The sequence below is a fragment of the Triticum urartu genome, chromosome 7A (assembly GCF_056163025.1).
Source record: "Triticum urartu cultivar PI428250 chromosome 7A, HENAU_Tu73, whole genome shotgun sequence".
NCBI lineage: Eukaryota > Viridiplantae > Streptophyta > Magnoliopsida > Poales > Poaceae > Triticum > Triticum urartu.
This window is the reverse complement of record NC_141879.1, coordinates 737,964,344-738,108,522: the sequence shown is the minus strand read 5'-3', so window position 1 is coordinate 738,108,522 and position 144,179 is coordinate 737,964,344. Positions and strand designations below refer to the sequence as shown.

At 43.3% G+C, this 144,179-nt stretch overlaps 1 protein-coding gene and 3 pseudogenes across 1 annotated transcript; 3 read left to right on the top strand and 1 right to left on the bottom strand.

Moving 5' to 3' along the window:
- The first annotated feature begins 39,800 nt into the window (after nucleotides 1-39,800).
- On the top strand, nucleotides 39,801-50,988 carry LOC125519551 (uncharacterized; annotated as a pseudogene).
- A 3,520-nt stretch (nucleotides 50,989-54,508) lies between these two features.
- LOC125519559 (uncharacterized) lies at nucleotides 54,509-122,525 on the top strand (annotated as a pseudogene).
- Nucleotides 99,078-103,867, top strand: LOC125519553 (neutral/alkaline invertase 1, mitochondrial-like; annotated as a pseudogene).
- Nucleotides 101,864-102,748, bottom strand: LOC147962505 (uncharacterized). Its single transcript, XM_087537658.1, has one exon. The coding sequence runs from the start codon at nucleotides 102,746-102,748 to the stop codon at nucleotides 101,864-101,866; it is 885 nt and encodes a 294-aa protein (XP_087393784.1).
- Nucleotides 122,526-144,179: the final 21,654 nt, after the last annotated feature.

Genomic DNA, 144,179 nt, shown 5'->3' with positions numbered 1-144,179 from the left:
AAACACATGTGTGACACCACGTCTACGTGCTCCCTACAGGTGAGCTCAGCTTCCATCTCGACATGCCCATCCACCTGGCCGACGCGGCTCCTGCCTTGCTTCCCACATACCTTATTGAGCTTTCTTGCCTCCCTTCACACAATGGAACTTTGTGCTATGGCCTTCATCTCGAGCTCTCCTCCTAACCTAGTCGAGGAAGATCACGGCCCCGACACGGCTTGACCCTCCGCTTTGGCTTTGCCTCACTCACTGAACCGAGCCGCTGCTCTGACGAGCGCCTTCTCCACCACCTTCTCCCCCAATGGAGACGGGCACTGTCACCGCCCGAACTGGCCGTTGTTGTCTCCCTCTCTCCTCAGGTGCGTTCTCTCGATTTACTCTCTCCACCTTCGGCTACCGCCCAGGCTAGTTAATTACAAGCGACAGAACATGCTCATGATGCGCACATAGCTTGCTTCCGTCGCAGGAACCTCCGAGGGTCTTGCTTTACAAGTCTTTCTGTTAAGCTAGCACTGTATGTGGCTTTAGTTTAGCCGCCACTCTAACTTCACTAGTGTATTTGGCTTCAGTTCAGCGTATAATTCGGTTTTGCTATCAGTTCTGCTTCGACGTCCTAAACACATTCATCAGTTGAACTTTTCAATGTATAATCAAGACCCATATAAATTTACTTGCCATTACTGATCAATGCAAAACTTATGCTTTCTATCACTTTACTTACTTTTCTTCTTGATTCAAGTTGTTATTGGAGTAAATCTTGCGGTGTCTTTCTAACGCACGCGGAGTCGACGGTGCACTATGATGCCGGGCAGGAGAGGCGCGACCTTGCTCAAGGATCTTCTCAAGGAGATCATTGACAAGATGCTCATCAGGTTGCCGCACAAGGTCGGCCGCTGTCATGTCGTCGCCATATCATGGCGCCAAGTAACATCCAAGCCTGCACATGAGCTTTCCTCCGTAGGATCAGTACCATATATCTTTCTGAGGAGCTTACTTTCCGTACTTCTTATATCGAGAAGCATTACACACTGGACAACTAATTTTCTCCGTGCGACCGTTTTGATAAATGATACAATCGTTGATGCATGCATGACATCTAAAGCATGTGAACGTTATGTAGATACTTCATTTTTTTAAGAGAAAAGTATGTTTTAGTCCCTCAAAATTACAAGAAGTCGATATTCAGTTCTTCATCTTTTTCTCGTTGACATTTCGTCCCTCATGTTTTAAAACCAGACATTTTTAATCCAAAACCAGAAATGAAGTACTATTGGGAAGTCGTGTCCCGGTTTTTTATTAGAAAAATCATAAGTTGACTGCCACCTCATCTTATCTCTCTGTGGGATGCATAAGCAACATTTCGTCAAGCACATCGCATAGACACAAGTTGTGAATATTGTTTTAAACATGTGAATTTTTTTTTTGAAATGTAACGTGCATTGCTTCTTAATGGTACCAAACATTATGTTCTGAATTACACGAAAAAATTCTAATGTCGAACATTTTCCGAAAATGTCACGCACATTTTCATGAAATAATGCGTGAAAAAAATTAGATGCCACATACTGTTTTCTAGAATGGTGCAAACATTTTCTAAGAGTTGAGAAAACTTTGTTTATTGAACATTTTAAATGTGCGACGAACACTTTTAACAAATTAAGAAAAATATATTTTCATAATACAAGTATTTAGTATTTTTAATACATGTGTGACGTCACGTCTACTTGCTCCCACCCTTATACTTGTATATATTCCTACAAGAACTCGTGTATAAACTAGTACGTGATGGCAACTGCCTCTTCTTAATGTGCATGGGATACAAACTTATAATTAATTAATCGTTGATGATTTTTCACACGACAATCTCGTCCAGCCGCCACTAAACTTGTTCTTCGTAAACACACATCTCCATATTTTTAGAGATGTCGGCCGTCAATGGCCAGTGGAGGACCCATCGAACGAGTGGTCAGAGCCTTGGCGGGAAGCGCATCTGGCTGCATCCGGCGTCGTCAACCTTTAGGTGTTAATGTCTCCCGGCTGAGCCAGCACGTCTCCGCAGGGCTGAATTAGGCGCGAGAAAACAATCCAACCAACTACTGGCTTGAGAGCGAGCATTGTGGAGTTTTATCTCCTGTTTTTAGTCAGGACAATTCATTCGGTTACTAAACTGAACTCGCTTGTTGTAGAGCGAAGCGAACATGAGTTGGATATATACAATTATGTTCCGTCTTTTCTTTGTCCTCCTGTCCTCAAACAAGAATGCGGCGGTTCGAGACGAGACGAGCGACACAAACACAGAATCATTTCCGTCAACCTTCTCGATGCCCTCGATCAATCCTTAAGAGAATCTTAGTCAGCCACCACTATAGTTCTTGTTCGTATTCCTACATCTCCTGGTTTTTTCTATTTAGAAAGATGCCGACCGTCAATGGCCAGTGGAGGACCCATCCAACGACCCTTGACCGGGCGCCCATCTGGCTGCATCCGGTGTCGACAACGTCTAATTCCTTAATGGCTCCCGGCCGAGCCACTAGTAGACTGTTAAAGGAGGCACTCCCGGACGCACTTCTTCGCGAGGACAGCCTCGTGTGTCCCGGCATATAAGGGGCTATGTCCCTAAGCCTCCTCCACTCTTCGTCGACAACTCCGCCGCAGCCACCACAGCTTCGGATCACTTCAGCACCTGCTCCCCCCCCCCCCCCCCCCCCCCCCCGCCCATCGATCACCATGGCGGCTGTCGCGCTTAGGGGCCAGCTGAACACCCTTGTCACATCCATATTGGCCATGGGTAGTGCACCCTCACCCCCCCTCCCCCTACTAGACCCGTGTGGTTGCTGGCTGACTATGCTTTTAGCTTCTCGTGAAGTGATCCATCTAGGGTATGCTGGACGAGTATTTCCAGTACTTGCAGTCGATGGACGAGGATGGTAGCTCAGCACAAGGCCTGGTCGCCGAGGTCATCAACCTCTTCATCGCCAGCGCCAACAGGATCCTCAACGACATCACCGGCCTGCTTTCCGGCCCTAAGACCCCCTTCTTTCCATCTGCTTTCGTCATCTCATCATGGGTACTGATTTCGTCCGCTCTGCTTTACCAGGAACCAGCCTGTGATAGACGTCAACAAGGTGGACGACCTGGTGCATCAGCTCAAGTGGTGCATCAGTTCAGTAATGTGTTCTGTTTTAATAAAAATTTGCAAGCATGTTAAGAATTCGTCAATGCTTGTTCAATAAAATTCTGTTTTTTTATTTCTTTCACTATTGTTTTCGATTTTCCCATTCATGAGGGTGCACATGAGCTCGCGAGTAGACTCTAGTGCCTCCATTGCCCACGGGGTATATCTGAATGGTCGTGACTTCTGTTTTGCTTTTCCCTTGACAGTCCTTTTGTTCATAACTTTTTTAACTCTAATGCACATTGATATTGAAGTGCATTTACATTGTATAATATATTTTTAAATGCAACATAAATTTTCTTGAAAAGTGAATAGCTTGGAAATGTCACATAGTTCTTTTTGAATGGTACAACCATTTTTTAAAACTTGAGCCAACTTGTTTACACAACATGAACATTTTCTAAATGTGGGATGAACACTTTTAAAAAAGTAAATATATTACGTTTTCACAATAAGGAGTGTGGCTTCAGTTTAGCCATCACTCTATCTTCACTAGTGTATTTGATTTCACTCGATTTCACTAGCGACCACCAAATCTTGAGTTGGTTGCATCAACTCTCTTCACGGCCTACACACTTTCATCACTTGCACTTGTCATTGTATAACAAAGACACATGTAAATGTACTTGTCATTAACGCTTAGGAAAGTAGCTAATGCCTAAATGCATAAGAAACAAAACATGACCGAGTGGCACTAAATCTAAGAATAGGAATTAATTTCCATTTTGTGTTGGAAATTACCTAGCATAGCACCAAGAAATTTTTACTTTCATCCTCCGAATTTTGGTTGTTATATTCATCGCGCAATGTGCATCTTCCACAAGACGGAGACATCATCTTAGCCTGGCCACCTGCAGCATTAAAAAGTGGAATTTCAAGAAATGAAGAGATTTCATATACGATCTGATGCATCAACAGAGGGAGAGAGCATAGCAGCACACCAACCAATCGACGGAGGATTACTGGCCAAGATCACACTGAAATCGGAGGGCGGGGAAGTCCAAGACAAAACTGTGGCCGAGATCACACTAAAACATTAAGACTATGAACTCTGACGTCATTTGAAAATACACCCGTTTGAATAATAGTATTTATAACCTCAGCATAATAATGATTAATAAGCTTTCTATCACATTACTTGCCTCTCTTCTTGAGTCAAGCTGTTGTTGGACTAAAGTCTTGTTGTGTCTTTCCAGCCGACCAGAGTCGTCGGAGCACTACGATGCCGAGAAATAGAGGCGCGACCCTGCCCGAGGTCCTGCCCGAGAAGTTCATTGAAAAAAAATACTCATAGGTTGCCGCCGAAGGACGTCGGCCACTATTGTGCCATCACCATATCATGACGCAGTGTGACATCCACACCCGGATTCTTGCGTGAACACCATGGCTGCTAGCCATCGCAGTGTGACATCCACACCTAGATTCTTGCGTGAGCACCATGGCTGCGAGCCATTGCTCCCCATTGTCGATGGCCACAGGCGTCCCACCACCCTCGTCGTTGTTCGTGGCGCCATTGCCCAGCAGCTCGGAACTTCCCTCCTGGGATCCGAACACCAGTGTCAAGATGGTCGCAAAGGCTCCTGTGATGGACTCCATATCTTCTCTCGGGGTAACTAGTTGTACATCTATAACTCGGTTATCCGCGCGCATGTTCTCTTGTTTTTCCGCACTCGTATTTATGGTGCCAGACACATTATGGGAGGCGGTGGAGACATTATTGTATTCGACATAGAATCAGGGTCATTCCGATAGATGTGTGGTCCACCCCATTCGTTCCATGATGGGAAGTTGTTCGACAAGTAGGGTACACTTGCTTTATTAGATGGCTTCACTCCCCAGCCAACTTCTATCAATGTCTGGGTGATACAGGATTACGAGGCTAAAATATGGGCCTTCAAGTACCGGTTTGACCTGTCAACGATGGAGGCATCAAAGACAACTTTATTCAAATTTCTCCAAAAAGAAATGGAATGAGTCCGTATTGCATATTGCTTACTCACCACACCCTCCAAAAGAGTATCGTTCCAATTCTAGGCCATGAGATGCAAAAAGACCAGGGACATTAAGTTTCTGCCCGTGAGCTCAGACTCATCCTCATGAGTGGTAAAATAAAAAAAACAATTGTCAACAAAATTGTAAAAATCTGATTTTTTTTTTACAAATGGACATTGATGAATTCTGAACATGCGTGCGAATGAAGAAAAAACGTGTCAATATGCTTTCGTAGAAAAAACAAAATTGATGCTCCATGTGTTGTTTCTTTTAATGAAAATTTGCACGCATGTTAATATTTCATCAATGTTTGTTCCAAAACAGTTCAGTTGTTTTTTATTTCTGTTACGATTGTTTTCAATTTTACTGTTCATAAGGGTACATATGAGCTCACGAGTAAACTCTATAGGCCTTCATTCTCCACGGGACATATCTGAATGGTCATGACTTCGGTTTTGCTTTTCCCTTGACATGCCTTTTGTTCATGGCTCTTTTAACTATAAGGTACGTTGATTTGAAGTGTGCGAAACATATTGTTTTAATTGTACAAACATTTTTTACATTATATAACTTTTTTCAAAATGCAACATACATTTTCTTGAAATTTGTGAATAGCTTGGAAATGTCACATAATTCTTTTTGAATTGTATAAACATTTTCTAAAACCAGAGCAAACATTTTTGCACAGTGTGTACATTTGCTAAATGTGGGATGAACACTTTTAAAATATTAAATAAATTATTTTTCACAATAATGTATGTGGATTTAGTTTAGCCATCACTTTATCTTCACTAGTGTATTTGGCTTCAGTTTAGTGCATAATTCTATTTAGCCATCACTCTGTTTTCACTAGCGAACGTCAAGACTTGAGTTAGTTGCACCACTCTCTCCAACTCCTACACACGATTCATCACTTGCACTTGTCAATGTATAATAAAGACAATGTGAATGTACTTGTCATTAATGCTTAGAAAAGTAGCTGATGCCTAAATGTATAAGAAACAAAACATGACGGATTGGCACTAAATCTAACAATAAGAATTAGTTACCATCTCATGTTGGAAATCACCCATCATAGGCACCAAGAAATGTTTACTTTCATCCTCTGAATTTTTGTAGTTGTATTCATCCTGCAGTGTGCATCTTCCACAAGACGGAGACATCATCTTAGTGTGGCCACCTGCAGTAATAAATAGTGGAATTTGAAGAAATGAAGATATTTCATATACGACCTGATGGATCAAGAGAGGGACAGTGCAAAGCCGCACACCAACCAATCAACGGAGGATTACTGGCAAATATCACACTGAAATGGAGGGTCAGGAAGGCCAAGATAAAACTATGGCCGAGATCACACTCAAAAATAAGACATGGAACCCTCTTGTCGTTTGAAAATATAACCATGTGAATAATTGCATTTATAAACTCATTAAGAAAAATGATTAATGTAAAACTTAAGCTTCCTGTCACCTTATTTGCCTCTCTTCTTGATTCAAGATGTTGTTGGACTAAATCTTGTCTTCTCTTTCTAGCCGACCGGAGTCGACAGAGCATTACGATGTCGGGAAAGAGAGGCGTGACCCAGCCCGAGGTCCTGACGAGAAGACAATTGTAAAACAATACTCGTAAGTTGGCACTGAAGGACGTCGTCCACTATCGTGCCATCACCATGTCATGATGGAGTGTGAGATCCACACCCGCATTCTTGCATGAGCACCACAGCCGCCAGCCGTCGCTCAGCATTGTCGGTGGACACATGCGGACCACCACCCTCATCATCGTTCCAGACGTTGTAGCCCATCAACAGCTCTGACCTTTTCTCCCGGGCTCTGAACATGATTCTCATGATTGTCGGAAAGGCTCCTGTGATGGCTTCCTTATCTTGTGTCGGGGTAACTAGTTGTACACCTGTAACCCGGTTATCGGCATGCACGTTCTCCTTTTTACCACCAGTCCACCACCATGGAGACTGCACTAGCATATTTATGCTGCCAGTGACATTATGGGAGGCGGTGGAGAGATTATTGTGCTTGATGCGTGGTTCACCCCGGTCGTGCCACGACGGGAAATTGTTCGACAAGGAGAGTACACTTGATTTATTGGGTGGCTTTACTCCCAGGCCAACTTCTATAAATCTCTGGGTGATGCAGGATTACGAGGCTATAGAATGGGCCTTCAAGTACTGGATTGGCCTGTCAACGGTGGAGGCATCAAAGATAACTTTATTCAACTTCCTCCAAAAAGAAAATGATAATATTGTTATAGTCCACGGTGCAGCTGTTGAAGAACATGGCTATGCTAAACTAGCAGTCTTTTTCAACAAAAAGCACGTGCTACCCTACGGATTTTGGACAACGGAATGAGTCAGTATAGCATGTTGCTTACTCACCACAGCCTCCATGAGAGTATCGTTCCAATTCTAGGCCATGAGATGCAAAAAAGACCAGGGACATTAAGTTTCCGCTCATGAGTTCATACGCATCCTCGTGAATAGTAAAATCTAAAAATTGATAACAAAATATAAAAAATCTGAATTTTTTACGAACAAACATTAACGAATTTTCAACATGCGTGCAAATTTCCATGAAGAAAAAACATGTCAATATGCTTCCATAGGAAAAACAAAATTGATTCTCCATGTGTTGTTTTTTCATGAACAAGAAAGGGAGAGAGCAAAGCAGCACACCAACCAATCGACGGAGGATTAGTGGCCAAGATCACACTTAAATCTAAGGGTGGCGAAGTCCAAGAAAAAACTATGGCTGAGATCACACTAAAAATGAAGACTTGGACCTCTCTCGCTGTTTAAAAATATTCCTGTTTGAATAATCGTATTTATAACATCATTAAGAATACTAATTAATGTAAAACTTATGCTTTCTATCACCATACTTGCCTATCTTCTTGATTCAAGCCATTGTTGGACTAAATTTTGTCGTGTCTTTCCAACTGACTGGAGTGGACGGAGCACTATGATGCCGGCAAGGAATGTCACGGCCCTACCCGAGGGGGCATTGAAAACATACCCATCAGGTTTCCGCTGAAGGACGTTGGCCACTACTGTGCCATCACCTTGTCATGACGAAGTGTGACATCGACACCGGCATTCCTGCGTGAGCACCGCTGGCGCCAGCCGTCGCAAACCATTGCCGATGGCCACACGTGGCCCACCACCCTTGGATGGTGCAAACATCTTCTAAGAGTAGAGCAAACTTTGTTTTTCACAACTTTTAAATGTGCAACGAACACTTCTAAAAAATTAACCAAATTATATTTTCGTAAAACAAGTATTTAGTATTTTTCTAAAATTTAAACAAAATAGAAAGGAAAAACCACATGTGTGACATCACGTCTACTTGCTCCCTATAGGTGAGCTTAGCTTCCGTGTCGACATGCCCATCCACCCTACCGACGCGGCTCCTGCCCTGCCTCCCACATACCGGATTGTGCTTGCTTGCCTCCCTCCACACACAGGAAGTTCGTGCTATGGTCTCCAGCTCTAGCTCTCCTCCTAGCCTAGTCGCGGAAGAGCACGGCCCGACACGTTTTGACCCTTCGCCCTGGTGTTGCCTCACTCACTCAACCGAGCCGCTCGTTTGACAGCCGCTTTCTCCACCACCTTCTCCCCCAATGGAGGTGAGCATTGTCCCCGCCAGAACTGGCCGTTGTTTTCTGTTGGAAATATGCCCTAGAGGCAATAATAAATTAGTTATTATTATATCATATTTCATTGTTCATGATAATCGTTTATTATCCATGCTAGAATTATATTGATAGGAAACTCAGATACATGTGTGGATACATAGACAACACCATGTCCCTAGTAAGCCTCTAGTTGACTAGCTCGTTGATTAATAGATGGTTACGGTTTCGTGACCATGGACATTGGATGTCGTTGATAACGGGATCACATCATTAGGAGAATGATGTGATGGACAAGACCCAATCCTAAGCCTAGCACAAGATCGTGTAGTTCGTATGCTAAAGCTTTTCTAATGTCAAGTATCATTTCCTTAGACCATGAGATTGTGCAACTCCCGGATACCGTAGGAGTGCTTTGGGTGTGCCAAACGTCACAACGTAACTGGGTGGCTATAAAGGTGCACTACGGGTATCTCTGAAAGTGTCTGTTGGGTTGGCACGAATCAAGACTGGGATTTCTCACTCCGTGTAAACGGAGAGGTATCTCTGGGCCCACTCGGTAGGACATTATCATAATGTGCACAATGTGACCAAGGAGTTGATCACAGGATGATGTGTTACGGAACGAGTAAAGAGACTTGCTGGTAACGAGATTGAACAAGGTATCGGGATACCGACGATCGAATCTCAGGCAAGTATCGTACCGATAGACAAAGGGAATTGTATACGGGATTGATTGAATCCTTGACATTGTGGTTCATCCGATGAGATCATCGTGGAGCATGTGGGAGCCAATATGGGTATCCAGATCCCGCTGTTGGTTATTGACCAGAGAGTTGTCTCGGCCATGTCTGCATGACTCCCGAACCCGTAGGGTCTACACACTTAAGGTTCGATGACGCTAGGGTTATAGGGAAAGTATGTACGCGGTTACCGAATGTTGTTCGGAGTCTCGGATGAGATCCGGGACGTCACGAGGAGTTCCGAAATGGTCCGGAGGTAAAGAGTTTTATATATGGGAAGTCCCGTTTTGGTCACCGGAAAGGTTTCGGGTGCTATCGGTAATGTACTGGGACCACCGGGAGGGTCCCGGGGGTCCACCAGGTGGGGCCACCAGCCCTAGAAGGCTGCGTGGGCCAAGTGTGGGAGGGGACCAGCCCCAGGTGGGCTGGTGCGCCCCTCACCAAGGCCCAAGGCGCAAGGGAGAGTGGGAGGGGGCACACCCTAGGTCCAGATGGGCCTTAAGGCCCACCCTAGGTGCGCCCCCCTCTCTCCCCCCTTGGCCGCAACCCTAGATGGGTTTTGGGGCTGCCGCCACCCCTAGGGAGGGAACCCTAGATGGGGGCACAACCCCTCCCCTTCCCCTATATATAGTGGAGGTTTTGGGGCTGCCGAACACACGATTTGATCTCTCTCTTGGCGCAGGCCTACCTCTCTCCCTCCTCGTCTCTCGTAGTGCTTGGCGAAGCCTTGCTGGAGTCCCGCGCTCCTCCACCACCACCACGCCATCGTGCTGCTGTTGGACGGAGTGTTCCCAACCTCTCCTTCTCCCCTTGCTGTATCAAGGCGTGGGAGACGTCACCGGGATGCACGTGTGTTGAACGCGGAGGCGCCGTGGTTCGGCGCTTAGATCGGAATCAACCGCGATCTGAATCGCTACGAGTACGACTCCTTCATCCACGTTCTTGCAACGCTTCCGCTTAGCGATCTACAAGGGTATGTAGATGCACTCTCCTTCCCCTCGTTGCTAGATTACTCCATAGATTGATCTTGGTGATGCGTAAAAAATTTTAAATTTCTGCTACGATCCCCAACAGTGGCATCATGAGCTAGGTTTATGCATAGTTTCTATGCACGAGTAGAACACAAAGCAGTTGTGGGCGTCGATATTGTCAATTTACTTGCCGTTACTAGTCTTATCTTGATTCGGCGGCATCGTGGGATGAAGCAGCCCGGACCGACCTTACACGTACTCTTACGTGAGACTGGTTCCACCGACTGACATGCACTAGTTGCATAAGGTGGCTAGCGGGTGTCTGTCTCTCCCACTTTAGACGGATCGGATTCGATGAAAAGGGTCCTTATGAAGGGTAAATAGAAATTGGCACATCACGTTGTGGTTTTCGCGTAGGTAAGAAACGTTCTTGCTAGAAACCTATAGCAGCCACGTAAAAACTTGCAACAACAATTAGAGGACGTCTAACTTGTTTTTGCAGCATATGCCGTGTGATGTGATATGGCCAAAAGGATGTGATGAATGATATATGTGATGTATGAGATTGATCATGTTCTTGTAATAGGAATCATGACTTGCATGTCGATGAGTATGACAACCGGTAGGAGCCATATGAGTTGTCTTAATTTATTTATGACCTGCATGTCAACTTAAACGTCATGTAATTACTTTACTTTATTGCTAAAGCGTTAGCCATAGTAGTAGAAGTAATAGATGACGAGACAACTTCAAGAAGACACGATGATGGAGATCATGATGATGGAGATCATGGTGTCATGCCGGTGACAATGATGATCATGGAGCCCCGAAGATGGAGATCAAAAGGAGCAAAATGATATTGGCCATATCATGTCACTATTTGATTGCATGTGATGTTTATCATGTTTTACATCTTATTTGCTTAGAACGACGGTAGCTTAAATAAGATGATCCCTCACTAAAATTTCAAGAATAGTGTTCCCCCTACCTGTGCACCGTTGTGAAGGTTCGTTGTTTCGAACCACAACGTGATGATCGGGTGTGATAGATTCTAACGTTCGAATACAACGGGTGTTGACGAGCCTAGCATGTACAGACATGGCCTCGGGACACATGCACTTAGGTTGACTTGACGAGTCTAGCATGTACAGACATGGCCTCGGAACACGGAAGACCGAAAGGTCGAACATGAGTCGTATAGAAGATACGATCAACATGAGATGTTCACCGTTGATGACTAGTCCGTCTCACGTGATGATCGGACACAGCCTAGTCGATTCGGATCATGTTTCACTTAGATGACTAGAGGGATGTCTATCTAAGTGGGAGTTCATTAAATAATTTGATTAAGATGAACTCAATTATCATGAACATAGTCTAAATTGTCTTTGCAAATATGTTGTAGATAAATAGCTCACGTTGTAGCTCCCTGTTTCAATATGTTCCTAGAGAAAGATTAAGTTGAAAGATATTGTAAGGAATGATGCGGACTAGGTCTGTAGTCCGAGGAGTGTCCTCACTACTACACAGAAGGCTTACGTCTTTGATGCACCGCTCGATGTGCAAACCCCTACAATGTCGTCTGTGGATGTTGTGAACACCTGACAGACACATCCTGATGACAACTTGATAGTTTAGTGCACCATACTTTACGGCTTAGAATCGGGATTCCAATGACTTTTTGAACGCCATAGAACATATGAGATGTTCCAAGAGCTGAAATTGGGATTTCAGGCTCATGCCCATGTTGAGAGGTGTGATACCTCTGACAAGTTCTTTTGCCAACAAGATGGAGGAGAATAGCTCAGCTAGTGAGCATGTGCTCAGAATGTCTGGGTGCTACAATCACTTAAATCAAGTGGGAGTTAAACTTCCAGATAAGATAGTGATTGATATAGTTCTCTAGCCACTATCACTAAGCTACTAGATCTTCATGATGAACTATGACATGCAAGGGATGGAGTTGATCCCGGAGCTGTTCGCGGTGCTTAAGACCGCAAAAGGTAGAAATCAAGAAGGAGCATCAAGTGTTGATGGTTTGACAAGACCACTGGTTTCAAGAAGGGCAAGGGCTAGAAGGGAAACTTCATGGATGGCAAACCAGTTGCCGCTCCAGTGAAGGAACCCAAGGTTGAACCCAAACCCGAGACTAAGTTCTTCTATTGTAAGGGGAATGGTCACTGGTAGCGGAATTACCCCAAATGCATGGTAGATAAGAAGGCTGGCAACTTCAACAAAGTATATACGTGTTACTAATGTGTACCTCACTAGTACTCCTAGTAGCACCTGGGTATTGGATACCGGTTCAGTTGCTATTATTGGTGACTTGAAGCAAAAGCTACGGACTAAACAGAGACTGGCTAAGGGAGAGGTGACGATGTGTGTTGGAAGTGTTTCCAAAGTTGATGAGATCACCATCGCATGCTCCATCTGCCTTCGGGATTAGTATTGAACCTAGATAAATGTTATCAGGTGTCTACGTTGAGCATGAATATGATTAGATCATGTTCATTGCAATACGGTCATTCATTTAAGTTAGAGAATAATGGTTATTCTGTTTACATGAATGATACCTTTCATGGTCATGCACCCTATGTGAATGGTTCATTGAATCTTGATCGTGGTAATACACATGTTCACGCCAAAAGATGTAGAGTTAATAATGATAGTACCACTTTCTCGTCGCACTGCCGCTTAGGTCATATTGGCGTAAGATGCATGAAGAAACTCCATGTCGATGGATGTTTGGAGTCACTTGATTTTGAATCACTTGACACATGCGAGCCATGCCTCATGGGCAGGATGACCAAGACCCCATTTTCAGGTACAATGAAACGGGCAAGTGACTTGTTGGAAATCATACATACTGATGTGTGTGATCCAATGAGAATTGAAGCGTACGGTGGATATCGCTATTTTCTCATCTTCACTGAAGATTTGAGTAGATATACGTATATTTACTTAATGAAGCACAAGTCTAAAACGTTTTGAAAAGCGATTTCAGAGTGAAGTTAAGAACCATCATAACAAGAAGATCAAATTCCTACGATCTGATCGATGAGAATTTTTGAGTTATGAGTTTGGCAATCACTTAAGACATTGTGGAATTGTTTCACAATTGAAGCCACCTGGAACACCACAGGGTAATGGTGTGTCCGGACGTCGTAATCGAACCTTATGAGATATGGTGCGATCTATGATGTCTCTTACCGATCTACCGTTTTCATTTTGAGGTTATGTGTTAGAGACAGCTGCATTCACTTTAGATAGGACACCATTTAAGTCCGTTGAAACGAGGTCGTGTGAACATTGGTTTGGCAAGAAACCAAAGTTGTCATTTCTTAATGTTTGGGGCTGCGATGCTTAAGGCTTCAGCCGGAGAAGCTCGAACCCAAAGCGGACAAACACATCTTCATAGGATACCCAAAGGTGACAGTAGGGTATACCTTCTATCTCAGATCCGAGGGAAAATTGTTTGTCACTAAGAACGGGTCCTTTCTCGAGAAGGAGTTTCTCTCGAAAGAATTGAGTGGGAGGAAGATAGAACTTGATGAGGTTGTCGAACCTTTACTTCAACCAGAGAGTAATGCAACACAGAAAGATGTTTTCTGTGGCGCCTACGTCTGTTGAATAGGAAGTTAATGATAGTGATCATGAAGCTTCGGATCAAGTTGCTATCGAACCTCGTAGGTCGACAAGGATATGTACTACTCCTAAGTGGTACGGTAATCCTGTCTTAGATATCATGTTGTTAGACAACAATGAACCTACGAGCTATGGAGAAGCGATGGTGGGCCTGTATTCCGACAAATGGTTAGAAGCCATGAAATCCGAGATAGGATCCATATATTAGAACAAAGTATGGACTTTGGTGGACTTGCTCGATGATCGGCAAGCCATTGAGATAAATGGATCTTTAAGAAGAAGACGGACGTGGGCGGTAATGTTACCGTCTATGAAGCTCGACTTGTGGGAAAGAGTCTTTTCACAAGTTCAAGGAGTTGACTACGATGAGAATTTCTCACCCGTAGCGATGCTTAAGTCCGTCGGAATCATGTTAGCATTAGCTGTATTTTTCGATTATGAAATCTTACAGATGGATGTCAAAACAAGTTTTCTTGCCAGTTTTCGTAAGAAAAGTTGTATGTGATACAATAAAAGGTTTTGTCGATCCTAAGGATGTTAAAAGGTATGCTGGCTCCAGCAATCCTTCTATGGACTAGAGCAAGCATCTCGGAATCGGAATATATGTTTTGATGGAGTGATCAAAGCTTTTAGGTTTATACAATGTTTGCTAGAAACTTGTATTTACAAGAAAGTGAGTGGGAGCACTACAACATTTCTGATAAGTATATGTGGATGACATATTGTTGATTCGAAATGATGTAGAATTTTTGGAAAGCATAAACAGTTGTTTGAAGAGTGATTTTCAAAGGAAGACCTGGATAAAGCTGCTTACATATTGGGCATCAAGATCTATAGAGATAGATCAAAACGCCTAATGATACTTTCAAAGAACGCACACCTTGACATGTTTTTGAAGGAGTTCAAAATAGATCAGTCAAAGAAAGGGTTCTTACCTGAGTTGTAAGGTGTGAAGTTGAGTAAGACTCGAAGATTGACCACGGCAGAAGAAAGAGGAAGGACGAAGGTCGTCCCCTATGCTCTTATCATAGGCTCTATACGGTATGCCATGCTGAGTACCGCGCCTGATGTGTGCCTTGCCACATGTCTGGCAAGAGGGTACAGAGGTGATCTAGGACTGGACCACCAGATAGCGGTAAAATTGTCCTTAGAGGAATAAGGAAATGTTTCTCGGTTATGGAGGTGATAAAGAGTTCGACGTAAAGAGTTACGTCGATGCAAGCTTAACACCTATCCGGATAGCTCTGGGTAGAGATACCGGATACGTATAATGGAGCAACAATTTGGAATAGCTCCAAGTGGAGCGTGGTAGCAGCATCTACGATATGACATAAAGTTTTGCGAAATACATAGGGATCCGAATATGGCAAGACCTGTTGACTACAACCTCTCTCACAAGCATAACATGATCAAACCCAGAACTCATTGAGTATTAATCACATAGTGATGTGAACTAGATTAGTGACTCTAGTAAACTCTTTGGATGTTGGTCACATGGCGATGTGACCTATGAGTGTTAATCACATGGCGATGTGAACTAGATTATTGACTCTAGTGCAAGTGGGAGACTGTTCGAAATATGCCCTAGAGGCAATAATAAATTAGTTATTATTATATCATATTTCATTGTTCATGATAATCGTTTATTATCCATGCTAGAATTGTATTGATAGGAAACTCAGATACATGTGTGGATACATAGACAACACCATGTCCCTACTAAGCCTCTAGTTGACTAGCTCGTTGATCAATAGATGGTTACGGTTTCCTGACCATGGACATTGGATGTTGTCGATAATGGGATCACATCATTAGGAGAATGATGTGATGGACAAGACCCAATCCTAAGCCTAGCACAAGATCGTGTAGTTCGTATGCTAAAGCTTTTCTAATGTCAAGTATCATTTCCTTAGACCATGAGATTGTGCAACTCCCGGATACCGTAGGAGTGCTTTGGGTGTGCCAAACGTCACAACGTAACTGGGTGGCTATAAAGGTGCATTACGGGTATCTCCAAAAGTGTCTGTTGGGTTGGCACGAATCAAGACTTGGATTTGTCACTCCATGTAAACAGAGAGGTATCTCTGGGCCCACTCGGTAGGACATTATCATAATGTGCACAATGTGACCAAGGAGTTGATCACGGGATGATGTGTTACAGAACGAGTAAAGAGACTTGCCGGTAACGAGATTGAACAAGGTATCGGGATACCGACGATCGAATCTCGGGCAAGTATCGTACCGATAGACAAAGGAAATTGTATACGGGATTGATTGAATCCTTCACATCGTGGTTCATCCGATGAGATCATCGTGGAGCATGTGGGAGCCAATACGGGTATCCAGATCCCGCTGTTGGTTATTGACCAGAGAGTTGTCTCGGCCATGTCTGCATGACTCCCGAACCCGTAGGGTCTACACACTTAAGGTTCGATGACGCTAGGGTTATAGGGAAAGTATGTACGTGGTTACCGAATGTTGTTAGGAGTCCCGGATGAGATCCTGGTCGTCACGAGGAGTTCCGGAATGGTCCGGAGGTAAAGATTTATATATATGGGAAGTCCCGTTTTGGTCACCGGAAAGGTTTCGGGTGCTGTCGGTAACGTACCGGGACCACCGGGAGGGTCCCGGGGGTCCACCAGGTGGGGCCACCAGCCCTAGAAGGCCGCGTGGGCCAAGTGTGGGAGGGGACCAGCCCCAGGTGGGCTGGTGCGCCCCCCCCCCCCCCCACCAAGGCCCAAGGCGCAAGGGAGAGTGGGAGGGGGCACACCCTAGGTCCAGATGGGCCTTAAGGCCCACCCTAGGTGCGCCCCCCTCTCTCCCCCCTTGGCTGCAACCCTAGATGTGTTTTGGGGCTGCCGCCACCCCTAGGGAGGGAACCCTAGATGGGGGCGCAGCCCCTCCCCTTCCCCTATATATAGTGGAGGTTTTGGGGCTGCCCAACACACGATTTGATCTCTCTCTTGGCGCAGCCCTACCTCTCTCCCTCCTCGTCTCTCGTAGTGCTTGGCGAAGCCCTGCTGGAGTCCCGCGCTCCTCCACCACCACCACGCCGTCGTGCTGCTGTTGGACGGAGTCTTCCCAACCTCTCCTTCTCCCCTTGCTGGATCAAGGCGTGGGAGACGTCACCGGGCTGCACGTGTGTTGAACGCGGAGGCGCCGTGGTTTGGCGCTTAGATCGGAATCAATCGCGATCTGAATCGCTACGAGTACGACTCCTTCATCCGCATTCTTGCAACGCTTCCGCTTAGCGATCTACAAGGGTATGTAGATGCACTCTCCTTCCCCTCGTTGCTAGATTACTCCATAGATTGATCTTGGTGATGCGTAGAAAATTTTAAATTTCTGCTACGATCCCCAACATTTTCTCCCTCTCTCCTCGGGTGCGTTCTCTTGATTTACTCTCCCCATCTTCAGCTACCGCTCAAGCTATTTAATTACAAGTGACAGAACATGCTCATGATGCGCACATAGCTCGTTGTAGTCGCAAGGACGCTCCGAGGGTCTCGCTTTCCAAGTCTATTTTCTGTTAAGCTAGCACTGTGTGTGGCTTTAGTTTAGTCGTCACTCTATCTTCGCTAGTGTATTTTCCTTCAGTTCAGTGTGTGATTCGGTTTAGCCGTCACTTCTGTTCACTAGTGAACACCAAGTCATTAGTTGGTTGCGTCCACTCTCTCCACGTCCTACACATATTCATCATTTGAACTTTTCAATGTATAATCAAGACCCATGTAAATTTTGCCATTATTGATCAATGAAAAACTTAAGCTTTCTATCACTTTACTTGCTTCTCTTCTTGATTCAAGTAGTTATTGGAGTAAATATTGCCGTCTCTTTCTAACTGACGGAGTCGATGGAACACTACGATGCCGGGCAGGAGAGGCGTGACCTTGCTCGAGGGCCTGGTCAAGGAGATCATTGACAAGATATTTATCTGGTTGCCGCCCAAGGAGGTCCGCCGCTGTCGTGCTGTCACCATGTCATGGCGCAAAGTGACATCCAAGCCCGCGCATGAGCTTTTTCCTTAGAATAGTACCATATAACTTTCTGAGGAGTTTTCTTTCTGTACTTCTTGTATCGAGAAGCATTGCACATTGAACACCTGGTTTTCTCCACGTGCTCGTTTCCGATAAAAGATGCAATGGTTGATGTGTGCGTAGTACCGAATGGCTGGCAAATCAAGAGGGCACACGATTTTCTTGGCCTCCTCGATACTAATAAGACATAAGTTTGCAGTGTGTGAACTTTCTGTAGATACTTCATTTTTCTGAACATGTGAACATTTTTTAAAATATGTGAACTTTCTGTAGATACTTCATTTTTTCAAAAAACATGGGAACTTCATACTTCTTTTTTTTAAACATGTGAACTTTTTGTAGACACAAGTTCTGAACATTTTCTTTAAAACATGTGAACATGTTTTTAAGTGTAACGTGCATTCTTTTGAGTGGTATGAAACATTTTGTTTTGGATTACATAAAAAGAATTATAATGTTGAACATTTTCTGAAAATGTCACGTGCATTTTCTTGAAACGCGTGAAAATAATAATTAAATGTCACTTACAGTTTTCTTCTGTGGTGCCAACCTTTTCTAAGAGTTGAGAAAACTTTGTTTATTGAACAAGTTTTTAAATGTGCGATGAGCACTTTTAAGAAATTATCAAAATTATACTTTCATAATACAAGTATTGAGTATTCTTAGCACATGAGTGACGTCACGTCTACTTGCCCCACCCTTGGACTTATATATATTCCTAGAAGAACTCGTGTATAAACTAGCACGTGATGACAACCGCCTCTTCTTAATGTGCATGCGATACAAACTCATAATTAATTAATTGTTCATGATTTTCCATACGACAATCTCATCAAACAGCCACTAAACACTTCCTTCGTAAGCACACATCTCCAGGTTTTTAGAGATGTCCGCCGGCAATGGCCAGTGGAGGACTGCTACCTCTTAAGCACTGCGTTGGTTTTTCCTTGAAGAGGAAAGGGTGATGCAGCAAAGTAGCGTAAGTATTTCCCTCAGTTTTTGAGAACCAAGGTATCAATCCAGTAGGAGGCTACGCGCGAGTCCCCCGCAACTACACAAAACAAATAAATCCTCACAACCAACGCGATAATGGGTTGTCAATCCCTACACAGTCACTTACGAGAGTGAGATCTGATAGATATGATAGGATAATATTTTTGGTATTTTTATGATAAAGATGCAAAGTAAAATAAAAGCAAAGTAAAAAGCAACGGAAATAACTAAGTGTTGGAAGATTAATATGATGAAGATAGACCCAGGGGCCATAGGTTCACTAGTGGCTTCTCTCAAGAGCATAAGTATTTTACGGTGGGTGAACAAATTACTGATGAGCAATTGACATAATTGAGCATAGTTATGAGAATATCTAGGTATGATCATGTATATAGGCATCACGTCCAAGACAAGTAGACCGACTCCTGCCTGCATCTACTACTATTACTCCACACATCGACCGCTATCCAGCATGCATCTAGAGTATTAAGTTCATAAGAACAGAGTAACACCTTAAGCAAGATGACATGATGTAGAGGGATAAATTCATGCAATATGATAAAACCCCATCTTGTTATCCTCGATGGCAACAATACAATACGTGCCTTGCTGCCCCGACTGTCACTGGGAAAGGACACCGCAGGATTGAACCCAAAGCTAAGCACTTCTTCCATTGCAAGAAAGATCAATCTAGTAGGCCAAACCAAACTGATAATTCGAAGAGACTTGCAAAAATAACCAATCATACATAAAAGAATTCAGAGAAGATTCAAATATTGTTCATAGATAAACTTGATCATAAACCCACAATTCATTGGTCTCAACAAACACACCGCAAAAGAAGATTACATCGAATAGATCTCCACGAGAGAGGGGGAGAACATTGTATTGAGATCCAAAAAGAGAGAAGAAGCCATCTAGCTAATAACTATGGACCTGAAGGTCTGAGGTAAACTACTCACACTTCATCAGAGAGGCTATGGTGTTGATGTAGAAGCCCTCCGTGATGGATGCACCCTCCGGCGGAGCTCCGGAATAGGCCCCAAGATGGGATCTCGTGGGTACAGAAGGTTGCGGCGGTGGACTTAGGTTTTTGGCTCCGTATCTGATCGTTTGGGGGTACGTAGGTATATATAGGAGGAAGAAGTACGTCGGTGGAGCAATAGGGGGCCCACGAGGGTGGAGGGCGCGCCCCTTGGGGGGGGGGGGGGGGTAGGCGCGCCCCCTACCTCGTGGCTTTCCTATTGGTTGCTTGACGTAGGGTCCAAGTCTCCTGAATCTTGTTCGTTCCAAAAATCACGTTCCTGAAGGTTTCATTCCGCTTGGACTCCGTTTGATATTCTTTTTCTGCGAAACTCTGAAATAGGCAAAAAACAGCAATTCTGGGCTGGGCCTCCGGTTAATAGGTTTGTCCCAAAAATAATACAAAAGTGAATAATAAAGCCCAATAATGTCCAAAACAGAAGATAATATAGCATGGAGCAATCAAAAATTATAGATACGTTGGAGACGTATCAATCATCCCCAAGCTTAATTCCTACTCGTCCTCGAGTAGGTAAATGATAAAAACAGAATTTTTGATGCGGAGGGCTACTTGGCATAATTTCAATGTAATTCTTCTTAATAGTGGTATGAATATTCAGATTCGAAAGATTCAAGATAAAAGTTTAATATTGACATAAAATAATAATACTTCAAGCATACTAACTAAGCAATTATGTCCTCTCAAAATAACATGGCCAAAGAAAGTTCATCCCTACAAAATCATATAGTTTAGTCATCCTCCATTTTCGTCACCCAGGAATGCTCTCATCATGCACAACCCCGTTGATAAGCCAAACAATTGTTTCATATTTTAGTAATCCCAAACCTATAAAATTTCATGCAATACATTAGCGCGAGTCATGGACATAGCACTATGGGTGGAATAGAATATGATGATGGGGGTTATGTGGAGAAGACAAAAAAGGAGAAAGTCTCACATCAACGAGGCTAATCAATGAGCTATGGAGATGGCCATCGATTGATGTTAATGCAAGGAGTAGGGATTGCCATGCAACGGATGCACTAGAGCTATAAATGTATGAAAGCTCAACAAAAGAAACTAAGTGGGTGTGCATCCAACTTGCTTGCTCACGAAGACCTAGGGCACTTGAGGAGGCCCATTGTTGGAATATACAAGCCAAGTTCTATAATGAAAAATTCCCACTAGTATATGAAAGTGACAAAACAAGAGACTCTCTATCATGAAGATTATGGTGCTACTTTGAAGCACAAGTGTGGTAAAAGGATAGTAACATTGTCCCTTCTCTCTTTTTCTCTCATTTTTTTGGGGCATTCTCTTTTTTTATTCCTCACTTGGGACAATGCTCTAGAAAATGATGATCATCACACTTCTATTTATTTACAACTCAATGATTACAACTCGATACTAGAACAAAGTATGACTCTATATGAATGCCTCCGGCGGTGTATCGGGATATGCAATGAACCAAGAGTGACATGTATGAAAGAATTATGAACGGTGGCTTTGCCACAAATACTATGTCAACTACATGATCATGCTAAGCAATATGACAATGATGAACGTGTCATGATAAACGGAATGGTGGAAAGTTGCATGGCAATATATCTCAGAATGGCTATGGAAATGCCATAATAGGTAGGTATGGTGGCTGTTTTGAGGAAGATATAAGGAGGTTTATGTGTGAAAGAGCGTATCATATCACGGGGTTTGGGTGCACCGGCGAAGTTTGCACCAACTCTCAATGTGAGAAAGGGCAATGCACGGTACCGAAGAGGCTAGCAATGATGGAAATGTGAGAGTGCGTATAATCCATGGACTCAACATTAGTCATAAAGAACTCACATACTTATTGCAAAAATCTACAAGTCATCAAAAACCAAGCACTACGCGCATGCTCCTAGGGGGATAGATTGGTAGGAAAAGACTATCGCTCGTCCCCGACCGCCACTCATAAGGAGGATAATCAAAGAACACCTCATGTTTCAAATTTGTTACACAACGTTTACCATATGTGCATGCTACGGGACTTGCAAACTTCAACACAAGCATTTCTCAAATTCACAACTACTCAAATAGCACGACTTTGATATTATTACCTCCATGTCTCAAAACAATCATCAAGCATCAAACTTCTCTTAGTATTCAAAACACTCATAAGAAAGTTTTTACTAATCTTGAATACCTAGCATATTAAGATTATTTAAGCAAATTACCATGCTATTTAAGACTCTCAAAATAATCTAAGTGAAGCATGAGAGATCAAAAGTTTCTATAAAACAAATCCACCACCATGCTCTAAAAGATATAAGTGAAGTACTAGAGCAAGACCTATATAACTCAAAAGATATAAGTGAAGCACATAGAGTATTCTAATAATTTCCGAATCATGTGTGTCTCTCTCAAAAGGTGTGTACAGCAAGTATGATTGTGGTAAACTAAAAATCAAAGACTCAAGTCATACAAGACGCTCCAAGCAAAACACATACCATGTGGTGAATAAAAATATAGCACCAAGTAAAGTTACCGATGGAAGTAGACGAAAGAGGGGATGCCTTCCAGGGCATCCCCAAGCTTTGGCTTTTTGGTGTCCATAGATTATCTTGGGGGTGCCATGGGCATCCCCAAGCTTAGGCTCTTGCCACTCCTTGTTCCATAATCCATCAAATCTTTCACCCAAAACTTGAAAACTTTACAGCACAAAACTCAGAAGAAAATCTCGTGAGCTCCGTTAGCGAAAGAAAACAAAAGACCACTTCAAAGTACTGTAATGAACTCATTCTTTATATATATTGGTGTTAAACCTACTGTATTCCAACTTCTCTATGCTTTATAAACTATTTTACTAGCCATAGATTCATCAAAATAAGCAAACAACACACGAAAAACAGAATCCGTCAAAAACAGAACAGTCTGTAGTAATCTGCAACTAACGCAAACTTCTGGAAATCAAAAACATCAGAAAAAATAGGACGACCTAGACAATGTTTTTATTGATCAGTAGCAATTGGAATCAATATTTTATCACGTTCTGGTGATTTTTAACAATTATTTTCGTGAACAGAAAGTTTTTGGAAATTTATGCAAGATCAAATAACTATGATCCAAGAAGATCCTATAGGTTTAACTTGGCACAAACAGTAATTAAAACATAAAAACACATCTAACCAGAGGCTATAACAAATATTTATTCCTAAACAGAAGCAAAAAGCAAAAAACTAAAAATAAAATTGGGTTGCCTCCCAACAAGCGCTATCGTTTAACGCCCCTAGCTAGGCATAAAAACAAGGATAGATCTAGTTATTGCCATCTTTGGTGGGCAATCCATAAGTGGCTCTCATGATAGATTCATATGGTAGTTTTGTTTTCTTCCTAGGGAAGTGTTCCATGCCTTTCTTTAATGGAAATTGGAATCTAATATTCCCTTCCTTCATATCAATAATTGCACCAATCGTTCTAAGGAAAGGTCTACCAAGAATAATAGGACATGAAGGATTGCAATCTATATCAAGAACGATAAAATCTACAGGCACATAATACCTATTTGCAACAATAAGAACATCATTCATTCTTACCATAGGTTTCTTAATAGTGGAATCCGTAAGGTGCAAGTTTAAAGAGCAATCATCAAAATCACGGAAATCTAGCAAATCGCACAAAGTTTTGGGAATAGTGGGAATACTAGCACCCAAATCACATAAAGCATAGCATTCATGATCTTTAATCTTAATTTTAATAGTAGGTTCCCACTCATCATAAAGTTTTCTAGGGATAGAAACTTCCAACTCAAGCTTTTATTCATAAGATTGCATCAAGGCATCAACGATATGTTTGGTAAAAGCTTTATTTTGACTATAAGCATGAGGAAAATTTAGCACGGATTGCCACTAGTGCAGAACCGGGCAATAGCACCGGTTCGTAAGGCCTTTAGTACCGGTTGGTGACACCAACCGGTATTAAAAGGTTGGGGGATTTTGGGTTTATGATTTCTTTTTCATTTAATTTTGTGTTTTTCATTTAATTCTTTTTCGTTTGCTGGTATTTTACGATACTACATATTGTACACGTTATGCATATATATAAATAGAATTTATATTAGAACCGATTATATATATATATATGTATATATATATCATCGAATGTCTCACAACCACCATTAATTCACACATGTATATATATATAATTAGCTAGCTATATACAATTTCTCCTAATTGGTGCCTTCGGAGCCAGTGGCATTAGCCTAATTGGTGCCTTCGGAGCACGATGACAATTGGAAGTGGTTCATGGGGGCGGTAGCGGGTAATAGTATTCTCCTTTGGGATCTATGACCTGGTCGAGCAAAAATCCCGCTATTTCCTCTTGAATTGCTTCTATGCGCTCCTCTGCTAGGAGCTGCTCCCGCACCTCTCGGAACTGTTAAGAAGGAGATCAATATGCATGTGTATTAGTTGTGTGACTAGATATCGATAATGGTGTAAAAATTGTGAATAGTTTTCTGACAAATGTACCCAGTCCTGTCTTTGAGATCTGCTCCTTTCGGATGCCATCATGCGAATGTTCTCGCAAACGTAGTATGCACACAGATTATTCCCCGGCGCCTGCTTCAGGGCCTTTACGAGAATGGAATTTGATCAGATAATAATTAACCAAGCATGATAATTAAAGAGATGTTAGCTAGCTAGTTAGTACTACTTAATTACTTACCTTGGGTCGATACCATTTCAGCTTTTGTTTCCATTGGCCTGTAGTGACGCTGATGAACTTTGCCCAAGCCCTGCCCGCCGACAAAGAAAATTAATAAAGGGGTTATTAAATAGTTCATATCAGGAAATGACAAACTAAATATGCCGAGATATAGTTAATAATGATTGAAATTACCTGTTGACTATCCCAAACAAGATGGTGTAGTCACTTTCTTTTTTAAGTAGTGAGTCCAGTATTTCAACTGTTACTTCATCAAAATTAATGATTAACAAGATCCAGTGAAATCTGCATGCACACACGTTTGCATGTCTTAATTAAGCGGGGATATGTAAGAAAAAACATGTAGCTAGCTAGTAGGCAAAAACAGAATTTGTAGTACAAGACAGTGTGACTCACTCAAAGCTGTAAGGAAGTAGTATATCTTCATTGTATTTGAGATGCTTGAAGAACTCTAGCATGCTTTCCTCTACACTTTTTTCATAATATGCATCTAATTTCCATGCGTATTCATTAATGGTATTTGGGTCAATGAACCCAATGCCATAGCATCCACCTTTTTTCATTTCATACATCTTCATCCCACATAATACCACAGAAAAGAATATAGTGAGGATAATTACAGGTAATGATTGATCAAAATAATCACTACAGCTAGCTTGAGACTTAAATTACAGAAATAAATCACTTATAGACAATAGCAACTAACGATAGATTTGTTGAGTGCATCTTGATTGTATAAATGAAATAGTTCTGAATACTCAACGGACACAGCTTTCTCATGGAAGTAATGATCCTTCTTGACATTCACCATGAGGGACTGTCGATTGGAAATCTTGGTAATGTCCATGTACCATTGATGCAATTCATACATTCTCGTTGGGAGCTTCTTGACCTCGTCTGGCTCGACCAAAGGTTTGCCCCGGACATATTTCCGTTTTATTTCCTCCTCTCTAAGCAGAGACATGGGCTCGATATCGAGGAGTTGTCCAACAGTGATCTTGAGGATTTCAGCCTGCCTTATATGCTCCTCGGTTATTACCACATCGCCCAGTTCGGGAATGTAAACGGTTTGCCCACAATAATGTTGGGCGTGCCTACTCTCATGTGTTGTTGGCACAACAAGCGGGGGGATTGATTGCGCCGCTTGTTCTCCCAGCTGGGGAACGGTTTTACCGCATTTTTTGCCAGCTGATTTGCTCGAGCTCGAGCTCGCCTCTTTCTGTAGACGTGCTCGATTTAACTTCCTGAGGTGGCGCTCATAGTCTGTGTCAACAGGCTTGGGAGCTGGTGGTCTAGCCATACGAATGAAGTGGTCAATCTTTTCCTGAGGCACTTTCTCCCTTGGCGGCGGTGGCGGTTTCGGTGCAAAATGGGCTTCCACCTCGGCCTTCAATATGGCTGCGTTTTCCTCCTCTGACTTGTCGTAAGGCCTCTGCGGAAGAGGCGCGAGGCTGCTTGGACCATATTGAAATCGCTTGCCTCCGCCTGTACCTCCCGTCCTACCTCGACTTGTACCGCTACGCACCATAGGTGCGGCGGCTCTCTTCCGTGATTGCTGAGGCGGCGGAGATGGCTGACGTGGCTGAGTTGGACGAGGAGGAGTGGTCTGACATTATGTCGGACTTGGAGGAGGAGTGGCCTGATGCTTTGCCGGACTTGGAGGAGGAGGAGTGGCCTGACGCGTTGGTGGACTTGGAGGAGCGGGAGTCTGCTAACTCGGTGGCGGACTTCGACGAGGAGTCGGCTGACGCGGTGTCGGTGGCCTTCGAAAGATGATGCAATCCTTTCTCCATAGGATGATACGATGTTTGGCCTCTCTCAGTGTGTGCTCCTCGTCACCTCCAGGAATGTCAAGCTCTAGCCCCGAATATTGGTCCACCACCTCATCAACCAAGACACGAGCATAGCCCGCTGGAATCAGGTTGCAATGGAAGGTTGCCTCGGGGGGATTTGTAAAAGCAATGGCGTCCGCCACCTTCATGGATATGTTCTTCATTTTGAATTGTAGCTCGCAGTTAGTGTTCTCCATGATGTCATCCACGGGGTATCTAACCAGCATTGCGTCGCCCGGGGCGGAACCCACGCTGCTTCTCGTCATGGATGGGAGGGTGCTATCCAATGCTGGATCATCCGCTAGCTGCTGCAGCTGCTGAGACCCCCTTTGCTGGCTAAGTGAGTCGATCTGCTCCTGCTGCCCCTGGAATTTGACTGCCAAGTCCGCGTGCGCTGATTCTTGGCCTTGAAGGCGTTCATAGTCCAGCTTCCTTTGCTCCTCCTCCATCTTCCTCTTCTTCTCCTCCGCAATCTTCTTTCTCGCACGGGTTCTGTAGTCGGCGTTCCAATCCGAAAACCCCTCATACCACGGAATAGCGCCCTTGCCTCGTGTTCTTCCCGGGTGTTCAGGATTTCCCAGGGCACGCGTAAGCTCGTCGTTCTCTCTGTTGGGCTAGAACACCCCCGATCGAGCCTCTTCTATTGCAACAAGTAGCTTATCTTCGGCTCCATCCAAACATGCCTTCTTCGAAACTTTGCCTGTCTTTGGGTCCAACTCCCCCCCATGCGCATAGAACCAAGTCTTGCACCTGGGGGCCAGCTCAATGTTTCTAGAGTGACACCTGCCTCCTCCATCTCTTTCTCAGACTTAGCCCACTTAGGCATTGCCACCGCGTAGCCACCTGGCCCCAGCTTATGGAACTTATCCTTTTTTGCGGCATTGGCCTTGTTTATTCTCGACCGTTCCTTAGATAATTCCGATTCCTCGAATTTCACGAAATCGTCCCAATGAGCACTTTGCTTCTCTAGTGTTCCCTTGAATACTGGAGTCTTCTTTCCTCCCTTGACATACTGGTCCCATACACGATTCTTGTGGTTGTTGAATGCAACCGCCATCTTCCTAGGAGCAGCGTCCTTGACTTTCTCCACATCTGCATCTGTGAAATGATCTGGTAGGGAGAAATGTTCCATGAGCGTTTCCCAAAGCAAAAGTTTTTGTCTGTCGTCGACAAAAGTAAGATCTGGACATGGCTTTGCTGGCTCTCTCCATTCTTGAAGGGAGAACGGGAGTTGGTCCTTCACAAGAACTCCGCACTGACGAATGAACTTGTCCGCAATCTTCTTGGGCGCTAATGGTTCGCCATTAGGTTTGATGGCCTCGATATTGTACTTTACGCCCTCCTTCAACCTTTTGTTCGGGCCTCGTACTGTCCTGTTGCCTGAAGATTTGCTCGATCCGGATGGCTGAAAGAAGAAAGATCAATTCGTTAATATATATCTTCAAGTCATTTAAAACATGCGATGATCACCAGATGCCTGCTTATATAAATATACCTCGCCGGTCTTTGTTGTTTCAAGATCAACATTTTCTTCGTCATGTTCATAGTTCATGAATTCATCAATTCGGTCGTCGCGATCGAATATCATATCACCCTCCCCGGTGTTGTTTAGATATTTAGAGCCGTCATAATCTTCTTTATTCTGATCATCATCTGGCCCGTGAGGATTGCGTATGATATTGAACAGGGCCTCTTCTCCCTCTCTGCCGGTATTGTCCGCCATAGGTTTTATTTAACTAATCCAAAAGAAATATATTCAAATTACAATGCATGGATGCAATCAATTAATAAGGAAAAACTGAATCAATCATAGTACATAATAAGCATCATCGAATATAATCTCGAATACTTCGTATCGAATAATAGATATAATCTCGAATACATCGTCTCGAATAATATATATAATCTTGAATAAATCATCTCGAATATTATATATCGAATACATCACTAGCTAGCTAGCTAGCTAATAAAGATCGAATAATAGAGAGTAATATAGGCCACTCGCGGTTCCTAAGGAGCGGGCGGTGGACAACCAAAGTGAAGGAACCATCACTGGATCATAGCTCGGGTGATCTCCTGGAAGAACCTGCCAGGTATTGGAGAACCTGACGTCCATAGCAGCCATGTAGCGATGGACGTGCTCGTCCTCCTCCTTGACACGGCGACGTACCACTTCCGGCGGGGCCGACTCCCTCCGCACCGAAAGTGGCCCACACGAACGCCACCAAAGGAGATCAGGGTCGATGACGGGACCTGGGGCCGGGTTCCTCACCAAGCATCGCGCCCCTGAAGGTAGCACCTCCCAGTGCCAGCCCAGCAGAGCCCAGTCCAGGACATGGGTCCTCTGAAGCAGGACGTCGTCGCGAACTGGTCGACGGCGAGGATGCGGGCCGGGCATCGTCGACAACAAATACTATATGCCGCAGAAGTAAAGTAACATTTTTTAAATTATGGATTGTGATTTCATATATGCAAATTCTAAATTTTATAACTAAAACTAACATTTCTAATATTTCTATAACTAAAACTAACATTTCTAATATTTCTATAACTAAAAAACATTTCTATATAACTAACATTTCTATATAACTAACATTTCTAATATAACTAACATTCCTATATAACTAACATTTCTAATATTTCTATATAACTAACATTTCAATATAACTAACATTTCTAATATTTCTATAACTAAAAAACAGAAAAATTGCTAACATTTCTATAACTATGTGTGTGTGTGTGTGTGGACATGGCGGCCGGGGCAGGAGCTCACCGGCGAGGCGTGGCGACGGGGACGTAGACGGGCGGTGACGACGGGGACGGGGACGGGCCGGGCGGGGACGACGGGGCAGGGCGCGGCGACGGGGATGGGGGCGGGCCGGGCGGGGGCGACGGGAGGACAGGGCAGGGCGCCGCGACGGGGACGGGGGCGGGCCGGGCGGGGACGACGGGGCGGGGCGCGGCGACGGGGATGGGGACGGGCTGGGCGGCGACGAGGGGCGGCGGCGACGGGGCAGAGGAGAAAGAAGCAGAGGGAGAGATGAGAAACTAAATTTTTTTGAAGTGTTTTCTTATATAGAACCCACCTTTAGTACCGGTTGGAGCCACCAACCGGTACTAAAGGTCTGTTTTGGCCAGGCGAAGCGGCGGGAACCGCACCCCCTTTAGTAACGGGTCGTGGCGCCCCCTTTAGTACCGGTTGGAGCCATGATCCGGTACTAAAGGGTGTGCGCTGCCAGGCGAGGGGCGCAGAAGTTTAGTCCCACCTCCCTAGCCGAGGGGCACTCGCACCTGCTTATAAGCCCTGCCGCCGCTGCTGTCTCGAGCTCCTCTCTAAAGCAGGCCTTCTGGGCCTACCTCTGCTGCGATGCCCTGTTGGGCCTACTGGGCTAGCGGGCCTGCATCCTGGCCCAACTAGAATTTGGGTTTCTAGTCGTATGCAGGCCGCTGTGGCCCAGTAGGTGGGCTTTTTTTCATTTAGGTTTTTTTCTTTTTTTCTTTTCTGCTTTATTTATTTTGTTTTATTTATTTTTAGTTGTTTTTGCTGTATTTTGTGTTTCTTTGTGAATATTTTTGCTTTAGGTACAAAAAATTACAAACTTTTTGTTAGTGCCGCTAGTTTTCAAATTTGAATAGTTTAAATTTTGAATTATTTGAATTTTGTGTGAATCACTAGTTTGTGAATAACTTAACTTTAAAAATAGATTTTTCAGTGATTCTTTTTTCTTATGTTAATATTAGTGTGTTTTATCATTATATTCAATTTGGTAATGCTTAGGTTATTTAAAAAATGAAATGCCTTTGTAACGGATGAGTTTTCGTCCGAAATCCTAATACTTCGAAAGAGATTGTCCATTTTGTACACGAAGTGCATCCATTTTTTGCGGTAACCCTATCTACTTTTTTGCACATGCTATGTGAGTGAAATTATGATACCATGCCAACTTTCAACCTTTTCTGAGTACATTTGAAATGTTTTTCAATTTCAGGGTCATTTAGCTGAAAAAACAGTAAATGCATGAAAGAATTTGTTTGCACATAAAATTTCTTCGCGTTTCAAATGCCAAAACAAATAACTACCCAAACTATTACAGAGATTCCCTCCTGGGTGTGAAACACAGAAGAAAGTGATGATAGTGAAGCCGATCACATCCCAGATCTTTGGGTGTGAAACTTTTTCTTCGCGTGTGTCCCTTTGCGCCGTAGCCATGGAAAATCTTCATCATTTAACTGGATGCTCGGGTCAATATTCACTGTGAATGGAGCAATTTCATCAAACTTTTCATAATCTTCTGACATGTCTGTCTTGTCATCCACTCCCACGATGTTTCTCTTCCCAGAAAAAACTATGTGGCGCTTTGGCTCATCGTATGATGCATTCGCTTCCTTATCTTTTCTTTTTCTCGGCTTGGTAAACATATCCTTCACATAGAAAACATGTGCCACATCATTAGCTAGGACGAATGGTTCGTCTGCATATGCAAGATTGTTGAGATCCACTGTTGTCATTCTGTACTGCGGGTCTTCCGTTACCCCGCCTCGTGTCATATTGACCCATTTGCACCGAAACAAAGGGACCTTCAAACCACGTCCATAGTCAAGTTCCCATATCTCCTCTATGTAATCATAATATGTTTCCTTTCCCGTCTTGGTTTCTGCATCAAAGCGTACACCACCGTTTTGGTTGGTGCTCTTCTTATCTTGGGCGATCGTGTAAAATGTATTACCATTTATCTTGTACCCTTTGAAAGTCATTATATTCGAAGATGGTAACTAGGACAGCGAGTACATGTCATCTTCAATAGAGGCGTTATGCATGGTACATGTCTGCAACCAGCCGGCGAAACTCCTGGTTTGTTGACATGTAATCCAGTCATCAGACCGCTCCGGGTGTTTGGAGCGTAGAAAATTCTTGTGTTCGTCCATATACGGAGCCACCAAGGCGGAATTCTGTAGAATTGTGTAGTGTGCTTCAGTTAGAGAATGTCCGTCCATACATATTATTTGATCCCCTCCTAGCGTGCCTTTTCCATCCAGTCTGCCCTTATGCCGCGATTCAGGAACACCAATCGGCTTAAGGTCAGGAATAAAGTCAATACAAAACTCAATGACCTCCTCATTTTCATGGCCCTTGGAGATGCTTCCTTCTGGCCTAGCACGGTTAAGAACATATTTCTTTAAGACTCCCATGAACCTCTCAAAGGGGAACATATTGTGTAGAAATACAGAACCCAAAACGTTAATCTCTTCGCATAGGTGAACTAGGACATGCGTCATGATGTTGAAGAAGGATGGTGGGAACACCAATTCGAAACTGACAAGACATTGCACCAAATCATTCTCTAAACTTGGTATGATTTCTGGATCGATTACCTTCTGAGAGATTGCATTGAGGAATGCACATATCTTCACAATGGCTAATCGAACGTTTTCCGGTAGAAGCCCCCTCAATGCAACTGGAAGCAGTTGTGTCATAATCAGGTGGCAGTCATGAGACTTTAGGTTCTGGAACTTTTTCTCTGCCATGTTTATTATTCCCTTTATATTCGACGAGAAGTCAGACGGTACCTTAATACTGAGCAGGCATTCAAAAAAGATTTCCTTCTCTTCTTTGGTAAGAGCGTAGCTGGCATGACCCTGATGTATGTCGTCTTTTCCGTGCATACGTTGCTGGTCCTCCCGTGCCTCAGGTGTATATTTTGTCTTCCCATACACGCCCAAGAAGCCAAGTAGGGTCACACAAAGATTCTTCGTCACGTGCATCACGTCAATTGCAGAGAGGACCTTTAGGTCTTTCCAATAGGGCAGGTCCCAAAATATAGATTTCTTCTTCCACATGGGTGCGCGTCCGTCAGCGTCATTCGGAACAGGTTATCCGCCAGGACCCTTTCCAAAGACTACCTTCAAATCTTTGACCATATCATGTACATCAGCACCAGTATGGTGGCGAGTCTTCGTCCGGTGATCCGCCTCACCTTTGAAATGCTTGCTTTTCTTTCTTACGGCATGCCTGCTCGGAAGAAATCGACGATGTCCTAGGTACACATTCTTCTTTCAATTAGCCAAATATATACTATCGGTATCGTCCAAACAATGCGTGCATGCGCGGTATCCCTTGTTTGTCTGTCCTGAAAGGTTACTGAGAGCAGGCCAATCATTGATGGTCACGAACACCAACGCCTTTAGGTCAAATTCTTCCCCCATGCGCTCATCCCACACATGTACACTTGTTCCATTCCACAGCTGTAAGAGTTCTTCAACTAATGGCCTTAGGTACACATCAATGTCGTTGCCGGGTTGCTTAGGGCCTTGGATGAGCACTGGCATCATAATGAACTTCCGCTTCATGCACAACCAAGGAGGAAGGTTATACAAACATGGAGTCACAGGCCAGGTGCTATGGTTGCTGCTCTGCTCCCCCAAAGGATTAATGCCATCTGCGCTTAGACCAAACCATACATTCCTTGCGTCATCTGCAAACTCCTTCCCGTACTTTCTCTCGATTTTTCTCCACTGCGACCCGTCAGCGGGTACTCTCAGCTTTCCGTCTTTCTTACGGTCTTCTTTGTGCCATCGCATTGCCTTGGCATGCTCTTTGTTTTGGAACAAACGTTTCAACCATGGTATTATAGGAGCATACCACACCACCTTGGCAGGAATCTTCTTCCTGGGGCGCTCGCCCTCGACATCACCAGGGTCATCGCGGCTGATCTTATAGAGCAATGCACCGCATACCGGGCAAGCGTTCAAATCCTCGTACTCACCGCGGTAGAGGATGCAATCATTAGGGCATGCATGTATCTTCTGCACCTCTAACCCTCGAGGGCAGACAGCCTTCTTTGCTTCGTACGTACTCTCAGGCAATTCGTTGTCCTTTGGAAGCATATTCTTTATCATTACCAACAACTTTCCAAATCCCTTGTCAGATACACCATTCTCTGCCTTCCATTGCAGCAATTCCAGTGTGGTGCCCAGCTTTTTCTTATCACCTACGCAATTCGGGTACAACAATTTTTTGTGATCCTCTAACATGTGCTGCAACTTCTTCTTCTCCAAATCACTTGCGCAGTTTCTCTTTGCATCAGCAATGACCCGACCTAGATCATCAACGGGCTCATCCGATGCCTCTTCTTCAGCTTCTTCCCGCATTGCCGGCTAAGCTTCTTCCCGCATTACCGGCTCAGCTTCTTCCCTCATTGTTGTATCATCGTATTCAGGGAACCCATGGCCAAGATAGCTATCTTCGTCCTCTTCTTCTTCATTGTCTTCCATCATAACCCCTCTTTCTCCATGCTTGGTCCAAACATTATAGTGGGGCATGAAGCCGGACTCAAACAGGTGGATGTGAATGGTTCTTGACGTAGAGTAATTGTGACCATTCTTACAGCCAGCACATGGACAAGGCATAAAAGCATCCGCTCGCTTGTTTGCCTCAGCCGCAAGCAGAAAAGTATGCACGCCATTAATGAACTCGGGAGAGCATCGGTCATCGTACATCCATTGCCGGCTCATCTTCAATACACAGCACCGAAAACACCAAATTGATACAATACATAAAGTTCATACAACACTTAAATGCAACAAACAAATAACTCTCTATCTAAAGAATTTAAATGGAACAACAACTGCGATTAAGATCACAACTAAGGTAACAATTGATCCAACATCATAATGATACCAAGCCTCACTATGAATGGCATATTTTCTAATCTTTCTAATCTTCAAGTGCATTTTCTCCATCTTAATCTTGTGATCATCGACGACATCGGCAACATGCAACTCCAATTCCATCTTCTCCCCCTCAATTCTTTTCAATTTTTCTTTCAAATCCTCGTTTTCTCTTTCAACTAAATTTAACCTCTTGACAATAGTGTCGGTTGGAATTTCCAGTTCAACTACCTCCTACATACAAATATCTATGTCAGCTTGATGGGCATAATTTGTCATAAACACGAAATGCAACAAATAGTTTTAAAAGAGAATATACCACATCCGAAACATAACAAGGACGAGGGCCGACGGGGACGGATATCAAAACCATGGCACTATGTATAATAAACAACGTACGGGTAAGATAATTATACGAGTAACTATATATCCAAATCACACAAACATCAATTTTTTATATAAAATTTCATGAACAAGAGGCTCACCACAAGGTGGTGCCGGCGACGGGACGGTGCGGGCGATCGACGGTGGTTACAATGGAGATTTAGAAGGCACTAAGTAAACCACACCTACATATGCAAACTAAGTGTTATTTTTACCTCAATTTGCATATAAATCAAATTCTACCACATATAATTCCTCCCAAATTACTAAAACCCACAATTAATCACTAGAAAAACCAATGCAAGAGCTAATCTAGCAATGAGAGATGAAAGGACAAAGTTGCTAACCTTTGTGATCATTTGAATGGATGGGGGTCTGCAAATCTTGAAAAATTTGGGGCAAATTTGGTGATGAACTCGAGAGAAAGAAGGGAAGAATAGAGGAGAGGGAGAGGGGAAAGGGGGAAGAACAGAGTGCTGGTGGACGAAGGGTTTATATAGGACAACCTTTAGTACCGGTTCGTGGCACGAACTGGTACTGAAGGTGCTGGAGGGGCCCCACTCTGACAACATCCTGCCACCACTATCATTAGTGCCAGTTCGTGGTACGAACCGGTGCTAAAGGTTCGCCACAAACCGGTACTAAAGATCTCCTCCCGCCTAGCCGTAGGAACCGGCATTAATGGACACATTAGTGCCGGTTCTGTTACAAACCAGGACTACTGTGTCTCACATTTGACCCTTTTTGTACTAGTGTGCAACAAGGAAATACAATCTATCAAAGAGCAATTATCATAATTAAATTCCTTGATATCCAAAATAGTGTGTTATTAACATCAATCCCACTTTTATCAATTTTAGCATCAAGTTCTAAAAACTCCGAATTTTTGGAACGCCTTCTAGATAAAGGTGGATCATATTCAGTCCCATCATTATCAAGATTCATGTTGCAAAACAAATATTTAATAGGGGACACATCAATAACTTTTAGATCTTTATCTTTATTTTCATAGAAATTTGAAGAACACGCTTTCATAAAGCAATCTTTCTTAGCACGCATCCTTGCAGTTCTTTCTTTGCACTCATCAATGGAAATTCTCATGGCTTTGAGAGACTCATTGATATCATGCTTAGGAGGAATAGATCTAAGTTTTATAGAATCAACATCAAGAGAAATTCTATCAACGTTCCTAGCCAATTCATCAACTTTAAGCAATTTCTCTTCAAGAAAAGCATTGAAATTCTTTTGCGAATTCATAAACTCTTTAACACTAGTCTCAAATTCAGAGGGCATCTTATTAATATTTCCAAAGGAATTGTTGTAGGAATTACCATAATTATTAGAGGAATTACTAGGATAAGGCATAGGATTAAAGTTTCCTCTATACGCGTTGTTACCAAAATTATTCCTACCAACAAAATTCACATCCATAGATTCATTATTATTCTCAATCAAAGTAGACAAAGGCATATCATTGGGATCACAAGAAACATTCTTAGTAGAAATAATTTCATAAGTTCATCCATCTTTCCACTCAACACATTAATTTCTTCTATTGCATGCACTTTTTTATTAGTAGATCTCTCAGTGTGCCATTGAGAATAATTAACCATAATATTATCTAGGAGTTTAGTAGCTTCTCCTAAAGTGATTTCCATGAAAGTGCCTCCCGCGGCCGAATCTAAAAGATTTCTAGAAGCAAAATTCAATCCGGCATAAATTTTTTGTATAATCATCCACAAATTCAAACCATGAGTAGGACAATTACGTATCATTAATTTCATCCTCTCCCAAGCTTGTGCAACATGTTCATGATCAAGTTGCTAAAATTCATAATATCGTTTCTAAGGGAGATGATCTTAGCGGGAGGAAAATACTTAGAGATAAAAGCATCTTTGCACTTATTCCAAGAATCAATACTATTTTTAGGCAAAGACGAAAACCAAGCTTTAGCACGATCTCTAAGCGAAAAAGGAAATAGCTTCAATTTAACAATATCATTGTCCACATCTTTCTTCTTTTTCATATCACACAAATCAACAAAGCTATTTAGATGAGTAGCGGCATCTTCACTAGGAAGGTCGGCGAATTGATCTTCCATGACAAGATCCAACAAAGCAGCATTGGTTTCACAAGATTCAGTATCGGTAAGAGGAGCAATCGGAGTGCCAAGGAAACCATTATTGTTGGTATTGGTAAAGTCACACAATTTGGTATTATCTTGAGCCATCGTGACGAACAAGCAATCCAACACATGAGCAAACAAAAAGCAAGCGAAAAAGAGGCGAACGAAAAAGAGAGGGCAAATAAAACGGCAAGGGTGAAATGGGGGAGAGGAAAACGAGAGGCAAATGGCAAATAATGTAATGCGGAGATAAGGGTTTGTGATGGCTACTTGGTATGTTGACTTTTGCGTAGGCCTCCCCGGCAACGGCGCCAGAAATCCTTCTTGCTACCTCTTCAGCACTGTGTTGGTTTTCCCTTGAAGAGAAAAGGGTGATGCAGCAAAGTAGCGTAAGTATTTCCCTCAGTTTTTGAGAACCAAGGTATCAATTCAGTAGGAGGCTACGCGCGAGTCCCTCGCACCTACACAAAACAAATAAATCCTCGCAACCAATGCGATAAGGGGTTGTCAATCCCTACACGGTCAGTTACGAGGGTGAGATCTGATAGATATGATAGGATAATATTTTTGGTATTTTTATGATAAAGATGCAAAGTAAAATAAAAGCAAATTAAAAAGCAACGGAAATAACTAAGTGTTGGAAGATTAATATGATGAAGATAGACCCGGGGGCCATAGGTTTCACTAGTGGCTTCTCTCAAGAGCATAAGTATTTTACGGTGGGTGAACAAATTACTATTGAGCAATTGACAGAATTGAGCATAGTTATGAGAATATCTAGGTATGATCATGTATATAGGCATCACGTCCAACACAAGTAGACCGACTCCTGCCTGCATCTACTACTATTACTCCACACATCGACCGCTATCCAGCATGCATCTAGAGTATTAAGTTCATAAGAACAGAGTAACGCCTTAAGCAAGATGATATGATGTAGAGGGATAAATTCACACAATATGATAAAAACCCCATCTTGTTATTCTCGATGGCAACAATACAATACGTTCCTTGCTGCCCCGGCCCTACTGTCACTAGGAAAGGACACCGCAAGATTGAACCCAAAACTAAGCACTTCTCCCATTGCAATAAAGATCAATTTAGTAGGCCAAACCAAACTGATAATTCGAAGAGACTTGCAAAGATAACCAATCATACATAAAAGAATTCAGAGAAGATTCAAATATTGTTCATAGATAAACTTGATCATAAACGCACAATTCATCGGTCTCAACAAACACACCGCAAAAGAAGATTACATCGAATAGATCTCCACGAGAGAGGGGGAGAACATTGTATTGAGATCCAAAAAGAGAGAAGATGCCATCTAGCTAATAACTATGGACCCGAAGGTCTGAGATAAACTACTCACACTTCATCGGAGAGGCTATGGTGTTGATGTAGAAGCCCTCCGTGATGGATGCCCCCTCCGGCAGAGCTCCGGAACAGGCCCCAAGATGGGATCTCGTGGGTACAGAAGGTTGCGGCGGTGGACTTAGGTTTTTGGCTCCGTATCTGATCGTTTGGGGGTACATAGGTATATATAGGAGGAAGAAGTACGTGAGTGGAGCAACAGGGGGCCCACGAGGGTGGAGGGCGCGCCCTGGGGGGTAGGCGCATCCCCCTACCTCGTGGCTTTCCTGTTGGTTGCTTTACGTAGGGTCCAAGTCTCCTGGATCTTATTCGTTTCAAAAATCACGTTCCCGAAGGTTTCATTCCGTTTGGACTCCGTTTGATATTATTTTTCTGCAGAACTCTGAAATAGGCAAAAAAACAGCAATTCTGGGCTGGGCCTCCGGTTAATAGGTTAGTCCCAAAAATAATATAAAAGTGAATAATAAAGCCCAATAATGTCGAAAACAGAAGATAATATAGCATGGAGCAATCAAAAATTATAGATACGTTGAAGACGTATCAAGGACCCATCGAACGAGTGGTCAGAGCCTTGACGGGCGGCTCATCTGGCTGCATTCGGTGGCGTCAACCTTTAGCTGTTAATGGCTCCCGGCTGAGCCAGCACGTCTCCACATGGGTTGACTTAGGTGCGAGAAAAAATGCAACTAACTACTCATTCGTATATGACTAGCCACAATGGGTAGTAACATAGACTAGTAACATCCTCTCTTTCTTCATTTATTGCTTGCCACATCATCTACTTTATCTAGATATGTGTGATTTACTACCTATGTTACTCCCATTGTGGGTAGTCTACAAAAGCAATCGAATGGAAAGTCGCTGGCTCGAGAGCGTGCATTGTGGAGTTTTATCTTCTGTTTTTAGCCAGAACAATTCATTCGGTTACTAAACTGAACTCGCTTGTTGTAGAGCGAACCCAACATGAGTTGGATATATACAGTTACGTTCCGTCTCTTCTTTGTCCTCCTGTCCTCAAACAAGAACGCGTCGCGTCGAGACGAGATGAGCAACACAAACACGGAATCATTTTCGTCATCCTTCTTGATGCCCTCGATCAATCCTTAAGACAATATCAGTCAGCCACCACTATACTTCTTGTTCGTATTCCTACATCTCCTGGTTTTTTCTATTTAGAGAGATGCCGTCCGTCAATGGCCAGTGGAGGACCCATCCAACGACCCTTGACCGGGCGCCCATCTGGCTGCATCCGGTGTCGAGAACGTCAAGCTCCTTAATGGCTCCCGGCCGAGCCACTAGTAGACTGTTAAAGGGGGGCACTCCCAGCCGCACTTCTTCGTGCAGACAGCCTCGTGCATCCCGGCATATAAGGGGCTATGTCCCCAAGCCTCCTCCACTCTTCCTCGACAACTCCGCCGCAGCCACCACAGCTTCGGATCACTTCAGCACATGCTCCTCTCCGCCCCCCCCCCCCCCACCCCATCGATCACCATGGCGGCTGTCGCGCTTAGGGGCCAGCTGAACACCCTTGTCACATCCATATTCGCCATGGACAGTCCACCCTCACCCCCCTACTAGACCCATGTGGTTGTTGGCCGACTATGCTTTTAGCTTGTTGGCCGACTATGCTTTTAGCTTCTCGTGAATTGATCCATCTAGGGTATGCTGGACGAGTATTTCCAGTACTTGCAGTCGATGGACGAGGATGGTAGGCAGCACAAGGCTTGATCGCCGAGGTCATCAACCTCTTCATCGCCAACGCCAACAGGATCCTCAACGACATCGCCGGCCTGCTGTTTGGCTCTAAGACCCCCTTCTTTCCATCTGCTTTCGTCATCCCATCATGCGTACTGATTTCGTCTGCTCTGCTTTACCAGGAACCATCCCGTGATAGACTTCAACAAGGTGGACGACCTGGTGCATCAGCTCAAGGGGTGCATCAGTTCAGTAATGTGTTCCGTTTTAATAAAATTTTGCACGCATGTTAAGAATTCGTCAATGCTTGTTCAATAAAATTCTGTTTTTTTTATTTCTTTCACTATTGTTTTCGATTTTCCCATTCATGAGGGTGCATATGAGCTCGCGAGTAGACTCTAAAGCCTCCATTCCCCACGGGGTATATCTGAATGGTCGTGACTTCTATTTTGCCTTCCCTAGACAGTCCTTTTGTTGATAGCTTTTCTAACTATAATGCACATTGATATTGAAGTGCACGAAACATTTTTTACATTGTATAATGTAATTTTAAATGCATCATAAATTTTCTTGAAAATTGAATAGCCTGGAAATGTCACATTATTCTTTTTGAATGGTACAACCATTTTTTAAAACTTGAGCAAACTTGTTTACACAGCATGAACATTTTCTAACTTTGGGATGAACACTTTTAAAAAGTAAATATGTTATGTTTTCACAATAAGGAGTGTGGCTTCAGTTTAGCCATCACTCGATTTCACTAGCGAACACCAAATCTTGAGTTGGTTGCATCAACTCTCTTCACGGCCTACACACTTTCATCACTTGCACTTGTCATTGTATAATAAAGACACATGTAAATGTACTTGTCATTAACGCTTAGGAAAGTAGCTAATGCCTTAATGCATAAGAAACAGAACATGACGGAGTGGCACTAAATCTCTGAATAAGAATTAGTTTCCACTTTGTGTTGGAAATCAGCCAACATAGCACGAAGACATGTTTACTTTCATCCTCCAAATTTTGGTTGTTATATTCATCGTGCAATGTGCATCTTCCACAGGACGGAGACATCATCTTAGCTTAGCCACCTGCAGCAATAAAAAGTGGAATTCAAAGAAATGAAGAGATTTCATATACGATCTGATGCATCAAGGGAGGGAGAGTGCATAGCAGCACACCAACCAATCGACGGAGGATTACTGGCCAAGATCACACTGAAATCGGAGGGTGGGGAAGTCCAAGACAAAACTATGGCCGAGATCACACTCAAAAATTAAGACTAGAAACTCTGACGTTATTTGAAAATACACCCATTTGAATAATAGTATTTATAACCTCAGCAGTAATAATGATTAATAAGCTTTCTATCACATTAGTTCCCTCTCTTCTTGAGTCAAGCTGTTGTTGGACTAAAGTCTTGTTGTGTCTTTCTAGCCGACCGGAGTCATCGGAGCACTACGATGACGAGAAAGAGAGGCCCGACCCTGCCCAAGGTCCTGCCCGAGAAGTTCATTGAAAAAAAATACTCATAGGTTGCCGCCGAAGGACGTCAGCCGCTGTTGTGCCATCACCATATCGTGACGCAGTGTGACATCCACACCCGGATTCTTGCGTGAACACCATGGCTGCTAGCCATCGCAGTGTGACATCCACACCTAGATTCTTGCGCGAGCACAATGGCTGCTAGCCATTGCTCCCCATTGTCGATGGCCACAGGCGGCCCACCGCCCTCGTCGTTGTCGTGGCGCCGTTGCCCAGCAGCTCGGAACTTCCCTCCAGGGCTCTGAACACCATTGTCAAGATGGTCGCAAAGGCTCCTGCGATGGACTCCTTATCTTCTCTCGGGGTAACTAGTTGTACATCTATAACTCGGTTATCCGTGCGCATGTTTTCCTGTTTACCACAAGTATACCACCATGGAGACTGAACTAGCATATTTATGGTGCCAAACAAATTATGAGAGGCAGTGGAGACATTATTGTATTCGACATAGAATCAAGGTCATTCCTATAGATGTCTGGTCCACCCCATTCGTTCCATGATGGGAAGTTGTTCGACAAGGAGGGTACACTTGCTTTATTAGATGGCTTGACTCCCCAACCAACTTCTATCAATGTCTGGGTGATACAGGATTAGGAGGCTAAAATATGGGCCTTCGAGTACCGGAATTACCTGTCAACGATGGAGGCATCAAAGACAACTTTATTCAACTTTCTCCAAAAAGAAATGGAATGAGTCAGTATTGAATATTGCTTACTCACCACACCCTCCAAGAGAGTATCATTCCAATTCTAGGCCATGAGATGCAAAAAGACCAGGGATATTATGTTTCTGCCCGTGAGCTCAGACTCCTCCTCATGAATGGTAAAATAAAAAAAAATCAACAAAATTGTAAAAATATGAATTTTTTTACGAATGGACATTGACGAATTCTAACATGTGTGCGAATTTTCTTGAAGAAAAAACGTGTCAATATGCTTTCGTAGAAAAAATAAAATTGATGCTCCAGGTGTTGTTTTTGTAATCAAAATTTGCACGCATGTTGATATTTCGTCAATGTTTGTTCCAAAACAATTCAGTTTTTTTATTTCTGTTACTATTGTTTTTGATTTTACTGTTCACAAGGGTACATATGAGCTCACGAGTAAACTCTATAGCCTTCATTCTCCACGGGACATATCTGAATGGTCATGACTTCTGTTTTGCTTTTCCCTTGACATGCCTTTTGTTCATGGCTCTTTTAACTGTAAGGTACATTGATTTGAAGTGTGCGAAACATATTGTTTTAATCTTACAAACATTTTTTTACATTAGATAACATTTTTTACATTATATAACATTTTTCAAAATGCAACATAAATTTTCTTGAAACAAGTGAATAGCTTGGAAATGTCACATAATTCTTTTTGAATTGTACAAACATTTTCTAAAACTAGAGCAAACTTTTTACACAGCATAAACATTTGCTAAATGTGGGATGAACACTTTTAAAATGTTAAATAAGTTATTTTTCACAATAACATATGTGGCTTCAGTTTAGCCATCACTTTATCTTCACTAGTGTATTTGGCTTCAATTTAGTGTATAATTCAATTTAGCCATCACTCTGTTTTCACTAGTGAATGTCAAGCCTTGAGTTAGTTGCACCACTCTCTCCATGTTCTACACACGATTCATCACTTGCACTTGTCAATGTATAATAAAGACCAATGTGAATTTACTTGTCATTAATCCTTAGGAAAGTCGCTAATGCCTAAATGCATAAAAACAAAACATGACGGATTGGCACTAAATCTAACAATAGGAATTAGTTACCATCTCATGTTGGAAATTACCCATCACAGGCACCAAGAAATGTTTACTTTCATCCTTTGAATTTTTGAAGTTCTATTCACCCCGCAGTGTGCATCTTCCACAAGACGGAGACATCATATTAGCCTGGGCACATGCAGTAATAAACAGTGGAATTTGAAGAAATGAAGAGATTACATATACGACCTGATGGATCAAGAGAGGGACAGTGCAAAGCCGCACAACAACCAATTGACGGAGGATTACTGGCAAAGATCACACTGAAAATGGAGGGTGAGGAAGTCCAAGATAAAACTATGGCCGAGATCACACTCAAAAATAAGACATGGAACTCTCTCATCGTTTGAAAATATAACCGTCTGAATAATTGTATTTATAAACTCATTAAGAATAATGATTAATGTAAAACTTAAGCTTCCTGTCACCTTATTTGCCACTCTTCTTGATTCAAGATGTTGTTTGGACTAAATCTTGTCTTCTCTTTCTAGCCGACCGGAGTTGACAGAGCATTACGATGCCGGAAAATAGAGGCTTGACCCAGCCCGAGGTCCTGCACGAGAAAATAATTGAAAAAAATACTCATAAGTTGGCACTGAAGGACGTCGTCCACTGTCGTGCCATCACCATGTAATGAGGGAGTGTGACATCCACACCCGCATTCTTGCGTGAGCACCATAGCCGCCAGTCATCGCTCAGCATTGTCGGTGGCCACATGCGGACCACCACCCTCATCATCGTTCCTGATGTTGTAGCCCATCAGCAGCTCTGGCCTTTTCTCCCAGGCTCTGAACATGATTCTCAAGATTGTCGGAAAGTCTCCAGTGATGTCTTCCTTTTCTTGTCTCGGGGTAACTAGTTGTACACCTGTAACCCGGTTATCCGCATGCACGTTCTCCTGTTTACAACCAGTCCACCACCATGGAGACTGCACTAGCGTATTTATGCTGCCAGTGACATTATGGGAGGCGGTGGAGACATTATTGTGCTTGATATATAATTGGAGTCTTTCCAACGGATGCGTGGTTCACCCCAGTCGTGCCATGACGGGAAATTGTTTGACAAGGAGAGTACACTTGCTTTATTGGGTGGCTTCACTCCCAGGCCAACTTCTATCAATCTCTGGGTGATGCAGGATTACGAGGCTATAGAATGGGCCTTCAAGTACTGGATTGACCTGTCAACGGTGGAGACATCAAAGATAACTTTATTCAACTTCCTCCAAAAAGAAAAGGATAATATTGTTATAGTCCACGGTGCAGCTGTTGAACAACATGGCTATGCTAAACTAGTAGTCTTTTTCAACAAAAAGCACGTGCTACCCTACAGATTTTGAACAGTGGAATGAGTCAGTATTGCATGTTTCTTACCCACCACAACCTCCATGAGAGTATCGTTCCAATTCTAGGCCTTGAGATGCAAAAAATACAGGGGACGTTAAGTTTCCGCTCACGAGTTCATACGCATCCTCATGAATAGTAAAATATAAAAAATTGTTAACAAAATGTAAAAAAATCTGATTTTTTACGAATAAACATTGATGTATTTTTGACATGCGTGCACATTTCCATGAAGAAAAAACATGTCAATATGCTTCCAAAGGAAAAACAAAATTGATTCTCCATGTGTTGTTTTTTCATGAACAAGAGAGGGAGAGAGCAAATCAGCACACCAACCAATCGATGGATGATTAGTGGCCAAGATCACACTCAAATCTAAGGGTGGGGAAGTCCAAGAAAAAACTATGGCTGAGATCACACTAAAAATGAAGACTTGGGACTCTCTCGCTGTTTGAAAATATTCCTGTTTGAATAATTGTATTTATAACATCATTAAGAATACTAATTAATGTAAAACTTATGCTTTCTATCACCTTACTTGCCTCTCTTCTTGATTCAAGCCATTGTTGGACTAAATCTTGTCCTGTCTTTCCAACTGACCGGAGTGGACGGAGCACTATGATGCCGGCAAGGAATGTCTCGGCCCTACCCGAGGGGGTCATTGAAAACATACCCATCAGGTTTCCGCTGAAGGACGTTGGCCACTACCGTGCCATCACCATGTCGTGACGAAGTGTGACATCGACACCCACATTCTTGCGTGAGTACCGCTGGCGCCAGCCGTCGCTAACCATTGTCGATGGCCACAGGCGGCCCACCACTCTTGGATGGTGCAAACATCTTCTAAGAGTAGAGCAAACTTTGTTTTTTGTACAATTTTTAAATGTGCAACGAACACTTTTAAAAAATTAACCAAATTATATTTTGGTAATACAAGTATTTATTATTTTTCTAAAATTTAAACAAAATAAAAAGGAAAAAAACACATGTGTGACATCACGTCTACTTGCTCCCTATAGGTGAGCTTAGCTTCTGTCTCGACATGCCCATCCACCCTGCCGACGCGGCTCCTGCCCTGCCTCCCGCATACCGGATTGTGCTTGCTTGCCTCCCTCCACACACTGGAAGTTTGTGCTATGGCCTCCAGCTCCAGCTCTCCTCCTAGCCTAGTTGCGGAAGAGCACGGCCCGACACGGTTTGACCGTTCGCCCTGGCGTTGCCTCACTCACTCAACCGAGCCGCTCCTTTGACGAGCGCCGTCTCCACCACCTTCTCCCCCAATGGAAGTGAGCACTGTCCCCGCCCGAACTGGCCGTTGTTGTCTCACTCTCTCCTTGGGTGTGTTCTCTTGATTTACTCTCCCCATCTTCAGCTAGCGCTCAAGCTAGTTAATTACAAGCGACAGAACATGCTCATGAGTCATGATGCGCACATAGCTCGTTGTCGTTGCAGGACTCTCCAAGGGTCTCGCTTTCCAAGTATATTTTTTGTTAAGCTAGCACTGTGTGTGGCTTTAGTTTAGTCGTCACTTTATCTTCACTAGTGTATTTGCCTTCGGTTCCGTTTGTAATTTGGTTTAGCCGTCACTTCTGTTCACTAGTGAACACCAAGTCATTAGTTGGTTGCGTCCACTCTCTCCACGTCCTACACATATTCATCATTTGAACTTTTCAATGTATAATCAAGACCCATGTAAATTTTGCCATTATTGATCAATGCAAAACTTAAGCTTTCTATCACTTTACTTGCTTCGCTTCTTGATTCAAGTAGTTATTGGAGTAAATATTGTCGTTTCTTTCTGATTGACGGAGTCGACGGAACACTACGATGCCGGGCAGGAGAGGCGTGACCTTGCTCGGGGACCTGGTCAAGGAGATCATTGATAAGATACTCATCAGGTTGCTGCCCAAGGAGGTCGGCCACTGTCGTGCCGTCGCCATGTCATGGCGCAAAGTAACATCCAAGCCCGCGCATGAGCTTTCTTCCTTAGGAATAGTACCATATAACTTTCTGAGAAGTTTTCTTTCTGTACTTCTTGTATCGAGAAGCATTGCACACTGAACACCTGGTTTTCTCCACGTGTTTGTTTCTGATAAAAGATGCAATCGTTGATGTGTGTGCACACGATTTTCTTGGCCTCCTCGATACTAATAGGACATATGTTTGGAGCGTATGAACTTTCTGTAGATACTTCATTTTTTAAAAACATGTGAACATTTTTTAAAATATGTGAACTTTCTGTAGATACTTCATCTATATCTATACCTACTAATAAAGCAAGGTGGGTTTCGCCAATTTTTTCATCCGTTCACCGCCAAAAAGATTTTTCTTTCTATCCGAGGTGGTACTAAATTCTTATGCATTTGTGTGCTACAAATATAATTTCCGTACGTGGGTTGCGCGCCGTGGCCCAGGGAAATCAGCCCACTTATTATTTTTCTGCCCACGCAGCTAGGGAAACTCTATTTTCCGCACATGGCAACGAATACTCGAAGGTCGCACTGGACAATCAATAATGGGCTGGCCCATTTTTCTTTTTTTTCTGTGTTTCACTTCTATTTTTATTCTACTTACCTATCACTTTTTTCCTTTCGAAGTTTAATTTTATTTCACAATTTATTTCGTAAATTAAAAATTCTCAAAAAAAGTTTAGAATTGGAATTTAAAAAATATTCATGTTTTAGTGAAATTTTCAAAATTCAAAATAATGTTCGTGTATAAAAGATACACATTTTCTAAGAATCTTATGAATTTTTCAGCAAATGTTTCTGTTTTAAAAAAATGTTGACAAATTCAAATAATGTTCATGTTTTTATAAAAAAAGTTGGTGTTTTCAGAAAATGTTTATGAATTTGAAAAGATGTTCCCTTTCATATTTTGTTCATGTTTTTTTAGAAGTGTACATAATTTTCAAAAAAGTGTTCAGGATTTAAAAAATTGTTCATGTTTCCTAGAATATTCAGAAACTTCATACCGTAAAATCACCTCGATTGAAATGATTGAAAGGAAGAGTAGATTGAGTAACTCATGGGCCTTATATGTAACGTAACATAATTTTTAAATGCCCTCGATCGAAAAATGGAAAAATAGCGTATTGATTCCTTCACACGTGGCGAAACCGAGAAGCTCAATGTTCCTTTTTTGTGTGCATACAAGGTTTTGCTTGCGCTTATAACTCTCACTGACTTTAAATGCATGCTATTTTATCTCCCATTGCAACACACTGTACATATTTTTGTTGAGAAGCAAAAATACGCGTGCAACTCGAACGACTTGGAACTAAAAACACGAGTCGCAATCCCTCCACAGCAGCAACAGAAAAACACGAGTCGCAACGTAGTCAAATTGAGTTGGTGGGCTGGGCCGACCCGGCCGAGCAACACATATTTTTTTGTACCGTTATTTCGTATTGTACCACCTCGATAGCTCAGGTATCTATGCTCCAACTTAAGTAGCGTGCTGCTGACCTATCGTTCGCCGAGGAAGCAAGCCTGGCGTGCCGAGGCAAAAAGGCAGTCACGATGTACTTCTGTCCGGGCCCGTTCGTGTCGGCCCGTCACCCTAGCTCGCTGGCCTCACAAATGTGACTTCGTGTGTGTAGGGGGGCAGACGTGCAAAGTGACGTAAGTCCTTTTTTATTTTGATGAATTTCATTCTTCTATGATTTGTATTTCTGTAAAACGCAACGGAATTTTTTTCAGTGATATTTATCTTGAAAAGAAAATGCACATCCAATTGTGTTGGTGCTCTCGACCCCTCCATTTGGAGAGCTATTTTTTTCTATGATTTGAATTTCAGGAAAATGAATCCGTCCAACTAGGATTTATTTTTCCGGTAACTCCTGCATCAACAAGATTTATTTCAATGATTTCGATCCAAAAGAAGCGCGTTCGCTTGAATTGCTTCTCTCCACCCCTCCCTACTACGTGTTACGTTGATTGGGAGCCTCTAAACATGTGAACTTTCTGTAGATACTTCATTTTAAAAAAAAAACATGTGAACTTTCTGTAGATACTTCTTTTTTCTAAACATGTGAACTTTCTGTAGACACAAGTTCTCAACATTTTTTTAAAACACGTGAACATGTTTTTAAGTGTAACGTGCATTCTTTTTGAGTGATACGAAACATTTTGTTATGGATTACATAAAAAGAATTAGAATGTTTGACATTTTCTGAAATTGTCACGTGCATTTTCTTGAAATGCATGAAAAAAAATGTCACTTCTACTTTTCTTCGGTGGTGCAAACCTTTTCCAAGAGTTGAGCAAACTTTAATTATTGAACAAGTTTTAAAATGTGCGATGAACACTTTTAACAAATTAACCAAATTATACTTTCATAATACAAGTATTGAGTATTCTTAGCTCATGAGTGACGTCACGTCTACTTGCCCCACCCTTGGACTTATATATATTCCTAGAAGAACTCGTGTATAAACTAGCACGTGATGACAACCGCCTCTTCTTAATGTGCATGCGATACAAACTCATAATTAATTAATTGTTCATGATTTTCCATACGACAATCTCATCAAGCCGCCACTAAATACTTTCATAGTAAACACACATCTCCAGGTTTTTAGAGATGTCCGCCGTCGATGGCCAGTGGAGGACCCATGGAACGAGTGGTCAGAGCCTTGACAGGAGGCTCATCTGGCTGCATTCCGCGGCGTCATCCTTTAGCTGTTAGACTAGCCATGATGGGTAGTAACATAGATTAATAACATGCATATGTTACTAGTCTATGTTACTATATCTACTGTGGGAAGTAACATATGTGTGGTAACATGCAACATTTCATTTATTAGTCTATAGACTCATCTTGCCTTGATATGTGTAATGTTACTCATACTACTAGTAACTAGCTATGTTATCACTTTTCTTTCTTTCTTCATTTATTAGTTGCCACATTATCTATTTTATCGAGATATGTGTGATATTACTATCTATGTTACTTCCACTGTGGGTAGTCTTAATAGCTCCCGGCTGAGCCAGCACGTCACCGCATGGGCTGACTTAGGCGCGAGAAAACAATGCAACGAACTACTCATTTGTATACGGAAGCAATCAAATGGAAGGTCGCTGACTTGAGAGCGAGCATTGTGGAGTTTTATCTTCTGTTTTTAGCCGGAACAATTCATTCCATTATTGAACTGAACTCGCTTGTTGTAGAGCGAACTGAACATGAGTTGGATATATACAATTATGTTCCGTCTCTTCTTTGTCATGTTGTCCTCAAACACGAGCGCGTTGCGTCGAGATGAGACGAGCAACACAAACACGGAATCATTTCCGTCATCATTCTGGATGCCCTCGATCAATCCTTAAGACAATCTCAGTCAGCCACCACTATACTTCTTGTTCGTATTTCCACATCTCCAGGTTGTTTCTTTTTAGAGAGATGCCAACCATCAATGGCCAGAGGAGGACCCATCCGACGAGCCATGACCGGCGCCCATCTCGCTGCATCCGGTGTCGACAACATCTAGCTCCTTAATGGCTCCCGGCCGAGCCACTAGTATACTGTTAAAGGAGGGCACTCCCGGCCACATGTCTTCGTGCGGACAGCCTCGTGCGTCCGGGCATATAAGGGGATCTGTCCCTCAGCTTCCTCCACTCTTCCTAGACAACTCCGCCGCAGCCACCACAGCTTCAGATCACTTCAGCACCTGCTCCTCTCCCTCCATCGATCGCCATGGCAGCTATCGCGCTCAGGGCCCAGCTGAACACCCTTCTCACATCCATGTTCGCCATGGTCAGTCCACTCTCACCCCCTACTAGACCCGTGTGGTTGCTGGCCGACTATGCCTTTAGCTCCTCGTGAAGTGATCCATCTGGGGTATGGTGGACGAGTATTTCCAGTACTTGCAGTCGTTGGACGAGCATATAAGGGGATCTGTCCCTAAGCTTCCTCCACTCTTTCTAGACAACTCCGCCGCAGCCACCACAGCTTCAGATCACTTCAGCACCTGCTCCTCTCCCCCCATCGATCGCCATGGCAGCTATCGCGCTCATGGCCCAGCTGAACACCCTTGTCACATCCATGTTCGCAATGGTCAGTCCACTCTCACCCCCTACTAGACCCGTGTGGTTGCTGGCCGACTATGCCTTTAGCTCCTTGTGAAGTGATCCATCTAGGGTATGGTGGACGAGTATTTCCAGTAGTTGCAGTCGCTGGACGAGGATGGTAGCTCAGCACCAGGCTTCGTCGCTGAGGTCATCAATCTCTTCATCACCAATGCCAACAGGATCCTCAACGACATCGCCGGCCTGCTGTCCACCCCTAAACCCCCTTCTTTCCATCTGCTTTCGTCATCTCATCTTGGGTACTGATTTCGTCCACTCTGCTTTGCGATACCCAGGAACAAGCCCGTGGTAGACTTGAACAAGGTGGACGACCTGGTGCATCAGCTCAAGGGGGACATCAGTTCAATAATGTGTTGTTTTTTAATAAAAATTTGCACACATGTTAAGAATTCATCAATGCTTGTTCAAAAAATCAGTTTTTTTTATTTCTTTCACTATTGTTTTCGACTTTCCCGCTCACGAGGGTGCATATGAGGTCGTGAGTAGACTCTAAAGCCTCCATTCTGCAGAGCATATATTTGAATGGTCGTTACTTCTATTTTTCTTTTCCCTTGACATGCCTTTTGTTCGTAGCTCTTTTAACTGTAACGCACGCTGATATTGAAGTGCACAAAACATTTTTTACATTGTATAATATTTTTTAAATGCAACGTACATTGTCTTGAAATGAGTGACTAGCATGGAAATGTCACATTACTCTTTTTGAATGGTACAACCATTTTTTAAAATTTGAGCAAACTTTTTTACGCATTATGAACATTTTCTAAATGTGGGATGAACACTTTTAAAAAATTAAATATATTATGTTTCATAGTAACGAGTGTGGCTTCAGTTTAGCCATCACTCTATCTTTACTAGTGTATTTGGCTTCTATTTAGTGTATAATTCGACTTAGCCATCACTTGATTTCACTAGTGAACACCATGTCTTGAGTTGGTTGCATCCACTCTTCAGGTCCTACACACGTTCATCACTTGCACTTGTCATTGTATAATAAAGATACAGTAAATGTACTTGTCATTAACGCTAAGAAGAGTAGCTAATGCCTAAATGCATAAGAAACAAAACATGACCGAGTGACACTGAATCTAAGAATAGGAATTAGTTGCCATTTTTTGTTGGAAATTACCCAACATAGCACCCAGAAATATTTATTTTCATCCTCCGAATTTTGGTAGTTATATTAATCATGCAATGTGCATCTTCCACAAGACAGAGACATCATCTTAGCCTGGCCACCTGCAGTAATAAATATTGGAATTTGAAGAAATGAAGAGATTTCATATACGATCCGGTGCATCAAGAGAGGAAGAGAGCATAGCAGCACACCAACCAATCGACGGAGGATTACTGGCCAAGATCACACTGAAATCGTAGGGTGGGGCGTCCAAGACAAAACTATGGCCGAGATCACAATCAAAAATTAAGACTTGTAACTTTGTCATCATTTGAAAATACACCCGTTTGAATAATAGTATTTGTAACCTCATTAGAAATAATATTAACAAGCTTTCTATCACATTACTTGCCTCTCTTTTTGATTCACGCTGTTGTTGGACTAAGTCTTGTTGTGTCTTTCCAACCGACCGGAGTCCTCGGAGCACTACGATGCCGGGAAAGAGAGGCACGGCCCTGCCCGAGGTCCTGCCCGAGAAGTTCATTGAAAAAATACTCATCGGTAGCCGTCGAAGGACGTCAGCCGCTGTCGTGCCATCACCATGTCATTACTCAGTGTGACATCCACTCCCGGATTCTTGCGTGAGCAGCATGGCTGCTAGCCATCGCAGTGTGACATCCACACGTAGATTCTTGCATGAGCACCATTGCTGCTAGCCGTTGCTCCCCATTGTCGATGGCCACAGGCGGCCCACCACCCTCGTCGTCGTTCGTGACGCCATTGCCCATCGGCAGCTCGGAACTTTCCTCCGGGGCTCTGAACACCGTTGTCATGATCGTCGCAAAGGATCCTGTGATGGATTCTTTATATTTTCTCGGGGTAACTAGTTGTACATCTATAACTCGGTTAACCACACGCATGTTCTCCTGCTTACCACGATTCCATCACCATGGAGACTGAACTAGAGTATTTATGGAGCCAGACACATTATGGGAGGCCGTAGAGACATTATTGTACTCGACGTAGAATCAGGGTCATTCCGATAGACGCGTGGTCCACCCCATTCGTTCCATGACGGGAAGTTGTTCGACAAGGTGGGTACACTTGCTTTATTAGATGACTTGACTCCCTGGCCAACTTCTATCAATGTCTGGGTGATGCAGGATTACGAGGCTAAATACGGGCTTTCAAGTACCGGATTGAATTGTCAACGATGGAGACATCAAAGACAACTTTATTCAACTTTCTCCAAAAAGAAACGGAAAGAGTTAGTATTGCGTATTGCTTACTCACCACACCCTCCAAGAGAGTATCGTTCCAATTCTAGGCCATGAGATGCAAAAAGACCAGGGACATTAAGTTTCTGCTCGCGAGCTCCGACGCATCCTCATGAATGGTAAAATCAAAAAATTGTAAACAAAATTGTAAAAATCTGAATTTTTTACGAATGGACATTGACGAATTCTGAGCATGCATGCGAATTTCCCTAAAGAAAAAACACGTCAATACGCTTCCGTAGAAAAAACAAAATTCATGCTCCATGCGTTCTTTTTTAATGAAAATTTGCACGCATGTTGATATTTCGTCAATGCTTGTTTCCCAAAAAATTCAGTTTTTTTATTTCTGTTACTATTGTTTTTGATTTTACTGTTCACAAGGGTACATATGAGCTTACGAGTAGACTCTATAGCCTTCATTCTACACGGGACATATCTGAATGGTCATGACTTCTGTTTTGCTTGACGTGCCTTTTGTTCATGGCTCTTGAAACAATTGAATTCTGGTTTTTACCCTCTATTTTGACGTTTTGAACACTAATTACCCCATTTAGCAAGATCTTATTTGTTTCACCCCATTTACCAAAAGTATTGCCGCAATTTACCCTGTTTAAAATTTTGTGAGCATTCTGATCGATGGATCCCAATTGTAAGCTCCAGCTAGAATGGCAAATTGCCAGGTTTTTTCGGATTGTTTTCTACACGGCAAACCAGCTCACCCTAGCTTCTCCCCGTCGACCGGCCAGGCTCGACATGATCACACCAGAGAAGCTCAGGAAACACATACTAACTCTCTACCGGTCAAAATATTTGCTAATACGAGAAAGGAAACTTCTAAAACATGATTTACCAAGTTCATTCTTGGCTAGGTATGTTGATATGTACGTGCATCAGAGTTAGTGAAGCCATGTATTTTCACCAATTTTATTCTGATCCACAGAATCATTCATACTTAAGGTCGTATATGATAGTGCTGAAGAAAAACAAAATTGATTTCATATTATACGGCAACAGTTCCTCCTATAATTTATTCAATGGGAACACCCCACAATGGACGCAGCTTCGGTGCCTTAAAGGCACCTGCCTTTGGGTCACTGACATGTGGGCCAGCCACCTATTGGGCCCATATGTTATAGACACAAAGGTAGGTGCCTTAAGGCACCGAAGCATCGTCCCCCCACAATGATCAAGTACAGTCACCTCATCACAATACTTCTTAGAATTGGAAACGAGTAACCTAAACCTATCTAATATGCATCCCAGACTAAGAGAAAATCTAGCCACAAAAAACCTAATCATCAGGGGTGACAAATAGAGAATGCAACATGCATGGGACTAACCAAGATTGTCATATTGGTTGCCACTTGCTCCGATGACCGCCAGCGGCCATGCCTTGAACTATTTCCTGTCGCTGTCGCCTACGTCGTCCTACCCCCTCCTAACGAATGAGGCAGTGGTTTTGGGTTGTAGAGGCGCGACACTGCTCGAGACCCTTCCTGAGAAGATCATTGAAAAAAATACTCATAGGTTGCCGGCAAGGGACGTCGACTGTTTTCATGCCATCACCATGTGATGAAGCAATTTGACATCGACACCCACATTCTTGCGTGAGCATCACGGCCGCCAGTCATCGCTCCCCATTATCAATGGCCACAGGTGGCCCACTACACTTGTCATCGTTCGTGATACCTTTGCCCATCAGTAGATCTGACATTTCCTCCTGGGCTCCGAACACCATTTTCAAAATTGTCGCAAAGGCTCCAGTGATGGATTCCTTATGTTCTCTTGGGGTAACTAGTTGTACATTTGTAACCCTGTTATCCGCACGCATGTTCTGATATTTACCACCAGTCCACAACCATGGAGACTGCACAGGCGTGTTTATGTGCTATGTCCATGGCTCACGCTCATGTATTGCATGAAAGTTGAAAAGGTTTGAGAACGTCAAAAGTATAAAATAATTGCTTGGCTTGTCATCGGGGTTGTGCATGATGTGAATATTTTGTGTGGTGAAGATGGAGCATAGCCAGACTATATGATTTTGTAGGGATAACTTTCTTTGGCCATGTTATTTTGAAAATACATGATTGCTTTATTAGTATGCTTAAACTATTATTGTCTTAATGTCAAAGGATAGACTATTGTTTTGAATCACCCGTGTCTTAATATTCATGCCATGATTAGACATATGATCAAGATTATGCTAGGTAGCATTCCACATCAAAAATTATCTTTTTTATCATTTACCTACTCGAGAACGAGCAGGAATTAAGTTTGGGGATGCTGATACGTCTCCGTCGTATCTATAATTTTTGATTGTTCCATGCCAATATTATTCAACTTTCATATACTTTTTGGCAACTTTTTATATTATTTTTAGGACTAACATATTGATCCAGTGCCCAGTGCCAGTTCCTGTCTGTTGCATGTTTTTGGTTTCGCAGAATATCCATATCAAACGGAGTCCAAAAGAGATAAAAACGGACGGAGCTTATTTTTGGAAAATATGGAAAATTCGGAAGGAAAATCAACGCGAACCAGTGCCCGAGGTGGTCGCGAGGCAGGGGGGCGTGCCCCCCCCTAGGGCGTGCTCCCTACCCTCGTGAGCCCACCGTAAGGTGGTTGACGCTCTTCTTTTGCTGCAAGAAAGCTAATATTCGGAAAAAATCACGGCGAAGGTTTCAAGCCAATCGGAGTTATGGATCTCCATATATATACGAAACGGTGAAACAGAGCCAGAAGAGAACGCAGAACCAGAGAGAAACAGAGAGATAGATCCAATCTCGGAGGGTCTCTCGCCCCTCCCGTGCCATGGAGGCCATGGACTAGAGGGGAAACCCTTCTCCCATCTAGGGAGGAGGTCAAGGAAGAAGAAGAAGGAGGGGGGCTCTCTCCCCCTCGCTTCTGGTGGCACCGGAGTGCCACCGAGGGCCATCATCATCACCGCAATCTACACCAACACCTCCGCCATCTTCACCAACATCTCCATCACCTTCCCCCCTCTATATACAGCGGTCCACTATGCCGCAACCCGTTGTACCCTCTACTTGAACATGGTGCTTTATGCTTCATATTATTATCCAATGATGTGTTGCCATCCTATGATGTCTGAGTAGTTTTTTGTTGTCCTATCGGTGGTTGATTATTTGCTATGATTGATTTAGTTTTGTTGTGGTTATGTTGTTGTCCTTTGGTGCCCATCATATGATTGCGCGCGTGGATCACACCCTAGGGTTAGTTATATGTTGATAGGACTATGTATTGGAGGGCAAGAGTGACAGAAGCTTCAACCTAGCATAGAAATTGATGCATACAGGATTGAAGGGGGACCAATATATCTTAATGCTATGGTTGGATTTTACCTTAATGAACATTAGTAGTTGCGGAAACTTGCTAATAGTTCCAATCATAAGTGCATAGAATTCCAAGTAAGGGATGACATGCTAGCAGTGGCCTCTACCACATAATACTTGCTATCGGTCTAGTAAAGTAGTCAATTGCTTAGGGACAATTTCGCAACTCCTACCATCACTTTTCCACACTCGCTATATTTACTTTATTTTTTTCTTTTATCTAAACAGCCCCTACTTTTCATTTACGTAATCTTTATTATCTTGCAAACCTATCCAACAACACCTACAAAGTACTTCTAGTTTCATACTTGTTCTAGGTAAAGCGAATGTCAAGCATGCGTAGAGTTGTATCGGTGGTCGATAGAACTTGATGGAATATTTGTTCTACCTTTAGCTCCTCGTTGGGTTCGACACTCTTACTTATCGAAAACTGTTGCGATCCCCTATACTTGTGGGTTATCACCCGCTAACCCAAGGCCCGTTACGCCCTATCCGAATTAGGCCCAGTAGCGTCATTTGGGCCATCCAATATGATTTCAGCCCGTTTTCACTTCTGGCCCAAGTATGGCCCATGACGTCTTTCGACCCATATGAGGCCCTATGTAACTCTTGGCCTATTAACGGCCCGTGGTGAAACTTGCCCGTAATGAACAGTGTATCACTTTACACCCATTAACGGCCCGTGGTGAAACTGGCCCGTAATGAACAGTGTATCACTTTATACCCATTAACGGCCCATTATTCCGTTGAGCCGTTTCCAGCCCATGTTATCTTTCGGCCTTCTCAGAGCCCATTTATTCTTGGGCTCTGATACGTCTCCAACGTATCTATAATTTTTGATTGCTCTATGCTATATTATCTACTGTTTTGGACTATATTGGGCTTTATTTTCCACTTTTATATTATTTTTGGGACTAACCTGTTAACCTGAGGCCCAGCTCAGAATTGCTGTTTTTACCCTGTTTTAGGGTTTCGAAGAAAAGGAAAAATCAAACGGAGTCCAACTGACCTGAAACTTCACGGAACTCATTTTTGGAAGGAAAGAAGCCTAGAAGACTTGGAGTGCATGTCGGGGGACCTGCGAGGAGGCCACGAGGCAGGGGGCGCGCCCACCCCCCTGGGCGCGCCCTCCACCCTCGTGGGCCCCTCGTGGCCCCCCTGACGTACTTCTTCTGCCTATATATCTCCATATACCCTAAAAACATCCGGGAGCACAATAGATCGGGAGTTCCGCCGCCAGAAGCCTCCGTAGCCACCGAAAGCCAATCTAGACCCGTTCCGGCACCCTGCTCCCCCTCTACTCTCTTGTAATGGGTTGAGTTTTCCCTTTGAAGTTATCTTATCGGATTGTGTCTTTAAAGATTTGAGAACACTTGATGTATGTCTTGCCGTGCGTATCTGTGGTGACAATGGGATACCACGTGATTCACTTGATGTATGTTTTGGTGATCAACTTGCGGGTTCCGCCCATGAACCTATGCATAGGGGTTGGCACACGTTTTCGTCGTGATTCTCCGGTAGAAACTTTGGGGCACTCTTTGAGGTCCTATGTGTTGGTTGAATAGATGAATCTGAGATTGTGTGATGCATATCGTATAATCATGCCCACGGATACTTGAGGTGACATTGGAGTATCTAGGTGACATTAGGGTTTTGGTTGATTTGTGTCTTAAGGTGTTATTCTAGTACAAACTCTAGGGTTGTTTGTGACACTTATAGGAATAACCCAACGGATTGATTAGAAATAATAACTTTGAGGTGGTTTCGTACCCTACCATAATCTCTTCGTTCGTTCTCCGCTATTAGTGACTTTGGAGTGACTCTTTGTTGCATGTTGAGGGATAGTTATGTGATCCAATTATGTTATCATTATTGAGGGAACTTACACTAGCGAAAGTATGAACCCTAGGCCTTGTTTCCACACATTGCAATACCGTTTACGCTCACTTTTACCATTAGTTACCTTGCTGTCTTTATATTTTCAGATTACAAAAACCTTTATCCACTATCCATATACCACTTGTATCACCATCTCTTCGCCGAACTAGTGCAACCATACAATTTACCATTGTATTGGGTGTGTTGGGGACATAAGAGACTCTTTGTTATTTGGTTGCAGGGTTGCTTGAGAGAGACCATCTTCATCCTACGCCTCCTACGGATTGATAAACCTTAGGTCATCCACTTGAGGGAAATTTGCTACTGTCCTACAAACCTCTGCACTTGGATGCCCAACAATGTCTACAAGAAGAAGGTTGTGTAGTAGACATCAAGCTCTTTTCTGGCGCCGTTGCCGGGGAGGTGAGTGCTTGAAGGTATATCTTTAGATCTTGCAATCGAGTCTTTTAGTTTCTTGTTTTATCACTAGTTTAGTTTATAAAAGAAAACTATAAAAAAATGGAATTGAGTTTGTCTCATATGCTTCACCTTTTTAATATCTTTCGTGAGTATGATGGAAAGGAAAATTGTGCTCAAGTGCTAGAAGAAGAAATCTATAAAATGTTTGGCACTAAATATTTGAATTATGAGCATGATTGCAATGTTTTTAGTATAAATTCCTTGAATATCCATGATGCTAATGATATGCAAAGCCACAAGCTTGGGGAAGCTATGTTTGATGAAGATTATATTTTTTGTCCCCCAAGTTTTGATGAGCAAATTTATTATGATGAAAGCATGCCTCCTATCTATGATGATTATTGTGATGACACATATGCTTTAAAGAATAATGATAACCATGAAACTTGTCATCTTGATCTTAATTTTCAATCACATGATAGTTATTTTGTTGAGTTTGCTCCCACTATTATTCATGAGAAGAATTTTGCGTGCGTGGAGAGTAGTAAATTTTCTATGCTTGTAGATCATGAAAAGAATGCTTTAGGTGCTTGTTTCATTGTTGAATTCATTCATGATGCTACTGAAAATTATTATGAGGGAGGAATATATGCTAGTAGGAATTTTAATAATATCAAGTTTCCTCTCTATGTGCTTAAAATTTTGAAGTTATGCTTGTTTTGCTTTCCTATGCAAGTTTATTCTTGTTCCCACAAGTTATTTGCTCACAAAATCCCTATGCATAGGAAGTGGGTTAGACTTAAATGTGCTAGTCATATTCTTCATGATGCTCTCCTTATGTTTCAATTCTTATCCTTTATGTGAGCATCATTGAAATCATCATGCCTAGCTAGGGGCGTTAAACGCTAGCGCTTGTTGGGAGGCAACCCAATATTATTTTTGCTTTTTGCTTTTTGTTCCTGTTTAGTAATAAATAATTCATCCAGCCTCTGTTTAGATGTGGTTTTATGTGTTTAATTAGTGTTTGTGCCAAGTAGAACCTTTGGGAAGACTTCGGGAAAGTCTTGTTGATCATGCTGTCAAAAACATAAACTTTAGCGCTCACGAGAATTGCTGCCATTTTATTTGGAGAGTGATATTTAGTGAATTATTTTTGCAGATGATTAATAGATAAATTCCTCAGGTCCAGCAATTTATTTGAGAATTTTATGAGTTCCAGAAGTATACGTTTGTTCCAGATTACTACAGACTGTTCTGTTTTTGACAGATTCTGTTTTCATTGTGTTGTTTACTTATTTTGATGAATCTATGGATAGTAGAAGAGTTTATAAACCATAGAGAAGTTGGAATACAGTAGGTTTAACACCATTCTATCTATCTATCTATACCTATACTAATTACAGACTCCCAAGAAATTATCACATTAATTAGAAATTACCGGCCGTTCATCTGATGGGACCGAGTTATAACGGTGTAGATCCACCCATATAATCCTTGCAATCCAGGAAAAAGAAAACTTAAAGTAGCTGTAAAAAACCAATCTAAGTTACCCGTAGAAAAACAAATCTAGGCTGGCTGTAAGAAAAACCGATCTATCGTTAGCTTTAAAAACCAATCTAGGTTACCCGTAGAAAAACAAATCAGGTCTAGCGATCCATCCCCAAAGAATCCTCACGCTATAGTTTTCTCCCTAGCCTTCTCCTTCCCTTTCATCCTCCGTTGTATTCTCTATCTCATCCACGAAGTCCACATCCTCTCGATCTTGCCATGCTCCCTCACGACTTGCTGCGCTGGGACTATCAGGGCTGCAGCACCCAACAGGAGGTTATCCCCATGCTTTCCCAGGTAGTGACAGCTACGGGGATTATCAGTGGCTACAAGCCTGAGCACAATAACTACTACTTCATATCAGCGGCTACAAGCCTGAACACAATAACTACTACTTCAGAGGTGTTGTAATCTGATTAAGCAATTACTGTTAAATTTTGATGCAGCTCAACACCCGATTTAACATCTGGAGGAGGCAGAGGGAGGCCAGGGGCATAACTAAACTGAAGGACCAACGCACTGTGGAAAGAAGAGGGGGCCGCAGGCTGGCTGCTTTTAGCGTGGCTGGACTGGATGAAGGATTGGAGGACAGTCTGTGCGTTCCTGCTACTTCGGAGGTATTTGTAATCAGATCAAGCAATTGCTGATAAACTTTGATGCGGCTCAACACTCGATTTAACGTATAGAGGAGGTAGAGGGAGGACAGCGGCATCATTATCCTGAAGGACCAACGCATTGTGGAGGGGACAGGGGGCCGCTGGCTGGCTGCTTTTAGCGTGGCTGGACTCCATGAAAGATTGGAGAATAGTTCGTGCATTCCTGCTTCTCCCGGTTTGAGGAGGGTCTACAGAGAAGATCTGAAGCAGAGGATGGAGGAGGACGAGATTGCAGAGAGGATTGTCTAGGAGACGTTGTTGCTCCCCTTGTCAGGAGGGTTGGAGGATCGACGAAGGAGGTGTGTAATCTCTTGACTCTGGGTCGATGCTACAGCATTGCCGACAGCTTAAGCCAGGTTTCTGCAGATTTCGTCTTCCTATGTGCTGCCCATGCTTAATTTATTCTTTAAATATCATGACATGGCTTTCTGTATTGTTCATCTTCCATGTTAACTCAGGCTTTTGCTTGCATTCTATCGAGCCTAGTCTGCAGCATCATCTTAAGATGGTACTATCTATACTCGGTTCATGTATCATCTAAGTTACATGCCAACAATTGGGACCTTCCGCTCCAAACATCTCCCACATTAACTGAAACGTGTGCATTTTTTGTGGATCCTAATTTGATGTAGATGAATTGTGTTAATGTGGAAGTCTAATCGATTTATTTTCTAAACATCAATTGTAGTTCTATGGTTCAGTTGTATTTTATACAGTTTTAATTAAGGTATACGTATTTTAATATATCGCCCAATCTATTATTGTACCAGCAAGGTAATGAGCTATATTAGATTCTTCAATATTTATTCTGCCTAAATTCAGTGCGATTTTATTCAGGCACATGTGCGCAAGTAACATATGTCAATTATTGACAAATCTGGCATTTCATAAGTTTCTACATGGGAGCCATGCAAACACGCAGATTAGTTATAATTCAATCATCGCCAAGCTGTGTTAGGAAGAAACTCCAAATGATTGTTCTAATTCAACGCTGAAGTCTCTTATGGTCACTGCCTACGCGTGCTCACCTCTTGAACAATTAGTGGAGTACCATTGTGAAGTCGGCTAAGTAGGGAGCTAATGTGGTTGTCTCCTTGCAAGTACTGCAGCTAAGAAAGACGGGAGAGAGAAATGCCAGTGGAAAACACTTAAAGTTGGAGGTGCACGAATCTGTGAGTATTTTTATATACTTAGTTGATACACTTACAAATAAATTCTTTAAGGAGGATTGAATATTAAAATCATTTGCTGATGAGCTCTTCCGTATGTATTCCTGCATTTCTAGCTTGATCCATCATCATATAATTGAAGGGCTCCATGTATGATATTACCTTTCTTTTTCTTAATAACTCTGGTGGAGTGATCAGGTGCAGTATCTTCATAGGTTTGTAGCACAATATATCTAGCGTCTTTGATTGTCAAAGCATTACCCTGTCACTGTTGGACACACCTTCCTCTAGAGATGCATTGCTTCGTGGTCTCAATGCGGACAAGAAGAAAGTAGTCCAAGCTAAATACTCAAACACCCCAACGGCGGTAGTCTAGCCATCTTTGCGCAATTTCTTCATCTGATTTTTTCCAGTTGGTTTTAAGTTATGCATTTCACATGTAAAGATCAATAAAACTGAAGAAACTGCACATAATATTCAGATCAGCAGTGCATAGTTCAAGATCGCTTTCGTTTTCTGTCTGTATTGAATATAGTTGTTTTTTGTGTATGTAAGTTTGAACGTACAGTAAGACTCATACACACTAGAAATCCGTATCCCCAATAGAGATGAAAAAAGGGAAAACACATCTTCCCTTCTATCAGGTAAGACTGAATTTCTTTCCCTACCTTGAATATCCCATTATTTCACAAAATAATAAGAACCTTGAGGTATCATTGGTGCTATATCTGATACAAGAAAGAGTTGGTGTTCCATATAGACATTTAGTTATCCGAATTAAAGAGATTATTTTGCAAAAAATGGTAGTGCAGCGGCTATGCCTTTGTAGACTCCATATCAAGTCTATTCTAACTTGAGTACCTATAAGCTACTCGAGATATTAATTTGTTGTGTGTGCATGTTATCGTTTTGTGTATGCTAATTGACGAAATTTTCATGTCCATTACAGAAAAAAATATCAAAGCAATCTACTAGATATTTATCTATAGAGAATGCCAATGTGAGATATCCCTATTTTATAATTTTACTATACATCGATGCTAAATAAGATTCATATATTGCTAACCGATCATATTTCCGAAACAATTTTGTTTAAAATATAGCAGTTTGGTGCATTGCAAAATAATATATAAACGATGGCCTGTTAATGTACAGAACATTAACATATAAAGTAAAAGAAGGTCTTTTGACTGGCTAAAGTATTTTTCTCACCAAAGGTAGTACTTACACCATGCATTCAACTATTGCAGCAGCCAAGGTTGATAGTGATTTCTCATCTACTATTCTTTTTGTCCAAGAATGTGCTTCTTAATTACGAGGTTAAACAACCATATAATTGTTATGGATTTACCTTGAAGATTGATTAAAAGTATGTTTGTAATTAAATAACATACAAAATGTTATATCAATATAATCCTAAAACTATATGATATATAATATTATGAGGGCAGAGTACATGGGCCGAAGATCTAATACAACTAAACTGCTTTGTGTATAACCAGTACTCGCACATTATTATTATATTTTCACTCAACCTTATTTTCTTATGTGCTCCCATTATTATGTTCCTTTCGAATACTTCAGGTTACAAGTGACAAATTACTTTACAATTGTATATATGTCTAGCCCGTGCAAACGCACGGGTTGACGACTAGTATAAATAAAGAATGAGTTCTTTACAGTACCTTGAAGTGGTGATTTATTTTCTTATACTAACGGAGCTTACGAGTTTTCTGTTAAGTTTTGTGTTGTGAAGTTTTCAAGTTTTGGGTAAGGATTCGATGGACTATTGAATAAGGAGTGGCAAGAGCCTAAGCTTGGGGATGCCCAAGGCACCACAAGGTAATATTCAAGGACAACTAAGAGCCTAAGCTTGGGGATGCCCCGGAAGGCATCCCTTCTTTCGTCTTCGTTCATCGGTAACTTTACTTGGAGCTATATTTTTATTCGCCACATGATATGTGTTTTGCTTGGAGCGTCAATTTATTTTGTTAGGATTTGCATGCTGTTATTTAAAACAATGTTTTTCATCTTTTATTTCAATAAAAGTGGCATTGATAGCCTTTACTATGCGTATGTTACAAGTATACATGTTGCTGTTTGAAAACAGAAAGTTTACCGCTGTTGCAATAATTCCCTAGAAAAGTCAGAATGTGATAAAATGTTGAAACCTTTTTCATATTAAGCTATGATAAATTTACTACAGTGGGAATTTTCTTTCATAATTTTTGGAGCTAAGGAAGTATGGATGTTGCAGCATTCTTTACAGACTATCCTGTTTAGGAAAATTGCTGTTATGTTTGCATTGTTTGCACATGTTTGCTTCTTTAATGATTCTATTTGAGGATAGGACTATTAAATATGCAGAGGCATTTAGTATGCAATGTTGAATAATAATTTTAGGGATTTGCTACAGTAGAGTATGATAAGGTTTTGCAATGGTTTATACTAACTTATCTCACGAGTCCTTGTTGAGTTTTGTGTGGATGAAGCTTTTGAGATTTAGGGAGACCGTGACATGAGAGGAATTAAGGAGACACAAAAGCTCAAGCTTGGGGATTCCCAAGGCACCCCAAGATAATATTTCAAGAAGTCTCAAGCATCTAAGCTTGGGGATGCCCCGGTGGGCATCCCACCTTTCTTCTTCAACAACTATCGGTTAGTTTTGGTTGATCCTAAGTTTTTGCTTCTTCACATGATGTTTTCCATTCTTAGAATGTCATTTTATTTTGCTTTGCTTGCTGTTTGAATAAAATACCAAGATCTGAAATTATTAAATGTTAGAGAGTCTTCACATGGTTGCACAATTATTCAACTACTCATTGATCTTCACTTATATCTTTCGGAGTAGTTTGTCGATGCTCTAGTGCTTCACTTATATCTTTTAGAGCATGGTGGTAGTTTTATTTTGAAGAAATAGATGAACTCTCATGCTTCACTTAGATTATTTTGAGAGTCTTAAATAACATGGTAATTTGCTTTAAATCCTAATATGCTAGGCATCCAAGATGGATATAATAAAACTTTCTTATGAGTGTATTGAATACTAAGAGAAGTTTGATGCTTGATGATTGTTTTGAGATATGGAGGTAATAATATCAAAGTCATGCTAGTTGAGTAGTTGTGAATTTGAGAAATTCTTGTGTTGAAGTTTGCAAGTCCTGTAGCATGCACGTATGGTAAACATTGTGTAACAAATTTGAAACATGAGGTGTTATTTGATTGTCCTCCTTATGAGTGGCAGTCGGGGACAAGCGATGGTCTTTTCCTACCAATCTATCCCCCTAGGAGCATGCGCGTAGTGCCGAGGTTTTTGATGACTTGTAGATTTTTGCAATAAGTATGTGAATTCTTTATGACTAATGTTGAGTCCATGGATTATACGCACTCTCACCCTTCCACCCTTGCTAGCCTCTTCGGTACCGTGCATTGCCCTTTCTCACATTGAGAGTTGGCGCAAACTTTGCCAGTGCATCCAAACCTTGTGATATGATACGCTCTTTCACACATAAACCTCCTTATATCTTCCTCAAAACAACCACCATACCTACCTATTATGGCATTTCCATAGCCATTCCGAGATATATTGCCATGCAACTTTCCGCCATCCAGTTTATCATTACACATTCATCATTGTCATATTGCTTAGCATGATCATGTAGTTGACATAAGTATTTGTGGCAAAGCCACCATTCATAATTTTTTCATAATTGTCACTCTTGATTCATTGCATATCCCGGTACACCGCCGGAGGCATCCATATAGTCATACTTTGTTCTAGTATCGAGTTGTAATCATTGAGTTGTAAATAAATAGAAGTGTGATGATCATCATTCAATAGAGCATTGTACCAAAAAAAAGAGAAATGACAAAGAAAAAAAAGAAGGCCCAAAAAAGGGGCAATGCTACTATCCTTTTTTCCACACTTGTGCTTCAAAGTAGCACCATGTTCTTCATATAGAGAGTCTCTTGAGTTATCACTTTCATATACTAGTGGGAATTTTCATTATAGAACTTGGCTTGTATATTCCAACAATGGGCCTCCTCAAGTGCCCTAGGTCTTCATGAGCAAGCAAGTTGGATGCACACCCACTTAGTTTCTTTTGTTGAGCTTTCATACATTTATAGCTCTAGTGCATCCGTTGCATGGCCATCCCTACTCCTCGCATTAACATCAATCGATGGGCATCTCCATAGCCCATTGATTAGCCTCGTTGATGTGAGACTTTCTCTTTTTTGTCTTCTCCACATAACCCCCTCATTATATCCTATTCCACCCACAATGCTATGTCCATGGCTCGCGCTCATGTATTGCGTGAAAGTTTATAGGTTTGAAATTACTAAAGTATGAAACAATTTCTTGGCTTGTCATCGGGGTTGTGCATGATGAGAGGATTCTTGTGTGACGAAAATGAAACATGACTAAACTATATGATTTTGTAGGGATGAACTTTCTTTGGCCATGTTATTTTGAGAAGACATAATTTCTTAGTTAGTATGCTTGAAGTATTATTATTTCTATGTCAATATGAACTTTTGTCTTGAATGTTTCGAATCTGAATATTCATATCAAAATTAAGAAGATTTGCATTGAAATTATGACAAGTAGCACTCCGCATAAAAAATTCTCTTTTTATCATTTACCTACTCGAGGACGAGCAGGAACTAAGCTTGGGGATGCCTGATACGTCTCCTACGTATCTATAATTTTTGATTGCTCCATGCTATATTATCTAATGTTTCAGACTATATTGGGCTTTATTTTCCACTTTTATATTATTTTTGGGGCTAACATATTAACCGGAGGTCCAGCCCAGAATTGTTATTTTTACCCTATTTTAGGGTTTCGAAGAAAAGGAAAATCAAACAGAGTCCAATTGACCTGAAACTTCACGGAACTCATTTTTGTAAGGAAAGAAGCCCAGAAGACTTGGAGTGCATGTCGGGGGACCTGCGAGGAGGTGATGTCTACTACACAACCTTCTTCTTGTAGACGTTGTTGGGCCTCCAAGTGCAGAGGTTTGTAGGACACTAGCAAATTTCCCTCAAGTGGATGACCTAAGGTTTATCAATCCGTATGAGGCGTAGGATGAAGATGGTCTCTCTCAAGCAACCCTGCAACCAAATAACAAAGAGTCTCTTGTGTCCCCAACACACCCAATACAATGGTAAATTGTATGGGTGCACTAGTTCGGCGAAGATATGGTGATACAAGTGGTATATGGATAGTAGCTAAAGGTTTTTGTAATCTGAAAATATAAAAACAGCAAGGTAAATAATGGTAAAAGTGAGCGTAAACGGTATTGCAATGTGTGGAAACAAGGCCTAGGGTTCATACTTTCGCTAGTGTAAGTTCCCTCAATAGTAAAGGCTATCAATGCCATTTTTATTGAAATAAAAGATGCAAAAAATTATTCTAAATAACAGCAAGCAAATCCTAACAAAATAAATTGACGCTCCAAGAAAAACACATATCATGTGGTAAATAAAAATATAGCTCCAAGTAAAGTTACCGATGAACGAAGACGAAAGAGGGGATGCCTTCCGGGGCATCCCCAAGCTTAGGCTATTGGCTATCCTTGAATATTACCTTGGGGTGCCTTGGGCATCCCCAAGCTTAGTATCTTGCCACTCCTTATTCCATAGTCCATCGAATCCTTACCCAAAACTTGAAAACTTCACAACACAAAACTTAACAGAAAACTCGTAAGCTCCGTTAGTATAAGAAAATAAATCACCACTTCAAGGTACTGTAATGAACTCATTATTTATTTATATTGGTGTTAAACTTACTTTATTCCAACTTCTCTATGGTTTATAAACTCTTTTACTAGCCATAGATTCATCAAAATAAGGAAACAACATATGAAAAACAGAATCTGTCAAAAACAGAACAGTCTGTAGTAATATGGATCAAACGTATACTTATGGAACTCATAAAATTCTCAAATACATTTATGGACCTGAGGAATTTATCTATTAATCATCTGCAAAAGGAATTAACTAAATATCACTCTCCAAATAAAAATGACAGCAGTTCTCGTGAGCGCTAAAGTTTCTGTTTTTTACAGCATGATCAACAAGACTTTCCCCAAGTCTTCCCAAAGGTTCTACTTGGCACAAACAATAATTAAACACATAAAACCACATCTAAACATAGGCTAGATGAATTATTTATTACTAAACAGGAACAAAAAGCAAGGGACAAAAATAAAATTGGGTTGCCTCCCAACAAGCGCTATCGTTTAATGCCCCTAGCTAGGCATGATGATTTCAATGATGCTCACCTAAAAGATAAGAATTGAAACATAAAGAGAGCATCATGAATAATATGACTAGAACATTTAAGTATAACATACTTCCTATGCATAGGTATTTTATGAGCAAACAACTTATGGGAACAATAATCAACTAGCATGGGAGGGCAAAACAAGCATAACTTCAAAAATTTAAGCACATAGAGAGGAAACTTGATATTATTGTAATTCCTACATGCATATATTCCTCCCTCATAATAATTTTCAGTAGCATCATGAATGAATTCAACAATATAACCAGCACCTAAAGCATTCTTTTCATGATCTACAAGCATAGAATTTTTTACTACTCTCCACATAAGCAAATTTCTTCTCAGTCGGAATAGTGGGAGTATCATAAGAGACTTGAATACTATAAATTGTTTCCACATTAAAAGAGTAATGTTCAGACAAAGGGTACTCATAATCATGACAAGTTTTATAAATATAATCATCACTACTCTTTATAGCATAAGTTTCATCACAATAATCATCATAAGTAGCAACTTTGTTCTTATCATAACAACTTTGCATATCAAAACTTGGAAGACTAAAAATATCATCATTAATAAAATAGCATCCCCAAGCTTGGGACAAACATTAATTGCAGAAAATATATTCTCAAAGACATCATCTTCATCAAACATAGCATCCCCAAGCTTGGGCCTTTTCATATCATAAGCATAATCACTCTCATCATTAATTGTACGAATATCACCAATAGTATAGCAATTATCATATTCTTCCAAGCAAGTGCCAAAAAGATTTTCAAGATCATAAGAAGTATCATTATCTTCCACAATTATATTTTCATGAGGCACAATAGTAATAGGAGCAGCATTATTTGGAAGAGATATCTTTTTACCTATCTTCCTTTTTCTTTTCTTCTTCTTCACCACATCATGTGTGGGTTCAATCCTCTTTTTGGAGCTCCTTATTAATGAGATTGGATGAATAGGAGGCTCCTCCTCGTTACCTGATTCATCATAAGAAATAATAGGAGGATATTGGAAAGTCTCTTCCCGTTCATTAGTATTCTCTTCATCCTCTATTTGTTTCCTTTTCTTTATGTAATTGGAAATATAAGGATTTTCAATACAATTCACCACACAATACATATAAATTTCCTCTAGATCAAAACCAAGAAGTTTATAACAAAGAGTCTCTTATGTCCCCAACACACCCAATACAATGGTAAATTGTATGGTTGCACTAGTTCGGCGAAGAGATGGTGATACAAGTGGTATATGGATAGTGGATAAAGGTTTTTGTAATCTGAAAATATAAAAACAGCAAGGTAACTAATGGTAAAAGTGAGCGTAAACGGTATTGCAATGTGTGGAAACAAGGCCTAGGGTTCATACTTTCGCTAGTGTAAGTTCCCTCAACAATACTAACATAATTGGATCACATAACTCTCCCTCAACATGCAACAAAGAGTCACTCGAAAGTCACTAATAGCGGAGAACAAACGAAGAGATTATGGTAGGGTACGAAACCACCTCAAAGTTATTCTTTCCAATCAATCCGTTGGGCTATTCCTATAAGTGTCACAAACAGCCCTAGAGTTCATACTACAATAACACCTTAATACACAAATCAACCAAAACCCTAATGTCACCTAGATACTCCAATGTCACCTCAAGTATCCGTGGGTATGATTATACGATATGCGTCACACAATCTCAGATTCATCTATTCAACCAACACATAGAACCTCAAAGAGTGCCCCAAAGTTTCTACTGGAGAATCACGACGAAAACGTGTGCCAACCCCTATGCATAGGTTCATGGGCGGAACCCGCAAGTTGATCACCAAAACATACATCAAGTGAATCACGTGATATCCCATTGTCACCACAGATATCCACGGCAAGACATACATCAAGTGTTCTCAAATCTTTAAAGACTCAATTCGATAAGATTACTTCAAAGGGGAAACTCGATTCATTACAAGAGAGAAGAGGGGGAGGAGAAACATAAGATCCAACTATAATAGCAAAGCTCGCGATACATCAAGATCGTGCCAAATCAAGAACACGAGAGAGAGAGAGATATCAAACACATAGCTACTGGTACATACCCTCAGCCCCGAGGGAGAACTACTCCCTCCTCGTCATGGAGAGCACCGGGATGATGAAGATGGCCACCGGAGAAGGATTGCCCCTTCCGGCAGGTTGCCAGAACGGGTCTAGATTGGTTTTCGGTGGCTACGGAGGCTTCTGGCGGCGGAACTCCCGATCTAATCTGCGTTCTGGAAGTTTTAGGGTATATGGAGTTATATAGGTAGAAGAAGCACGTTAGGGGAGCCACGGGGGCCCCACGAGGCAGGGGGTGCGCCCTGTGGTGACAATAGATCGGGAGTTCCGCCGCCAGAAGCCTCCGTAGCCACCGAAAGCCAATCTAGAGCCGTTCTGGCACCCTACCGGAGGGGGCAATCTCTCTCTGGTGGCCATCTTCATCATCCCGGTGCTCTCCATGACGAGGAGGGACTAGTTCTCCCTCGGGGTTGAGGGTATGTACCAGTAGCTATGTGTTCGATCTCTCTCTCTCTCGTGTTCTTGAGGTGGTACGATCTTGATGTATCGCGAGCTTTGCTATTATAGTTGGATCTTATGTTTCTCCTCCCCCTCTACTCTCTTGTAATGGATTGAGTTTTCCCTTTGAAGTTATCTTATCGGATTGAGTCTTTAAAGATTTGAGAACACTTGATGTATGTCTTGTCGTGCGTATCTGTGGTGACAATGGGATACCACGTGATTCACTTGATGTATGTTTTGGTGATCAACTTGCGGGTTCCGCCCATGAACCTATGCATAGGGTTTGGCACACGTTTTCATCATGATTCTCCGGTAGAAACTTTGGGGCACTCTTTGAGGTCCTATGTGTTGGTTGAATAGATGAATCTGAGATTGTGTGATGCATATCGTATAATCATGCCCACGGATACTTGAGATGACATTAGAGTATCTAGGTGACATTAGGGTTTTGGTTGATTTGTGTCTTAAGGTGTTATTCTAGTACAAACTCTAGGGTTGTTTGTGACACTTATAGGAATAGCCCAACGGATTGATTGGAAATAATAACTTTGAGGTGGTTTCGTACCCTACCATAATCTCTTCGTTTGTTCTCCGCTATTAGTGACTTTGGAGTGACTCTTTGTTGCATGTTGAGGGATAGTTATGTGATCCAATTATGTTATCATTGTTGAGGGAACTTACACTAGCAAAAGTATGAACCCTAGGCCTTGTTTCCACACATTGCAATACCGTTTACGCTCACTTTTACCATTAGTTACCTTGCTGTTTTTATATTTTCAGATTACAAAAACCTTTAGCTACTATCCATATACCACTTGTATCACCATCTCTTCGCCGAACTAGTGCACCCATGCAATTAACCATTGTATTGGGTGTGTTGGGGACACAAGAGACTCTTTGTTATTTGGTTGCAGGGTTGCTTGAGAGAGACCATCTTCATCCTACGCCTCCTACGGATTGATAAACCTTAGGTCATCCACTTGAGAGAAATTTGCTACTGTCCTACAAACCTCTGCACTTGGAGGCCCAATAACGTCTACAAGAAGAAGGTTGTGTAGTAGACATCAGGCTCATTTCCAGCATTCATTTACTTACGGCCCGTTACTGTCATTTTCTGCTTGTGGGCCAAATTCAGCCTGTGGTTACGGTCGGCCCGTTTGTGGTCAGTTAATACGTTGGGCCGTTTTCATAGCGTCATCAAATACGGCCTATTAACAATGGCCCGTTACGGTTGGCCCATGAACGGACGATTGCAACTCTAGCCCGTTTACGGCCATAATGCGTCCTGTTATTGGCCCATGTTTGGCCAATCAATCATACGGCCCGTATAAGGCCCATTGATGATACGGCCCGTAGAAGGCCTACTGTTTCTACGGCCCGTAGAACGCCCACTGTTTCTACGGCCCGTAGGAGGCCCAGTGTCACTACAGTAAATATTAGCCCATGGTTATTGTGGCCAAGTTTTAAAAAATAGGTTATTGCAGTCACTAGTTAACCGCGGAAAAAGAACTGCAATGACTACAAGCAAACAAATAAACAAGACAACAAGGAAATAAATAAGCAAGCAACTAACGCTAGGCTATCATGGCTATTACACATATTACATCCACTGGGCATCAAAGTTCGCCGCCAGTGCAAATATAGGGAATAAAGCAGCATATCATATACACTGGCCGTCAAAATTGGCCACCAGTGTAAATAAACGTGGCAGCAAAACAAGAGCATAACTAAAACAACTTCAGAAGAGCTCAAGAAACGTTATCCTGAGTATCCACCATACTGGCAATAAGCTTAGCAAGCTGATTAGCTTTGTCCTGTTTGGCGCTAAAATCCTCCAACGCTTGTTGTTGCACCAGAAAGTATGCATCTGAATGCTCCAGGGACTTCCGCAGTCCTTCTGCTTCTTGTCGCAGCACAGCTGATCGATGTCTTTCAGCTTGTAGTCGAGACTCAAGAAACCGAACTGATTCAAACAGTGAGTTTGAATAGCTTGTGCAAGCGGTAGTGGCCAGTAACTCCAACACTAAACCAAGACAAGATGTGTCACTATCCTGAACCTTATCTGCATTAATTCCTTTACAGTTGCTTAATAAGGCACTCTTCCCCAATATTCTGTCAGCATTCTAAAAGAAGAAACAAGTAGACACATAACAAGTTTAGCATGTACTAGTATATGGAACTCATTTCGGTGAACCAGTTCATTAGTAAGGTGGACAGGATTAAACTACCAAGTCTTCTATTGCCAAGTACTAGTACATAATAAAAGCATCAAACAAACATATATCTATGTCCTATGGTAGCAATGGAATCTTAAATTAGAACAATTGTTCTTCAGGTTTAGGCACTTGTTCTACATGAACAGAGTACAATAAGACGCAAGAATATAATACTTAAAAATAGAAAATGAGCTCATAGACCTTACCACATTCTTGGTTCGGGACCAGTACAGAACAAGGCGTTCCCAGTCATCGTCCAGTAAATGTGTCTCAGGAGAACGCAAGGGAATTTGATGAGTTTCTTTGCCGGTGAAGTATGTTTTCTTCAGGTAATTCCGATACTGCCACTAAGCATTCTTGAAGATAGCAGAGGTATTAGCACAGGTTACCTCATCCTGAGTTTCCAAATCAGTCCTTCTCTATAGAGAAAAATGGGAAAACTTGCTGTATTATAACCATCATGGAGGTAGGATGTATGGGACGAAGCAAAGTAATTGCCATGAATAACATTACTTACACATAACTCCTGGACAAACACCTGCAACTGGCATTTTCCTTCATCTTCAGTATAATATTTCCAAGATGGGAAGATACACACATATGATTTAACAACATCAAATGCGATAGATGCTAAACTACGACTAGCTAGTTGTGCTTCCTCCACAGGAATAGGCGTACTAACTGGTGGAGTTGGGGTTCGCCGTGATAGTACTGGCCGTATGGGCAGTGGAGCCACCTTACTAACTGCTCTTGTTTGGGAGCTCTGTGGTGGAGATGGTGCTGTGTCAACAGGAACTGGGTTACTATCGGCTGGGGTTGGGGTTAGATGGGTGAAGCTGGTTCTCTGTCCATCGTAGTAGGGGTACAATCTGCGAGAGTTTGGGTTATGTGTGGTAGGGCTGGTTCTTGTGCATGTACAACCGGGGTGCTATCTCCACCAAGAGGTAGCACTGTTTTATTTGAAAACAGTGTTTTTAGTTCGCTAGATACTGGCATCACCCGCTCCAATTCAAATGGCTGATAAACAAGAAACATAGTTGAATGTATAGACATTGTATGAGAGACAGATGCAATAGATAGTGTGGAAAAAAGAGGGCATGAAATAGTTTACATATATATTGTTTAACTAAAATGGATAGCATGACATAATTTCACATATATGATGTCTATCTAAACTGGATAGCATAGCATAACATAATTCAAATATATGATGAATAACTAAACAGGATCGCATGACATAATTCACCTACATGTTATCTAAGTAATCAGGATCGCATCATTTAATTCATATATGTGATTTATATGCTAAACAGAGGGCATTCGATATGATGTCTGAACTAAGAACATGGTGTTGAATATTGTGTATATGATGACTAAACTATGCAATGCAAGACACCGTATGCATGATATGAGCAGTATAACCGTGCCAAGTTAGAGCATACACCTCAGTGGGGGAATAGGACTGGTCATCTGTCTCTGAATCCATCTCTAAGGAGCTATCGGGACCTAACAAGAGATCTGCTTCGACAGGTAGCACTGTCGGCTCTGAAGGCCTTGTTTTCACTCCAGATTTTTCCATCTCCCACCCAAATGGCTGATTCACAGGAAGAGTAGTTTAATGTACAAACATTGTCGACAAATGGAAATGTAATGAAGAAAAGGATGGGCAAGATATCATTCAAATATATGATGCCTGGTTAAACAGGATGGCATTGCACATTTCACATATATTATGGCTGGCTAAAAGACATGAGACTGCATAATTCCCATATATAATATAGAAACTAAACAGGTGGCATTGCAGAACATGTCTAAACTAAGCAGATGACATATATGATGTTAAAAGTAGGCACTACAAGGCAACATATGCATGATATGACTAACATCATCATGCCAAGGTAGAGCAAACACCTTGGGGGGTAAATAGGAGTTGTCAGCGGCGTCCGAATCCGCCTTAGAACAGATATCTTCCTATGGATTACAATCTGGAGAGGGGTGGGGAGGGTTTGCCATTGAACCCACCATGGAGCGATGTCTACATGACATTGTATTGCCGTGCAAAACTCTTCTCTTTTCTCTACATGTTCAGCATGACTGTGTACAATATCTGACATGCATACGAAAAAATATGGTGAGATTATGTAGAGCATGCAGAAATTTAGAGTGATGGTAACAACTAGTGGATCGATGTTTTTCCGTTGAACCAAAATAGCCCTAATGGATCGACGTGAATGTATAATAATAAGTGATGCAACAAGTGTATAACCTCTTTGCCGTAGCCGTGTCTACCTCAGCATCATTGGGTTGGTCGCTGAAGCAGTTGAGGCAGAGGTGGATGTCGGAGGTGTGGAGGAAGATCTGAGGAATCTGTAGACGGCGTCCAGGGCACTGCTCTGTTGTGACAGATCGTTCTGTCGTTGGAGCAGCTCCGGTGAGCCGTAAGACGTCAAGGCTGAAGCAACATAAGACATACATCGTTGATCTCAAGTGGGATTCTAATAGCATCTCCAATAGATGATGTAAAATGGATGTAAAATTAACATCACCAAAAACCACCTGACTACAACAGATGAGGTAAAAACTGTTGTCTCTAAACTTAACTGTCGAAACTAAAATTTACTGTGGAATCTGAATGCTACTGTCGAAACTGAACGCAATGGTAGCAGAGAGGCACTTGACATGTAGTTTAGGTAGGGCCTGCAGTTCATCTTCAACCTGCACCCCCTGAGCCGCCAGCGACCACCGTCCGAACCGCCAGCCCCAGCGCCGCCTCGCCGCCCCGAAACAACTCGCCACCGCCGCCCCGGCCAGCCCTCTAGGCCCCCCGCCCCCACCCTGAACCCTAAGATAGATAGTGGGGTACCTCTCCGGCGAGCCCCCGTCCCCACTGCAGGTGGTTCTTCCTTAACTCCGGCGAGCCCCCCCAACCCCTGAAAATCGACTGACCCAAAAGTCGATTCGGTCGACTGAAGTGTGGCTTAATCGGAGCAGAGCAGCAGCACGAGCGAGGGGGACAGCAGCAGCAGCAGCTAGGCGAGCGAGCGATCGAGCGAGAGCCGGAGCAGCAGTAGTAGATCCGGCTGGTATGGCCGCCGCCACCCAAGGGGCCTTGCACTGGGGGAGAGCCGCCGTGGAGATGTCGCTCGCGGCGCCGGCTTCAAGGTAGCCACTCCATGGGGGTGCGGGATGGAGCACCGTCGGCGCCGGGAGGTCGAGTTAAGGAGAAGGTGCGATGCGATGAGTGTACAACCTCTTTGGTGGCGCCGAGTAGGCCTCGGCTTCGTCCGAGGAGTCGGTGAGGATGTTGCGGTTCCGGTGGAGTAGGTTAAGGCGGTGCTGTGGGGATGGAGCAGCCGCGATAGACGAGGCGATTGTTGGAGCAGCTCCTTGGAGGTGGAGGACGGGGCGGCTGAACCGGCGGGACGGCGAGATGGACGACGGATCCTCATCCGGGGAGGTGGACGAGGGACGTCGAGCTATTGCGCTGGTCAACGTCGTCGGGGAAGAGGCTCTGGCTAGGCAGCGGTGACGTGGCGGACGGAGGAGGGTGGGGTTTCGCGGCTGGAGCGGAGAGGTTATGGCGGCCTGGGATTTCGAATGGCGAAAAGGGGGCGATGGGAGGGGGTGAAGCATGACTTAGGAACGCGCTTGTCCAAAATGTAGGGTGTGTTACAAAAGTACCCCCCACCGATTTGAACTAGCGGCCCTTTCGGCTCAGGGTTAGAAGGGGGATTTCGCGTGTCGGGATTTGGCAGCTGGAGGGAGTTTTCGCGCGCGTTGTAATTTCAGGATAGCAAGGCGCGGATTGTGAAGGCGCCGGTTTTGGGAGCACGATATCTGAATTTTCGGGATATAAAAAGACACGGGTTGAATTTTAGGGACAAGCCTAACGTGTAGTAATATTGTACTTGTACGTACCAAATCAATTCGCACTTCCCTCAACCAAAAAGAAAACGAAAAAATAAAACTATTCACACCACACAAAGAGAGAGTCTTGCCCCGTTTTACTATACAAATGCTATTCAAAGCTACTCCCTCCTTCCATCTATATAGATCCTAACGCGTTTTTCGATGCTAACTTTGACCAAATATTAGAGCAATGATATATGACATGCAACTTACACAAAGCACACCGTTAAATTCGTCTGTGAAAGGTTCTTTCAATGATATAATTTTCACATTGTGCATGTCATGTACTATTAATCTTGTCAATAGTCAAAGGCGGTCTTAAAAATCTCATTACGCCCTATATAGATGGAAGGAGGCAGTATGAATCCACGTTATGTCCGATTAAATTTTTTCGCTTGCTGTATAATGCATGTAACCTACTCATACCAACATTTTAGTGCATTCCAAATGTCTATACTACGGCTGCAATTCGAACTACATTTGAATTTGTTTCTCTATTTCAATAAGAATCTACAATCATGATTGTTGCCAACTTCAACCATCATAGTTTCCTTGCTATCCGCCAGATATAAATCAGACGGCCTATAATGCAAGATGGCAGGCACACCATCATCAACAACTACGTTTTTTATAAGAGTAGAGATAAAACATATTAAATGTAGTATACCATGTTCATAACCACACCATGTGTATCACCATTATATATATTCACATATCCGTCAGTTTGAAACACTATGATAAATTTTTCAAATATCCGAATTTGCTTTTTATAATGAAGTATATATGATCTCTATTCGTCTTTTACACCCACACAACCCTCTTATCTTTGTAGCTAGCGCTAACTTTCTCTTGTGCATGCACACGCCCGCATCCCTCTCACCCTACCTCAGCATTCTCTAGCTCCATCACGCAAATTCGTCTTTTCACTTTAGGACGTTCACCCACGGTGTGTGTAGGCCCCCCCATCTCCTCCTTTACGGCACACATCGATTGATATGCCTCTCTGGCCAGGTGTGCCTAGCACAAACACAAGCTTCCCCTCTTCTCTTGTCACCGTCCATGCCTCACTCCCACCACCCTTTTGATCGTTCTCGTACTCGCACACTCCTCCCCCTCGATATAGTATGCCTCTCGTACCACCTCCTACATGCATCCCTCTCTCTCTATCCTTCTCCTCGTGCCTCATTTGCTTCTAACACACACACATGCATGTATACCGATCGATCTCTCAACATATACCTAGATCGACTTTAACTACCCCCCATCGATCGACGTACCTCACAAGTTATGTCTCTCCTTTATCTTACAAAGGGCGATTGATCTTCCTATGTAGTTACGTCTGCTTACCACAGCCACATCGTCCCCCCTCATCATTTGTGCATGCCTCCTAACCCGTCTCTCACACGCACGTGCACAGACAACAAGCAGCCATCTCCTCTCTTATTGATATTGCAGGCATGCCCTCCGTTTGTCTAGCAAGCCTATCCCACCATTTGTTAGAAGCAACTCCATTACCACCCCCTCCAACACTCTAGCTCTGTCTCTCTCCCAACCTTATTCATCTCCTGCACATATGCATGGATGTCGATCGATCTCCCTTAATACATGAGGCAGATCGTTCTCCTTAATACATGAGGTAGGCCTCTCTCCTCCTCCACACATATACCAGCCATTGTAACTCTATAGTTAATTGGGCCTCCCTCTTCCCCCACCACACACCGATAGTCGAGCGCTGCAGGTAGGTATCCATGCCACAGAGACAAACTGCACATGTCCCATCTCACTTTCCAGTAGGCCAACCACTCTATATCTTTGACGTGGGCACACACAAATTCGATGGCACTCTTTATCGACCGCGCGCGCGCGCACACACACACACATCATCCCTCTCTTCGATTCTATGGACACCTCAAGCCGATGATACCTCCACTCTCTTCTCGTGGATCGCCCCCTCTATATATATGTTATATCCAGGACTCTATTTCACACACGTTACATATGTTAAATTTTTTGATTGACCCCCCCCCCCCCCAAAAAAAAACTCTCAAGAACCCACACACTATATCTCTCTAGGTTTGTATCTCTCTCACAGAACCCCACGCAGGTGGTGCACGTATACAAGAAGAGAATAGGTGCACCATGCACGTACTCACGCTTCGTGCCCAGCCACACCCGCGCAGGTACCCGGTGGAGCTCATTTCTTTACGAAATGGCAGCCCACGTGCTAATTTGAATGCCTGTAGCGGTTGTTTACCTAGGGAGGTCATGTACCACGTGTGCACGAAACAAAGTTCGACTTGACGCGTTGCCGCGTTATTTTTAAATAAAGTTATAGCGCTCAATGGCACGTACACAGAATATAAAACGATTTTTATGGAGGAAAAGGTAGTCCGCTCTTCAGGGTATCTCACACAAGGCTCCGGTGGCCTCTCTCTCTCTCACCGTTGGTCATTGATCCGGCCGCATCCCGTCCGCCGGGGGCAAGGGAGTGCGGTGGCCTCTCTCTCTCTCTCACCGTTGGTCACTGATCCGGCCGCATCCCGTCCACTGGGGGAGAGGGAGGAAGTGCATCGTTTCTCCGTTCGACGGCGCCGAGCAGCACGTCCCGATCTGCGGTACACGCCGTTCTCTCTGACCAAGCTCCGGCGTGGCAGGGCCTACGCCACCTGCTCGCAGATTCCGCGCGCCGCCTCTCACCTAGTTACATCCCGACGACCTCCAGGTATCCCCTCCCGCCTTGCTCCACTGCCCGGTTTCCCACGTCGCTGCATGTGGATCGTCCATAGTTCTTTGCCCAAAACGTCGCTCGTCCGGCGTACTTTCCATATTGCATTCTCGTCCTCACACCATTTTAGACAAACACAACCGTGTTGTTATCTTCCCTTAGGACAAGGAATATGCTTATTTTTTGTCGTCGCATGTGTCATCAACTGTTATTGGCCAGTAATTGTTTCCTTTCTACCTCTTTTTTGCAAACAGGGCTATCCATTTCACGTCGTTGCTATTGCGACCTTTTGGTGAACTGCACAAATCACTTTTTTCTTAAGAGTGTTTTGTGCAGTTGTAGTAAAATGTCACACGGGCAACGTCTCTACATTTCAGTGCGACTTCACAAAGGGAGATTGGTTTTGCTCTATCCTCCTCATCCAACTCCGAGCCTAATCTTCTCCAACTAGTTAGTCTTAAGAGAGACTGCAAAGGTGACCGGCTTCTATTTGTGTGTTTATTGTTTCATCAGCAGTCCTCTATTATCGTAATCACACTTGATATCTTTGGAACAGGGACGCTCAGCTCTATTTTAGTGGAATTGCACAAAATGATCGGAATGTTGCATGCTCCAGACAGCTACTTTTTTTCCCAACATGCCTTGTTGATTTAGACAGAGCTGGGGGGACGTTGCTACCAATGAAAGCATGGATCAATTTTAATTTAACACCTTCTCACAACTTTGTCTTCAGTTGTGATGTAATTATTAGCTCTGATCTGCTAATAATTGACATGCATTAGCAAGGAAGTTAGTTTTTTATTGTTTTCGAAAGAGCATCGATGGCAAGACACGCGAAACAAAAGCTGAAAGCTCACACCATTGTACAATTTCATGTTGCTGGAAAATTATTTGTATAGTACATCAATTATGTAAACAAATGTTGGAAGCTTGATAGCATTGCCAGAAGCCTCTTCATCATCCGGGTCCATGTGCCATGCACAAAATTATACTCCTTCGTTCCTAAATATTTATCTTTTTACAAATTTCAAACGAGCATATTTTAGAGTGTAGATTCACTCATTTTTCTTCGTATGTGTACTCCCTCCATTCCTAAATATTCTATTCGTCTTAACAGAGATTTCAACAAGTGACTACATACAGAGCAAAATGAGTGAATCTACACTCTATAATATGTCTATATACATCCATATGTGCCAGTCCATTTGAAATCTGTGAAAAGACAAATATTTGAGAGAGAGAGAGTAGTCACTCATTGAAATCTCTAGAAAGACAAATACTCCGGAGTATATTTAAGAACCGAGGTGGTAGTGCACAACCGCATGGGAGACTCAGCCCGGTCGTTGCACCGCATTAATAGTGAGTAATGAGCAGTCAAATCATAAGCCCCACCTTTCCCACTGTAAGTTGCTTTGAAGAAGCAACCATCAATACGCTCTTCTTTGAATCCGCTCATACTACTCATCTGTCACTGTTTATACAGCGCGCTTCAGAAAAAAGAAAAAAATTTGTGGGACCAAGGCGACTAGCGATCGGCCTGAAAAATAGCATTGGTAGTTATAGCACGGCGTCTATTACTAAAGGGAATAATGCATACACACATGCATGCAGTGCTTCCACCCCGGGTACACACATGCATGCACTCCGTAGTAGTACAGTACATGGAGAGAAAATTGTGGAGTTGATTGCGGTTACCACGCCCTAATTAATTGAGCATTATACCAAACGCGTCTAAAGCCTCTCTCGTGGTGGAAATGCGTTGAGAGAAATGCATCATAATGAAGCGCGCCCTGTAACTGTGACGGAGGGTGGAGTAGTATGAAGGTGCAAAACCAAGTACGTGTACTACCGCGCTTGGCTCTTCGCCCCTTCATGAAGTCGAACAACGATGTTACTCCGCATGTTGGGTACTACAGTGTATGCCTCTGACAATCTGACACCGAATGGACTGATGCATGTCCACCGAGGGTAGGTTGCATTAGTCAAAAGGCGTAAGCGAGCTTCACCTTGTCCTGCAAGCTTCTCCTCGTTCTGCGTGTTGACGGGACACACCAAAAAGTAGTGCTGGTCCATACTCCCTCCTTTCCGGTTAATATGGCTTAATCTTTTTTGCGGGTAAATAAGAGAGCTTTATTCATATATAAGCATTCTTAGGACGATCAGCCAAGACACTGGTCACTAGGAAGCGAGGTACCCCACAAAAAAAGAAGTAGGAAGCGAGGTGTTTCATCAAGCCAGCTCTCGGCCATATTCAAAGTGCAGCAAGTACGGTTCGCACGAAGATGCGCCGCAAGGTTTGCTGACCTGTTTACATGCTGAATAATAAAAAAGAGGAAATATTACTGAGCGCTACTATTTGTAAGAGGATATGAGCCAGAATTAAGCGAGAATTGTGGCGACTGTTCCATGCAATCAACTTCCATTATCACATGTGAGAACCCTCGAAGAGAACCAAATGTGTTGAAGATTGCTTTATCACATTTTAAAATTATAATAAGAGTGCAGACGCTCCTCCATCCGGTTCCTAGTACTAGTATAATACGTACCTTTATGGACTATAGTAGTAGTACTAGTAAGGCCTCCTTTGGTTTGTAGGATTTTTGTAGGAATTCTATAGGATAGGATTTTCAAAGGAAAAATTCCTTTGAAGCCCTTTGGTTTGTAGGAATGTAGTCCTATTCCAATGTAGGATAGGAATCAATCCTTCACGTTTTGGAGGAAAAAAAACATTAGCGTAGGCTCAATGGAAAAAATTCTATCCTATGCACCAAATGACATCTCTTTCTCTATAGGAATTGACATGCATGTCATCTCACTTCCTATGATTTTCCTATTCCTATAAAATTCCTATCCTATGAACCAAAGAAGGCCTAAACTTTGCGCTTGGCTGTTCGGGAAGTCGAACAATAATAGCACTAGTAGTATAGTGTATGCTTCTGTCAATCTGACACCGAATTAACTGTTGCACGTCCACCGCCTGAGCGAGGGAGAGCTTGCATTAGTCAAAAGTTTCTCCTTGTCCTGCGAGCCACTGCGCGCAAGCTTCTCCCGCCCTGCAACCTTCTCCTCGTTCGGCAAGTTGACGGGACACAACAAAGTAATGCTAGTCCATGCTGCCTCCTCTCCGGTTAATATGGCTTAATTTCAAACAAGATAAATACACTGTCTGTCACTGTATATTTTTGAAAATACGGTCAGTGGACTTCATAATACGCTCACTGCGCTCAATATATATATTTTCCGGTGTTCATACGGTCACTAGCTCACCCTGACTGAGTATGTGTGTGCATGCACATGTAGGTTGAGCACTTGAGCGTGACCGTGTGTGTTCCGTCGTGTGCTCGGACATGCATGCATTAGGGCGTCGCGCGCGTTTTTGCGTCCATGTGTACGTGTGACTGTTGCATACACGTAGGGGGAGTACGTGTAGGGGCCACTAAGGAGCAGTCAAATCACACAGTAAGTTAGTCGGAAGAAGCAACCATCATTTCACTCTTGAATGACACGTACGTAATGTAAAATGGTTGATATGGAGAGAAAAAGAAAACCACTATATATACACTAGCAGGAGCCTAAGCTACAAGCCTGCTTGCTTAGGTTGCTCTCTTCACAAGCATAGAACGACGGGCCTGATCCCGTGGCTGGGGGAAGGGAACAATGTTCTGCGTAGACGCGTTCGACATCGGCGAGGGAGAAAACCCACAGTCGGTGCGTCCCAATCGGGGGTCACCGCGGAATGGGCCGATGCCGCGTCCCAACCGCCCTTCTAGCTACAGCCCGACATCCCAGGTAGTCCATCTTCCTTTTGGAGCCGGCTTGCTCCACTGCCGTAGCTCCATCTCCATGTCGATCTTTCTCTACTTCTACCGGCTTCTACTTGTGATGAGTTTATGTCTCATGAACTAGTGCCAGTACTATTATTCTAATCATAGTTCTTAATTATCTTTGCCATCAGGGATGCTCAGGTCGATTTTAGTGGAACTGCACAAAAGCATCGTATGATCCGAGGGTGCCAGCCGTCTTTCCTTCGACAGGTTCTACCTGGCCAGGAAATTAAATCATGTTTAGGGTTTAGGGTTTAAGTCGTAGTGACCCCATCAGTAGTTTTTCTATCGTACATGCTCTCACAACTTTTTTCTTTAGTTGTGAAGTAAATATTGGCTATGATCTGTGAATCATTGAGATGCATCAGCATGCGTGTTAGTTTTCCTTTGTATTTGATGGAATGTTGTAACGGGGCAACCTTGGAATAGGAATGAAAATGGAGTGGAAAAGTTTCCGTTTTTCCGGAGAAAAAATGGAAACAGAGAGAAACCAACGTTTAAATCACGTCTGTCGTGTTCGTGTCTCACCCTCCTCCACGGCTCGACCCCACACGGTCGCTCAGCATGCCACTCACCGCAAACCGAGTAGTATACCATAACTTTCCCGCCTCCTTGTCGATGGATCGCGCCATGGAGTACTAGCACTACTGGAAGAGATTGACGAGTTGAGGGAGGACAGCTAGCTGTAGCACAGACTCCCAAGAACTTACTACTGGAAGAGATCGCACATGTTGTCGCCGACTATTGTGACCTTTGAGCGCGGAGCAGCCGCGTGCACCCGGAAGCGGCGCCGGCGACGCTCTCTCGACCGGCGCGCCGCAATCAATGCTGGCGCCAGTGAGAGGTCGCATCCGCTCTGGCCGGGCATGAATGCGGCACTGACCGTTTCGGGTTGGTCAGGACCGACCGTGGCAGCGGTCTGGACATGCGCAAACAAGAGATGTTGTACGTTAATATTGCTGCGTATATAATTAACAACGTAAATAATGTGCGAGTTGGACAAATATGATTGGAGATGGAGATGGAAATGGAATTTTACGTAAACACGGATATGCATATCTATGTCTATGTGTGTGTGCGCGACGACTCTCGCGACCTGGAAGCGGGGGCGTGTTTTTGATCGAGTTTTCTTTCTTGGTACGTTAGAAAATCAGTTTGTCTAATTCACATCTAGATGTTATTTAAGGATATAACATCTAAGCTCCCACAAGTATATAATGTAGCAACAAGAAACAAAAAAAACTAGGAAAAGACCACAAACAGAGTGGATATCAACTTATATGTGACATAACTATGTCACATCTAGATATGTCCTAGACAGACCCTTAAAAAATTGTCCGCCAGTTTTCGTTTCTTTTTTCCGGGAACGCGCGTATTCTATTTAAAACCACTACTATGGAGAGATTTTTTTAATCCATTATAGCCTCTTTTTTGATAGAGTTTCTCGCGTCTCGCTCTCTCACCCTCTCCATATCAAAACAAGATGACAGTGTCCACTCTATCTCTCTCCTCATCGGTGGTCACAGATCCGGCCAAATCCTGTCCGCTGCGGGAGGTGAGGAGGTGCAGCGTTGACGTTGTCGCCGTCGGCGACGGAGGAAGCCGATGCGCACCGTCCTCTCGGAGCCGGCGCTGGCGCGGACGAAGATCCTCCGCTCCCTTGTTCGCTGCCGTCGTGTGGGCAGATCCCGCCCACCCGCCTAAACAACATCTCGCCTACCTAAGGTATAACTTCTTGTACTGGTCTAGCTCCCCAGGTCGCTGCGTGCGGGTTTTCTTCTATGTGACTAGTCCCCAGCTCCCCATGCATAGTAGCTAGGGTTCGTCGGCTGGTCCAACATCACCTACTAGTACTATTATAGAGGAAATGCCACTCAAAAGGTTGTCCTGATTTATGCCTCAGTGGAGGTATACATGTTGTTTCAACAAAAAGTACATGGTGGTTGTGCGGTCATTGTCCATATGGTGGTAGTACTATCACTGGTTAAATGAAGAAATGCTTTTTTTCTCGGGTATCCTGGTTTAGTTCCCATCAAGATAGTTATGATGCTTCTGTTTGTTGGTGTACTTCTCATTAATTCTTATTGACAATTGAGATGTCGTTGCTAACCCTTTTTTATATTTTTGGAAACAGCGATGCGTGTCTCCATACCCGGGCATGTCTTCCTCAATTTTAGTGGAACTGCACAAAATTGGATGGCCATTGTTGTTCCGCCTCACTATCCTCTGCCACGTGGTTCTTCCTTCCTCGAGCTTGATTACTGAGAAGAAACAGACCATAGTGAGGATTTGTCGAACTTCTTAGGTGCCTCACCCAAACTTGATGCCAAATGGATGATGCATCACCACGATGACCTATCGATGCTCATGGTTGCGCCTCATGGTTGCGTCAGCTGGTGGAGCTGATCGATTTTGGACGAAAAACAAGCTGTCTTCCATCAGTGCTCTTTGCTTGTTACGCACAAAGATGATATCCTTCGTCAGTTCACCTTGGTCGCGTTGGAGACGCAGTCATCTTTCACGTTGGTGCAATTTTCGCTAGGGTTTTACGACAGGTGGGCCCAAAATGTGGCTGGCTCACCTGTCATACAACCAAAAGTAGGTGCAGTGAAGGCACCGGAGCTCAGTACGTACTACAGTAGTATATATATAAGCGGGAGCCTCAGCGCTTGTTCGCTAGGGTTTGCACTCTCCACACGCTCGCCGCACTACATATATGTTACTCCCTCTGTTCCGAATTACTTGTCTTAGATTTGTCTAGATACGGAGGTATCTAGCACTAAAATGAGTCTAGATACATTTGCCAGGGTTTGCTATATTCACAGTCTCTCACCCTCTCTTCACCAGATCTAAACAAGACTGTGTTGGCCTCTTGTCTCTCTCTCCCCCCTCACAACTGGTGAAGGAGGCGTCCGTATCCCGTCGCACCGGGAAGGGGAGGAGGTGCAGCATTCACTCTATCGCCTTCGGCGAGGGAGGCAATCCACTGTCGGCTGCGTTGTTCTCTTTCACCCAGCGTCTTTGCGGGAGGGCCACCGACCCCTTCTTCCTCGCTGCCGTACTTAGTGTGGGCAGATCCGGCCTCCCGCCGCACGCCTTGCCACATCCCGACGACCCTAAGGTATACGTTTCTTTGAAACCGTCGTTGCTCTAGCTGCATGTGGATCTTTTTGGATCTGTAGTCGAATCTAGGTCTTGGTTCAAAGAGGAATGAAGGGTGCGGTGGGCTGGAGCAAGAATCTAGGACGTGGTTCAATGAGGAAAGGAGGGACGGAAAGTAGTATAGACTGGCTGTTCAGCCGCTTTGTAGGTCGAAAAGGGGAAAAGGGGGTAACCCAGTACACACATTTGTAAGGAACTGGGGGGTCGGGTAGTTTGTGCACGACTAGATTTGCTGCCCTCACATAGGAAGAAGGTTCAAAGAGAACAAATATGGGACCAGCGCATATATGCTGCTTTGCTACATACTCTGTATCACCCATTTATACGTCTGGAGGCACATGGTGCTGGCATGTCCCATGCAGCTATTTTGTTGTTGTTAATCTCAGAATTAACTACAGATCTGTTTTAAAAGAATTTCTCTGTTAATATCAATTAATGCAACCGTTTTAGAAATGCCACTATCCTATACTTTGTTTTCCATCAAGATAAGGTAGATGCTTCTTTTTGTGGCCGCATGTTTCATCCTCCTTTATTGGCCAGTAATTGTTTTCTTTTTTGCCTCTTAAAACAGGGATATCTATTCAACTTGTTGCTATAGAAAACTTAAATGTCACACCGACAACTTTGCTTGATTTCAGTGCAACTGCACAAAACTTGATTGGATTTCCTATTCGTGTTGGTAGATTCGTATTTTATGTTGGTCGTCTCATGAAAGGTCAGTACAGGCCTTCATCCACATGATTGTGCATTGTGCTTTGAGATGATGTGCTACTTGCATTGGTACTGTTTTAAATAAATGATGAATTGAAGCTATTGTATTGCTGTCTTTTCCCATTAAGTAGTGAACAAAAATTGGACCAACCCAGACATGATGGTTGTTGCTTTGTTACAACAAATTCAGCATCACCCCCTTTATAAGCTAGTAATTGATGCCACTCTCAGAATTAATTACTGAATCTTATTTCAAAACTGCAACACTTGTTAGGGATTGGCGGGATTACCATTTTTGTGGCCGCATGTTTCATCCTCCTTTATTAGCCAGTAATTGATTCATTTTTTGCCTCTGTTTATACAGGGATATCTATTCAACTTGTTGCTATTGTGACATTTTGCTTCACTACGCGAAACACTTTGCTTGATTTCAGTGCAACTGCACAAAACGAGATTGGATTTCCTACTTGTGTTGGCAGATTCGTACGTGATCTTGTGTGCGTCATGACAGGTTGGTACTTGCCTTCATCCACATGATCGTGCAGTGTGTTTTGAGATGCTGTGCTACTTGTATTGGTATTGTTTTAAATAAATGATGAATTGAAGCTATTGTATTGCTGTCTTTTCCCATTAAGTAGTGAACAAAAATGGGACCAACCCAGACATGATGCTTGTTGCTTTGTTACAACAAATTCAGCATCACCCCCTTTATAAGCTTTGTCGTTCTTTATACATGTTGAAACAAGGCATTGTTAAGATAATGTCTTGGTCAATATGAATGAATCACACTGATGGAGAATTGCTACTTTCATGCTTTGTTTCCCATTAAGATAAAGTAGATCAGTAGATGCTTTTCTTCTGGGAGTACAAGTCATCAACCGTTATTTCTTAGTAATTGTTTCCCTTATACCTATTGTTGCTTACAAGGATATCAAAATTAAGGCTCGGTTTTATTCCGACTTCGATTTTAGTTGAACTGCACAAAAGGAGCCAATGTGTAAGGCAAACTGCTGCATTACTGGGTCTAATTGGTCGTTCCACTTTGCAGAAAGAAGCAGTCACTGTTTGCGCTACATTACAGAAGGAATGACTGAGAAGCTTTACAGAGTATTATTAGACACCTGTGACATGACTAGTCTGCAGAGACCATTGGCAATTTAACAATACGTGGAGTGCCCTGGGCAAAAAGTGCCCAAACAAGTATAAAAGCTACGACAGGACTCCACGATCATAGCCATTACATATTTTGAATGGGAAAAGCTTGTCAAAGTTTAATCATTGATGCTAGCAAGAAGACATTAGTTTAATATATTGGAATTGGAAAACCTTGTCAAAATTTGCTCATTGATGTTAGCCAGAAGACATGCATTTGATATTTTTGAGTGGGACGCCCTTGCTGTGAGCAGCGTCGAGTGTTTTTTCCTATTCCCGTGTTTAGTTTAGAAGTAAATAGTTACTCAGCTGAGATATTCCTGTGTTAAAAGTTTGTTCTGAATATTGTCTATGTAATGCCAGGCCTTGTGTTTGATTGCAAAGTTGAGCTTGGAATGTTGTGGCATGCGGCATCACGAGCTGTTCACCGTGCCTCCTGAGAATAATGCTTCGTATTGTTTTGCATGTCGATCTAATGCCAGTGATTTGCTTGTTAAGAAGATCATCCTCTTCTGTTGTTTCCGTGCTTAAGAAGTTCATCGTCTAATGTTTCATTCATAGCGTATACGACAAGTCGGGTAGGTTAGACGTGAAACCATATGATCTTCTGACCAACTCATGCTATTAGGCCGTGATTGGATCGTCGTTTTCCAACCAAAACTGCTTGTAAAACTGACGCTTGTAAATTAAAGCAGATGGTCTCGGGTGAAGGCGCTTGGTTGGTCGATTTCGACTAGTAAAATATCAGAAGTACTTAACACACGATAAAAACGCCGAACGACACTCGGACGATTGCTAATCCAGCCGTTAGCTGCTGTTTCAGCCTTGCCCATGGATGGCATGATACGCACGTCGTGCATGTATCGTCTGGTAATGTCGTCCATATAGCAGTGCTCGTAAAATATACACTGGTCTCTCAAATTACACGCGTAACCCGCCGGTTTTACTTATAGATCTCGGACCCTCAGTTTCATTACGCCTGTATTTTACGCGTTGTTTTCGATGACGAGTAAATTACACTTGTATGTTAATACAGGTTTGAAATAAACCAGAGCTCCCAAGCGCGGCCTTACCGTTTCATGCCGTCTAAGTTTCTCGAAGGTGCTCATAGGTGTCCGATGATCCTAGCTTCCTGAATGAGTAGCGGGCGCTGTATCAGACCATCCGTACGTATAGTTGTCCTTCGAGTTGTTGCGCTCGCCGTGGCGCCGAGCATTGTTAACATCGTCAACGAACATGAGGATTCAGGAGATGACTTTATTTTGACTGGATGACACTAGGGACCCACTAGGGCCATAGCCGTACGTACGCAAGTGCCTCCTTATTATGTACAACTATATTTTCTTTCTGCTTGCTCCTGGTTTCGTGACATCACGGTCCCACACTTGTCAACCTATGTAGTCAATATAAATGAGAGAATTGCACAAGGTGCGGTGGACAGCTGGGACTAAGCAGCTCGAGCAGTATTTGTGTTTTTGAGGCGTGAGCACTGTAGAGTTTTTCTTGGCGATGATTTCGTTGTTGTTCAGAAGAGAGCAGGGTATTAACTCGGCGGGCTGTGGCCCGTCTAGCCCAGGCAAGATATCCAGCCCAGATACTAATTTTTTCAAGATGAAAATGGCTAGCCCAGCTATATGTCTTTTTGAGGAATACCCAGGCAAGGTCAACTTGTTATTCTCCGCTCCGCTGGGCTACAAATCTTTCCTAGGAGGGATGCATTAGGCTTAACAGGAAAATAAGCTTTAAAAATAATAAATGGGATGTAATTATAAAAACTGGGCAGTAACTATAAAAAAATGCACCAAACACGAAATTAGTTTATAAAATATTATTTATGGATTTTGAAAAAAATCTTAAATTTTATTGTTGCGCGCGCAATGTTTCATTAGATTTTTACGTAATACAAATTTATATTTAATCTAACTAGAAATTTCGGGATAAAAATATTTCGGAGCCCATCAAAATGTGGAAATTTTTATTGAATTCTGTCTTCAACGGTTGGTTGAAATTATTAATCATTGTCCTAGCTAGAAAATGGGTTGTACTTTTAACAAACTGTAAATGGGTTGTTGTAAATTCCATTAAATTCCAAAATGGGATGTACATTCTTACAAAACGCAAATGGGCTATAAGTTCTGTGCCACACACTTGTGGGCCTACTAAGTGACGCGTCCCCTAAAAAAATAAGTTGACGCGTATGCAAGGCTTTGCCAACTTATTATAGTCAACACACGGCTCTAGCAGTAGTGGCCGTTGGATGTCTATCCAAAGGATGCCGTGCTTCTTCTTCAATCTCGGATATTCTTAGCTTCGGTCGCCCAAAAAATGATTCCTCCCCTGACATCTGGGGCGCACCGTTTCGGAGGCTGACCTGTGGGCCTACTAAGTTGGAGCGTAATAAGGGCTTTGTCAACTTAGTCAATAATAAACGTTTCTAGCTTCAGTGACCGTACGATGTCCATCCAACGGCCATAGTGCTTCTTCAACCTCTAGTCTTCTTGGTCCAGCCGCCCAAAGCAGCGCCGGTCATGCCGCCTGCTCCTGCCTCCCGTGGCCGGCTGTGCTGCCGCGGAGGCCTCACCGCCCCCATACTACTCCCACCGCTGGCCAGGCCATCCCTCCACTCACCCACACCCCCTGTTATTCTGCGGCGACGACAGCCTCACACCGCAGCCGAACCAGTCACTACTAGAAAAAGGGCTATAGATGGGATTGACACTAATGCCGCACCAGACAAGCGGTGCGCCATTAGTATATACTAATGGCGCACCACCTTATGATACGCCATTAGAGTTGAAACTACTAATGGCGCACCTGGCCCAGGGTGCGCCATTAGTATAAATTTTTTTTTTAACTAGTGCGCCTGTCCAAACATACTAATGGCCCATCCAGACACAGTGCGCCATTACTAGTTGTAACTAGTAATGGCGCACCTGCCGGAAAGTGCGCCACTAATGTTGTTTTTTCTATTATATTTTTTATTCCCTTTTTTGCAAAACTACTAATGGGGTACTCGCTTCAGCTCAGGTGCATTCTCCGGAGCACCGTCTCGATCAACACCGAGAACCTGAGGCATCCTGACTGAGGGAATTTGCGCAACCTCCTCTTCACGAAGCTGCACGAACGATACAAGTTCCCCGCTGAATTTGAAAACACAAGCCTCAAAGGGAATAAAGTGAACAATGCTGCCCTCACGAAGATGAGCAAGGCCCTGTCTACTTGGAAAAGCAATGTGAAGAGAATGATCAAGAAAGGTGAGAGTTATGAGAAGAACAAGTAGAAAAATCCTTCGATCACCGAAGATGACTACAACGACTTTAAGATCAATTGCTCAAGCACCGCAAACTCCGAATCAAGTAAGTGGGGGAAAGAAATGCGGGAGCTGAACTTAGGGGAACACACACTCGGTCCCGGCGGTTACAGAGTGGCGGAGCCTATATGGGACAAGGAGGAGGCGGACCGTGCCGAGCAAGGCCTACCGCCCCTCTTCGATAAATACGGTGACAAGCAGACCAGGAACTTTTTCAGGGCCCGGTACAAGAAGGACCCAAAAACAAAGGAGCTTACCACGGATCCGAAGACCAGGGCGCTTGAGCTTGTTCTGGTAAGGAATACACCCCCGCGTAATTAGCTCCATATGGTTGCATTCTAATTAATGAAGCCAAATTTCTAAATGGTTCACATTCCTTCCGCAGGCGACTGAAAGCAGTAGCGCGGGGTCGACTAAGAGCAACCATTGGGACACCACTCCAAATAGGGCGTTGAATGTAATGAAGAACAAGGATAAGCTCAGTAAGCCGACGTCAGCTGGTCGTGTGGCCGGCAAAGGCTTGTCGACAAAATGGTCGTCATACTATAACACTGGTGGGCGAAAGGAGAAAAATACCAGCTCGGAAAGCCAGGCGCGCGAGGTTCAAGAACTCAGGGCACAGGTGGCGCAGATTCCGGAGATTGTCCAAGAGCAAGTGCAACAACAACTCGGAGCGACGATCACCGCCATTGTGCCTACCTTGATCCAGGGGATTAGTGCGTCGATTGCGGGCGGCCAACAGGGGCCGCCCCCGATTCCTAGCTTCACGGCCAGCAACTCGCAGAACGCGATGGCGGGGCCATTGGTGTCTCCGGCGGAGGCGGCATTGGTGTCTCCGACGCCGGCACGGGAGCTTAATGCACCCGGGTGTACGCCGGCCGGCACCTCTGCAGCAAGCGGCCCCTCCGTCAACTGCACGCCCGCCGTTGGCGGTGCCTCGACATTAGCCGAGCTCGACGCCATCATCACGGTAACTAATTAAGCCTCTCTCGGCCGAGGACTTATCTCCTTGCCATTGACTGGGCATCCCTAACGCCCTACATGTTTTCGCAGGGCGCCGCCGACGTTCCGTGCACTCTCCTGCACTTCGTGAACAACGAGTTGGTCGATGTCGCCAAGGGCAAAATCGTTCAACCGGGCAACCCCTTGTTCCACGGTACCCAGATGCCACCCAACTTGTTTAGGGTTCAACTGGTTCGGGTGCTGCCAGGCTGCGACGAGTTGTTACCTCCGATTCGACCCGTCGGAGCCGACGATGATGACGTGATGACCCTCAGCGCCTGCCTGAGCTGGCCCCTGCTTTGGCCGAAGAGCCAGATTCGTTTGGGGGCGGGGGACACCACCCCAAAGACAACACCGCCAGTCATGCCGGCGCCAAGTCGGCCCCATGGCAAGACCGCCGCAACGGTGTCGAACATCCCTATGCCACTGGATCCAAACATGCATATGGCACAGGATCAGAACGACGACGAGGACGATACATTTGCCAGCGTCGATCAGTACTTTGCCGATCATGGGTACGGTGGCGACTTCATGGGGCCTCCTTCTCAAGAACCCAATCCAACAAAAGACGTGCGCGATCTAGCTGGTACCGCGAAGAAGCCAAGTTGCAACAGGCGTTGTCTGCAGTTCAGCTCTCAGGAGACGCCTCCAGCTGCCGACTTCACCAAGCCTCAGATAGGCGAGGTGCGAAATATGATCAGCCCCAACACACTCAAGAAGGCGGTCTGTGAGCAGAACTCGGTCCCATTACAGGAGAAGAAGAAGGCACGCAAAAGAAAGACTAACAAGGGTGCGGGCCAGCCGGCACCGAGTACGATCCGTGCTGAGGACGGGCCATCTTCACCTGAGGATATCTCGAGGAGGGTGCATGTGGCGGGTAGGCCGATGCTACCGAGAAATATGCTCGATGCTGCAACCGATGCTATGCGGAGTCTGCATGACAGTGTTCTTTCTTTGGAGAAGCGGCGTCTCGGAGAGAAGGATGTGGCATACTCGGTTTTCGCGGCCAAGGTGCCAGAGGGCAAGGGCTTTGTGGATAACTCCATCGGGGGTACGATCGTCTTGCGGTTTGATGACATCCACGCTATGTTGAACCTTCATCCGCTGCACTACACCTTCGTTCGGCTATTTTCGCTGAGTATGGAGATGCGGATCATTCGCGACAAGACCCCGGACATCGTGATAGTCGACCCCTTCTACATGCGTGCCAAGATCTTGGGCAGCGCTGGGGACCGGCAAGTCACGAGTTCTTTCCTCGAAGGCGTCATTCTGGCAAACCAAGCTAAGGATAATTTCCTCGTGCCTTACTTTCCCGAGTAAGTCCTCCCCTCAACCGCCCCGTAACATATGAATTCTTAGATTTCGATCGTTTTTCTTTTAACATTCCGTGTTTCCTGCAGTGACACACATTGCACGCTCATCCTCCTAAGCCCCAAATATTCCATGGCCACGTATTTCGACCCGGACCGTCAGTCGAACGTAGACTACACAAATGTCAAGAAGGTTCTTGATGATGTTCTCCCCGGCTACGTCAAATCTGGAGGCACCTTCACCAGGCCTATTCATAAGTACGGCAAGCACGTGTTCTCCCACAATACGACGTTCTGCTACGTCAAGCAGCCGCCTGGCGGTCAGAAGGGTGCCTACTACGCCATCCATCACATGCGGGCGATCGTACGGGACCATCATCAACTTCTGCTACCGAGTAGACTCAAATATTGGGCCGCGAGCGTGTCGGCAATCCAGGACGCGGACATCAGACAAGAATTCTTTCGCATCCAGTCGGAGTTTGCGGAAATCATCCATCAAGATGTCCTTCGTACCTCGGGGCAGCTCTACCTCAGAAATCAACCGTCCAACAGTGACATCGACACAATCCTACAAATGCAGGCTGACAACGCCCGTTGTTTCATGACTCCCACGATAGACGGCGGCTTCATCCACGCTCCGGTCCCTTGAGTCGAGTCGAAAGCAGTGATGCTGTGTCTAGTTCTGAAACATCGATTGGCTCATGTTGTAATTAAACTTTAATGAACTTGTAGTATGTCTCTTTGGTTTCGAGAGTCGTTCAACTTAGATGTAATCGATGCTATTAATGTCTTGCTTTTCTCTTCCGATCGTTCTGTTGCATACTTATATATTGCTTATGTATTGTCTGTGAATTGGTACTAACGTTTCGTTTGGCTACTGCATAGCGATGCCGTGGTATGTCGTGTACAAGGGTAAGGTTCCCGGAGTCTACGACGACTGGGAGGAGTGTCGGAGACAGGTTCACCGATTCAGCGGTAACAGTTACAAAGGGTACGCCACTAGGGCCGAGGCCGAATCTAGATACGCCCGCTATCTAGCGGGAGAGGGGAGGGAGCATTGGAGGAACCGGATGAAGACGAGTTTCATCGTGATGATGCTCATCGTGATGACCGCAGCTCTCTTCTATGTGATGGTAGTTTAGATGATCGATATCGACTTGTAATGTGAAGACAAACTCGCGGTCTCGAGACTTGTAATATAATGTTCTATCTTTGTTCGGTCTTTTCAATTCGGAGACTAATATGATGAATTGTATTCGGAGACTAAAATGATGAATTGTATTCAAAGACTAATCTTCTATTGTATTCGATGAATCTGTTGTTGATGTGTGCTGTCTATATTTTGTCCAATTATACATTTTGTAACCTGTGCAAAAAACAGAAAATTAAAAAAAACCTAATATTCATACTAATGGCGCATCACATCATAGTGCGCCATTAGTATGCTAAAGGATACTAATGGCGCATCATTAAACAGTGCGCCATTAGTATGCCGAAGTTACTAATGGCGCATCCTGTTGTTGTGCGCCATTAGTATGCCAAAGCACCTGGGTATACATGGCCCCCTGGAAGGCATACTAATGGCGCACTGTTGTATATACTAATGGCGCATCTGGGGTGCGCCATTACTATACCAGATACTAATGGTGCACCAGTGGTGCGCCATTAGTAAAATATACAAATGGCGTGGCACTAATGGCGCACCACTAATGCGCCATTAATGGCCAAATTAGGTGCGCCATTAGTAGGCCTTTTCCTAGTAGTGAGTGAACCCTCGTACTCCTCTCCGCGCGGGCTTCCACTGCTGCGTCTTTCCCGGCTCCGCGTCGTCCCCTTCCTAGGCCTCGCCGTCGTCCAGACCACCGCCCTGGTGCTCTCGGCACGGCGTGGTCAACGTGGTCAACTACCGACTTCCATCGGAAGAGTACTATACGTGGAGAGGCTGACAGCTGGGTCCAGGCGGCCGGAAGGAAGTGCCTCCTTATTACGCGCAAAATAATTATTCCTCCACCTTACAGCAGGGACCCACCGGACGGGCCACCTTATTTCGCGAAAAAAACGTTTCCCCCCTGACTGCTCGGACCCACCGGACGGGGCAGTGTATTTCACGAAAAAAACGTTCCCCCCGCTGTCATCTCGGACCCACCGGAAGTGCCTCCTTATTACGCACAAAAAAATGAATACTCCCCCTGGTAGCTGGGACCCACCATGGTGGGAGGCTGACTTGTGGGCCTACTAAGTTGACTGGGACGGTGGCCTTTGTCAACTTTAGTCAATATGAACGATTCTAGCTCCAGTGACCGTACGATGTCCATCCAACGATCGTAGTGCTTCTTCAACCTCTGGTCTTCTTGCTCCATCCGCCCAAAGCAGCGCCGGTCGTGCCGCATGCTCCTGCCTCCCGTGGCCGGCTGTTCTGCCGTGGAGGCCTCACCGCCCCCTACTATTCCCACCGCTGGCCAGGCCCTGCGGCGATGGCAGCCTCACACCGCAGCCGAACCAGTGAACCCTCGTACTCCTCTTCGCGCGGGCTTCCACTTCCGCGTCTTCCCCAGCTCCCTGTCGTCCCCTTCCTAGGCCTCGCCGTCGTCCAACGCCCTGGTGCTCTCGGCGCGGCGTGGTCAACGTGGTCAAGGAACGACTTCCATCGGACGTGGACTGTACGTGGAGAGGCTGACAGCTGGGTCCACGGCCGCAGCAAGGAAGTGCCTCCTTATTACATGCAAAATAATTAATCCTCCACCTGACAGTGGGGACCCACCGGACGGGCCACTGTATTTCGCGAAAACAACGTTTCCCCCCTGACTGCTGGGACCCATCAGCTACACCTTCGCACGCAAGGAAGTGCGTCCGGGCAAAAAAAAAAACAAAACGATTCGCCCCCCTGAGTGCTGGGACCCACCAGCTACATCTTCGCACGCAAGGAAGTGCCTGACAGTCGGGACCCACCTAGTCAAAGCGTACATAGCGTTGTCATTCTAGTCGCGAACGTGTACGTACATATATACTGGTCGATGTAGAGGCGTGCACATGTCGTAGTAGAGGTGCACACGTAGCATGTACACGTACGTACAACGGCCAGGGTGCAAGAAAGAAAATAAGGCCACGTATGTGTACATACGGGCGGGGTCTCGAACGCCTACTAGCGCATACGTACGGCCAGGGCTCGTGTACATGGCTGGGTCGGAACGGAGAAACAGCGTCGTTGTCGTGTTCATGGGGAGGCAACGGTATGCGTCGTGTTCATCGGGAGGGCTTGGACGGAACAGGCGATGGAAACGAGGCATGGCGTACTGCAGAACAGAGGAAACGGCCTTGTGTTCGACCGGCCACGTTCGAAACGAGATCCTGTTCATTGGGAGGGGTCTGGCGTACCGCAAAACGGAGGAAACGGACCTCCTACGGTCGAAACGGGGGTCCTGTTGATCTGGAGGGGTGTGGCGTACCGCAAAACGGACGAAACGGACTTGTGTTGGAGCGCTACGGTCGAAACGGGGGTCCTGTTCATCGGGAGGGGTGTGGCGTACCGCAAAATGGGACTCCACGGGATACTGTTCATCTCCACCGTCGACCCCCTCCAGCCTCCACGAGCTACTGTTCATCCACCGTCGACCTCCTCCAGCCTCCACCTGCGACTATTCATCCACGGGCTCCTCTTCATCCAGCCTCCACCGCACGCTACTCCATCGGCTACTGTTCAACCACCCCTCTCCACGGGCTCCTGTTCAACCACCCCTCCACGGGCTACTGTTCATCCTGCCCTCCACCGTCTACTGTTCATCCAGCCCTCCACGGGGTGGTCCTGTTCATCCAGCCCTCCGCGGGGTCCTGTTCATCCAGCCCCAACCGGCTCGATCGATCGGGGTCCTGTTCATCCAGAGGCAACACCACGGGGTCCTGTTCATCCACCCCCACCGGAAACTATTCATCCAACCCCCCTCCCCCCACAACGCTCACTGTTCATCCAGGGGCAGCATCGATCGGATTCAGTTAGCAGCAGTAGCGAAGGAATCACTCGATCGGGTTCAGTTAACAGCCATCGATCGATCGCTCGGGTTCAGTAACGCGTAGCCTGCAGTGCAATCGCTCGGGCTCAGTTAGAGCCCAACGCCTCGCTCGGGTTCAGTTAGAGCCAACGCCTCGCACACACGCGCGTACGTGTACGAGAGAAACACGCATCGCTCGGCCCCCAACCTCCCACCGTAACAGGGAACTCCCCGAAATTTTCCTCCCCCTCGCTTCTACCACGGTCTTTTCCGTCATGGACGGCCCAAAGAATGTCATGCAGCTCCATCTCCGGCCCGCCTAGGACGAAAAGCCCATTTTCTGTCATGATTTTTGTCATAGAAGTAGGAGTCCACCACATCTATGATGATACCGGGTTTTGTCACAATTATCATCATAGAATTGTCATATGTATGACAAAAAAAAATTCGTTCGGCCCAAAATGTCACGGATGTGTCTTTTTTTTGTAGTGAAAGATTGGATTATTTTAGGTCTAGGTTTTTTCGGCAAGGAGATGGTGAAAAGAAAAAATATAGACTGGCCAAATGGAGTGTGGTTTGTTGGCCGAAAGACCAGGGAGGCCTCGGTATTCATGACCTGCAGGTCAAGAATGAGGCCCTACTTAGTAAATGGTTGTTCAAACTTCTTACTGAGAAGGGTGTTTGGCAAACCATGCTGCACAATAAGTATATAGGCCAAAAGGCAGTGTCTCGGGTATATTGGAAACCTGGAGAGTCACACTTTTGGGCCGGCCTAATGGCGGCAAAGAAACATCTCTTTCGCTTTGGGTCTTTTGCGATAAAGGACGGTTCAGAGATTCGTTTTTGGGAAGACATCTGGCTAGGTAATGCTAGCCTCCGAGAACAATAGCCAGCCTTATACAACATTGCATGCGATAAGAATAATACTATTGCGTAAGTGCTCAGCTCATCCCCGCCAAATATTTTGTTCAGGCGGGATTTGATTGGCACCCGACTTATGTCACGGAATAATCTATTGTCCTGTCTGGATTCGATTATCCTGACACAAGGTCGTGATGTGTTTCGCTGGAACCTTACTACATCGGGGTCTTTCACAGTAAACTCTATGTAGGTACCACTTAAAGTCAAAATATTCATGTGGTATCTCCGCAGGGGAGTTGTGCTAACAAAAGACAACCTCACACGACGCAACTGGTCGGGAAGTAAGAAGTGTTGTTTTTGTACTCATGACGAGACAATTAAACACCTCTTTTTTCGCTGTAAGTTTGTGCGTTCTACGTGGTCAGCCATCCAAATAGCGTCAAATTTGTATCCGCCCACAAGTGTTGCCAATATTTTTGGTCATTGGCTGGACGATATTTCAAATGCATACAAAACGCTAATAAGGGTGGGAGCGTATGCCTTACTATGGTCGCTTTGGCTATGTAGAAATGATGTTGTTTTTAATGACAAAACTGTTTCTTCTTTGCAGGTTATTTCCCGTTATACGCACTCGCTTCGTACGTGGTGTACGCTACAACGAGCGGAGTACCAACCGCTATTCAAGGCGGTGTGTACGCTATTGAAGCAGGTGGCTATGGAGGTTTTTACCCAACATGGATGGCAGCATAATCTCCGACTCGGTCCACCATCTCTTTCGACATAGGCATAGTGTCGGTCTATGGACTCTACTGTTGCCGAATTGTCGGTCTTTTATCTTTCTGTTAATCGGACTACTGGTGTTTGGCTGTGTGCATCCTAGTTATGCAAAGGCCGGGTGATACTCTTAGTGCTTTGTATCACTTTGATACTACATTTTGAGATAATAAAAGCGCCCTTTATCGAAAAAATATAAATAGTAAGCTGAAATCAGGTGGCGCGCAACAGTCCATAACCCCTCTTAGCTCATTGCAGTTACACGATTTATATATTAATATTTCATTACCTTGTTCAATGAAAACTTGTATTCTCTTGTAGGTTGTTAGTCTGGAATATGTATTAGAGTCAGTAAGATGTGTGGCGCAGGCGGACCTCAAACTTGATGGATCCTTTGCTGATATGATTCTTATTCCAGATACTTGGTTCCAAATAAAATACGAACTTCTGCACCTTTTATATTGACAAATCCTGGGCAGTTAAATTTCTGTGATGGTGGTGCTTTATTTTCTGCACGGAAATCAGAAGAGGAACATGCTCAGTCTGAGGCACATAAATTTTCAGTCGTAGTTCCTACAATTCATCCCAGCATAACAGTTACGAATATGTATTCACTAACTGGGCGAGAGCATCCAAGTATTTCACTGAATGTACGGTTTTATGTGGATTCTTGGCATTTTACTCTACTTAACTTAACTGCAACATTTTTACCAGATCATATATTCATGTTTTTTGGTAGAAATTTTGTGCTAGGAAAATTGTCGCACCTCTGATATCAGGGAATATGAAATGGCCTTTGACTGGTGGGGCTCCTAGTGAAATGTCACTGAAGGAAGATCATGTAGTTGAAAGAATATATATTGCAGGCTATCAAGATGGTTCTGTTAGAATATGTGATACAACTTTTCCTATTCTGATGCCAATGTTTGTCTTGGATGCAAAGGTCACTTATACTGTGTTCTTAGTTGTGTACTGATGACTACTAGATCAATGCAAGAAGACTAAAACTATTTTTACCTCAGGTGTCAGATGTTACTTTGGATGGAGCAAATGCTTCTGTATAATCGCTGGCTCTTTGTTCATTAAACATAACTTTGCTGTTGGCACAACAAAGTGGTCTGGTTAGTTCCCATTCCTACCATTGAAATTTATGGGTCAGTCCAAGTTATTGGTTGTCAGCAGTATACTACAGGAGACTATTCATTGCAAGAAAGAGTGGGATTAATTTAGCTGATGTTGAGTTTGTGTTTTGTCTGATGGGTTTGACATGTTCCCCACTTTACTGGTCAGAGAGGGATCATTCATGATAGACAGGAGGATGGGGATACATGCGCATCCTCTTGAGATTCAAGTAAGTTGAAATTTAGACTCAATTCTTCACAGTGTGGTCTTTCCTGAACAACTCTATTATCTCAATAGTTTTAAGTCTATATGTGGTACTGATGATGTTCTTAAGTTGTAGAATGGCTTATGATTTCTAGCCTATAGCCACGAAGCAACCAATGTTTTTACTGAATGCAATACTATTTTGAAAGAACATGATGCTGCTACTTTAAACCCGTATTGTCTACCGTCTCGTCGCTGAGAGAGAAACCCTTTACTTACATGGCTTTGTTCTATTCTGCTCTAAGATGCTCGAGATTTTGAAAGAACATGATGCTGCTACTTTGAACACGTATTAGAGCATCTCCAGCCGTTCACCCCCCTAGGGGCTAGAAAAAAGCGCCGCCTGGGAACGAACCGGCGATAACTTCGGTGTGGGGGCGATCGGGTTCCCAGCCACCGCCCCCAGGTCGCCACCAGACACCCTTTTTTGAAAAAGGAAATCAGCCAAACACGACACAAAATTTGTCTAACTCGGTGATTTCATTCATATTTGAACAAAAACTAAAAAACATAAATTAAAACTAACTAAAAACGACATTGCTACACAGCTGCCCGCCTTCTACATGCCGAGGAGCCTATAGAACTAGGTGTAGTCGTTGTCGCCGCCGCCATCCCTGCTGCACCCCTGACTCGCGGGGGGTTGGACGGCCCGGGCGCCTCCTCGTCGTCAATGTCGAGGATGACGAAGCCGCCCTCCTTGTGTCTGCGACGCCGAGCTTTGATCTCCTCAAAGGCCCGGCACTGGCGCTCCATCTGCTCGCGGACGTAATCCGCCTTCACCCACTTGAGGGCTCTCTCGTCGGCGGCGGCCATGGCCTCATGCTCCATCTTCACGGGGAGCAAACCCGGCCCGGTCTTGGGCCTGACGAGGCGGTAGGAAGAAGGAGAGGGGCGGCTGCCCTCGTTGATGACGAGGGCCCCGCCGCGGGTGCGGCACCCTAGCGGTGTCTCCTGCGGCTCTGGCTTGACGGTGCATAGCGCCGGCGAACCGGAGGAAAGAGAGTCGGAGCCCGATGACGACGAGGTCATTGTCTCCATTCGTCGCGGCGTCCAGGAACTACTGCGGCGGCGAGAGAAGGACGGGGGCGCCGGGTACTCCCGGCGCGGCGTGTTGCCGGCCTTGATGTGCTCGAGGACAGCTTCGAGGGTGCGGCCGGGCACGCCCCACCATTCGCGCCGCCCGTCGGAGTTGAGCCGGCCGTGGGGCAGGACGCCGTTTGTGGAGGCGACCTGGTCTGCGTGGCGGCGGTCAAAGTACATCGTCCACAGTGTGTGGCTGTCGGAGGCGTACCTCGACTCGTTCCGCTTCTCCTCCGACAGTGACGACCAGATGCGCGCTATCTCGGCGCGCCGTTCAACACCGGTGGGCGCCGGGGGCATCGGGACGCCGCCGGCGCTCAGCCTCAACGACCCCGGCACCCGCATGTCGGGGGGCGCCGGCCTCATAGAGGAGATGTGCCTCGTCCTCACGCAGATGGCGGCGGCCGAAGCTGTTCGTCGCTATGCCGTCGCCTGGGAAGCGCTCGGCCATTGCCTGTCGACGGGGGGAGAGAGGGGGAGAGAGAGGCGTCGGAGAAGTTGGCGACGAGAGGGGCGTCGGTGGCGAGGGCTTGTGCATTCACTGGCGAGGGAGGTTGGCTTTTATAGCCGCGGATCGACGGTGAGAGGGATGCCGCCGTGTGCTGCATGGCGGGAACGGGCGGGACGCGCGTTCCCGCGGCTTCACCGCGCCTCCCGTGAGACATCAATGGAAGGCTGACCGGCGCGGTAGCCATGGCATTGATTCCTACGGGAACCGAAGCGATAAGGACGATGAAGACGGCGAGTCGCTGTCTCGGCGGTCCCATTTCATTTCGCGCCAAAAAATGTTTTCCCCGGCGCCCCCAGGCGCCTCCCTGCGCGCCGGATTCAGCCTGGGTCCGCCGTGCCAAAATTGGCTCGAGCCGGCGAAATGTGGGCTTCTGGGGGCGCAACTAGGTCGATTTCTCGGCGCCGACGACAAAATAGGGCCTTGGGGGGCTTGTTGGGGGCGCGGCTGGTGATGCTCTTATCTAACATGTTGTCACGTGCGAGGCTGTGCCTGCTTTCAGGCTTTGTTCTATTCTGCTCTAAGATGCTCGACGGAAATGATTCCTCATCTGAGCCATCAACAACATGCTTAGTGCATTGTCTTTTGACATTAGGGAGTACTATTGGCTCGATATCTATAAGATAAACGAGATCTGCAGATACAAGACACTAAGACAGAAGAATACTCACATGCTGCAGCTAACAAATTTAGCATTTATCACGAGCAAAATCCCTTCATGGCTTGTTGATTGGGTTCCTGCGAAAGGGGGTTATCTTATTGGAAATCTACAGCCAGCTCACATGGGTTTTAGGTTCATCTTACTTGGCAACCTTTGGGCCATATCTTCGTCTCTAACTATTCCAACACAAGCCGATGGAATACTTGGCCTTATTGAAGAGAAATGGAATGATCTTGTAGCAAATACAGATTCACTTATTCAGCATATATCTGTCTTGCTCCTCCTTCTGCAGTAAACCTTTTGGTTAAGTTTTGCAATCATCACCTCATATTCTGCCTTGAAATATTATCTCTATTTGATCAAATTGCATGAATCTGTAGACACCATAGGCATCTTAGAATTGACAGTGTTGTGCATGACTACACGTTGTTGCAAAAAATATTCCTGCAATTGATACTAGCTCTATCTATTTGTTGTTTCCATGTAGTTGCAAGTGCGCTGTTTTCAAGCTTCGATGTTTAGGGATCTAGCATTGGTTGTGTTTTTTTGCGGCTTTGCAGAGGTGTCGTTGTCGGTGGTCGAGCTGCTGATGCAGAAGATTCATAGAGAGATTTGTCGGGTGAATGCTGGCAACCTCCCTGCCAGGGCCGGACCTGGGCCATGGCGAGGAGTGCGACGGCCTAGGACCCAGCCTCAGCAGGGGCCCATATATCTCTAGAAAAATAGACTACTACACAAGAGAAACAGGTCTGGCCCATTACAAAGGAAAAAATTCACGCACGAACTGATTCCTTCGCTGGCTCCTTGAATCACGCCCTCGTTCGTTTCCGTTCTCCGTCTTCTTTCCCAATTAATTGCCCCCAAATTCCTAAGAGGCGCCCCAATTCCCAAAGTTAATCAATGAATTTCTTTGGTTCCTCGCATCCTGTAAACTGCCCCAAAATCAGAATTTCTTTGGTTCCTCGCTGCCCCAAAGGACCCCGACGGACGTTGGCCAGCCGGTGACACATCCTTGTCCTGGGCCCCTGGGAAGAACGTGAGAGCAGCAACCTACACCATGGCCGTCCATCGACAGAGTCGTGGTCAGTGTCTGAGGGTAGGCGATGCAGACGTGAAGTCCAGGCACTGTTCAAGCGAAGCAATCAAGCCATTGCTCCTCCAGGTAATTTTTAGATCTCAATTCTTTGATCTTTGCCTGTTTATTTCTGTTATGATGAGTTGACGTAATAATCAAAATTCATGATAAGCCATTGCTGATGTTTAACCTACTTGATTGCTCTATTTTTGTTCAAATTGCAGTCATGTAAATTATGCAGGTCGTGTCCTTGCATGAATTTTGATTATTGGATGGATGGGGCATAGAATTTCTTCTAATTTAGTCCAAAACCAAGATTTTGGAATTCAGGTGCTCTCTCCTTTTTTGTTTGTCATAAAGATCCAAAAAAGCAATTATCATCGGTTGTGAGAAAAATAAAGGATCTAAGTTGTAAATCAATTAGTTTAATTTGGAAACGGTGCTAAGTCCTTCACTGGAAAAAAAATGAGTATATTATAAGGGCCCATTATATGAAACTCGCACAAGGGCCTCTAAGATGCTAGGGCCGGCCCTGCTCCCTGCCGTCCAGCAGGAGGTTCGGTCTTGTGCTATCATGTTCCACTTGGTTTGCAGTATCTATGCTCTTTGCATTAAGATTGGTTAAATATGGCCATACTGATGTGTGAAAATGTGCATGATCCTTTTATATTAAAAACTTGTAGATTTATTCAATGGTAGGTAACATACAAGTGGTGGCTGGCCCTTTCTATATTGTTAGCTTTACAAAATTGTGGAAGCTACCCCGTACTCCTATTTTCAACTGGATATAGTTCAATTTTTTTTCTATTTCGAATAGTTCTAAACATGTTCCTCAATTTCTATAAGCAAATGAAGAAGATAACATTTGTTTATTCTTTGGATTGAAATACGTCTCTTTGTGTAATTGTGCTGATGAAACTTTAAGCTTTCTTGCTTTTACCTTAGTCTTGCTCAATATTGTGTTAAACTTTGGAAGTTCTAATTACCTGCAAGAATCTGCTCCTGATACTTCTTTCTAGGGCGTGTATTTGTGGTGATCAACATTAAGCTTTCTTGCTCTTGCTGGGGGCAACTAAGAGCTCTTCACTGTTAGTGTCCATTTATTCATTCTCCACCTTGGATGATCAATATAGTGCGAATTTGGTTTTCTACTATGTCAATCTGTCAAGTATATTAAAACTTTGGGATATGAGTTCTGATGACATGCCATATTGGTGTTTGACTGTGGAGTAAATCGTAAAAGATTTCTTAAGACTTTCTAATTCTTTAGGTCACAAATTAAAATTATGTGTTCCTGTTTTCGTTTCTGTTTTATTCATTTCGCTCTGAAAAGTAATCAGCCTAACATGAGATCGCATGTCATCTGATGTTGCAATCAATCAAGCTATGGTAGCTTGCGCTGATTTTCCGTATGCCGTCTGGTAGATGAAATTCTTTTTGTTCTATGGGCACAGCAGATCCAGTGCACCTACTTGAAGGTGACTTTCTTTCAGCAAACACTAGCTTAGAAATGGATGTTGATTGCCGATTAACTTACTTTCAGAAAAAAACGAAATATTAGTAGATTCGTAACTGTTCTTTTTCTTGGTATCCAAAAAATTGCAACTGATTTTTAGGCCATTTAGGATTTCCTAAATTCTATCGTTTCCCTTAAATCGTGGTACATAATTGGAGTTGTGCATTTTTCATTTTGTCCCAACCAATGTTGCTTTCCTGTTAATCATAAAATATTTTACTTGGTGGCTGACTCAAAGCTTCTTTGCTGTCATTTTTGGATTCATCATCGCGAACAAGACCAGATCAGTGGAGTAGTCTCTGTCGAAAGATATAACAAATAATAAGCCCTATAACTACAAACTTATTGTATGGACTATAAGAACATGGGAAATGCAAGGGAGCATCAATGATAATTAACATTACAAGTGGTCCTTTTGGTTCAGATTGTAGAAGCCATACACGATGTTACCCTGTTGTTCAGGTTCTATTAAAAGAATAAAGTTTCATGATATATTAGTGTGTTTCTTATGATTGTGTCATACTTCCATGTTTTACTGCTTCTGATACACATGCTTTCTTCAGCTTAGTCCTACTGCCCGACTGAGCATTTAAGCTGCTTATAATGTTATTTGTCACTTGCGTCTGCATATGTCCTAGCGAGGACCCAAAAGACAAGCGGAATGGGCGTTGACCAACCTGGCACCTCGCAGGGTCTCCTCATTTCATCCAAAGTGCATCAACTGGATTAGTGCGTCCAATCACGCAAAGGAGGCGTGCCAAGGGCGCACCCCAACCACTAGTAAAAACCATGTGCTACGCTGCTGCCATACTGTGACCATTGGAAATGGTGAGTATTGCATGCCGCTTACTCACCACCCCCTCCAAGAAAGCATCGTTCCAATTATAAGCCATGAGACGCAAAAAGATGGGTAGACTTCATAGCCTCCATTCTCCACAGCCCATGTCTGAATGGTCATGAGTTATGTGTTGCTTTTCCTTTGACATGTGATTTGTTCCTTGCTCTTCTTAAGGGTAATGCACATTGTATTTAAATGCTATGGAATATAGTGTTTGAATTACACAAAAAAATTAAAATTGTGCAACTTTTAAAAAAAATGCCACGTGCATTTTCTTGAAACATGTGAACATTTTCCTAATGTCAGACTTTTTTTTGATACAAACATTTTTTAAGGGCAAACCTTTTTATACTACATGAACATTTTTTAAATGTGCCATGAGCACTTTAAAAACTAAGTAAAATATGTTTTTCACAATATATGTATTTAGTTTTTTTTCAAATACAAAAAAAGGAAAAAAAACCAACGTGTGTGACGTCACGCCTGGCTCCCTGTAGGCGAGCTCTGCTTCCCTCTAACTCATCCATCTCAGCACCGTGACTCCTCATGTCCTGCCTCCTGCATTACCGCTTGAGCTCTCTCACCTCCGTACACCGAAACCTCACGCTATGGCCTCCAGCTCCATCTCTCCTCCTGTCCTGGCCGCGGACAAGCACAACCCTGAAACGGCTTGACCCTCCGCCCTGGCGTTGCTTCACTCACTCAAACAAGTTCACTAATAGAAAAAGGGTCAAATGTGCGACACATTAGTCCCGGTTTGTAACAGAACCGGCACTAATGTGTCCATTAGTGCCGGTTCCAACGGCTAGGCGGGAGGAGCTCTTTAGTACCGGTTCGTGGCGAACCTTTAGCACCGGTTCGTGCCACGAACCGGTACTAATGAGAGTGGTGGCAGAATGTTGTCAGAGTGGGGCCCCTCCAGCATCTTTACTACCGTTCGTGCCACGAACCGGTACTAAAGATCGTCCTATATAAACCCTTCGTCCACCAGCACTCTGTTCTTCCCCCTTTCCCCTCTCCCTCTCCTCCATTCTTCCCTTCTTCCTCTCGAGTTCATCACAAAATTTGCCCCAAATTTGTCAAGATTTGTAGGCCCCCATCCATTTAAATGATCACAAAGGTTAGCAACTTTGTCATTTCATCTCTCATTGCTAGATTAGCTCTTGCATTGGTTTATATAGTGATTAATTGTGGGTTTTAGTAATTTGGGATGAATTATATGTGGTAGTATTTGATTTATATGCAAATTAAGGTCAAAATAACACTTAGTTTGTATATGTAGGTGTGGTTTACTTAGTGCCTTCTAAATCTTTGTCGTAACCATCGTCGATCGCCCGCACCGTCCCGTCGCCGTCACCACCTTGTGGTGAGCCTCTTGTTCATGAAATCTATCTATCTATCTTCTATCTATCTATTATATAGTTAAAACGATAGAAAAGTAATGGTCCAGATTAAGTAATAGTTAGCGAACGGCCCAGATTACCTAGAGTCTTTTTTTTAGCGGTTACCTAGAGTTGTACGTGCCATAAGGATGCAGATTTTCGTTTTGGAAAAAGAAGACCGAAGACATGTACAGGCGTGTATGTTTAGGACAAGTACACGGAGACTTCAGATTTCCTAGCGTTGTACGGCTCGGACATACGTGCCAAAGGATGCGGCTATTCTCAAAAAAAAAAAAAAAGGATGCAGCGATTTGGAAGTGAGACTGAAGACATGTACTGTGTACTGCACGTGTTTAGGGGAAAGGAAAAGATGCATCCATGCATTGAAGTGGTCTCTTTCCCACATTGTGATAACATGCATGCGCACAACAGTGATATATCTCAAGCGACAAGTCTAGGAAGTATGCAGTTAAAAAAAAGTATAGCAGTGCGCAATGCACGTGACCCAGATTTCAAGCAACAAGAAGGAAGAAAAAAAAACTAATCATCATGGGAAATATAGGATTTTTTTACCATTGCAGACTTTGCCGCTCGAGTGATTTTTTAAGCTAATATAAAAAGGATAAAATAAAGAATACATACTACTAATCTAGCCAAGTTGTATCTTCTATTTTGAATCCAAAAAGATAAAATATCGCATGAGTATGTGAGTCAGCGACATGTCAGATTAGTACACGCTCTATATTTTGAGTGAAAAAGGACTACGGGAGTAGAGCACATAAGCAGGTTCTACCCACAAGCAAAAAGTTACTCCCTCCGATTTAAAATAAGTGTGGTACTTACACTAAATATGCAAGCTGTATGTAAATACGTGGCTCATACACTTCTAAGCAGAGATCTCTTTCATTGGTCCAAATGGGATTTAAATTATCTACTCGCATGCTTCTATAACCAGGATATTTGTTTGATCTACAATGAGATTTTTTTTTACAAATGCATTGTAGATAGAACACTTAACTATTTTATAGATAAAAGAAGGCAACTAAGTTCAGAGTAATAACAAAATATGATTAGTGTTTTGTATCCCGTACAAACACTATATGAAGATCATAAATAGGAGTAACCAAATTGGATTTGTGGAAGAAATTCAACTTAAAATCAAATATAGAATATAAATTAAAATGTAATTAACAAATATAGATCCATTTAATAATATGTATCAAAAGACGGTGACAGGGGCTCGATGTCAACATGTCATGCCAGTGTATCAACATGCATATAGTTCTTAGATATATCAACATGCACAAGTCTGGTAATTTAAAATAAATGGCGAACCTAATGCAATATATCCCGCGCATTTAGGAGTATAACCTGTTTTTAAAATTTGTGCAATGCATACCAAATTAACGTTCAGATTTAATTACGAGGAAAGTTCCTCTGAAAATTATAGCAGCGAAGATAGATGGAAAGGATGAGGAGTAAAATAGAAAAGGTCAAAGATTATTATAAAATATTTGGTTTTGAATGAATGGATGCGAGTCCCAATGCCATCAGTCTACCATTATTGTTGTTAGACAACAAAATAGCATTGTCAAAAATGTAATGCATACTCCATTAAATACCCAAGAATGCATTCGTTTTTACAATCACTTTTTATATTCTGAACTATTTTGATGCTAATACAACATTGAAATATAGATCAAATGACAGTTTGGAATATAAATCTAGCCGCGCAAATGCGCGGGTCACCCTGCTAGTTTTATATAAAAAAATTGATGTTTGTGTGATTTGGATATATAGTTACTCGTATAATTATCTTACCCGTACGTTGTTTGTTATACATAGTGCCATGGTTTTGATATCCGTCCCCGTGGGCCCTCTCCCTTGTTATGATTCGGATGTGGTATATTCTCTTTTAAAACTATTTGTTGCATTTCGTGTTTATGACAAATTATGCCCATCAAGCTGACATAGATATTTGTATGTAGGAGTTAGTTGAACCGGAAATTCCAACCGACCCTATTGTCGAGAGGTTAAATTTAGTTGAAAGAGAAAACGAGGATTTGAAAGAAAAATTGAAAAGAATTGAGGGGGAGAAGATGGAATTGGAGTTGTATGTTGCCGATGTCGTCGATGATCACAAGATTAAGATGGAGAAAATGCGCTTGAAGATTAGAAAGATTAGAAAATATGCCATTCATAATGAGGCTTGGGATCATTATGCTGTTGGATCAATTGTTACCTTAGTTGCGATCTTGATCGCATTTGTTGTTGCATTTAAATTCTTTAGCTAGAGAGTTATTTGTTTGTTGCATTTAAGTGTTGTATGAACTTTATGTATTGTATTAATTTGGTGTTTTCGGTGTTGTGTATTGAAGATGAGCCGGCAATGGATGTACGATGACCGATGCTCTCCCGAGTTCATTAATGGCGTGCATACTTTTCTGCTTGCGGCTGAGGCAAACAAGCGGGCGGATGGTTTTATGCCTTGTCCATGTGCTGGCTGTAAGAATGGTCACAATTACTCTACGTCAAGAACCATTCACGTCCACTTGTTTGAGTTTGGTTTCATGCCCCACTATAATGTTTGGACCAAGCATGGATAAAAGAGGGGTTATGATGGAAGACAATGAAGAAGAAGAGGACGACGACAGCTATTCTGGCCATGGGTTCCCTGAATACAATGATACAACAATGAGGGAAGAAGCTGAGCCGGTAATGCGGGAAGAAGCTGAGCCGGCAATGCGGGAAGAAGCTGAAGAAGAGGCATCGGATGAGCCCGTTGATGATCTAGGTCGGGCCATTGCCGATGCAAAGAGAAACTGCACAAGTGATTTGGAGAAGAAGAAGTTGCAGCGCATGTTAGAGGATCACAAAAAATTGTTGTACCCGAATTGCGTAGGTGACAAGAAAAAGTTGGGCACCACACTGGAATTGCTACAATGGAAGGCAGAGAATGGTGTATCTGACAAGGGATTTGAAAAGTTGCTGGTAATGATAAAGAATATGTTTCCAAAGGACAACGAATTGCCCGAGAGTACGTACGAAGCAAAGAAGGTTGTTTGCCCTCTAGGGTTAGAGGTGCAGAAGATACATGCATGTCCTAATGATTGCATCCTCTACCGCGGTGAGTACGAGGATTTGAACGCTTGCCCGGTATGGGGCGCATTGCGCTATAAGATCAGCCGCGATGACCCTGGTGATGTCGAGGGCGAGCGCCCTAGGAAGAAGATTCCTGCCAAGGTGATGTGGTGTGCTCCTATAATACCACAGTTGAAACGTTTGTTCCAAAACAAAGAGCATGCCAAGGCGATGCGTTGGCACAGAGAAGACCGTAAGAAAGACGGAAAGTTGAGAGTACCCGCTGACGGGTCGCAGTGGAGAAAAATCGAAATAAAGTACGGGATGGAGTTTGCAGATGACGCAAGGAACGTATGGTTTGGTCTAAGCGCAGATGGCATTAATCCTTTTGGGGAGCAGAGCAGCAACCATAGCACCTGGCCTGTGACTGCATATTTGTATAACCTTCCTCTTTGGTTGTGCATGAAGCAGAAGTTCATTATGATGCCAGTGCTCATCCAAGGCCCTAAGCAACTCGGCAACGACATTGATGTGTACCTAAGGCCATTAGTTGAAGAACTCTTACAACTGCGGAATGGAACAGGTGTACGTGCGTGGGATGAGCACATGGGGGAAGAATTTGACCTAAAGGTGTTGCTGTTCGTGACCATCAATGATTGGCCTGCTCTCAGTAACCTTTTAGGACAAACAAATAAGGGATACCGCGCATGCACGCACTGTTTGGACGATACCAACAGTATATATTTGGCTAATTGTAAGAAGAATGTGTACCTGGGACATCGTCGATTTCTTCCGAGCAGGCATCCCGTAAGAAAGAAAGGCAAGCATTTCAAAGGTGAGGCGGATCACCGGACGAAGCCTCGCCACCGTACTGGTGCTGATGTACATGATATGGTCAAGGATTTGAAGGTGGTCTTTGGAAAGGGTCCTGGTGGACAACCTGTTCCGAATGACGGTGACGGACGCGCACCCATGTGGAAGAAGAAATCTATATTTTGGGACCTGCCCTATTGGAAAGACCTAGAGGTCTGCTCCGCAATCGACGTGATGCACGTGACGAAGAATCTTTGTGTGACCCTGCTTGGCTTCTTGGGCATGTATGGGAAGACAAAAGATACACATGAGGCACGGGAGGACCAGCAACGTATGCATGGAAAAGACGGCATTTTATTAGGGTCATGCAAGCTACGCTCTTACCAAAGAAGAGAAGGAAATCTTCTTTGAATGCCTGCTTAGTATTAAGGTACCGTCTGGCTTCTCGTCGAATATAAAGGGAATAATAAACATGGCAGAGAAAAATTTCCAGAACCTAAAGTCTCATGACTGCCACGTGATTATGACGCAACTGCTTCCGGTTGCATTGAGGGGGCTTCTACCGGAAAACGTTCGATTAGCCATTGTGAAGCTATGTGCATTCCTCAATGCAATCTATCAGAAGGTAATCGATCCAGAAATCATACCAAGGTTAGAGAATGACTTGGTGCAATGTCTTGTCAGTTTCGAGTTGGTGTTCCCACCATCCTTCTTCAACATTATGACACACGTCCTAGTTCACCTATGCGAAGAGATTAACATTTTGGGTCCTGTATTTCTACACAATATGTTCCCCTTTGAGAGGTTCATGGGAGTCTTAAAGAAATATGTTCATAACCGTGCTAGGCCAGAAGGAAGCATCTCCAAGGGCCATGAAAATGAGGAGGTCATTGAGTTTTGTATTGACTTTATTCCTGACCTTAAGCCGATGGGTGTTCCTGAATCGCGGCATAAGGGCAGACTGGATGGAAAAGGCACGCTAGGAGGGGAACAAATAATATGTATGCACGGACATTCTCTCACTGAAGCACACTACACAGTTCTACAGAATTCCGCCTTGGTGGCTCCGTATATGGATGAACACAAGAATTTGCTACGCTCCAAACACCCGGAGCGGTCTCATGACCGGATTACACGTGAACAAACCAGGATTTTCGCTAGCTGGTTGCAGACACGTACCATGCACGACGCCTCTATTGAAGATGATCTGTACTTGCTGTCCCAGTTACCATCTTCGAATATAATGACTTTCAAAGGGTACGAGATAAATGGTAATACATTTTACACGATCGCCCAAGATAAGAAAAGCACCAACCAAAACAGTGGTGTCCGCTTTGATGCAGAAACCAAGACGGGAAAGGAAACATATTATGGTTATATACATGACATATGGGAACTTGACTATCGACGTGGTTTGAAGATCCCTTTGTTTCGGTGCAAATGGGTCAATATGACACGAGGCGGGGTAACGGAAGACCCGCAGTACGGAATGACAATAGTGGATCTCAACAATCTTGCGTATGCAGACGAACCATTCGTGCTAGCCAATGATGTGGCACAGGTTCTCTATGTGAAGGACATGTCTACCAAGCCGAGAAAAAGAAAAGATAAGGAAGCGAACGCATCGTACGATGAGCCAAAGCGGCACATAGTTCTTTCTGGGAAGAGAAACATCGTGGGAGTGGATGACAAGACAGACATGTCAGGAGATTATGAAAAGTTTGATGAAATTGCTCCATTCACAGTGAATATTGACCCGAGCATCCCGTTAAATGATGAAGATTTTCCATGGTTACGGCGCAAAGGGACACACGCGAAGGAAAAGTTTCACACCCAAAGATCTGGGATGTGATCAGGTTCACTATCATCACTTTCTTCTGTGTTCCACACCCAGGAGGGAATCTCTGTAATAGTTAGGGTAGTTATGTGTTTTGGCATTTGAAACGCGAAGAAATTTTATGTGCAAACAAATTCTTTCATGCCTTTACTGATTTTTCAGCTAAAAAGGCATTTCATTTTTTAAATAACCTAATTCTTTCATGCCGTCGCCGCCCCCATCCCCGTCGCCGCCCTCGTCTCCGTCGCCGCCCCGGGCCCGTCCCCGTCGCGCCGTCCCCGCGTCGCTGCCCCCGTCACGCCCTGGCCCGTCGCCTCCCCCGGCCGTCGCCTCGCCGTCGCCGTCGCCCCGCTGTGAGCTCTCCCCCTCTAACCCCTCTCCCTCGCCCCCGGCGGCCACCATGGGCGCCGCCCCTCCCCGAGCCCATACACACACACAAGCATGATGAACACACACACACACACACACATTTCCTTAAGTTAATTAGTATATACGTATTTTGCATGTTTAATTAGTTTATATTTTTTAGATTATTATTTTTTCACCAGTATATATGTATGAATGCATGTTAGATGGATATAATTAGTGTTTAATTAGTATGGAATTTTTTTTATATAATGTTGTTTTTCTGTTTTTTAATGGATGTATAGAAGTTGTTTTTTCTGTTTTTAGTGTTAGATGTTTAATTAGTATGAAATAGCATATAGATTTTTGACATATGCAATGATAGCATAATTAGTGTTACATTTGCATATAGTATTTGTTGTCGACGATGCCCGGCCCGCATCCTCGCCGTTGACCCGTTCGCGACGACGTCCTGCTTCAGAGGACCCATGTCCGAGACTGGGCTCCGCCGGGCTGGCACTGGGAGGTGCTACCTTCAGGGGCGCGACGCTTGGTGAGGAACCCGGCCCCGGGTCACGTCGTCGACCCTCATCTCCTTTGGTGGCGTTCGCGTGGGCCACTTTCGGTGCGGAGGGAGCCGGCCCTGCTGGAGGTGGTACGTCGCCGTGTCAGGGAGGAGGACGAGCACGTCCATCGCTAAATGGCTGCTATGGACGTCAGGTTCTCCAATACCTAGCAGGTTCTTTGGGGAGATCACCCAAGCTATGATCCAGTGATGGTTCCTTCACTTTGGTTGTCCACCGTCTAGATTACTCTCTAGTATTCGATCTTTATTAGCTAGCTAGATAGCCAGTGATGTACTCGATATATAATATTCGAGATGATTTATTCGAGATTATATATATTATTCGATACGATGTATTCGAGATTATATCTATTATTCGAGACGACGTATTCGAGATTATATTCGATGATGCTTATTATGTACTATGATTGATTCAGTTTTTCCTTATTAATTGATTGCATTCATGCATTGTAATTTGAATATATTTCTTTTGGATTAGTTAAATAAAACCTATGGCGGACAATACCGGCATAGAGGGAGAAGAGGCCTTGTTCAATATCATACGCAATCCTCGCGGGCCAGATGATGATCAGAATGAAGAAGATTATGACGGCTCCGAATATCTAAACAACACCAGGGAGGGTGATATGATATTCGATTGCGACGACCGAAATGATGAAGTCATGAACTATGAACATGACGAAGAAAATGTTGATCTTGAAACAACAAAGACCGGCGAGGTATATTTATATAAGCAGGCATCTGGTGATCATCACATGTTTTAAATGACTTGAAGATATATATTAACGAGTCGATCTTTCTTCTTTCAGCCATCCGGATCGGGCAAATCTTCAGGCAATAGGACAGTACGAGGCCTGAACAAAAAGTTAAAGGAGGGTGTAAAGTACAATATCGAGGCCATCAAACCTAATGGCGAACCATTAGCGCCTATGAAGATTGCGGACAAGTTCATTCGTCAGTGCGGAGTTCTTGTGAAGGACCAACTCTCGATCTCCCATCAAGAATGGAGAGAGCCAGCAAAGCCATGTCCGGATCTTACTTTTGTCGAAGACAGAGAAAAACTTCTGCTTTGGGAAACGCTCATGGAACATTTCACCCTACCAGATCATTTCACAGATGCAGATGTGGAGAAAGTCAAGGACGCTGCTCTTAGGAAGATGGCGGTTGCATTCAACAACCACAAGAATCGTGTATGGGACCAGTACGTCAAAGGAGGAAAGAAGACTCTAGTATTCAAGGGAACACTAGAGAAGCACAGTGCTCATTGGGACGATTTCATGAAATTCAAGGAATCGGAATTATCTAAGGAACGGTCGAGAATAAACAAGGTCAATGCCGCAAAAAAGGATAAGTTCCATAAGCTGGGGCCACGTGGCTATGCGGTAGGATTGCCTAAGTGGGATAAGTCTGAGAAAGAGATGGAGGATGCAGGTGTCACTCCAGAAACATTGAGCTGGTCCCCCAGGTGCAGAACTTGGTTCTATGCGCATGGGGGGAGTTGGACCCGAAGACAGGCAAAGTTTCGAAGAAGGCATGTCTGGACGGAGCCGAAGATAAGCTACTTGTTGCAATAGAAGAGGCTCGATCGGGGGTGTTCGAGCCCAACAGAGAGAACGACGAGCTTACGCATGCCTTGGGAAATCCTGAACAACCGGGAAGAACATGAGGCAAGGGCGCTATTCCGTGGTATGAGGGGTTTTCGGACTGGAACGCCGACTACAGAACTCATGCGAGAAAGAAGATTGCGGAGAGAAGAAGAGGAAGATGGAGGAGGAGTAGAGGAAGCTAGACTATGAACGCCTTCAAGGCCTAGAATCAGCGCACGCGAACTTGGCAGTCAAATTCCAGCGGCAGTAGGAGCAGATCGACTCACTTAGCCAGCAAAGGGGGTCTCAGCAGCTGCAGCAGCTAGCAGATGATCCGGCATTGGATAGCATCGTCCCATCCATGCCGAGAAGCAGCGTGGGTTCCACCCCGGGCGACGCATTGCTGGATAGCTACCCAGTGAATGACATCATGGAGAACACTAACTGCGAGCTACATTTCAAAATGAAGAATATATCCATGAAGGTCGCGGACGCCGTTGCTTTTACAAATCCCCCCGAGGCAACCTTCCATTGCAACCTGATTCCAGCGGGCTATGCTCGTGTCTTGGTTGATGAGGTGGTGGACCAATATTCAGGGCTAGAGCTTGACAATCCTGGAGGTGACGAGGAGCACACACTGGGAGAGGCCAACCATCGTATCATCCTATGGAGCAAGGGTTACATCATCTTTCGAAGGCCACCGACACCGCGTCATCTGACTCCTCGTCGAAGTCCGCCACCGAGTCAGCAGACTCCCACTCCTCCAAGTCCACCAACGCGTCAGGCCACTCCTCCTCCAAGTCCGGCACAGCTTCAGGCCACTCCTCCTCCTCCAAGTCCGGCAAAGCGTAAGGCCACTCCTCCTCCAAGTCCGGCACAACTTCAGGCCACTCCTCCTCCTCTAACTCAGCCATGTCAGTCGTCTTCGCGGCCTCAGCAATCACGGAAGAGAGCCGCCTCAGCTATGGTGCGTAGCGGTACATGTCGAGGAAGTACTGGAGGTACAGGCGGAGGCAAGTGATTTCAATATGGTCCAAGCAGCCTCGCGCCTCTTCCGCAGAGGCCTTATGACAAGTCCGAGGAGGAAAACGCAGCCATATCGAAGGCCGAGGTGGAAGCCCATTTTGCACCGATACCGCCACCGCCGCTAAGGGATAAAGTGCCTGAGGAAAAGATTGACCACTTCATTCGTATGGCTAGAGCACCAGCTCCCAAGCCTGTTGACACGGACTATGAGCGCCACCTTAGGAAGTTAAATCGAGCATGTCTACAGAAAGAGGCGAGCTCGAGCTCGAGCAAATCAGCTGGCAAAAGGAGCGGTAAAACCGTTCCCCAGCTAGGAGAACAGGAGGCGCAATCAATCCCCCCGCTTGTTGTGCCAACAACACATGAGAGTACGCGCGCCCAATATTATTGTGGGCAAACCGTTAACGTTCCCGGGCTGGGCGATGTGGTAATAACCGAGGAGCATATTGAGCGGGCTAAAAGGCTCATGATCACTGTTGGACAACTCCTCGATATCGAGCCCATGTCTCTGATTAGAGAGGAGGAAATAAAACAGAAATATGTCCGGGGCCAACCTTTGGTCGAGCCAGACGAGGTCAAGAAGCTCCCAACGAGAATGTATGAATTGCATCAATGGTACATGGACATTACCAAGATTTCCAATCGAGAGTCCCTCATGGTGAATGTCAAGAAGGATCATTACTACCATGAGAAAGCTGTGTCCGTTGAGTATTCAGAACTATTTCAGTTATTCAATCAAGACGCACTCGACAAATCTATCGTTAGTTGCTATTGTCTGTAAGTGATTTCTTTCTGCAATTTAAGTCTCAAGCTAGCTGTAGTGATCATTTTGATCAATCATTACCTGTAATTATCCTCACTATATTCTTTTCTGTGGTATTATGCAGGATGAAGATTTATGAAATGAAAAAAGGTGGACGCTATGGCATTGGGTTCATTGACCCAAATACCATTAATGAATACACATGGAAATTAGATCCATATTATGAAAAAAGTGTAGAGGAAAGCATGCTAGAGTTCTTCAAGTGCCTCAATACCAATGAAGATATACTACTTTCTTACAACTTCGAGTGAGTCACACTGTCTTGTACTACAAATTCTATTTTTTCCTACTAGCTAGCTACATGTTTTTGCTTACATATGCCCGCTTAATTAAGACATGCAAACGTGTGTGCATGCAGATTTCACTGGATCTTGTTAATCATTAAAGTTGATGAAGGAACAGTTGAAATACTTGACTCACTACTTAAAAAAGCAAGTGACTACACCATCTTGAAGGGGATAGTCAACAGGTAATTTCAATCATTATTAACTATATCTCGGCCTATTTAATTAGTTCGGCATTTCCTGATAACAACTATTTAATAACCCATTTATTCATTTTCTTTGTCGGCGGGCAGGGCTTGGGCAAAGTTCATCAGCGTCACTCCAGGCCAATGGAAACGAAATCTGAAATGGTATCGACCCAAGGTAAGTAATTAAGTTGTACTAGCTAGCTGCCATCTCTTTAATTATCATGCTTGATTAATTATTATCTGATAAAATTTCATTCTCGTAAAGGCTCTGAAGCAGGCGCCGGGGAATAATCTGTGTACATACTACGTTTGCGAGAACATTCGCATGATGGCGTCTGAAAGGAGCAGATCTCAAAGACAGGAGTGGGTACGTTTGTCAGAACACTATTCACAATTTTTACACCATTATCGATATCTAGTCACACAACTAATACACATGCATATTGATCTCCTTCTTAACAGTTCAAAGAGGTGCGGGAGCAGCTCCTAGCAGAGGACCGCATAGAAGCAATTCAAGAGGAAATAGCGAGATTTTTGCTCGACCAGGTCATAGATCCCAAAAGAGAATACTTTTACCCGCTACCGTCCCCATGAACCACTTCCAATTGTCATCGTGCTCCAAAGGCACCAATTAGGCTAATGCCACTGGCTCCGAAGGCAACAATTAGGAGGAATTGTATATATCTACCTAATTGTATACATATATACATGTGTGTATATATGTGTGAATTAATGGTGGTTATGAGACATTCGATGATATATATATACGATCGGTTCTACTAGAAATTCTATTTATATATATGCATAAAATGTACAATATGTAGCATCATAAAATACCAGCAAACGAAAAAGAATTAAATGGAAAACACAAAATTAAATAAAAAACAAATCATAAACCCAACCCCCCAACCTTTTAATACCGCTTGGTGTCACCAACCGGTACTAAAGAACTCCCTGCCCCCGGAGCTGGCTCGTGCCACGTGATTGCCCTTTAGCACCGGTTCGTGCTGAACCGGTACTAAAGGGGGACCTTTAGTGCCCACACTTTAGTACCGGTTACCGAACCGGAACTAAAGGGCCTTACGAACCGGTGCTATTGCCCGATTCTGCACTAGTGGTTGCTGCTCTGAGTTGACATGCTCCTTCTCCGCCACCTTATTCCCTAATATAGGTGAGCAATCGCCTCCGAATTGGCCGCCGTCTCCTCTCACTCCCTGGGTGCGCCCTCTTGATTTTCTCTCTCCACTTGCAGCTGGCCCAAAGCAAGTTAATTAAAGGCGACAGAACACGCTTACTATGCGCACCGCCGGATGGAAATACTAGAGACAAGTTTGATAATAAAAAAGTGGATGGGCGATCTCGTGCTCTCCTCCATGGCCATCCACCAAGCCGTCCTCATCCATTAGCCACCGGCGGTATCCCTTAGCACACAACCTCCTCGTCCCATCTTTTGTCTCGTCGCCTCCTGAGGAAGTCGTGGGTGAAGCCGCATGACTACCAACGACTGCGGGGGCGAGGAGGTTCCTCGGGAGTGGAGGCCCTGGTTACAGCGCGCCGTCCGGCTGGATCGACCGATGATCGTAGGGTCCTCGTGTGGCCCTCTCGTTTCTGGCGAGTGGTGGTACTGCGGAGAGTCATGGAATACCTCGACTTGTCAGGTGGCCATGGGCGGTGGCTGTTGGCCTGTTGCCTCCATGGCTTGTGATGGGCGTGCCCTGGTGGGCTATCCTGCTTGGTGATGGTTGTTAGTGGTGGGCCGCGGATCTAGATCCCGTCCAGTTTCGTCATCGTTGTGCAGCAGATCTATGCGAATTAGAGGCGATTGTATGAATTTCGTCATCGTCCATGACGCTGGTGCCCATCACCAACAACCATTTTCTTGAAACGTCTGAACATTTTTTAATGACAGACTTTTTTTGATACAAACATTTTTTATGAGCAAACCTGTTTTACACTACATGAACATTTTTTCAAATGTGCCATGAGCACTTTTAAAAACTAACTAAAATATTTTCTCACAATATATGTATTTAGTATTTTTTCAAATATAAAAAAAAGTAAAAGGAAAAAACAACATGTGTGACGTCCTTGTAGGCGAGCTCTTCTTCCGTCCGCCGGCACTGAAAAAGTGCTCCTGGGGGCTTCTTGGGGGGACGGGTGGGGGTTTCTTGGGGGGACGGGTGGGGGTTTCTTGGGGGGACGGGTGGATATGCTCTAACTCATCCATCTCAGCACCGTGACTCCTCATGTGATTCGCCGTGTGGAGGACACTCTGCAACCCCGTGATTCTCAAGCGTGATGTCCTGCCCCAGCCTCAGAAGCAACACAACACCATAGTCGGTTTCTACTGCCACCACTCAACTAGTGAATATAGGGTGATTTGGGTCTCATAGTCACTTGACTTGTCTAAATCCATCTTATACATCCTCACAGTGGGATCCGAGAAGCCCAGGCATGTCAGAGTCATAATGCCGCCAGTCTCATCGCCATTGGTGGAACAGAAGTTACTGAATGAGCTGTAATTTTCATCCAACCGTCCACTGCGGGTCCACCATCGTGGCAGCCTGCACCGTTGTGCCTATGGTGCCATCAGCGTTGTGGGAGTCAGCAGAGTCTTTATTGTGTTCGACACAGAAGCGGAGTCATTCCAATGGATGTGCGGTCCCACCCAGCGGTACCATCATGGAAAGTTGTTCAACATGGAAGGGACGCTTGCTTTCTGGGGCGGTTCGACTCCCAGGCTCCCTTCCATTGATATCTGGGCAATGCAGGATTACGAGGCTGATATATGGGTTTTCAAGACATGGTTGACTTGTTCAACGATATTGTTGTGCTAAACGAGCGTGAGCTGCTGATCGTTTTCAACTCAAATCATATGGTACGCTGCGATATTGATGGCAAGTTCTTAAGTATTGTGAAGATGAGGAGCCTCCATTCTCCATTGCAGAGAGCATGTTTGAATGGTCATGACTCCGGTTTTTCTTTTCCCTTGGCATGCCTTTTGTTCGTAGCTCTTCTTATTTGTGCCGGTCTAACATGTCATTTCGGATGGTAGCGGTGGCACCCACGTTGTCATCATTTGGTGCTTCTTATGATGTCTTGATCATCTTGTTAGTGTTCTCAACTGTGTGATGAAGACAACTTATTCGCAACTCACATTTGGAAGGATCCTCGTCCTGCTCTTGAGGTATAACTAATTTAAGGATGTGATGCGGGTCATTTTGCTATTGTCGAGCCGCCAACATCCCCCAAGTTGTGGAAACGTAGCATTCTCGAGGAAGTTTGTCGTCCTCGTTCTTCCAGCAATGACTCAAGTGGTGATAAGGAACGGTGGCCAAGGAGAAGTGGTATCTGCAAAGTATTTTGCACCCGTGGTTTTTGAAGATAGGCTGAATAACCGTGATAGTGAAGAGATGGAAGAGAGCAGTTCGTATGGCAACTGGAGATTCGGACACAAGGGTCGGCGGGGATGGCGATCAAGATGAAGGGGTGGACAGTTCAGATGGCAACAAGAATCCTGATATAACCAGTAGGAGGAGCAGGACGTGCGAGAAATTTCAGGCCATCACATGACACGTGGCAGGCCCTGACATTTTTTGGGCCTGCCTACCATATTTGATACATTTATTGTATTTCTAGGGTTTCAATGCGGGAAATTCCATATCTAGAACGACAAGTACTTGAAATCATGGCCAGAAGTGGTTTCGAAAAGCCTATATGTTGTCTGAGCAACATGCATAGGCACAGGCCCGACCCTGATGGGGGGCAGGGGGGTGGCCGCCCCGGGCCCCCGAGATGGATGGGGCCCCCAGGTAAGTGTGCTTCTCTATTTCAAGCCTGCAGTTATAAAAAGTGGAATTTGAAGACATGAAGAGATTTCATTTACGATCTGATGCATCAAGAAAGGGAGAGAGCGGAGCAACACACCAAACAATAAACAGAGGATTACTGGCCGAGATATAACACTGAAATTGGAGGTGGGGAAGTCCAAGACAAAACTATGGCCGAGATAACACTCAAAAATTAAGACTTGGAACTCTCTCGTCATTTAAAAATATACCCGTTTTAATAATTGTATTTATAACCTCATTAAAAATAATGATTACTGAACTCTTGATTCAAGCGGTTGTTAGACTAAGTCTTGTTGTGTCTTTCCACCCGACTGAAGTCGATGGAGTACTATGATGCTAGGAAAGAGAGGTACAACCCTGCCCGAGGTCCTGCCCGAGAAGTTCATTGAGAAAAATACACATAGGTTGTCGCCGAAGGACATCGGCCGCTGCTGTGCCATCACCATGTCATGACGCGGTGTGACATCCACACCCGGATTCCTGCGTCAGCACCACGGCTGCTAGCCATTGCTCCGCATTGTCAATGGCCACAGGCGGCCGACCACCCTCATCATTGTTCGTGATGCTGTTGCCCATCAGCAGCTCGGAACTTCCCTCCGAGGCTTCGAACACCATTCTCAAGATTGTCGCAAAGGCTCCTATGATGGACTCCTTATATTCTCTTGGGGTAACTAGTTGTACATCTGTAACTCGGTTATCCACACCCATGTTCTCTTGTTTACCACGAGTCTATGCACTAGCGTATTTATGGTGCCAGGCACACGATGGGAGGTGGTGGAGACATTATTTTATTCAACATAGAATCATGGTCATTCTGATGGATGTGTGGTCCACCCCATTCATGCCTTGGCGGGAAGTTGTTAGACAATGAGGGTACACTTGCTTTATTAGATGGCTTGACTCCCCGGCTAGCTTCTATCTATATCTGGATGATGCAGGATTACGAGGCTAAAATATGGGCCTTCAAGTGCCGAATTGACCTGTCAATGATGGAGGCATCAAAGACAACTTTATTCAACTTCCTTCAAAAAGGAATGGAATAAGTCAGTATTGCATGTTGCTTATTCACCACACCCTCCAAGAGAGTATCATTCCAATTCTAGGCCATGAGATGAAAAACACCAGGGACATTAAGTTTCTGCTCGCTAGCTCTTACGCACCCTCATGAATAGTAAAATAAAAAATAGTAAACAAAATTTAAAAATCTGATTTTTTCTCCATGGGTGCAAATTCCGAACATGCGTGCAAATTTCCATGAAGAAAAAACATGTAAATATGCTTCCGTAGAAAAAACAAAATTGATGGTCCATGTGTTGTTTTTTCATGAAAATTTGTGTGCATGTTGATAATTCGTCAATGTTTGTTCCAAAAACATTCAGGTTTCTAATTTTACTGTTCCCGAGGGTCCATATGAGCTCACGAGTAAACTCTATAACCTTCATTCTCCACAGGACATATCTTAATGGCTATGAGTTCTGTTTTGCTTTTCCCTTGACATGCCTTTTGTTCACGGCTCCTTTAATTGTAAGGTACATTCATTTTGAAGTGGACGGAACATTTTTTACATTATATAACATTTTCCTAAATGCAATGTACATTTTCCTCAAACGAGTGCATAGCTTGGAAATGTCACATAATTCTTTTTGAATGGTACTGACATTTTCTGAAACTTGTGTAAACTTTTTTTTACACAGCATGAAGATTTGCTAAATTTGGGATGAACACTTTAAAATATGAAATAAATTATGTTTTCACAATGTGGAAGATGCACACTGCATGATGAAAACAACTACAAAAATTCAGATGATAAAATAAACATTTCTTGGTGCCTATGATGGGTGATTTCAAACAGGAGATGGTAAGTAATTCGTATTATTAGATTTAGTGCCTGTCCATCATGCTTTCTTTCTTATGCATTTAGGTATTAGCTACTTTCCTAAGCGTTAGTGACAAGTACATTTACTTGTGTCTATATTATACGTTGACAAGTGCAGGTGATGAATGTGTGTAGGACGTGGAGAGGGTGGATGCAACCAACTCAAGACTTGGTGTTCGCTAGTGAAAACAGAGTGATGGCTAAATCGAATTATACACTAAACTGAAGCCAATTACACTAGTGAAGATAAAGTGATGGGTAAGCTGAAACCTTTGAGTTGGTTGGGCGAGGGGGAAGGCCAAGCCCAAGCCACGATTTATCTTCACTAGTGTATTTGGATTCAGTTTAGTGTATAATTCGATTTAGCCATCACTCTATTTTCCCTAGCGAACTCCAAGTCTTGAGTTGGTTGCACCAATGTCTCCACGTCCTACACACGCTCATCAGTTTCACTTGTCAATGTGTAATAAAGACACATGTAAATGTAGTTTTCATTAACACTTAGGATAGTAGCTAATGCCTAAATGCATAATAAACAAAACATGACGGATTGGCACTAAATCTAACAATAGAATTTAGTTACCATCTCGTGTTGGAAATCACCCATCTTAGGCACCAAGAAATGTTCACTTCCTTCCTCCGAATTCTGGTAGTTGTATTCATCCTGCAGTGTGCATCTTCCACAACACGGAGACATCATCTTAGCCTGGCCACCTGAAGCAATAAAATGTGGAATGTGATGACATGAAGATATTTCATATAGGACCTGATGGATCGAGAGAGGGAGAGAACAGAGCCTCACACCAACCAATTGTCGGAGGATTACTGGCAAAGATCACACTGAAATGCAGGGTGGGGAAGTCCAAGATAAGACTATGGCTGGGATCACACTCAAAAAATAAGGCTTGGAACTGTCCCGTCGTTTGGAAATATAATTATTTCAATAATTGTATTTATAACCTCATTAAGAATATTGATTAAGGTAAAACTTAAGCTTCCTATCACCTTATTTGCCTCTCTTCTTGATTCCACATGATGTTGGACTAAATCTACTCTTCTCTTTCCAGCCGACCGGAGTCGACGGAGCATTACGATTCAGGGAAGGAGAGGCGTGACCCTGCCCGAGGTCCTGCCCGAGAAGATGATAGAAAAAAATACGCATAGGTTGCCGCCGAAGGATGACGTCCGCTGTTGTGCCATCACCATGTCATGACGCAGTTTGACATCCACACCCGCATTCTTGCATGAGCACCATGGCCGCCAGTCGTCGCTCCCCGTTGTCGATGACCACATGCGGCACACCAACCTCTTCGTCGTTCGTGACGTCGTTGCCTATCAGCAGCTCTGACCTTTCCTCCCGGACTCCGAACATGATTCTCAAGATTGTCGCAAAGGCTCATGTGATTGCTCCCTTATCTTCTCTCGGGGTAACTAGTTGTACACTTGTAACCCGGTTATCCGCACACATGTTGATAATACATCAATGTTTGTTCCCAATGAACATTATATAACATTTTTCAAAATGCAACATACATTTTGTTGAAACGAGTGGATATCTTGGAAATGTCACACGATTCTTTTTGAACGGTACAAACATTTCTAAACTTCGAGCAAACTTTTTTACACAGCATGAACATTTGCTAAATGTGGGATGAACACTATTAAAATATTAAAAAAATTATTTTTTCACAATAATGTATGTGGCTTCAGTGTAGCCATCACTTTATCTTCACCGGTGTATTTGGCTTCAGTTTAGTGTATAATTCGATTTAGCCATCACGCTGTTTTCACTAGCGAACACCAAGTCTTGAGTTGGTTGCACGACTCTCTTCACGTCCTGCACATGTTCATCACTTGAACTTGTCAATTTATAATAAAGACCAATGTAAATGTACTTGTTATTAACGCTTAGGAAAGTAGCTAATGCTTATATGCATAAAAAACATGACAGATTGACACTAAATCTTACAATGGGAATTAGTTACCATCTCATGTTGGAAATCACCCAGCATTCACCAAGAAATGTTTGCTTTCATCCTCCGAATTTCTGTAGTTGAATTAGTCGCGCAGTGTGCAAATTCCACAACATGGAGACATCATCTCAAATGTCACATAATTCTTTTTGAATTGAACAAACATTTTCCAAAACTTGAGCAAACTCAGCATGAACATTTTCTAAATGTGGGATGAAGACTTTTAAAATATTAGATAAATTATGTTTTCACAATTATGTATGTGGCTTTAGTTAGCCATCACTTTATGTTCACTAGAGTGTTTGGCTTCAGTTTATTGTACAATTCGATTTAGCCATCACTCTGTTTTCACTAGCGAACACCAAGTCTTGAGTTGGTTGAACCTTCGGCTTGGTCCTTAATAGTTTTCACTCTTTTCCTTCTTCATTTTTTCCGCAGTTCTTGTAATGGAAGCTTGCACATAATTCTTATTTTGGGCACTTCCTTTGTGAACCCATGCCATGTTCCTTTCTTCAAGTTCTTGTGCACTAAGTTTTTGTAATTTCTTGTTTTGCCAATACGATAAGCCGAGGGGGCATCTCGGCTGTGATTTTGTTTTGACCAATGGCAATTCCTTTTTGGCCTTGTGCACTCTCAACTTCCTTTCTTCAGATTTGGCACTTCGACTCTCAATAATTGGTTGCTTTGTCTCATTGCCTTTAGTAGCCAATGTCAACACTTTAATTGGCTCCTTTTCATTTGAGATCAAATCTGAAGTTGCACTCTTATGACCATCTCTTTTAACACGGTAAACTTGCTTGACCACCTCTTTCTTCTTCCTTATGATTGAAACGGTGTTTAACATGTGATTGTTCAAATGTTGATGTTCTCGAAGCTGCATAATATTAGTGAGATGGTCTAAAATAAGATGGAGAATGTGCCCTCGTATCATACCTGTCCCATGATGGATATGGATCTATATGAGCATAGGGAGGCATCCACGACATTGGCATTGGCGATCCTCATATTTGCGCCTTGGGGGTGATCTTGGTTTCTTTGCACGATTTGGCTGATAAGCATTCTTCTCTTCACCCTTCTTTTGATATTTTTCCAATAGTTCAGCGAAGGTGATTTTTGATCTCTTACACTTGCGCTTATTTCGGCCTTTGTTTTCTTTTGGTTTGCTTTCATTGATCATTGGATTTGTTTGCTGCCCCCCAGTCCTTGGCGTCTCCATTGTAGCTTCGATGGAATTCTCGCCCTCAAGATTATGTTCATTATGCTCTTCAACAACTTCCTTACTTGAAAGCTTGATCTCATCACCTGCAGTTTTTACCTTCTCTTTAAGTGGATCGGCTTGAAGCAGCCGATGAAAAAACTTTCTGCCATCGGGACTAATTGGAATAGACTGGTCATCTCTTGGTGTCTCAACAAATTTCAATCGTCCTTTATCAATGGCTGGTTTAATTATTTGACGAAACATGTTGCAATCCTCAAAATTATGCTTGGACGAATCATGCAACTTAAAATACATTCGTCCCTGGACAGATGGCTCAACATGGTGATAAAGAATTCTAATATAATTATTTCTCAACAACAAATCAAAGATTTGATCACACATATTTGAATTGAAGGTAATTTTTTATTTTCTAGCCGATCTTGCTGTTAAAACGACTTTGGAGTGAAGCAAACGAATGGTTCAGATTTTGTATCGCCCCATTCGGCTATGATTTTTATTTTGCATTCTTTTACCGATGTCATTGGATAAGATATTATACTAGCATCGGTTTTCTGAAAAGAATCTAACCTTGGCTTTATGTTTCTGAAACAAAAATAGTTAGAACATACATGCTTCAATTGAGACCAAGAGTAAGCCAAGTATGAAACAAGCAAAACTACCCATGTAGATACGAACTTTAAATAAAGCAATGAGGAAAGACTTGATTGGTCTTTATAAGTCAGAATCGGTCTTTATAAATGGCACAATGGGTTGACCATTATATTCTATAAAAATTTTATTGCTAACAAGTAAATTACCCTTCTTCATTGGTCTTTCAAAATTACTTAAGAGGATTTTCTAATAGATGCATCAACAATAAAGTTTTGACCAAATTTGAAAATAGGTAAATTGCTTGCTCAACATACCTCTTCAAATATATTGGGAGAGCATGATGGTGGTGTGGCTTGAACAATATCTTTCTTCATCTTTGGGTGGCTCCCCAATGCCTCTTCAACATCTTTTTCTTGATTCCGTGCATCATTACACTGAAGGTTTTTGTTGGCCGAACTTTGTTCTGCTACCTGTTCTTGTCCTTGAAGCTTGTCAATTTCTATGGCACGGAACTCATAGGGCAGGAAGTAGGTTCCATTGACTTCAGAAAAATCAAGCACCGTTGTTTTCCTATGCTTGCCATGCCCTTTCTCAGTAATGCTTGCCTCGTTGGATTTGATGGATTCATAACATATACTACTTGATTTGGTTTTGTCAACCGAAGCACTTTCATGTTCTGAATCATCCTTCGTTTCATTGATACTACCAATTGACAATGCTTCTTTTATCTGAGCCCTTTTCTATTTGTTTCTGGCGGCGAGCGGCAAAATTGGCTTTAAGCTTTTCCTCAATTTCAGACCACTCCGGATATGATTGCCCTCCAATGCTTTTAGATTCTTTGGCAATGACACACGGGTGTTGCCGAAATTTTGCAATTGTGTAGGGGGTGTATAATATGATGTAGTACTAGGTGAAGGCATATGCATTGTTGTAAAACCGTATTTTTACTCGCCAATTTTATCAATTGGCAAAGATTCATATTCTTGCAAAACTCTAACTTCTATTGCGGCATAATCAGGAAATAGCTCTTTTTCATGTTGTTCAAGGCAAATAGCACTAATCCTCTTATTCTGGGCTAAACTCTTCAATGCAGCCAACACTACCTCATCTTCTGCAATATTTGGCACAGTCGCTCCTGTAAAATTTACATTTATTCGGCTATGACCAGAAAGGTGTGAAGCTGAATTATGAGCATCTACAATTGTGTATGGTGCCGAAAAATTACTAACATGAGGTGTAACATATGACGGTTGAGAGTAACTGGCCGAATAGCCAGTAGTAGCATGGCCAATTCGCTCATTCATCGGCATGGTTGGATTAGTATATTGCACATTACTTGCCGATGAATAAAAGGGTGAAACACTTTCTTGCATGGCATTCGAAATTCTAACATGAGGTGTTTCAAATTTATTAACCGAACTCACCATGTTGTTCATCGGCATAACGATTTGTGGGGTTGCCGATGCATGAGAGTTGGAGTACATATGGTGCATGTTACTAGTATCACAAGAAGTTGAAGCATGTAAGTTAGCCTTTGCATGTAATTAGATGCATTATTGAAAAGACTAGGGCTGGCCGATAGAGTATACTCATTGAATGATCTAGTAACACCATATGAATTATTTGCATCTACAGTAGGGAATTGGGTATTCATATTACCTTTGTAGATTGCAAACCCTAGGTGACAATCTCTTCGTAGGAAGAACAGGCCGGAGACCGTTCAAAGCTTCATCCCTAGCGGAGTCGCCAAAAAGTGTGTGAGCACACGAACACATCACCGTGTACCTCCAACTCCGAGGGTGATGCACGCAGCTCACGTCGAAGGAGACCCGTCCGGATGCGCGGTACGCAAGCAATCCGACGGGCGCTTTTGTAGACCCAAAACCCCACACGCCCGGGATGGACGCCGTCAGGGCGCGCGGCGGCTATGGGCTGCCCTAGGTCGACCTGATCGCCCCTAGGGCCTCAAGGTTTGCCGCCCTGTAACAAGAAGAACAGATGAAGAACGAGGAAGAAGAAGAACTAGGGTTAAGGAGAAAAGATAAAAGATAAAAAGTGGTAGATGATTTGATCGATTGTGTGTTGTTCAATCGGTCGTCACCCCTTAGGTATATAAGAGGAGGCTGGACTTCCCGTGCAAGGAAAAGGCTTGTATTCAGGTCCAAAACCCTAATCAAATTCGGATTGGTTTTGCCTGAACTTTCCAAAACTGTTCGGTTTAAACTGGCTGCACCTTGCGGGTCTTTTTTGTGGTGGTAAACAACCTCGGATGGAAACGAGTCCAAAAGCAATCTTGACTGTTTCAATGAGGCGAACAACTTTAATGTTGAACATTTCTTGATCAGAGGTCATCTTGAGGGTCAAATAGCTCGCACAAAACATCTGTTTGCTCGTGCTACCCATCAGACATGGCGTTTGGTGGGGCGCGCCATATTTTGCCTCAGGGCTGCATTCCGATAGCTCTAACTTTTGCATACTAACTCGGATTGGGATGATATTTATATCAGAATCAATCGTTTCGACGATACGAAGACAATTCGTGTAGACCATTTTTCCATACGAGGCCATTCTGGGGGCGTAATCAGCCGAATAGTATTCTGAACACAATTTCGGCCTTAGAGATGAATCCGGATGGCTATGGCCCAAATATAAAAGTTTCTCCTTTTGACGATACATAACTTTCCTGCTTTGAGCACTTTTTCATTTGAGGCCATCTTAATTGTGTTTTTGACCATGCCAAAATCTGGTGTCAACATGAGCATCTCCGAACTTGTCATAACTTTTGCATCCGAGCTTCGTTTTAGACCACCTTCATATCCATCTTGATCTTCTCAAAGAAATTCATCCCATGGTGACTACCAATCATAAGTTTGATTTAATCTTGACATAGCTTCAAGCAACTTTTATGATTGTGCCACTTCTGAGCGTCAACACAAAGACATCGGAGATAGAGTGTAAAACACAATGCATAACCGAATGGGGTGATGCAAAATCTGAACCATTCGTTTGCTTAACTCCAAAGCCGTTCTCACGACAAGATCGTCTAGAGAATAAAAAGTTTACGTTCAATTCAAGCATGTGTGATCAAATATTTGATTTATTGTTGAGAAATAATTATATTAGAATTCTTGATCACTATCTTGGGCCATCTGTCCAGGGACGAATGTATTGTAAGTTGCAAGATACGTCCAAGCATAATTTTGAGGATTGCAACATGTTTCGTCAAATATTTAAATCGGCCATTGATAAAGGACGATTGAAATTTGTTGAGACACCAAGAGATGACTAGTCTATTCTGATTGGTCCCGATGGTAGAAATTTTTTGCATTGGCTGTTTCAAGCAGATCCATTTAAAGAGAAGGTAAAAACTGCAGGTGATGGGATCAATCTTTAAAGTAAAGAAGTTGTTGAAGAACATAATGAACGTAATCTTGAGGGCGAAAATTTCATTGAAGCTACAATGGAGACGCCAAGGACTGGGGGGGGGGGGCAGCAAGCAAATCCAATGATCGATGAAAGCAAACCAAAAGAAAACAAAGCTGAAATAAACGCAAGTGTAAGAGATCAAAAATCACCTTCGCTAAACTATTGGATAAATATCAAAAGAAGAGTGAAGAGAAGAATGCTTATTATCCAAATCATGCAAAGAAACGAAGATCACCCCCAAGGCGCAAATATGAGGATCGGTATTGGCAAAGTGAGAATTTTATTGCAACATATTCATATCCTTATTTTGGGCTGCCAATGTCGTGGATGCCTCCCTATGCTCATATATATCCATATTTATCATGGGACATGTATGATACAAGGGTACATTCTCCATCTTATTTTAGACCATCTCACCAATACTATGCAGCTCCAAGAAGATTAACATTTGAATAATCACGCGTCAAAGACCGTTTCAATCATAAGGAATTGGTCCAGAGCTCAAGGAAGAAGAAAGAGGTGGTAAAGCAAGTTTACCGTGTGGAAAGAGAAGGTCGTAAATGTGCTACTTCAGATTTGATCTCAAATAACAAAGAGCCAATTAAAGTGTTGACATTGGCTACAAAAGGCAAAGAAGTGAAGCAATCAATGGATAAAAATCAGAGTGCCAAATTTGAAGAAAAGAAGTTAAGGGTGCACAAGGCCCGAAAAGAGATGCCATTGGTTGAAACAAAATCACAGTCGAGGTGCTCACTCGGCTTATCATACTGGCAAAAGAAGGAGTTACAAAAGCTTAGTGCACAAGAACTTGAAGAAAGGAACATGGCATGTGTTCCCAAAGGAAGTACTAAAAATAATAATTATGTGCAAGCTTCCGTTACAAGAAGTGCGGCGAAGGTGAAGAAGGAAAAGAGTGAAAACTATGAAGGACCAAGCCGAAGTTTTAAACATCTTCAGTCTACACATTATCCATATTGTTCAACTGTGCCATTAACGCCTATGCCATGGAATTCGTCATCAGGTATGATTGGTAACCCTCAATGGGCTTATTTTAATCCATGGATGCAATATAATTTCTTACATCATGAAAGGGTATTGCCAAATCACTATACATTTGATTAGCTACAAGTTTATTGCTGATCCAAAGGGCCGAAAATACTTGATTTTTCATTTCATTTGTTTACTTCGTCTATATGTGCTTTGAATGAAGTTTACATGGTAATAGCCGATATTTATCTATCATCCTAAGATTATGTCAATGCATGGCCGGTGTAGTACTCTAACATCGTCCTTAGTTCGATTGGAGAGTGAGATAAGGTACGTGCTCATGGAAATTTATATGTATGCCTATGTTATGATAGACATCAAGACCGGTGTCATTGAATATATGCTGCATAGGCCAATTCATAGTTGCAGAATTGGCTAGTGCGCTTATACTTTGTTTGGATATGATTTGGCTTATGCATCTTTGAGATCTATAAGAGGCGAAATCATAGCCGATTTTATTACTTAACATCGGATTAATGTCATGCACAATGTTGATATTAGCCTTGTCTTTCTAGTACTGTGGAGATTATGTTTTGATGGTTCAATTCGTAGCAATGGTCAAAGTGTTGGTGTTGTTTATATATTTCTTTATGGCACTATTTTTTAAGCCTTATGCCGCTTAGAATATTTTTATGCGTGATTAATCAAAGCCGAATATGCATTGTTATTCAGATAGGATATTTTATTTGCTATAGGTGCTATGCATATTGAGGCTTTCGGTGATTCGTTATGAGTAGTGCAACAAATATTCAGGGTTTATCAATGTTTTGATGAATCACTTATAGTTTATCTTGGGGTATGTCTAGATGCAAAATTTACCTTGGGTTGCTTTAATATTCTTCATATTTCTAGTCATGACAATTGGAGAGAGTTGGTATAACAAGCATCCGGCTACCATGTCCGTCATGGTGTATTGCACATCTATCAATAGCCGATGCTTATCCTTGCCAAGATAGGTAAGGCTGAATTGGACCTCACCACCTCGGCTACTAATGAAACTTTAATGCAGGCAAAGTAAGGATTGCAGGAAGTTCATTCTTGATTATCTGCAAAATCCTAGCAAAAGGGTGAATAATATGGTTTGGAGGATGGCTTTGAGATACATATCTATAAAATCTTATCATCGGATTGTTATATAAGTTGAGAAGTTTTCACCAAACTTGCATCAAGAGGTTCAAACAAGCAACGACCGATATATGAATATCGTCTTAAGCAAAGACATGGCCGATAAATAACTATCGCCTTTAGCATAAACATGCTCGATACATAATTATTGCCCTGAGAAATATTAATGGCCGATGGAGTGTGATACGTCTCCAACGTATCTATAATTTTTGATTGCTCCATGCTATATTATCTACTGTTTTGGACTATATTGGGCTTTATTTTCCACTTTTATATTATTTTTGGGACTAACCTATTAACCGGAGGCCCATCCAAGAATTGCTGTTTTTTTTGCCTATTTCAGTGTTTCGAAGAAACGGAATGTCAAACGGAGTCCAAACGGAATAAAACCTTTGGGAACGTGATTTTCTCGCCGAACGTGATCCAGGAGACTTGGACACTACTCAAAGGAGTCAAAGAGGCGGTCACGAGGGTGGGGGCGCCCCCCCTAGGGCGCGCTGCCTGCCTTGTGGGCCCCTTGGTGCTCCACCGACGTACTCCTTCCTCCTATATATACCTACGTACCCCCAAACGAACAGAGACAGAGCCAAAAACCTAATTCCACCGCCGCAACTTTCTGTATCCACGAGATCCCATCTTGGGGCCTGTTCCGGAGCTCCGCCAGAGAGGGCCATCATCACGGAGGGCTTCTACATCATCATAGCCTCTCCGATGAAGTGTGAGTAGTTTACCTCAGACCTTCGGGTCCATAGTTAGTAGCTAGATGGCTTCTTCTCTCTTTTTGGATTTCAATACAAAGTTCTCCCCCTCTCCTGTGGAGATCTATTCGATGTAATCTTCTTTTTGCGGTGTGTTTGTTGAGACCGATGAATTGTGGGTTTATGATCAATTCTATCTATGAATAATATTTGAATCTTCTCTGAATTCTTTTATGTATGATTGGTTATCTTTGCAAGTCTCTCCGAATTATCCGTTTGGTTTGGCCAACTAGATTGGTAGTTCTTGCCATGGGAGAAGTGCTTAGCTTTGGGTTCGATCTTGCGGTGTCCTTTCCCAGTGACAGAAGGGGCAGCAAGGCACGTATTGCATCGTTTCCATTGAGGATAACAAGATGGGATTTATTTCATATTGCATGAATTTATCTCTCTACATCATGTCATCTTGCTTAAGGCGTTACTCTGTTTTTAACTTAATACTCTAGATGCATGCTGGATAGCGGTCGATGAGTGGAGTAATAGTAGTAGATGTAGAATCGTTTCGGTCTAGTTTGTCATAGACGTGATGCCTATATACATGATCATGCCTAGATATTCTCATAACTATGCTCAATTCTGTCAATTGCTCAACAGTAATTTGTTCACCCACCATAGAATACTTATGCTCTTGAGAGAAGCCACTAGTGAAACCTATGGCCCCCGGGTCTATTCTCATCATATCAATCTCCATCACTTTAATCTTGCTTTGCTTTTTTACTTTGCCTTTACTTTTTACTTTGCATCTCTATACCAAAAATACCAAAAATATTATATCTATCAGATCTCACTCTCGTAAGTGACCGTGAAGGGATTGACAACCCCTAATCGCGTTGGTTGCGAGTAGCTAACGTTTTGTGCAGGTACGAGGGACTTGACTGTGGCCTCCTACTGGATTGATACCTTGGTTCTCAAAAACTGAGGGAAATACTTACGCTACTTTGCTGCATCATCCCTTCCTCTTCGGGGAAAACCAACGCAAGCTCACGAGGTAGCAAGAAGGATTTCTGGCGCTGTTGCCGGGGAGTCTACGCAAAAGTCAACATACCAAGTACCCATCACAATCCCTATCTCTCGCATTACATTATTTGCCATTTGCCTCTCGTTTTCCTCTCCCCCACTTCACCCTTGCCGTTTTATTCGCCCTCTCTCTCTCTATCCTCCCTCTCTATTTGCCTCTTTTCCCTCGCAATGTCAGAACCAAAAAGAGTTGGGGGTTCTCTCCCAAGTTCTAGTGCTTTAGACAATCCTGCTATCTTATCTAAACTCATAAATCGGAATGCTATAGAACAACTTGCCGGAGTTATCAATGGGAACCTTTGTAATTTTGATGAAGATGATTCTGGAATTTTTCGTTACTTACTTGATGAATCTTTTGATGAATCTTTGAAAGATGTTTGGGATAGGCTGTTAAGGATCCGGGCTAGCTATGTACCCCAATATCAAATTGAGGTTTACTTAAAAAGCTTTTATGTTGGGCTACCCGCTTCGTTCAAACAAGTTTTAGATTCTATTCTTGAAGGGGGTTTCCTTGAAGGGGGCCCCATAGATACCTATGAGAGGATGAAAACTATATTTGGGCACCCCATTAATAAGAAAGCTGAAATCACATCTCTCTTGCTTTCTTACCAAAACGAATCTATTAAAGAAATAAACGCTAGCCTAGATGCCAATTTCCGCAACATTCTTAATCCTTCTTCTACCATTAATGGACATGTACTTTGTCAAAATAGAAAGATTAATTCCATAGATAACAAGTTTGCTCTCTTTCTCTCTAAAACCAAGAATGGCAATACCGAGATCTATCCTCGCTTTTATGCCTAGCTAGGGGCGTTAAACGATAGCGCTTGTTGGGAGGCAACCCAATTTTATTTTTATTCCTTAGTAATAAATAAATAACTTAGCCTCTGTTTTGGTTGTGTTTTTTGTGTTAAATTAGTGTTTGTTCCAAGTAGAACTGTTGGGAGGACTTGGGGAAAGTCTTGTTGAACTTGCTGTAAAAAAAAGAAACTTTAGCACTCACGAGAAATTCTGTCATTTTTATTTGAAGAGTTATATTTAGTTAATTATTTTTTAATATGATTAATAGATAAATTCCTCACGTCCATAAATTTATTGTAGAATTTTTGGGGTTCCAGATCTTACGCTAGCTACAGATTACTACAGACTGTTCTATTTTTGACAGATTCTGTTTTTCGTGTGTTGTTTGCTTATTTTGTTGAATCTATGATTAGTAAAATAGTTTATAATCCATAGAGAAGTTGGAATAAAGTAGGTTTAACACCAATATAAATAAAGAATGAGTTCATTACAGTACCTTGAAGTGGTATTTTGTTTTCTTTAGCTAACGGAGCTCACGAGTTTTCTACTTTAAGTTTTGTGTTGTGAAGTATTTAAGTTTTGGGTGAATTCTTTTGATGGATTATGGAACAAGGAGTGGCAAGAGCCTAAGCTTGGGGATTCCCATGGCACCCCCAAGATAATCAACGGACACCAAAAAGTCAAAGCTTGGGGATGCCCCGGAAGGCATCCCCTCTTTCGTCCACTTCCATCGGTAATTTACTTGGAGCTATATTTTTATTCACCAACATGATATGGGTTTTGCTTGGAGCGTCTTGTATTTTTTTTGTCTTTGTGTTTTAGTATGCCACAATCATCCTTGTTGTACACACCTTTTGAGAAAGCCATACATGAATTAAAATTTGATAGAATACTCTATGTGCTTCACTTATATCTTTTGAGCTAAGTAGTTTTGCTCTATGTGCTTCACTTACATCTTTTGAGCTAAGTAGTTTTGCTCTGTGTGCTTCACTTACATATTTTGAGCGTTATAATTTTGCTCTATGTGCTTCACTTAGATCTTTTAGAGCACGGTGGTGGATTTGTTTTAAAGAAACTATTGATCTCTCATGCTTCACTTAAATTATTTTTAGAGTCTTAATAGCATGGTAATTTGCTTAATAATAATATGCTTGGTATTCAAGATCTATGAAACTTTCTTTTGAGTGTGTTGAATACTAAGAAAAGATTGAAACATGATAATTGTTTTGAGATATGGAGGTGATAATATTAAAGTCGTGCTAGTTGAGTAGTTGTGAATTTAAATAATACTTGTGTTAAAGTTTGTGATTCCCGTAGCATGCACGTATGGTGAACCGTTATGTGATGAAGTCGGAGCATGATTTATTTATTGATTGTCTTCCTTATGAGTGGCGGTCGGGGACGAGCGATGGTCTTTTCCTACCAATCTATCCCCCTAGGAGCATGCGCGTAATACTTTGCTTTGATAACTTCTAGATTTTTGCAATAAGTATATGAGTTCTTTATGACTAATGTTGAGTCCATGGATTATACGCACTCTCACCCTTCCAACTTTGCTAGCCTCTCTAATACCGCGCACTTTTTGCCGGTATCATACACCTACCATATACCTTCCTCAAAACAGCCACCATACCTACCTATTATGGCATTTCCATAGCCATTCCGAGATATATTGCCATGCAACTTTCCACCCTTCTGTTTATTATGACACACTCCATCAATGTCATATTGCATATCCCGGTACACCACCGGAGGCATTCATATAGAGTCATATTTTGTTCTAAGTTGAGTTGTAAGAAAAATAAAAGTGTGATGATCATCATTTTTAGAGCATTGTCCCAGTGAGGAGAGAAAGATGGAGACTATGATTCCCCCATAAGTCGGGATGAGACTCCGGACGAAAAAAAAGGAGGCTAAAGAAGCCCAAATAGAAGGAGGCCATAAAAAAAGAGAAAAGGCCCAAATAAAAAAATGAGAGAAAAAGAGAGAAGGGACAATGTTATTATCCTTTTACCACACTTGTGCTTCAAAGTAGCACCATGATCTTCATAGTAGAGAGTCTCTCATGTTATCACTTTCATATACTAGTGGAATTTTACATTATAGAACTTGGCGTGTATATTCCAATGATGGGCTTCCTCAAATTGCCCAAGGTCTTCATGAGCAAGCAAGTTGGATGCACACCCACTTAGTTTCTTTTTGAGCTTTCATATACTTATATCTCTAGTGCATCCGTTGCATGGCAATCCCTACTCACTCACATTGATATCTATTGATGGGCATCTCCATAGCCCGTTGATACGCCTAGTTGATGTGAGACTATCTTCTCCTTTTTGTCTTCTCCACAACCACCATTCTATCCCACCTATAGTGCTATATCCATGGCTCACGCTCATGTATTGCGTGAAGATTGGAAAGGTTTTGAAAAAGTTAGAGTATGAAACAATTGCTTGGCTTGTCATCGGGGTTGTGCATCATTTAAATACTTTGTGTGGTGAAGATAGAGCATAGACAGACTATATGATTTTGTAGGGATAACTTTCTTTGGCCATGTTATTTTGAGAAGACATAATTGCTTTGTTAGTATGCTTGAAATATTATTATTTTTATGTCAATATAAACTTTTGTCTTGAATCTTTGGAATCTGAATATTCATATCACAATTAAGAAGATTTTCATTGAAATTATGCCAAGTAGCACTCCGCATCAAAAATTCTCTTTTTATCATTTACCTACTCGAGGACGAGCACGAATTAAGCTCGGGGATGCCTGATACGTATCCAACGTATCTATAATTTTTGATTGCTCCATGCTATATTATCTACTGTTTTGGACTATATTGGGCTTTATTTTCCACTTTTATATTATTTTTGGGACTAACCAATTAACCGGAGGCCCAGCCCAGAATTGCTGTTTTTTTGCCTATTTCAGTGTTTCAAAGAAACGGAATATCAAACGGAGTCCAAACGGAATAAAACCTTCGGGAACGTGATTTTCTCGTCGAACGTGATCCAGGAGACTTGGACCCTACTCCAAGGAGTCAAAGAGGTGGTCACGAGGGTGGGACGCCCCCCCTAGGGCGCGCCCCCTGCCTCGTGGGCCCCTCGGTGCTCCACCGATGTACTCCTTCCTCCTATATATACCTACGTACCCCCAAACGAATAGAGACGGAGCCAAAAACCTAATTCCACCGCCGCAACTTTCTGTATCCACGAGATCCCATCTTGGGGCCTGTTCCGGAGCTCCGCCGGAGAGGGCCGTCATCACGGAGGGCTTCTACATCATCATAGCCTCTCCGATGAAGTGTGAGTAGTTTACCTCAGACCTTCGGGTCCATAGTTAGTAGCTAGATGGCTTCTTCTCTCTTTTTGGATCTCAATACAAAGTTCTCTCCCTCTCTTGTGGAGATCTATTCGATGTAATCTTCTTTTTGCGGTGTGTTTGTTGAGACCGATGAATTGTGGGTTTATGATCAAGTCTATCTATGAATAATATTTGAATCTTCTCTGAATTCTTTTATGTATGATTGGTTATCTTTGCAAGTCTCTTCGAATTATCCGTTTGGTTTGGCCAACTAGATTGGTAGTTCTTGCCATGGGAGAAGTGCTTAGCTTTTGGTTCGATCTTGCGGTGTCCTTTCCCAGTGACAGAAGGGGCAGCAAGGCACGTATTGCATCATTGCCATCGAGGATAAGAAGATGGGGTTTATTTCATATTGCATGAATTTATCTCTCTACATCATGTCATCTTGCTTAAGGCGTTACTCTGTTTTTAACTTAATACTCTAGATGCATGCTGGATAGCGGTCGATGAGTGGAGTAATAATAGTAGATGCAGAATCGTTTCGGTCTACTTGTCACGGACGTGATGCCTATATACATGATCATCCTAGATATTCTCATAACTATGCTCAATTCTGTCAATTGCTCAACAGTAATTTGTTCACCCACCGTAGAATACTTATGCTCTTGAGACACTAGTAGAAAACGGAGCTTTAGCGCCGGTTCGTAAGGGCCTTTAGTGCCGGTTCCATAACCAGCACTAAAGGGTGGGCACTAAAGCCCCCCCTTTAGTAACGGTTTGGCACGAACCGGCGCTAAAGTGCCACCACGTGGCGTGACCTCGCGCCCTCGTATGGGGGACCTTTAGTACCGGTACTAAAGGTTTTTTTTAAAAAAAAATTGAAAATTTTGGAAAACAATTTGATTTTTTTTCGATTTTTAATTTTTTTTGAATTATTTGATGATTTAGTCTCTAATCACCTCTCTTAACTGCTCAAGTGTGGATCACTCATTCCAAATCTCCTGACTTCCCGGCCGGTCACCCATCCTCTCACTCCCCCAGCCTGAGCATGCTTAACTTCGGAGTTCTATTCCCTCTACATTCCAAGTGTGCACTTGTTGTTTTCCTGACAAATGTAAGCTGTCAATCCTATTAACCCTCAACAGTTTAGCTTGAGAATTAGGTCACACGTTTCACCGTTTGAGTTTGAAACTATTATTCTAAAAAACTGTAATTATTTAGTAACACTAATATTTCTTGAATAAGTTTGACCATAGTTTGACCACAATTTGACCACAGTTTGACCAGATTTGACCAAAATTTAAAAAATTGAAATAATTATTTAGTAACACTAATATTCTTGAATAATTATGTAGTAACATTAATACTTCTTGAATAAGTAGTTTGACCAGATTTAACCATTTTTTTTAAAAAAACTGAAATTTGACCATATATTTTTTTCGTTTTGGAATTTGAGGATTCTAAAAAATTGCAAATAGGCCATAGGCCGTCTCCATCGGATGCGGATTTTCGTGCTGAATTTTTTGATACATTATACGTTTTTTTCCGACATTGTATGCAAAAGTTATAGCCGTTTACATTTTCCCTACACTTTTTGCAAAACATGTCCAAATTTAAGTTTTCAAATTTTCCTAACTAGTAGATGTAGTAATATAACTACCTCTTGAAGGATTTTATTTTTTGAAGTTTTTACCATTTTCTTTTGATTTTTTCAGAACTGAAATGGCGACACACGGGGGGGGGGGGGGTAGAGTTTGAAAATTGCCCTATAGTGCCGGTTTGTGTCACAAACAGGTACTATAGGTCAGACCCCTTTAACCTTTAGTAGCGGTTTGTGCCACGAACCGGTACTAAAGGTGATCGTGGGGCCCTGGCCGGACGCCAGCCTGCCATCACCCCTTTAGTACCGGTTCGTGGCACGAACCGGTACTAAAGGATCGCCACGAACCGGTACTATTGATCCCCGCCACGAACCGGTACTATTGATCACATTAGTGCCGGGTTTTTTGCAAACCGGCACTAATGTGCTTCACATTTGACCCTTTTTCTACCAGTGAGAGAAGCCACTAGTGAAACCTATGGCCCCCGGGTCTATTCTCATCATATCAATCTCCATCACTTTACTCTTGCTTTGCTTTTTACTTTGCCTTTACTTTTTACTTTGCATCTCTATACCAAAAATATTATATCTATCAGATCTCACTCTCGTAAGTGACCATGAAGGGATTGACAACCCCTAATCGCGTTGGTTGCGAGTAGCTATCGTTTTGTGCAGGTACGAGGGACTTGAGTGTGGCCTCCTACTGGATTGATACCTTGGTTCTCAAAAACTGAGGGAAATACTTATGCTACTTTGCTGCATCATCCCTTCCTCTTCGGGGAAAACCAACGCAAGCTCAAGAGGTAGCAAAGTGTTGACATCGTCCTTAGAACAAATACATTAAAAATTATTTTTCGGCATGTAAGTTTTGCCCGAAAACAGGGGGCATGTGCTAACACCAGAGTTTGGCAAAGTCCAAAACACAATTAAGATGGCCTCAAATGAAAAGGTGTTCAAAGCGAGAAAGTATGTATCGTCAAAATGAGAAACTTTAATATTTGGGCCATAGCCATCGGATCTCATCTCTAAGGCCAAAGTTGTGTTTGAAGTACTCAGATTTTGTATTCAGAACACTATTTGGCTGATTACGCCCCAAAGGCGGCCTCGTATGGAAAAATAATACACACGGTTTGTCTTCGTCTCGTTGAAATAATCAATTTTGATATAAAAATTGTTCCAACCCAAGCTTGTATACAAAAGTTAGAGCCATCGGAATGCAGCTCTGTCACGAGGCAAAAAATGGTGTGCCCCACACCCTGTCTGATGGGTAGCGCGAATAATAGTCTGTTTTACGCGAGTGATTTGACCCTCAGGCTGACCTCTGATAAGAAAACGTTCAACATGAAAGTTGTTCGTCTCGTCGAAACGGTCAAGATTGCTTTTGTACACGTTTCCATCCGAGATCGTTTACAACCACAAAAAGGACCCGCAAGGTGCAGCCAGTTTAAACCGAACAGTTTTGGAATGTTCGGACAGAACCAATCCGAATTTGACTAGGGTTTTGGACGTGAATCCAATCCTTTTCCTTGCACGGGAAGTCCAGCCGCCTCTTATATACCAAAGGGGTGACGGCCGATTGAACACACACAATCGAACAAATCATCTACCACTTTTTATCATTTAATTTTTCTCCTTAACCCTGGTTCTTCTTCTTCCTCGTTCTTCGTCTGTTCTTCTTGTTGCAAGGCGGCGAACCTCGAGGCCCTAGGGGTGATCAGGTCGACCTAGGACAGCCATAGCCGTCGTGCGCCCTGATGGGGTCCCTCTCGGGCGTGTGGGGTTTCGGATCCTCAAAACCACCCGCCGGATTGCCTGCGTACCGCGCTTTCGGACGGGCCTCCTTCGACGTGAACTGCGGTGCATCACCCCCGGCATCAAGTGTACACGGTGACGTGTTCGTGTGCGAACACATAGTATCTAATGTGCGGCAAATAAAGGGGCACACGATTTTCTTGGCATGAATCCTACTAGGACACAAGTCCCCGTGGAAGAACTTTCTCTAGATACTTCATTTTTTAAAACATATGAACTTTCTATAGATACATCATTTTTTAAACATGTGAACTTTCTGTAGACGTAAGTTCTGGACATTTTTTTAACATGTGAACGATATTTTATGTGGAACGCGCACTGTTTTAAATGGTACGAAAAAAAATTGGATTACACAAAAAATAATGTAATGTCGAACATTTTCCGAAAAAGTCACATACATTTTCTTGAAATGCGTGGAAAAAAATGTCACTTACTGTTTTTTTTGAATGGTGCAAACATTTTCTAACAGTTGAGCAAACTTTGTTTATTGAACAATTTTGAAATGTGCGATGACCACTTTTAACAAATTAACCAAATTATATTTCCATATACAAAGTATTAGTATTTTGAACACATGTGTAACGTCGCGTCTACTTGCTCCCACCATTGGACTTATAAATATTCCTGCAAGAACTCATCTATAAACTAGTACGTGATGGCAAGTCCCTCTTCTTAATGTGCATGCGCTACAAACTCATAATTAATTAATCATTGATGATTTTCCATACACAATCTTAGCCAGCCGTCACTAAACTTGTTCTTCGTGAACATACATCTCCAGGTTTTTAGAGATGCCGGCCGTCAATGGCCAGTGGAGGACCCATCGCACGA

Excerpts from the sequence above, each read along its gene's own strand:
- LOC147962505 (XM_087537658.1), bottom strand. The coding sequence starts at position 102,748 with ATGCGGGTGCCGGGGTCGTTGAGGCTGAGCGCCGGCGGCGTCCCGATG.